General features: G+C 39.8%; 1 pseudogene; it reads left to right on the forward strand.

Annotated features, from left to right (window-relative positions):
• The first annotated feature begins 31,682 nt into the window (after window positions 1-31,682).
• LOC142172814 (WAT1-related protein At3g30340-like) lies at window positions 31,683-88,094 on the forward strand (annotated as a pseudogene).
• The last annotated feature ends 56,085 nt before the right edge of the window (window positions 88,095-144,179 follow it).

The following is a 144,179-nucleotide window of genomic DNA, read 5'->3' on the forward strand; positions in this document are numbered from 1 at the left end:
ATTATGCTATTATCCGGGTAGTATAGGACCAATATCATGCTATACCTGCAATGTTTGCCCCTACTTGATAACTTAATTACTTAAGTCATATTGAAAGTTGATAAAAAAATTGTAAAAGGATAAATTATACATACTTGAAGTTGTAAATGAGACATTTGACTTTTATTGAAAATTTGTGTTTCTTTGAAGTATTTTCTATTTGTGGAGCGGGCTTAACGCCTCGGTAGCAGATAGATGCATCTATTGTTCGTGTCGTTCGACTCTCGACATTGCACAGTTTAAATATTATGTTGGATTGGGTCATACGACCTCGACATAATTTGCGCATGATAAACCTTTGGAACTATTCATAATTGATATTGCTTAAATCCCTTGAGATACAAACTGTTAAATTGTGGAAATAAACCTGGGACTTAATATTTGTGAAAGGAGTATTTATTATTTCCTGTTATTGAGTTTTTAGTATTATTCATGTAATCCATGCTTAGTATATAAAATTTTGATATATTATTGTTAGCCCATTGTAAGTGTGAAAGTCGACCCCTCGTCACTACTTCTTCGAGGTTACACTGGATACTTACTGGGTACATGTTGTTTATGTACTCACGCTATACTTATGCACTTAAATGTGCAGGGTCTGAAACAGGTACATCTGGATATCAGTCCGGCGCGCATGCTTGACTCCTTGTACGAGACTACACAGTGAGCTGCCCGTCCGAGCCGTTCTGCAGCACCCGAAGTCTTTCCATTGTTATTATTCTGTCTATTTTATTTCAGACAGTAGAGTAGTGATCTTTTGTATATTCTACTAGTAGCCCATACTCTTGTGACACCAGGTCTTGGCACACACTAATAGACTCGTGGTTTTGGTTTTTATTTCATGATTATGATTTTCAGTTAGTTGCTTTCGTGTTATTTATTTCAAATTTGTTATTTCTCAAATCTTTTAAATTTAAGAAAAGTTTAATCACTTGAAAGAATTTATTTAAAAAGAGGAAATCACATGGCTAGTTCACAGTTTGCTTGCCTAGCGGCAGCATTAGGCGCCATCACGGCGTCGTGACATGAGCTCTCGGGGCTACAAACCAAATATGCACACAAGTCCAAAAATATTATACGAACTCGCTCCCGCAATCAAAATCCCAAAATAACATCTAGAACTACAAACCAGACAACAAAACGAATGAAATTTTCAATAAAACTTAAGAACTTGTAATTTTTCAACCGGACGTCCGAATCACGTCAAATCACTTCCGTTTTGCACCAAATTTTGCAGGCAAGTCATAAATATAGTAATGGACCTATACCAAGTTCTGGAACCAAAATCTGGACCAAGTATTAACAAAGTCAAACAGCAGTCAAATTTATAAATTCTTTAAACTTCAAATTTATGACAAAATGCGATAACTCAAGCTAAGGATCTCCAAATTCGATTATGTGCATACACCCAAGTTCCAAATCATGATACGGATTCATCTGGGGTATCAAAATACGGATCCGGACCACTTTGCTTAAAACGTTGACCGAAGTGAACTCCAATGAATTTTTAAGGCACGAATTCACATTTTAATCAAAATTTTCACATAAAAGCTTTTTGAAAAAAGGCACGGACTGTGCACGCAAATCGAGGAAGGCTAAAAGGAGCTATTTAAGATTTCCAAACACAAAATTAAGATTTAAAACTCTAGATGACATATCGGGCCATTACACTTTTTTGATCCCGCTTGAGTAAAATTTTGGATCCGCCACGTTAACAGCCCACACCACCTAATGTTTTCCATATTTGATCGTCAAAAATCAAGACTTGCCGACAAAAATTGGCTTCGTCAATTCCTCTATTCACCAACTCTTTTTTTTACAAGTAAACTTGGGGTAAAGCATGTATAATAGTTAAACAAAAGCATCCAACAGTTCAAAAAAATATTAAAATATTAAATTACATTGAATATAATATGTATATAGATATATACCACAATTAACAAAGAAAAAGTGAACTAATTATGTATATCACGTATTTAATTATATATTCGGTATAATAATAGTATAATCATAAAAAAATAAGAAACTATGTTTCAATATATACATATATTAATGATCCGGATTGTATTAACAAAAGAGAGGCAAAAGGCTGCGAGAATCGAGTGACATTATCTTATCTATATATAACGGTATTTTATTATAAAAGCTAAATTTTTCTTAAAATTAATTTTTTATTTTATATTTTACCTTTCTATATCAGAGAACCAATTCAAGTTCATGTCTGGCCATTCAACTACGGAAGCTATCCATCTTATCGGGAGGTTAGTGGAACAGTACATGGATAGGAAAAAGGATTTACACATGATATTTATTGACCTAGAGAAAGGGTACGACAAGGTCCCGAGAGAGGTTCTTTGGAGGTGTTTGGAGGCTAAAGGTGTTTTGGTAACATACATTAGGGTGTTTAAAGACATGTATGATGGAGCTAAGACTCGGGTTAGGAAAGTGTGAGGTGACTCGGAGCATTTTCCGGTGGTTATGGGTTATACCAAGGATCTGCGCTTAGTCCTTTCCTATTTGCCTTGACGATGGATGCTCTGACGTACCATATTCAAGGAGAAGTGTCATGTCGTATGTTATTTGCTGATGATATAGTCCTGATTGATGAGATGCGAGGCGGTGTCGACGAGAGGCCGGAGGTTTGAAGACAAACCATGGAGTCTAAAGGTTTCAAGTTGAACAAGACTAAGACAGAATACTTGGAGTGCAAGTTCAGTAACATGACGGGGGAAGCGGATAATGACGTGAGGCTTGACAAAAGAACATTGTAGTACAACATTGCCCAAAACTAATTTAACCTTAATTAACTCAACTGGACTAATTCCTACAAATTAATGTCAAGCATATTAAATTTGGTAATCATCAAAATTGTACAAGACTCAACAGTTAGAAAATAATACTCATGGCAATCAGCAAAAATAAAATAGTAACAAGAACATTAAATTTTTAACATGGATCTTCATTTTTTATTCCTAGCAATGTTTCTTGTTTGCCTAACTAAAATAATGGTTTATGGTAGGTTGCAGAAGCTTTCTTTGAAAAGCTCTGTGTTTCAATGAATATTCTAACTATCAATGCGCAATCTCCAGGCCCAATATACATGCTCAAGTTGGAGCAACTCTCGTAGGATATCAAAAATAAAGGGAAAGGCAACATTATTAAAAGCAAAATTCATAACAGGAACAGAAATTAATGTAGTGGAATAGAGATAATAACGAATTGCTCCTAATTCCAATTTATTTTTCTATGAAATTAATATTTCACTAAACAAATACCCTAATATGAATGTCTTTTTTGAGGGCAGAAAATCAGCGAGGCGGAGTCACCTTATTGGAATCGGAAAGATTCATTAAATGTACATGTATAAGCATAGGCAAAACCAGATTATTTGTATAAAAAGAAAGAGGTGACACCACTTAAACAAAGAAGTGTCACTAGTCTGGTGGTTAAGTGCTACTAATGTGATCTTGACGTCAAGAGCTCTAATCTGTTTGATTGCATACTTAATGTTTTTATCATTTTCGAGACATTATTTATTAAAAATAGTTTGTATTACTGAGACTTGAACCATTGACCTATCATAAAATTAAGGAGCAACAAGAACAAGTTGAACTAGAATTCACTTGTTAATAAAATTGACAATAAGTATAATCAAATAACTCATAAAAAAAGACATATTTAGTGATGTTTCATAAGACTATTATTGATATATTTCAAAAAAAAAAAAAGTTGTCGTAGAGAGTTATAGACTTATAGTAATGTTTAGGATTTCGTGCCTTTTTAATATAAGGTTACTATAGTAACTATTTTTTTATTCACTTCTTTATCTACTTATAAAAAAATATGACACACCACTTACGAAAAATTCTGCGTATGTCATTGAGCAAGAAGTAGATCATCTTCACGAAGGAGATGAACTGATAAATTATACAACAATCTAGAATTGGTTAAGGAACATAACTCACATCCCTTTTCACGTTCATCTTAGAGGTTGTTTTAATAGGGCGTGGTAACTTGTTTTAACCACTTTTAGTTATTTCTCCTACATGAAGCGACATGCATTCCACAATTTAATAATTTTGATTTTATGGTATACATTGATATTGATGTTCTATTTCTCCTTTTTTTTCCTCCTTTGGACATTATATACGTGACTCAATGGCTGGCAAACTTGATTTTTTACGTGATGAATGGAATCTTTAGCTTTACTTCTTCTGCTAAAATGATACCTTTTTTTGGGATAAATTAAAAAAAAAAAAAAGATTATTACCAAACTGGATAATTGAAGCTCAAGGAAACAGAAAGAAACTCAAAACATGCATAAGGTTGGACATGAAGCCCCAACTTTAATACTCATTTCTGACTACAATCTCTATCATAATCACACTGCCATATCTCACACACCAGCTATTAAGATCACCAGTACATCCCAAAGCTCCAGTGCTACCTATTCCTATGATACTATTAAATACCATAAAAACAATAATTATTGTTTATTAGTTTTTAATTTGTGCACGTACATTCAGTGGCGTACGCAGAATTTTTTTGTAAGAGGTATCACATTTAAAGAAGAAAAAAAATTACACCTTTTCGACAGCACTTCAACCATGATGCATCCACTCGGGTGTATATCTTATACTTGAAAATACATTTTCTTCCCCTTAGTTAATGCATTCATTTTGAATCAAGTAACTATAGAAGCAAAAGATCACATAATTGGTTACACTGTACTCCAAAAAAATATATTTTCGAGTTGTCAATCTTTCATCGTCAACCTTTAAGGAATTTAAATTAACTCCTTTACTTTGTCGATGTTGCTTCGACCATTGGCCGTTTCATCCAAGTTAGATGACTTTTGAGATTCTGAACTTGATTTTGAAAGTTTGATAGATGCTTTAGGATAATCTATTAAAATTTAAGTTGAATTACAAATAAAAGTATCTATTTGAGAACCCCGAATAATTTTATAAAGTACACTTATAAAGTAAAACTATTTTAAGAAGTTCTAACAAAAAAGTAAAGAAATAAAGAATAAAAAAGTAACAAAATAACTTAATTGACCCAAAATTAAAAAGAAACAACAAAAGCCAAAAGTGTTTAACCAGTGAATGAAATATTATATAAGGAAGTTCGAACCGATGACCTTCCCTAAAGAAATCAAGCGCTATACCAACTGGCCAAGAAGCACTAATGGCAAATGGTGTCACACTTAATAATTTATGTAGCTTATATGGTATTTTGCAGATTATTTATATATACATTTAACAAAAATTTATGATGAAGCGGTAACACAATAATTATTATTAATTAGTCTTTAATTTGTGCATCGTGCATTGCACCTAAATAAAATAAAAATGCTCGTACATTAATATACATGAATAAAAAATGCACGTACATTCCACATGTATTTTATTTTAATTAGTATAAAATTAATGAAGATAAAATAATGAATTCATATGCCTCTTTCAAAAGATTTTCCGTATCCAAGAAGATTCTCCCCGTCAATAAAGAAATTTCAGGGCCAACAGTATATGCTCACGCAGGAAGAACTCTTGTAGTAGATACCGAGACAAAAACGAAGGCAATATCACTATTTCCTGATATAAATACTGAACTTCTCTAGCTATATACTTTCTTTTTTCTCCTCAATGCGTATATTATTAGCCTACTAATCGTTGTTTTGTTCAATGTACCAGACAATTAGATCCCCAAAGCAAATTAAATGGTTAATTCAACCAAACTTTCAATCAACAGAAATATCATATTATCTGAAGAGGATGATACATTATGGTGGCATGCACTATATATATGGCACAGTGCCACGATTCACCGTATGGTGCCTTTATCGTCCATCCCAATTAACAAAAAAAACTGTAAGATAGTTTGTTATTGGCAAGTTGGAAGTGAGACGTTTCTTTCTCGTACCGTGTCTGTTAGCCTCGGAACTGATCATTATGAAATAGCGCATAACAGCTACGAGATTGACTCAACAGGCACGAGATTGACTCAACAGGCACGAGACTGACTCAACAGGCACGAGATCCTAGAGTTAATTATTTTTAACAAAAAAATCAAATTTATTTGAATTTTAAATTCAAAATTCGAATAAATAGTCGTGTCTGCTTGTGAAACAAGACATCTTTTCTGAAAGGGTCTGTTGGTTGCCTATAAATACACAAGAATTCCAACGAAGTGAATATAGAAAATCACAAGTGTTATTGCAGGCTTTGTTGTATCCTGAAGAGAATCGTTTTGTATTTCCCCTAAATTAGTATACAGACGATAACTCTTTAAGGATAGTCGATTTTCACGCCTCAAAGCCAATTTTGATTATTATTTTCTAACAATCTTAAAGAGTTATACTGCTATGGAGAAATTGATATCTGTTGTTGAGAATCCGAAGGAGTTCATCAAACTTGATCGCTTTGATGGAACGAACTTTACCCGTTGGAGAGACAAGATGATATTCTTGTTGTCCGCTCTCAATATCTACTATGTTCTTGATTCTGCCTTGCCTCCGATGCCTGAGCTCACAGCAGAAGATTCTGACGTAGTCAAGTAAGAAAGGAAGAAACGAGAACATGATGAATTGTTGTGTCGCGGCCATATTCTGAATACTTTGACAGATCGACTCTGTGATCTTTATTGCAATCTGAAGTCGCCAAGAGAGATTTGGACTGCTCTACAAACTGCATACCAGAATGAAAAACGAGGTATTGATAAATTCCTGGCTCTGCAGTACTTTGAATTTAAAATATTTGATATTAGGCCTATAATGGATCAGATTCATGAACTGCAAATCTTAGTATCAAAACTAAGTGATCTTGAAGTTAAAATTCCTGATGCACTTCAAATAGGTGCTATTCTTTCGAAATTGCCTTCCTCTTGGAATGACTATAGAAAGAAAATCCTACATTCTATGGATAAAATGACTGTTGAAAAATTTCGTACTCACATTCAAATTGAAAGTGAGACTCGTGCTCGTGATGCTATTAGTTAGCCTTCAAGTTCCGCAGTCAATTTTGTCAGTCAGAATGATTCAGGAAGTGGGAACAAACATCTGAAAGTTTCCAAAAAGTCTTCTTTTAAAAGGAGAAAGAACTTTAGTTGTCATCATTGTGGAAAGAAAGGCCATATGATTCGGGACTACAGATATAGAAAGACAGGAATAAATTTCAATGCAGATATAGAAAGGCAGGAATAAATTTCAATGCAGGCAATACCGAAAAGTCTGGAAAGATTAAAAAATATGGAAATTCTGAAAAGGCAAATGTAGTGGAAAATTCTGCCCAAGGACTGGTTGCCATGGTTTCCGCAATGCAAATTGGTATGGTCACAGAGTTGAATGTGGCTATCGCTGCTACAAATACTCAAGACTGGTGGCTAGATTCGGGTGCTACTATTCATGTCGTTATGACAAGAAGATGTTCAAGACATATGCAGAAGTGCAGGATTCTGAACAAGTCTTGATGGGAAACCATGTTGCGGCAGATGTTGCTGGAAAAGGAAGTATTGAGATTAACTTCACATCTGGCCAGAAGTTGACGTTACTGAATGTGTATCATGTTCCTGATATGAAGAAAAACTTAATGTCCGCTGCTTTGCTGTCAAAGAAAGGCTTCAAGATAGTTATTGAGTCTGATCATGTAATAGTGTCTAAGAATGGAGTTTTTATTAGAAAAGGCTATAACTGTAACGGTATGTTCAAATTGAGTATTAATGAAATAAATTATGTTTCTACTTACATCGTTGAGTCTGATTCTTATTTATGGCATGCTAGACTAGGACATTTAAATTTTGGCTCCTTGAATTATATGTCCAAAAATGGTTATATCTCATGTAAAACTCAACATATAAAATGTGAAATTTGCATACAAGCAAAGATGACTAAGAAACCATTTCGTAAAGTTGAAAGATCCACAGAACTATTAGATTTAATACATTCAGACTTGTGTGAATTAAATGGAGAATTAACTAGAGGAGGCAAAAGATATTTTATTACTTTTATAGACGACTTCTCTAGATTTACATATGTTACCTACTTAGAACTAAGGACGAAGCTTTTCAAAAGTTTAAAGAAATCAAGTCTGTTGTGGAAAATCAAAGCAGTAGGAAAATTAAAATTATTCGAAGTGATAGAGGCGGAGAATATTTTCCTAACGAATTTAATAAGTTCTGTGAAGAGCATGGCCTAATACATCAAATGAGTTCCCCTTATACTCCTCAACAAAATGGGTTAGCGGAAAGAAAAAATAAAACTTTGGTGGATATAGTTAACGCTATGTTACTTAATGCACATCTGCCACATAATTTATGGGGTGAAGCACTACTAACTGCATGTTATATTTTAAATAGAGTACCTTCAAAAAGTATGCATATTTCGCCTTATGAGCTTTGGAATGGTAGTAAACCAAATTAAAATTATTTTAAAGTGTGGGGGTGTATATCCTATTATAGAGTACCTGACCATCAAAGAACAAAATTGGGTCCTAGAGGAATTAAAAGTGTTTTTGTAGGATATGCACAACACTCCAAAGCTTATAGACTGCTAGACCTAGAATCTAATGTCATTATAGAATCTATACATGTTGAATTTATTGAAAATAGATTTATAAATGACAATGTTGATGAAATGACTGAAATAAATGGAAAACGTATTGATACTAATAAATTGTCGCTTTCTGAAATTATTAAAACTAAGGAAAGAAGTGATGATATGCAGATAGAACCAAGGAAAAGCCAAAGAATAAGAAAAGAAAAGCATCTTGGTTCTGATTTTATTTCTTCACAATCTATAATATTTCTTGTTGAAGGAGATAGGACAAACGTTTGTAATCAAATTCCAATTGTATTAAATGTTGAAGAAGACCCAAAGACGTTTCAAGAAGCAATGTCTTCTAGAGACGTTGCTTTTTGGAAAGAGGCCATTAATGATGAAATGGACTCAATTATATCCAATAACACTTGGGTTTTGGTTGATCTTCCTCTTGGATCAAAACCTATAGGTTCTAAGTGGGTCTTTAGGAGAAAGTACAATACAGATGGTTTTGTCCAAACCTTCAAAGCAAGATTAGTTGCAAAAGGTTTCACTCAAAAGGAAGGCATAGACTATTTTGATACATATGCTCCTGTTGAAAGAATAACATCCATTAGAGTCCTTTTATCCTTGGCCTCTATCTATGATATTTACGTACATCAAATGGATGTTAAAACAGCCTTTTTAAATGGGAACCTTAGTGGAGAAATATATAAGCAACAACCTGAAGATTTTGTTCTTCCGGGAAACGAGAAGAAAGTTTGTAAATTGATAAAGTCTCTTTATGGTCTTAAACAAGCGCATAAACAGTGGCATGAAAGATCTGATAGTGTAATATTATCAACCGAATTCGTACATAATAATGCAGACAAATGCATTTACTCTAAATTTACAAAAGAATATGGAGTAATAATTTGTTTATATGTCGATGACATGCTGATTTTTGGTACGAATCTACAAGGAATTACCGAGACCAAGAAGTATCTAACCTCAGTTTTTAAAATGAAGGATTTAAATGAAGTTGATACTATTTTGGGAATCAAGGTCAAAAGAGATAACAAGAAAGTGACTTTGTCACAAGCACATTATATAGATAAAATCCTTACTAAATTCAGTCATTTAGGAATAAAGGGGTATAATACTCCTTATGATTCTAGTGTTAAGCTAATTGCAAATACTGGAAGAGCAGTAGCACAGTTGGAGTATGCAAGTGCAATAGGTAGTATGATGTATGCAATGCATTGCACTAAACCCGACATTGCATTTGCTGTTTGTAAACTTTCAAGGTTTACCAGTAATCCAGGTAATGATCATTGGAAAGCAATAAGTAGAGTACTTGGATATTTAAAATATACAAAGCACTTAGGCATTTGCTATAATGGTTTTCCTAATGTATTAGAGGGATATTCTGATGCAAGTTCGATTACAAGTGTTAATGATAATAAATCCACATCAGGATGGATATTTACTCTAGGCAGTGGAGCCATTAGTTGGGCATCCAAGAAACAAACATGTATTTCCCATTCTACTATGGAATCTGAATTTATTTCATTAGCGGCTGTTGGAAAAGAAGCAGAATGGCTGAGGAATATGTTACTTGATATAAAGTTGTGGCCACAACCTATGCCAGCCATTTCCATATTCTGTGATAGTGAGACTACAATGTGTGTTGCTCACAATAAAATATACAATGGGAAATCGAGACATATAAGCTTGAGACATGCTTATATAAGAGAATTAATTATAAATGGAGCTATAGCTATAATATATGTGAGATCAAATAAGAATTTGACTGATCCCTTACGAAGCCATTAGGTAGAGATGTAGTACAACAAACTTGTGGAGGGATGGGGCTGAGACCCTTAAATTAAATACAAGGAATAGGAACCCCACTTTGAGTTAGTATACACTCTAACAATATAAGTTCAATGGGTAATAACAAGTTACTTGTATTGTTTAAGCACTGATCTCCTCTTTAGGAGCCCTAATTCTATTGTACTACTTACTGTTATGTGAGGAGTTAAGGAGTTGTTAAATGCTTGTTATAACAGGGGCATAAAGACAAACTCCAAAGTGCATACTGTTACATGAAGAGGTTGATTAATCTTAATGGAATTATTAATGTCTGGAGTAACAGGGACATAGTAACTAATTCCACCTATATGAATATTGAAGTGGTGCCGCTTCTAGCAAGATTTAAAGGGTTGATCTTGTAAATATTCATGAATTCAGGATGAGCACATGGCCATAAACGTGCTAAAGCGAATACTGGATTTTCTAAGCTACTAGATAACGCTGTGTGTGTGGTACTTTCGGTTTTGGCACAAGGATTTGTGGTTCAAATCTTAAGATACCATTAACTTTGTCAAAACTTTAATATACTTACACTAAAGGAAAGTTCAAATCTGTAAAAGATACTTTCAATTATTCACAAGTGTTATGAAGTGAAATAACAAACTAGTGGGGATTGTAAGATAGTTTGTTATTGGCAAGTTGGAAGTGGGACGTTTCTTTCTCGTACCGTGCATGTTAGCCTCGGAACTGATCATTATGAAATAGCGCATAACAGCCACGAGATTGGCTCAACAGGCACGAGATTGACTCAACAGGCACGAGATCCTAGAGTTAATTATTTTTAACAGAAAAATCAAATTTATTTGAATTTTAAATTCAAAATTCGAATAAATAGTCGTGTCTGTTTGTGAAACAAGACATCTTTTCTGAAAGGGTCTGTTGGTTGCCTATAAATACACAAGAATTCCAACGAGGTAGATATAGAAAATCACAAGTGTTATTGCAGGCTTTGTTGTATCCTGAAGAGAATCGTTTTGTATTTTCCCTAAATTAGTATACAGACGATAACTCTTTAAGGACAGTCGATTTTCACGCCTCAAAGCCAATTTTGATTATTATTTTCTAACAATAACTAGTATTAGAACTCGCGCGTTGCTCTGTCAATATTAAAAATATTAATTATAATTTATCTTTTTAGTATATTATATCATGTTGCCTTAATAAAATTTCAATTGGCATCTTACTTCTCAATACAATATTTCATTAACTAAATTATATGAAATTAAAGAAAAATGAATTATATAGTCATCGTATAATATTTTTGTTTCTTATTTTTCTTTATTATAATTTTTATTATTTAATTTTATTACATTATTAATATGACAAATTATTAGCATGTCACTTGGCTTAATATCATTTTCACTATTACTTCTCAAAACAAATATTTTAAATTTTATTTTATTGTTCACAATTCTTCAATTTTCTAAATTTATCAATAATATGTGTATTATTTACTTAATTTATTTTATTTTTCTAAAGTAATTGAAATATCCTCACATTATCTCTATTTTCATCTTTGTACATTTTTCTACTATAATATTATAATTAGTTTTTTTTTTCATTTTAAATTTTACATATAATCGAAATACTATCATATATAAATAAAATTGTAATTTTGAATTTTTACAAAATATTAACAAAAAAGTAATTTTACTATTTTATCATATATTTATTGATATTTTAATAATTGTTATTTTGTATTATTTTCCATAATCAAATGAACTTTTGTTTTATCTCAACTCAAATATTTCTATCTATAAATTCTAAATCAAATTATTTTATTTATCAAGAAAATATTTGGCAGTTTTTTATAGATATAAACTACCATATTAGGAAGAAACTGCTTCTATATTTGAATTGATATTTATTTTTATTTTCTTCTTTTCGTTTTTTATTTTTAAATAATTCAAAACTCTAAATTTATAAACTCAGAGAAAGTAACTAATTATTAACAATACATAATGCATAATTTAAATTTTTAAAAAATTTAAATTAGAAAAGAAACTAATTATTATGTAACCTAACTAACTTTGTCCTAAATTACCATGTGGCCTATTGTGAAGCTATTTACAGATAATCGAGATACTATCATATATAAATCAAATCGTAATTTTGATTTTTTTTTAAAATATAATAAGATAAGTAATTTCACTATTTTGTCATAAATTTACTGTTATTTTTAATACTTGCTATTTTTGTATTACTTTTCATCAGCAAATGAACTTTTGTTTTATATCAACTCAAATATGTTTATCTATAAATTTGAAATCAAATTATTTTCTTTATTAAAAAAATATTTGGCAGTTTTGTATAGATATAAACTACCATATCTATAGAGAAAAAAAACTATCATATCTATAGATATAGATATAGATATAAATACATAGATTAGATTTATCTAAGATCATTCTCATTCAACTACTTTCATTAATTATTATAATTCCTAATTATTAATATTGTCCTAAAATTGCCAAGTGATTTTTAGCTTGCTTAACCACAATGCATACTACCCTACTTTTATATAACTAGTTTTAGAGTACGCGCTTTGCGCGTGTATCCTATATCAATGATTATGTATTTTTTTTTTTAAAAGTTATCTAAATGTTATTAAATGATGAGTTTGACTTATTGAACAAAATTAAAGAAAATGTGTAACTTCCAAAATAGAAAAGTTGATCCGTTTTGGCTAACTTAATAAATGAAAAAATCCTCTCTACAAAATTACTCATATGCGTTATTATGATTTCCGAGGACTTATGTAAGAATATTTCATGAAAACTATTACTATTGTTTTTGTGGCCTGATCTTAAAAATAAGTAATACATAAATATTTTAACTACGATTTTTCAAAAAAAAATCAAATAATATGAATTGAATAATTTGAATCTTTTGGAGTTCTATCGATTTATGAGTGATGAGGTTGGACTACAAATCCTAAAAAAATATAACAATATAAAATCTTTTGAATGATTAATGTTGAGTTAAAGTTTTACAAAAAATAACTTTATACTAATACAGGAAATTGTCATTCATTGGAAAGAATGAATTCGGAAGAAAAGAAAAATAACTTTTTGTCTTATGTTATTTCATCCTTAGTGCTTCAAGTTTGTACAAACATCTCACTTGTAATAGTACTAACATAGACTCTTAGAATTATACATGGCCTACAAGAAAAGTGAATGTCAAACATTTTTCATATGGAAATCAAATACAAGGAAAGGACAACGCAATACATCCATTCGTCCCAAATAATTATTTTACAGTGCTAAATATAAGAACTTCCTATATAATCTAAATAAGAAAATATAATTAAAATTTTAGTTGATTTTAAAATTCTAAGTATTAAAAAAATAACTAAGTTACAATTTTATCAAATGTAAAATTTATATTGGAAAGATAAAAATTAATCAACCATCCAAAAGTAATATCGAAAGAAATTATAAATATGCTCAAATAAGAAAATATAGTCTATAAGGTCCAATACTTTTTATTTAACAATTCTAAATATTAGGACTTACCTTAAAGTTTAAATAGATAGAATTTTATATGGAGTAATATTCTTATTGATCTCAAAATCTTAAATATAAGAAAAATTAATGTGGACGGAATTACAGTCATATAGTCATTGTCATTATCACTTGTTATTCCTCTGGTTTATACTTCATGGCCATATTACCCCATATGAAGTTTCCGAAACCTCTTTCCTATGCATTTTCTTCCTTCGTAATTCAGAGTCTATTACTCACATGGTCACTCAACTATCCCAAATTATCATCTAAAGTCACTTTTTTTTTGTTTGTAACAACAAAGTCACTAAACTATGTCTATTGCACTCAGAAGGTCACTCAACTAGATTTTTCAAATTTTGGATTGCCAAATACCTATTTTACCCTTTAAATTATAAACATTTATCTTATTTTTATTTTTTTAAAACTTGTTAATATTATGATTTTTCCCTTTTTAATTTACATTATGGACTTACCCATAGAATAAATAAATATTATTTACAAATTAAAAAAATAAAAAGTATTTAAGCATATATAATGCTGGAACAACAAAATAATGAGCATAGTAAGAAAGTTAATTAGAATAATTTGTTAGTAATAATAATTTTAGTATTAACAATAAAAATTCAAAAAATTATTTACATAATTTAGAATGAAAGAAAATGAGGGAGTAGTAAGGTTTGCGTTCACATTACTCTCCCCAGACCCCATTTATGCGGTCAAACTGGGTTTGTTATTGTTGTTGTAGTAGAATGAAAGAAAATAAAAGTTGTAAAATATATATTCCATGCAAGTAATATAAAAATAATTATTTAAATAAAGGTATTTTTATAATATACATTATATATTCTTGAAAATTATGCTCAATTATATTATATATATTCCATGCACAACTTAACATAACATATTTTACCCTATACAAATAGTCCATCTACTTTACGGTGACATAACTTTGTGTCGTCGGAAAGTTGGTAGAAGCATAATAATATAATTGAGCATAATTTTTAAGAATATATAATGTATATTATAAAAATACTTTTATTTAAATAATTATTTTTGTATTATGTGCATTACAACCTTTATTTTCTTTCATTCTGAATTGTATAAATAATTTTTTGAAATTTTGTTGTTAATAATAAAAAGTCAAAAATAAAATAAAAAGAAGATAAATGTTTATAATTTAGAGGGTAGAATAGGTATTTGACAATCCAAAATTTGAAAAATCTAGTTGAGTGACCTTCTGAGTGCAATATGCATAGTTCAGTGGCTTTGTTGTTACAAACGAAAGAAAAGTGACTTTAGGAGACAATTTGGGATAGTTGAGTGACCATTTGAGTAATTGACTCTAAATTCAACTCTTTGGAATCAATTATACGACCAAATCATCTTGATCTCATATTTATTTTTGTTTTTGTTTTTTCCTTAAACGATAAATATTTGAGTGAACTAACTCATATAATATGTTAATTAATTTTAAACTACAAAATATTAGGACTTCATATGCTTACTTCAAATAAGGAATGATTAATAATTAAAATTGCAGATGATTTTAAATTTCTAAATATTAGGAGAGTCATTAATTACAATTTATAAAATATAAAATTTATTTTTAAAGAATAAAAAAGGCTAACATATTTTGCAAAAGGACTTCGTACTTTTAATTTGGCATATCAAATGAGAATATATACTAAGATTGACTATACGATTCGACCATAATTATCTTACAGTTTTTGTTTTATACGCTACTTGGTATTAGATATTCCCTAAGTCTATAATGAGGTATATGATAGAGATGTTAATGTTTATAATATAGTTGTAGGCATATAAATTTTACTTAAATTAAACCCATAAAATAATTTGGACTATATTTTAAATTCAAGATATATTGGTCCAAATAAATATTATGTGTTAATATAATTGAATTAATTATATAAGTCCAATACATATGGGTTAAATAAATAAGTCTTAATCCATTGGGCTAGCCCAATTAATTGGGCTAAAGGGATGAGCCCACTTCATTAAGCCCAAGACGACATCTTCCTAGAGGCCCAGTTTGGTGCCACGTGTCAAATGACGTGGCGTGCCAAGTCAAGCGGAAGAGCCAATAGGATCATGCCACGTGTCAAAATGACAAGGCATGCCAAGTCACACTAAAAGGCCAATGAAATCGCGCCACGTGTGCACGTGACATGTTCTGGCCAATCAAATGCGGCCATGTCGCACTTCAATTTGATTGGTCGGAAAGAGTTTGTTCTTATCATAACTCTTCCCTTCCACAACTATAAATAGGGGTCTTTATAACTCAGAAAGGACACCAGAAGTTATAACAAGAAGCAAGAAAGAGCTCGTGGATCAGACGCTGCAAATTCCTCCACAAGTTTCAAGCTTCAAGTTCAATTTCAAGAAATCAAGTTCAAGCTCAAGAACAAAGACCAAATCAAGTTCAAGTCCAATCAATCAAGCTCAAGCTCAAGAACAGGATCATCGTTCGTGGCAACAAATATAGATTTAATATCAAGCTTAAAGGCCCTTGAATTTATTTACTATTGAAAAGTAGAATCAGAGGATCCATAGAGATTGTAACACTCAAATATTCAAAATAAAATACTACGATTGTTGCGATATTTTTCGGTCTTGATTTTATTTTCTCAATGCAATTTATTGTCTACAAATTCTGGCACGCCCAGTGGAACCGTCTCTACCTCTCATCTCAACTTTTCATTCACCAAATACCAAGAACATTGAAATGGCTTCAAAAAAAATCAACTTCGGTTCAACTTCCACCAAGGCTGCTAACTCCAGGTCCTATGCTGATGTGGAAAGCATCCTCGATGTTACCTTTGGAAGCTTCGGACCAGTAATGAGGAGCAAAGCAACCTCTTTAGGACAACAAGCACCCCAAGTGCCATCCGCGTCAACCCCTATTTTTGGATCTTCATCCTCAAAAGGAGCAAGATCTTTCATAAACGCATCTGAAGGAGGAAGCGATATTGCTGAAAAGATCAAGAAAACTCTTGCTCTACTTGGCCTCTCCGGATCCAAGCACTTTGCTATGAAGGAAGATGATGATGATTCAAGTGATGGATCCTCCCCACTTACACCACATAGTGTAAGCCGATCAAGGATCAATCTGTGTGAAAATCCATGCTACTCTCCGTCGTCCACGACAATCATGCAAGCTATGGTGACAAATACTTCATCCGTAGATGAGCAGTTGGCAAACTTGACGGAAGCAACCGCTGGCTTGACCAAATGCATGCAAAATCAAGAGGGCTAGAATTGATAAGCTAACAGACAGGGTGGGAATCTTGATGGAAGAAGAATTTACCCATGCACCCGGTAAGCTCCCAGAAGTTCTAGAGAGTGACTCTCCCCCAAGACAAGCAGCATCCACTAAGGCTATCCCTGTCTCATATGAAGGGATGATTCCAATCGATCAATTGAAGGAGTTCATCGAAGGAACCATTAAGAACAAATATGAAGTTGCTGCCAAATCCTCCCTTACATATGCAAAGCCGTACACTGCAAGGGTCGATATGTTGAAGATGCCTGCTGGCTATCAACCTCCGAAGTTTCAACAGTTTGATGGTAAAGGTAACCCAAAGCAACATATTGCGCACTTCGTTGAGACGTGCAACAATGTTGGGACTTATGGAGATTACCTCATCAAGCAGTTTGTCCGCTCACTAAAAGGAAATGCTTTTGACCGGTACACAGACCTCGAGGCTAGATCTATCGATAGCTGGGATCAACTAGAGCAAGATTTCCTCAATCGCTTTATAACACAAGACGCACGGTGAGTATGATAGAGCTTACAAATACTCGTCAACGAAAGGGGGAACCAGTTATCGACTTTATCAATCGTTGGAGGAATGCTAGCCTCAACTGCAAAGACAGACTTAATGAAGCTTCAGGCATAGAGATGTGCATCCAAGGCATGCATTGGGGATTGCGCTACATCTTGCAAGGTATCAAGCCTAGCACATTTGAAGAACTTGCAACTCGTGCCCATGGCATGGAATTGAGCATGGCCTCCACTGGAAATGAAAGGCTACCCATCTATGAACCTCGCAAAGTGAATGACAAGCAAGAAGTTAGGAAGTGGGGCAAGTTTGTACCCAAATCTGAAAGCAAAGAAGCTATGAATGTCAATATGTCACCTATGAAGTTCATAACGAAGGTGAACAAGAAGTAGAGTATGAAATCCACTTCTTTTCAAGACAAGCCAAGTGGAAAGTTGACTCTAAAAGAAATGCAGGAAAAAGAGTACCCATTCCTGGATTTTGATGTGCCAGCTATTTTCAAAGAACTCCTCGAGTTAAATCTCATTAAGCGTCCGGAGATGAAGCGACCAAATGAAGCTGGGAAAACAAATGACCCGAACTACTGCAAATATCACCGACTTGTAAGCCACCCTCTAGAGAAGTGCTTTGTTTTCAAGGATAAAGTCATGGATTTGGCTCACGAAAAGAAGATCATGCTTGAAGATGAGAAAGCAAGTGCAAACCAAGTCTCTATCACCTTTGGCCCATTCAGTCCGGATGACTTATGTGGTTTTAAAGAAAGTAAAGATGAAGAATTACTAGAGAGCGACAAAGCTGAAGTGAATCAACCTAATGACGATGAAGGTTGGACATTGGTGAATCATCGTAGGCACCACAAAAGGAGCCCACGAAAAGAATCAATAGAACAACCAACAAGGAAGATGATGGTAAAAAGACCAACGAAAAAGAATCCAGTTAGGCATTTGAAGAAAGCGAAAGTGGAGATGCACCATTCTCAAAAGCCACGAAATCCAGTCACCTTGGAGGAGTTTCTACCAAGTTGGTTACGCACGAAGATTTCCCATGAGGGCATTGATGCCTCTTGTTGCCATGCTGACAAAGGGGAAGAAAAGAGTGATGACCTACTGTTGGCACCATCTTCGGAAAAACCCATCGAGTCCACTCCTCAAGAAGTTAATGCTTGTGAGGAAAAGGTCATGTTCACAAATGAAGATCTTTTGCTAGGTGACACTCCTCATAACCGCCCATTGTACATGGTTGGCTATGCACGATGAAAGGATAAATTGGATTTTGGTTGATGGAGGATCCTTAGTGAACATTTTGCCAATCCACACTGTGAAAGAACTTGGTATTCCTATGAACGAACTCTTAGAAAGTCGTGTGATGATCTAAGGATTCAACCAAGGGGGGCAAAGAGCCATAGGCACGATCAGGCTGGAAATCACTATTAAAGATATGCAATCAAGTGCATGGCTGCATGTGATAGACGTGAAGACTTCATATTTTGCTTGGGAGGCCTTGGATACATGAGAATAAAGTAGTTCCATCTACCTACCATCAATGTTTAAAATACTATGAGGGTAAAGTCGAGAAGACGGTAGTTGCTGATAATGAGCCATTCACCGAGGTTGAGTTACACTTTGCCGATGCAAAGTTCTACTTGAAGAACCACATTGTGAAGGAGCTGAAAGTTGATGATGGTACGAAAAGGAAGAATGACGAACCCATAACTAAAGAAGCTGATGTGACTATTGGTAAAGCCAAAACTGCTACTGAGGAGGTACCCGCCAACGTGAATAAATCTCATAAAGGGGGTATTGCCTCTTATGGAAAGAAAGTAAGTCCTGCATTCCAATATGTCCCTAAAAGGAAGAAAGACGAGGGCGGATCACATAATCTCCAAACCAAGACGCTAAGGGAGTTAACTCTTCTGGTAAAATGAATTGAGGCAGTAAAGTTGTCCTCAAAGCCACTTGCAGGGTTTGTAGCCCAAAATCGTTTGCAGAATGTGGCACTCCCTACAAAGCGAACATATAAAGGTTTCGATCCTAACGCTTACAAGTTATTTGCAAAAGCTGGATACAATCCCAATGAGCAATCAAAGTTAGGGAAGCTCCCATCAGAAGCTGCAACGAGGCAACCATGTGAAGGTCTGGGATACAAGCAACCGTCACCAGTGTGCATCTCAATAAGAAGGGCGAGTAGTAATTATATCAGTGTATAAGACGAATCTGCCGCTTCTAACAGGCCTTATGTCATTGATCGGCTTGGAAAATCAACTGTGAGAACTTCTGTATTTGAGAGATTGGGTCCATTAATGAAGGGGAATAAGTTCCAGAGAAATCATCAAAATACAAGAACACCCGCTTCACCCAAAATTCAGGAGATCTCTAAAGATTTCCAAAGTTTGGTTCCTTCCAGAATGAGGCGACAAACAAAACTGGTGGTTTCATGTGAAGAAGTACTGAAAGTAAAGCTATATACTGTGGTCTACACTAAGGAACATGACGAAGATGAAGAAAGTGTAGGTTCTTCGTATCATGTCACTGTACAAAGAGAGAATGGTGTTTCGTCTTCGATGGAAGATAATGCGGAATTGGAGGATGTTTCACCGTGTTATCACATATCCTTCAATGATGGGGACCCTCAAGAAGATGAAGATGCGAAAGATACTCCACCTGAACTTGAAGAAGGAGTGAAGACGATAGTTGATGCCTTAAAAGAAGTTAACCTTGGCACCGATGAGGAACCAAGACCCACCTACTTCAGTGCTTTACTAGAAGCTGATGAAGAGAGAACTTATATTGAGTTACTCAAAGAATTTAGGGATGTCTTTGCTTGGAGTTACAAAGAGATGCCTGGCTTGGACCCGAAAGTAGCAGTCCATCACCTTGTAGTCAAAAATGGTGCTCGCCCTGTTAAACAAGCTCAAAGGCGTTTTAGGCGGGAGTTGATTCCCCTGATCGAAACTGAAGTTAACAAACTCATTAAAGCTGGATTTATTCGGGAAGTTAAATATCCAACATGGGTTTCAAGTATTGTCCCTGTAATGAAGAAGAATGGCTAGATTCGAGTATGTGTTGACTTCAGAGACCTCAATAATGCATGTCCCAAAGATGAAATCCCGCTTCCTATTCCAGATCTAATAATCGATGCTACTACTGGTTACGAGGCAATGTCTTTCATGGACAGTTCGTCGGGCTATAACCAAATTCGCATGACACTAAAAGAAGAAGAGCTTACTGCATTTTGCACCCCCAAGGGTATTTATTGCTACAAGGTAATTCCTTTTGGCTTGAAGAATGCTGGTGCTACTTACCAAAGGGCTATGCAAAATATTTTCGACGATTTTCTCCACAAGAATGTCGAATGATATGTTGACGACTTGGTGGTGAAATAAAGAGAGAAAGGCGACCACATGAAAGACTTGAGGATGATATTTGAATTACTCCGGAGGTACCAACTTAGGATGAATCCGTTGAAATGTGCCTTTGGAGTTACTTCTGGAAAGTTCCTTGGTTTCATTGTCCTACATCGAGAGATCGAAATTGATCAAGCCAAAGTGGATGCCATTTTGAAAATGCCTGAGCCTCGAGATATCCATGAATTGATAAGTCTGCAAGGAAAGCTATCATACCTTAGAAGATTCATATCAAACCTGTCTAGGAGGTGGTAACCATTTAGTCACCTCATGAAGAAAGACGTTCCTTTCAAGTGGGATCAAGCTTGTAGCAACGCCTTCAAAAGTATCAAAACCTACTTGATGAAGCCTCCAGTTTTAACAGCTCATATACCAGGAAAGCCATTGATACTATACATTGCGGCGCATGAAAGGTCTATTGGAGCTCTGTTGGCCCAAGAAAATAGTGAGGGGAAAGAAAACTCTCTTTACTACTTGAGCAGGATGATGACACCTAACGAGTTGAACTATTCTCCAATTGCAAAGTTGTGTTTGGCGCTAGTCTTCTCAATTCAAAAGTTGAAGCACTACTTTCAAGCTCATATTATCCGTCTTGTTTCTAAAGCAAATCCCATCAAGTTCGTGATGTCAAAACCTATTATTAGTGATCGACTAGCGAGATGGTTCCTCCAATTTCAACAATTCGAGAATTTGTACATCCCTCAAAAGGCTATAAAAGGACAAGCATTGGCAGACTTCTTGGCAGATCATCTGATACCTGATGATTAGGAGCTAACTGATGACTACCTGATGGGGACGCAATGGTCGTTGAAGTTGAACCTCCATGGAAGATGTACTTCGATGGTGCTGTGCATCATGGGGGAGCCGAGGCTGGCGTAGTATTTGTCACTCCTCAAGGTGAAGTCTTGCCCTACTTCTTCACCTTGACACAACTCTGTTCCAACAATATTGCTGAATATCAAGAATTAATACTTGGGCTTGAAATGGCCGTTGATATGAAGCAATTGCAATTGCAAGTCTTCGGTGACTCCTAGTTAGTGGTCAATCAGCTTTTGGGTAGTTACGAGGTCAAGAAGCCTGAACTACTCCCATATCATGATTACGCAAAAAAGTTGATGGGTTGGCTCAGCGATGTGACTATTCAGTATGTACCAAGGAAAGAAAATAAGAAGGCTGATGTTTTAGCTACTCTAGCTTCATCATTAGCCCTGCCTGACCAAGTGCAAGTTACCGTCTTCCAAAAATGGGTAGTAACACTGCCAAATGAGGTCGAAGGTGAAGATAACGAACTCAAGCATCTTGTTGCTATTTCTAAAGTTGAGAAAGAAGAATGGCGACAACCCATTATCGACTACTTATGTTATGGGATACTTCCAGAAAATCCGAGGAGAAGGACTGAAATCCGTCGTCGTGCACCTCGCTTCCTTTACTATAAGGATACTCTATACAGAAGGTCGTTCAAGGGAGTACTCTTGCGATGCCTAGAAGAAGAAGAAGCTCTACAAGCTTTGTAGGAGGCATATTCTGGGGTATGTGGGTCACACCAGTCCGGACCAAAGCTCCACTTCCATTTAAAAAGGATGGATATTATTGGCCAATGATGGTAAAAGATTGCTTGGACTACGCTGAAGATGCAAGGCTTGTCAATTCTATGCGAATTTTATTCATCAACCTCCTGAAGTGTTGCACCCGACTGTTGCATCCTGTCCATTTGACGCTTGGGGATTGGATGTTGTTGGACCACTGCCAAAGTCCTCTAGTGGGCACCTATACATCTTGGCTGCAACTGACTACTTCTCAAAATGGGCTGAAGCTGTTGCTCTTAAGGAAGTAAAAAAGGAAAATGTTGCAAGTTTCATCCGAGTAAACATTATTTATCACTTTGGCATTCCTCGTTACATAATAACGGATAATGGAAAGCCATTCGATAATAGGTTGATGAACATGATTTGTGATCTCTTTGGCTTCAAGCAACATAACTCTTCGATGTACAATGCTGCCGCCAATGGTCTAGCTGAGGCATTCAACAAGACTCTATGCAACTTGTTAAAGAAAGTTGTCTCCAAATCCAAACGAGATTGGAATGACTGTATGGAAGAAGCTCTATGGGCATATAGAACGACTCATCGCACACCAACACAAGCGACTCCTTATTCACTCATTTATGGAGTCGAAGCCGTCTTGCCACTTGAGCGTCAAATACCTTCGTTACCACTGGCTATTGAAGAAGGGATCATTGATGAAGAAAATGCTCGACTTTGATTAGCAGAGTTGGAAACTCTTGATGAAAAGAGATTGGAAGCTCAATAGAGTCTTGAATGTTATCAAGCTCGATTGTCTCGTGCCTTCAATAAAAGAGTTCGTCCGAAATCTTTTCAAGTAGGAGATCAAGTCCTTTCCGTACGAAGACCCATAATTACTTCCCATACACCTGTAGGGAAGTTCACTTCGAAATGAGATGGGCTATATGTCATACAAGAAGCTTATTCAAGTGGGGCTTACAAGCTGGTTGATGCAGATGGTATGAGAATCGGCCCTATCAACGGCAAGTTTTTGAAGAAGTATTATCCATGAAGTTGCAAGTCATAATGCTCCTCGACATACGAGCCTAAACTACAAGTCATGATGTTTCTCTACATACGTGCCTAAACTGCAAGTCATGACGCTCCTTGACGCACAAGCCTAAACTGCATGTTGCCACACTCCTGGCCCGCAAGAGTATAAACTGTGTACGGCCCAAAAAAAAAAGTCCGCTAGGTTGAAAATCTCAGAAGAGGCGGCCTAGGCAAAAGTTAGGAAGTAAAAAAAAAACTACCCAGTCTAAACTACAGTATGACTTGATCCTCTTCACCGAGGTACGTAGGCAGCTTAGAGTTTCATTCTAAGTTCAGTCGCATAAGTTCAAAAGATACATATTGCCCCAATTGTTGTCCAAGTGAAGTATGGAGAAATGTAAAATCAAGCTGAAACGCCATCCTCCTGTTAAACATTGATCTCATTTGACTTAAAGGGGGCGACCCTCCATGGTAAATTGATATCTCCGATGGGCCGATTTTAGGAGGATGTCAAGTATTTGCATTGAAGTCCAGGGATTCTCTATGTCTTCAGGTTCGCCAAACCTTCAAGTTTGTTGGTCTCTAAGTCCGCTCTCTACCTTAAAAAAGGGAAGAGAAGAGAGACATCAAAAGGAAACACAAGTTTAAGGAAAGGATTGCTTGGCACAACGTTTCAAATTCAGTGAGACTTAAGTCTAGTTTTCTTGAAATCAACAAAGTTGAAGTCTTCAAGTTGAAGTCTTCAAATCCGTTGATCTTCAAGTTGAAATATTTAGGCCCTCCAAGTCTCAAAGTTGAAGTCTTCAAGTCTGTCGGTCTTCAAGTTGAAGTCTTCAAATTCGCTGATCTTCAAGTTGAAATATTTAGGTCTTCCAAGTCTCAAAGTTGAAGTCTTCAAGTTTGTCGGTCTTCAAGTTTCAGTCTTCAAATTCGTCGGTCTTAAAGTTGAATTGTTCAAGCCCTCCGAATCTTCGAGTTGAAGTCTGCAACGTCCGCCAAATCTTCAAAATTTTCCAAGTGTTCAAGTCGATGTCGTCTTCGAGTTGAAGCTTTATAACTTTCCGATCTTAAGGTGGACATATAAGTCCCTTTGCTCCTTAAGTTGGCCTCGCCGATGGTCGAGCCACATTGAGAGTAATCTCTCCGGTAGTCGGGCCACTTTGAGAGTAATCTCTCCAAGAATTGGGTCACATTGAGAGTAATCTCTCCAAGAATTGGGTCATTTTGAGAGTAATCTCTCCAAAAATTGGGACACATTGAGAGTAATCTCTCCGGTAGTCGGGCCACTTTGAGAGTAATCTCTCCAAGAATTGGGCCACATTGAGAGTAACCTTTCCAAGAGTCGGGCCATTTTGAGAGTAATCTCTCCAAGAATTTGGCCATATTGAGAGTAATCTCTCCAAGAATCGGGCCATTTTGAGAGTAATCTCTCCGGTAGTCGGGCCATAAAAGTAATCCCTCCGATATTTGGGCAGGGATGAGTACCCATCCCCTCACACCCCAAGATTATCTTCTTCATGCGTGGATCATCTTGTTGAACAAGAATATATCTTTCTCACTTGACCTACAAGAAAAGAAAAAAAGACAACAAAACAAGGAAAGCACAAGAAAAGAAGATGAAATTACCTTCGCGTCAATGCTTCCAAGTCGTCAAAAGTAGACTCAAAGTGGTTTGCAAAGGCTGAAAGTAATGCTAATACAATAAAGGATGTATGGTATTTATAGATGTCAAAAGGTGGCCGTGAAAGGAATAAATACCAATGTGGGAGGTAGATTATACGACTGGTCTCCTAGAAGGATTCGGCTACATGCAAAAGTCTTAATTAATTTGAACACTGTCGGATTATGACAAAATAATGTCATTGAAAAGTTAATACCTAACTTAGTTTAGAAAATAATGTCTTAGAAGTCTACTTGAATTAGAAAAGTTGGAAAGTGAGTCATTGGTGAAATCCCACGTTAATACCTAACTTAGTTTAGAGTTTAACATTAAAGTGTGAAGGAGTTTTGCTTTTTATGGAATGTACTTGCAAGCCAAGTTGCATATTTGTTCTAGTGTACTAACGTGATTCGAGGGCTTTCAATATCTTGCGACTGGTAAAAGAAAGAGCCATAAATGATGTAAACATTTATATTTTTTTGAGCTGAAATGTAACTGGAAGTGTAAATGATGTAAACATCTATACTTCAAGACTGGTCTTTCGAGATAAGTAAATATACACATCGACAAGTCTTGAAGTAGGGAGCATTTGTAGGCATATAACTTTTACTTAAATTAAACCCATAAAATAATTTGGACTATATTTTAAATTCAAGATATATTGGTCCAAATAAATAATATGGGCTAATATAATTGAATTAATTATATAAGTCCAATACATATGGGTTAAATAAATAAGTCTTAATCTATTGGGCTAGCCCAATTAATTGGGCTAAAGGGATGAGTCCACTTCATTAAACCCAAGACGACATCTTCCTAGAGGCCCAATTTGGTGCCACGTGTCAAATGACGTGGCGTGCCAAGTCAAGCGGAAGAGCCAATAGGATCATGCCACGTGTCAAAATGACAAGGCATGCCAAGTCACACTAAAAGGCCAATGAAATCGCGCCACGTGTGCAAGTGACATGTTCTGGCCAATTAAATGCGGCCATGTCGCACTTCAATTTGATTGGTCGGAAAGAGATTGTTCTTATCATAACTCTTCCCTTCCACAACTATAAATAGGGGTCTTCATAACTCAGAAATGACACCTGAAGTTATAATAAGAAGCAAGAAAGAGCTCGTGGATCAGACGCTGCAAATTCCTCCACAAGTTTCAAGCTTCAAGTTCAATTTCAAGAAATCAAGTTCAAGCTCAAGAACAAAGACCAAATCAAGTTCAAGTCCAAGCAATCAAGCTCAAGCTCAAGAACAAGATCATCGTTCGTGGCAACAAATATAGATTCAAGATCAAGCTTAAAGACCCTTGAATTTATTTACCATTGAAAAGTAGAATCAGAGGATCCATATAGATTGTAACACTCAAATCTTCGAAATAAAATACTACGATTGTTGCGATATTTTTCGGTCTTGATTTTATTTTCTCGACGCAATTTATTGTCTACAATACTACACAGCTGTCTAAAAGGGAAATTTCTCCTTAAAGGAAGAAGACCATAATTGTTTGATTTCCGGTGGATTACGTTTCCATTCAATTGCATATTTTGTTCGATAACTTAATTAGTTTACTTACTCCTTTTATGTTTTGGACTTTCAATGCACTAAATATTAGTCAAGAGATTACTAAATTCGTAAGTGGTATTAAATCTATATTATATTAAAAGGAGAGTAGTATGCATTGTGGTTAAGCCAAGTGGCAAGCTAAATGGAAGCCACTTGGCAATTTTAAGATAATATTAATAATTAGAAATTATATATAGAAACATAATTAATGGAAGTAGTTTAATGAATCTTATACATAATCTAAATAGATCTTAGACAAATCTAATCTATATATCTATAATTAAATTTATATGTATATTTGTGTCTATATCTATATTTATATTTATATATTGATCTACTCATAGATTTTTTTCTATATTAGCTAGAAATATTTATATTATATTAAAAGGAGAGTAGTATGTATTGTGGTTAAGCCAATTGGCAAGCTAAATGGAAGCCACTTGGCAATTTTAAGATAATATTAATAATTAGAAATGATATATAGAAACATAATTAATGGAAGTAGTTTAATGAATCTTATACATAATCTAAATAGATCTTAGACAAATCTAATCTCTATATCTATAATTAAATTTATATGTATATTTGTATCTATATCTATATCTATATCTATATTTATATATTGATCTACTCATAGATTTTTTTCTATATTAGCTAGAAATATGGAGGTAAATAATTAAACTATAATAAAAAAATAAAAATATATAAAGACGTAAATTGAGATAACCTATAACTATTTATACTTTGGAGTAAGTTAAAATATAGAATAAAACTAAAATTTACTTAAGATATTAAGGATTTATTGAGTTTAAAAATTAAATAATTTCAAGCAGCAAAATAAGATTTTACATAAAGTATACAAAAATTATTTATAAGGTAAGAGAAAATTAAATAATCAATAAAAGATAATTTAATAACAAGAATAATAAATTCATATTAATACTGATAAATCGTGCAAACGAATATTTTATACGTAAATATTACTACAACATTTAAATATAATGTGTTCGAATAATTAAGAAAAATATTTTTCTATGATTATATTTGAATTAAATTCAGTTAGTTTAAATTTGAAAGCATAACATAATTTTTTAAAAATATGGTCCAATTAAAAAATAGAATGATAAAAATTATTTGAATTTGAGATGAGAAAGTTTTTAAATTTTTATCTATATTATATTAGAATGAGTGTGGTAAAAATAAATACTAAATTTAAACATTCTAATAAAAATTCATATGACAATGTAATAATATTAGGTATTGAATAATATAAAATCAAAAATAATGAATAAATAGAGAAAAAAATAAAAATTTAGATTTTTTTATCATAGGAAAAAGGGTCAAACTTATTTAAATTTCATATGAGAAAGTTTTTTAAATTATACTAAGAAAAGTCCTAATATAAGTCCACATAACTCAAGTCTAATAGTTAAAATCAAAAACTAAAAAAATTGAACAATAAAAATATATTAGAGATAATGTAAGGGCATTTACAAATCATAAGTTTAGAAAATAAAATAAAATAAATATACAATACTTAAAAGTATTATTAAATTTTAAATAATTTAAAATTTTCGAGCAATGTTTTTAAAACAAAATAAATATTTATTTCATAATTAAAAGAATTATATATTTATCTTATATTATTAAAGAAAAGTAGTTGATAATGATATTAAATAAATTTACAAGTTAATGAAAAGCCACATAAAATGTAATAAGACTATATATTAGATTAAAAAAAATAGCAAAATTATGTTAAATTATTAAAAATTTACTATTAGAAATTAAAAGAAAAGGCTATTTGAATTTGAGATTAGAAAGTTCTTAAAACTATGATGCGAATGCTCAAATTATGGATAATACCAGGAAATTGAAGTCTTGCTTATGAAAAATAAAACAATAATAAAAAATAAAATTTTTAAATGAAAAAATAAATTTCTAATATAGGTAATTTTACAAAAATTAAATTTGTATCTTAAAACTAGAAAAGAAAGAAAATTTATGTAAAGAAATAAAATGACAGTGAAAATATTATTACAACATTTAGATATGTTCAGACAATTACGAAAATATTTTTCTATGATTAATATCTGAATCGAGTGCAGTTAGTTTGAGTTTGAATACATAGCATAATTTTTTTTAAAATGCGGACCATTTTAGAAAATAGAATGATAAGAATTATTTGAATTTGAGATGAGATTATTTTTTTGTTTTTTAAAATATTATGTAAAGAACTAAAATGACAGTAAAAATATTACTACAATATTTAGAAATAATGTGTTCAACAATTAAGAATTTTTTTTCTATGATTAAATAAAATTTTAAAAATACAAAATAAATTTCTAATATTTGTAATCTTACTAATGAAAATTAAAAATTAAATTGTATCTTATAGCTAAAAAAGGAAGAAAATTTAACTGCATCTAATACAAATTAATTATAAGAGGACTCAATACATTTGGAACATGATAATCAAATAACTTATGTATTAATATTTTAGACTAATTAAAAGTTACAATTTAAAACAAAATATGACATTATTTTGGCTCTAGGTAAAATGTTAATATAAAAACTAATTAACATTTGTAGTAGGAAGAGAATGTACATAAAAAATAGAGGTAATGTGAGGATACTTATACTTTAAATTAATTTAAAAATAGATAAAATAAAATAATTAAATTATATTTAAAAATATTATTGATAAATTTAAATGATTAAAATATTATGAATAAGAGGATAAAAGCATAAAAATATACCAAATTTCAAGAATAAATTTTTTATTTTTATTAAATACTATTAAAAGGATAAAAAGTAAGACATTAATTTAATTATAAGCTAATAAACAAATTATATGATAGTATAATAATATTAAATATTAAATAATACACTAACTATAAGAAAAGAACAAAAAAAAAAAGAATTTATGTAAAAGTGATGTGATGAATAAGATATATTTAACTTCCATATAAAAATAAAGTGATAATAAGAATTTTGTTAAGATAATATGATCTAATGTACTCGAACAAAATAGATCACAATATGATATGTTTAGTATTCTTTAATATCGACAGCAGAACGAAATACAAGTACCAAAATCAAGGGGTTAGGTTGCTACAAATATATATATAAAAGATTGGTTGTTCACTACGAGATTTGAACAATAATTTCATATCATGTTTCATAATTAAATTCTCATGTTATATAATTTTTATCTGAGAGGTTTATATTTTAAGGTTTTTTGTACATTATTCAAACAACCTACATCGCAATTTGAAATAATTTGTCTGCGCATCGCACGAGTACTGATACTAGTTACTAAATAATAGGAGGACTTACATAGGGAAAGAGCAAATGGCTAAAACGTTAGTTAAATTTGAATTCCTAAATTTTAGGAAAAACAATTTTAGGACTTATAATTAATTTATTCCAACTTTAATACATTACTCTTTCGACATGGGACGTAATATACATGTGAAGAATTATTAAATTTTTAAATTAAATTATAATTTCTTATCTCCAAATGTGCAATGAACTTAATGATAATAATTTAAAGGTTAAATTTATCAACTTTAAATTATGAATTTGTCTTTGCTTAGACTACTTCTACAGTCCACCATGTGGAAAAGGAGGTGCAAAAACAAAAAAAAACGTAGACAGATACTACACGGAGGCAGCTCAATGATAATATTAAAGACTATAAGCACAATAATTATAGTTCACCAGTTTTTGTGCACGTACATTGCACCTGAATAGAATAAAATTGCACGTACATTATACATGAATAAAAAATACATGTACATTGCACATGTATTTTATTTTAATTAGTATAAATATTGAACGTCTCTAGATATCTACTTTCTTTTTGCTCCTCATTGTGTATATTATTAGCCTACTAATTGTTATTTTGTTCAATTGTACCGGCCATGGAGGCAGGCACTTGAAATTAGACCCAGAAAGCAAATTGAAATGGTTAATTCAACCAAACACTTTAATCAGCAAAAATATCACATTATCTGAAGAGGATGGTACATTATGGTGGCATGCAACATACTTATATATATAGAAGATAAACTATTCTTTATTTCCAATGGTAGCGGGGGATTAGATGCCAAAAAGTGATGCTTAATTTTCTGTGTATCTACTTTTCAAAACGCTCAACTTTTCCGTTTCTAGACGTTGATAATTGTGGTAAGAACACAACGTGTGATATGCATGTGAGTTAGGTATATGTCACCGGTTCGAGCTCTCTCATAGACAAAAACATGGTATTTGAAGCAGAAAAGGGTGGAGGGAAAGTCCATATCCACTGAGTCTCGAACCATACGCTACTAGTCTTTGAAAATTTCTCGATTATAAAAAAAGCTCACATTAAAACACAAGTGGTTATGTTCTTCAAAGAGTCAAACTTATTTACTAAATGGAGAATTAAAATATGAAACTTGTGAGCAATTTGTTTGGTTATTATAAGCTAATGAGGCATTGAATAATAGCTAATTAAGTTATATATTCGAACAATCTGCACTACATGGGAATGTTTCAATTAAAAAGTAGTAGAAAACAGCTAAAGATATTAATAAAATTAGACATGCTTGCATAAAAATAATGATGTGATATAAAAGAATTGATTTCGTATTCCTTTTGCTTCCTGGATGTTTACTATATATGTTATAGCTCATTTATGCATTTAAATGTGTCTAACCAAACAAGAAAAACTTAAGGAAATTTGTATTATATCCTTTTAATATTTCAACGGATTGCTGAAAATGAGTTGCCTTCAGAAATGGAAGACAGTTTTTGTTGAATTTGGTCTTGCTGCTGTAACTGCACTTTTCAAGAAAGTCCTCAATGGAGGAATGGGCCAATTGGTGGCATCAACATACAGACTTGCAATTTCTGCTATTTTTTTAGCCCCTTAGCATGGTTCTTCGAACGGTATGAGTTTAATTTTTATATGTTGATAATATAATTTTTACATTATGGGATCGCTTTAAGAATAATGACAAGTAACTGCCTAAAATATGCGGAACTAGTTACCTTGAAATATAAGGGAAGCAACCTGTTATAGCAAGTTAAATTACATTGAATGTGTGAATAATTTTAACACTTTTAGCATATATCATTGTTCAATCAACCAGAGGCGGATCCAGAATTCAATATTTATGGTTCCTGCAACGACTTCGAGTAAATTTCCAAGAGTAACTAGGTTCACATTTAAATATTTGTAGATATTTAATGAATGTTTAGAACACATTTACACTGTTTGGACAAAAGCTACTGGGTTCACGGGAACTCGTATATGACATGCTATATCCGCCCCTGCAATCAACGCAAAGTAAGTGGAGCTATTTACGTGAAAAATAAGATAAACAACTTGCTATTACATACAACAACAAACAACAACGACCCAGTATAATCCCACAAGTGGGGTTTGGGGAGGGTAATATGTACGTAGACCTTACCCCTACCCCGAAGGGTAGAGAGGCTGTTTCCAGGAGACCCTCGGCTCAAAAAAGCAACAGGAGACGATATATTAGTACCATAAAAATGCATAATAAAATAACAACAATATAAGAGATATGAAGTACAGAATACGAAATACGAAATAGATGGCTGGTATAGTAAAAACTAGCAGATAAAGCCCTGCATCAATATACGACCAATGACATTCTTAGTCTAACTCCTAACTGGCTAGTCTCACTCTATTGTGCTGTAGAAATATTCACAACTTTCCCCTAACCTACAACCTTAATGCTCGACCTCCATAATTCCCTGTCAAGGGCCATGTCCTTAGTAATCCTAAGTCACGCCATGTCCTGTCTGATCACCTCTCCCCAATACTTCTTAGGTCACCCTCTACCTCTCCGCGTGTCCACTACAGCCAGTCGCTCACACCTCCTCACCGGTGCATCAGTGCTCCTCCTCTGAATGTGCCTGAACCATCTGAGTCTTACTTCCCGCATCTTGTCCTCCATGGGGGCCACACCCACCTTCTCTCGAATATCTTCATTCCTAATCTTATCCATCCTTGTATGCCCGCACATCCACCTCAACATCCTCATCTCTGCTACTTTCATCTTCTGGATGTGTGAGTTCTTTACCGGCCAACATTCAGTTCCATATAACATGGCAGGCCTAACCACTGCTCTATAAAACTTACCTTTTAGTAACGGTGGCAATTTCTTGTCACACAAGACTCCCGACGCTAACTTCCACTTCATCCACCCCACCCCTATACGGTGTGTGACATCCTCGTCAATCTCCCCGATCCCCTGAATAACCAATCCAAGGTACTTGAAACTACCCCTCTTGGGAATAACTTGAGAGTCAAGCCTCACTTCAACTCCCGCTTCCGTCGGCTCAACCCCAAATTTGCACTCGAGGTATTCCGTCTTCGTCCTGCTCAACTTGAAACCTTTAGACTCAAGAGCATGTCTCCAAATCTCTAGCGTCTCGTTGATGCCGCCTCGTGTCTCGTCAATTAGAATAATGTCATCAGCAAATAACATGCAGCATGGCACCTCCCCTTGAATATGATGAGTCAGTGCATCCATCACCAGGGCAAATAGGAATGGGCTGAGCGCAGACCCTTGGTGCAACCCCGTAATAACTGGAAAGTGTTTAGAGTCGCCTCCTACTGTCCTAACCCGACTCTTAGCTCCAGCATACATGTCTTTAATTACCCTAATATAGTCAACCAGGATCCCTTTATCCTCTAAGCAGCTCCATAAGACCTCCCTAGGAACCCTATCGTACGCTTTCTCCAGATCAATGAACACCATGTGGAGATCCTTCTTCCTATCCCTGTACTATTCCACCATCCTCCTAATAAGGTGGATAGCTTCTGTGGTAGATCGCCCCGGCATGAACCCGAACTGGTTGTCTGAAATAGACACCGTCCTTCGCACTCTCATTTCTACCACTCTCTTCCAAACTTTCATGGTATGCCTTAGTAATTTGATGCCCCTATAGTTGTTACAACTCTGGACATCACCTTTGTTCTTATACAACGGAACCATTGTACTCCACCTCCACTCTTCAGGCATCCTATTAGTCTTGAATATAACACTAAACAATCCAGTAAGCCATTCCAAGCCTGCTCTACCCACACACCTCCAAAGTTCAACCGGAATTTCGTCTGGCCCGGTAGCTCTGCCCCTTCTCATCTTACGCATTGCCTCCATGACTTTATCGATCTCAATGTCCCTACAATTACTTAATTCATGGGGACTGTCGGCATTCCTCAATTCCCCAAGTATAATATCCCGATCCCCTTCTTCACTTAGAAGTTTATGAAAGTAGGTCTGCCACCTCCTCTTAATCTGGTCATCTCCCATCAAAACTTTGCCGTCATCATCTTTTATGCACCTCACTTGGTCCAGATCCCGAGTTGTCCTCTCTCTCGCCTTAGCGAGTCGGAATAACTTCTTCTCCCCACCTTTGTTCCTTAGTTCCTCATACAGACGAGCAAAATCTGTCGTCTTAGCCTCCGTCACTGCCATTTTTGCCTCCTTACTAGCTACCTTATACCTTTCACTGTTCGCTCTCTTCTCCTCCTCGTCAGTGCTCCCTACTAACCGCAGGTAAGCCGCCTTCTTTGCTTCCACTTTACCTTGGACAACTAGATTCCGCCACCAATCTACTTTGTGGCCACGATTTTGGCCCGTAGATATCCCTAACACCTCTCTCACCACCTTTCTTATACAGTCCGCCGTCGTCGACCACATTGCGTTTGCGTTCCCACTACTTCTCCAAGCTCCCATAGCCGATAACCTTCCTTCCAACTCCTTAGCTTTATCCTTAGTTAAGGCGCCCCACCTAATCCTGGGGCGTCCTTGTACTGACCTCTTCTTCCTCCTTATCCTAATACAAATGTCCATCACCAAAAGCCTATGCTGCGTTGAGAGGGTCTCACCTGGGATAACCTTGCAGTCCTCGCACAACCTTCTGTCGCATCTCCTGAGGAGGAGATAGTCAATCTGAGTCTTCGCCACCAAACTTTGGTAAGTAACCAAATGCTCATCCCGCTTCGTAAAACTTGAGTTCGCAATGACTAGATCGAAAGCCTTGGCAAAGTCCAACAGCGAAATGCCCCCTCCGTTACACTCTCCGAAACCAAAGCCACCATACACCTCAGTGTACCCACCTGCAGATGACCCAATATGACCATTGAAATCTCCTCCTATGAATAACCTCTCAGAAGGTGGTATACTACGAATAATCTCATCCAACCCCTCCCAAAAGTGCTTCTTAATATCCTCATCCAAGCCTGTTTGTGGTGCGTACGCGCTAACGACATTTAAAGTACCCTCACCCACCACCAACTTAATAGTCATTAGTCTATCATTCACCCGTCTGACCTCTACCACAGACTCTCTAAGATAGCTATCTACCAGGATACCCACTCCATTCTTACCCCTCAGGACACCAGAGTACCACAACTTATACCCATCCACATTTTTCGCCCTCGATCCGACCCACCTAGTCTCCTGGACACACGCTATATTAATCTTCCTCTTTTGAAGGATTTTCGCCAACTCTATGGATTTACTCGTTAAGGAACCTATGTTCCATAACCCGATTCTCAACCTATAGGCTCCCTTGCCCCCTCTACCTCCCCTGCTACCCGTCCCACCCCCTGACCCCAGCCCCATACTCTGCCCCACCCGAGGACATGCCCTTATTCTATCATCCCAGACTGCAGCCACTACACCTACAACAATCTAGAGAAGACTCGCTAGTGCACAATGGACAACAAATCAAACTAGAAGGAAACAAGTGGTAACTAGTATCCTAGTTGAAAGGTTTAACTATTGCGAAGTAAAGTAACAATAATTTAGCTAACACCAAAAGGGAAACAGTAAAACAGGAGGTACCAACTCCCGATAACAAAACCTTTGGCTGATTTGCTGTACTCGATGTAGTTGTACGCTCACGCACCACTTCCTACCACCCTTTGCTGACACTTGCCCAGGTTGCTCTCCTTTTCCAGTGCTCGTGCGCCTAACTTGTCTCCAATACTTCGAGAATTCCTGAAAACACAGAAAATACCACGACCCAAAAACCAGAAGGAGATATCACCGCTACCACTGGTATAGCCCCAATAATATAAAATGAACAAAGAAAGGAGAAGAAGAAAACGAGAATATAAGGGGGTGGGGGCAGATTTGGGATGCAAAAGGGGTGGGGCAAGAAGACCCGATACTATTATATAGTTATAGTATTATATACTATTATATGGAAGGGAGATCTATCACCCAATACTATTATATAGTTACCGGCTGCTTAGGGGTGTTTAAGGGTTGAAGAAGAACAAGTCAGGTGGCTGATGTTCTGGTTTCCGGCGTGTGTGGCGGTGGAAGGGTAGTTTGTAACAGCTGAAGGATGTTCAAAGGTGGGCGTTGGGTGGCTGGAGTTCGCTGATGTTAGGGGTTATGGTTGGCCGTGTAGGGATTGGGTGGCGCCTGTTAGGGGGTCGTGTGTGTGTGGTCTGTCGGTGGCTGGGTGGTTGGAGTAAAGGGCAGAGACGGCAGTGAGGAGATGGGGGTAACGGCGGCTCTAAGGGTTCAGGGGTGTTCTCTAGGATTAGGCTGTGTGCTTGAGAATGTGAAGAATAATCTAATGATATTATATTTTATTTCAGTTTGATAACTAACCAGAATAAATCAGAAATTAGAATGGCGCCAGACAAATGATTGGGGCCTCATGTCGACTTGTGAGCTTAGCTTGGGTTCAGCTAGGCGAGCAAGGGTCCGTTGGCCTAGACGTGCAGTTGTGGGGCGACACTGCACTATGTGGGATGGAAGTATGTCGCGAGGGCTATATTTGGCCATGCCATAAGACAAGGATGGGCATGCTACGAAAGACGCACTTGACAAAGGCCAAGGACTAAAGGTTGCCCTACTCGGGCGAAGCACAAGCCGGGTGCGGATGCACGAGGCGAGTGTCAAGCTTGAGGATTAGGCTGTGCACGCGAGAGCGATGCTCAGTGCTAGGCGAAGGACGTACGTGTCCCTAGCTGACCTCGGGTGTGCGCATGGATGATGATCCAGCAGATAAGAAGCGCCACAGCTAGTCAAGGTAAGAGTCTTGACATCATATTTGGGCGGCACAGTTGGAGTGATCCTTTTGAGCAAGCTCCACCACAGGCACAGGATCGTGCTAGAAAACCTGGGATAAGGAAGGGCTAGCCTGTAGTGCGGGGTGACTACAGGCGCCGTACGGGCATTTTGGTGCCGCCTAGCATCGGTGAATAGCTAGGCCCATGACACGTGGTATCAGAGCAATGTTAGGCCATATTCTGCCATGACAAATGATATCTAAGCAGAAGTGAGATGGCGAGTGCATTTTGGATGTCAGTGTGGAGATCATATCAAAGTAGAGATTGATGTTCATATGCCACCAGAGATCGAGAACCCGATACTACTGGTCTAAAAAGGAAGGGATGGGTTGCGTGAGTTATGGCTATAATGTGCATTGACAGCCATGAACTTCAACCTATAGAATCAGACTATGTCGCAGTCATTGTTTCCGCTATCGTTTGTGTCTTGGGAGATGATTTTGGGGCATCCTAGTTTGATTGAGATATCGTAAGGGATGTCTTCCATGCAGTGGGTGCTGTTTTCAGAGGGATACTATATAGGCACAGTTGGTTTGCAAAGAGAGACATTGTGCGATATTGTTGGGATAGTTCCACAAGAAGGGACAGACGGTTAGCGGAAGCTCAATTGTCTTGATAGTGATGATCCGGCAGTGTGTCAGAAACTCTGTCAACAGTTGGTTAGCAGATTTGCTAAGCAAGGCATGGTAAGGAATGTCGAATGGACTAAGAGTGTTCCTTGCGTGGGTTGAATACCGTTTGAACCATGAGGGTTCAGTAGCATTTGGGAGCTCGTCAGGTTGAGGCATTTTGTTCATGTTAAGCAGCAAGTTGGAGCTGTTGGCCGTTTGACGAAGGAAATGGACAACCCCTCGTGAGTCTATGCTCCAGTCGAATGTGATGATATGCCGATGAGTCGGGTGGTCAAGAAAAAGCCATGTTCGTCAGGTCGTGCAGCCATATTGCAATGAGGGTGAGCCATGGACTATAAACAAAGGACATGATCGTGAAGAGATCCTGCCAAGGATGCGATAAGCGCATCAGTTGAGTGTCTTTCCTGCGGGTTAGACTTATGGACTACCTAAGGGTATTGAGATATACCTAGCCATCTCAAGGGTTGCGATGAATGGCAGGAGAGTCCCTTGACAACCGCAAAGAAGGACCTATGTCAGGCTTCTTAGCGGGAGTACATAAGTGTCACATTGGGGTAGAGTCAGCCACCAAGGTTATGAAAAAGAGCCGAACCATTTGATGGAGAGGCATTGTGCTGAATTTCTTAGGTGAGGAGACGAAATCGAAGGAAATAGCGAAGCTCCATAATTGAGCGGAATTCCAAGTTAGAAGGTGTTGTTCTAGAAAGGGGTATGGCAAGTGATCGGGGACCATTGAGATGGGGCCATGTGGGAGGCACACCGAACCGGGAAGCCGTGCTAGTAGAACCAAGATGGTTCTTGTCTATAGGGCGAGTACAGAGTTACTACCGGGAGCATTGGGTACTTGCTGAGGAAGTGACAGTTGGAAAACAAAGAGCTTTGTTCTTGAATATGGCGAAGCTATAACTTTGAGAATGCAATACTCACCGAGGGTACGTCCCAAAGAGCGAGATGGTTGCCAATAGGGGATAGGTACATTGAGAAGTATCCTCCACATTGAGTGTGGGAGGATCCGCCTATGCAAAGGCGCTGGTGCAGAATTGTGAGTCCTGAAGTGAGCTAAACTTTCCGAGGCAATGAGGGCGAATAAAGGGCTACGCGAGTTGCTGAACTACGTGAGCTACGCCTAAGCACACTGAGGTGCTTTTCCATTGAGGTAAGAACTTCGGATGGATGAAGGCAGTGAGGGTCATGGTGTGGTCGACTAGTGTGGGTCGCCACAAAGTTAGACACCAGAAGTGCGGAGGCACTTTCCAAGCGAACACCGATAGGAGGTGCAGTGCAAAAGGAATGATTGGAAGATACTTGGGAGGAGAAGTGCAAGGGGCACGACTCCATTTTGAGCTGGACTTTGAGGAAGTCCGACCCACAAGGATTAAGGGAGCCAGTGCACATCCCTAAGGAGGCAGACTCCGGGTTGTCGTGGGCATTGTTGTGTCATCGAGGACAATGACAAGTTGAGTATGGGAGGATGTCACACCCTACAATTTGAGGTTTATGTCATCCATGAGTTCTGTGTACTACAGTGCGCCAGGACGAATGTCAGTCGCGTAGGCGACGTGTGCTGACAAAGCATTGTGAAGGAACATCTGGTAGAGGGACTATGTATGAGGCAACAACCATCAAGATATGTTGTGTTGCATGTCCTAAGTGTGCCAAGAGAACTTAGTGGGAATCTAGAGATCTCGGCCGTAGGCCTTGTTCCTAGTATGCCCTTATATATGCGCGAAGGAAGGCCATTCTGATTCTCTGACCAGAACTAGACGATTACTGAATCTTGGGCTTTTTAATTTTAAGCATATATTAGTGGGGTATAGGTGTTGAAGCTCAGCCTGCCTCCCCCATGTGCGCTTCCATCAAGCCGCACCAAGTGAGCTACCTTAGGGGAGAACCTCAAGGGCCTGCCTGGATATCTCAAAGGAGTGTCTAAGGTATCCATACGAGTTTGTGAACTCTATGGACGGCGCGACACCTTAGGGCCAGCGTTGGGCACCAAACGGGCACTGGAGGCTTGACATGAGGGATGGTTATGCCCCGCGGGCTATCGAAATGATGGATGAAGTCCTCCGTGCCGATTGGATACTTGAAGAACCTTTCTTAGGGGCCTCATGTGTTGACTTGTGAGCTTAGCTTGGGTTCATCTAGGCGAGCAAGGGTCCGTTGGCCTAGACGTGTAGTTGTGGGGCGACACTGCACTATGTGGGATGGAAGTATGTCGCGAGGGCTATATTTGTCCATGCCATAAGACAAGGATGGGCATTCTATGAAAGACGCACTTGACAAAGGCCAAGGACTAAAGGTTGCCCTACTCGGGCGAAGCACAAGCCGGGTGCGGATGCACGAGGCGAGTGTCAAGCTTGAGGATTAGGCTGTGCATGCGAGAGTGATGCTCAGTGATAGGCGAAGGACGTATGTGTCCCTAGCCGACCACGGGTGTGCACATGGATGATGATCTAGCAGATGAGAAGCGCCACAACTAGTCAAGGTAAGAGCCTTGACATCATATTTGGGTGGCACAGTTGGAGTGAGCCTTTTGAGTAAGCTCCACCACAGGCACATGATCGTGCTAGAAAACCTAGGATAAGGAAGGGTTGACCTGTAGTGCGAGGTGACTACAGGCGCTATACAGGCATTTTGGTGCCGCCTAGCATCAGTGAATAGCTAGGCCTGTGACACGTGGTATCAGAGAGAGGTTTACAGAATGGCAACAGATAAAGATAATGTTAATCTAGGCAACATTCGTGGGAGAGACGAGTCACCAACCTGGAAAATAAATCTGGGCGGAAAACCAAAAAGGAGAGGGACAAGCAAGACACGAGATCCCGCCATAGCATCAACAAGTGAGGTACCACCCCCACAACAAGTTAGCCATGGTGTAGATGGAGGTTTGGCTGCACTTCCTCTGGAAGTACGAACAAGCCTGTTCGAGGCTGGTTTAAGTGCCTTAAATCAACGCCTTGAAGTTGCTGAGGGCAACTTCTGCTCGCTTGAGTGTACTGCTCTAGAAGAACTGGGAGACGTCAAGGAGACCTTAGATCATTTCACCGATGAGCACAAGGATGGACTAACCAACCTTGAGCTTAAGCTTACCGAGGCTGTATCAGCATTGCATGGGGAAGTTAAAGCCCTAAAGCAACAACTGAAGGCAGTAAGGCTTGATGGAGGCACAGAACATGTTACTGTGCATGAAACCAAAATCAGGGGCCCAAAACCGAAGGAGTTTAGGGGTAAATGAAATGCTCAAGATGTAGAAAACTTCTTGTGGAAGATGGAAGACTACTTTGAGCACCTTGACATCGTTGATGAGGCTGCCAAGGTCCGTGCAACAACGATGTATCTTGCCGACACCGCCATGTTATGGTGGAGATGGAAGAAGGCAGATATGGGGAAGGGTATTTGCTCCATCAAAAACTGGGAACAGTTCAAGTTCGAGCTGAAGCGCCAGTTTTATCCACAAAACGTTGTCAATGAGGCTCGTCGCAAGTTGAGAGAGCTCAAGCAGACAACATCTATTCGGGAGTACGTGAAAGAGTTCACCAAACCTATTCTTTAGATTCCCAACATGGCAAGCGATGACTTGCTATTCTATTTCATAGATGGCCTCCAAATTTGGGCCAAACAAGAATTGCAGCGGCGTCAAGTTCAAGACGTCGATGAAGCGATTGCGGTGGCAGAATCCTTGAATGATTTCAGGTCGGAATCCCTAAAACCAAGGGACAACCACTTCAAACCTGATCGAGACCACGATTATCGGGACAAAGGCAAACACATTGCTATACCAGACCGCAAGTCCAAAGAAGGCAACAACGAGTGTAATTGGCGCGACAGGTACACTCAAAAGAAGAAGGCGGTTAATCCGCGCAATGCTTGCTACCTTTGCAAAGACCCTAGTCATAGATTCAAGGATTGCCCTAATTTTAAGAGACTGGGAGCCTTGATTGCGGCCGAGCAGAGGCAAACAGATGATAGAGTCGAAGCCGAAAGCCTAGATGAGGAGGAAGCTGAACAACCGCCAGATCTAGCTCATCTTGCCAACTTGATATTGGGTGCCACTGTGGTAAAGGAACCTGCTTTAAAGCAGGTTGCCCAAAGAAAACCTGACCTTGCCAAAATGGGTCGTGCGTTAGACAACGTGGCGATAGGCAAGGGCCCTCAGATGAGGAAGAAAGGATCCCTATTCGTGGATGCCAAGCTGAATGGACAGCATGTTCGCATCATGGTGGACACCGGTGCAACACACAATTTTGTGACTAAAGCAAAGGCTAAGTCACTCGGCCTTGCATTCAATCCCGACAGTGCCGTGTTAAAGACGGTAAACTCCAAACCCACCAACATATTTGGAGTTGCTCGCAACGTACAGCTCAACTTGGGAGCTTGGTTAGGGAGCGTGAACTTCGTTGTCGCTCCCATGGATGTGTTCGATCTGGTACTGGGGCTAGATTATTGGGACAAAGTTAAAGCGTTTGTTTGACCTTACCTTGACCAAATCTACATTTACGACCCGAGGGGTCCATGTGTGGTACCAACAATTTGGGTGACGCAAGTCGTTAGTCAACTGTCTGCAATGCAAATTGTGAAGGGATTCGAGAAGGAAGACACCAAAATTTTGGCGGCCACGACAGAGACCAAGGAGAACAAGGTTGACGAGGCCTTGTGTAGAGGCAAACAACGAGTCCTTAATGGGAAAAGGACTCTACATCGGGAGCGTTATCTCCAGCCATGAATCTAAAATACATGGCACCTCCGAAGTCGGAGGATTCAAGTAAGCAATCCAAAATTTGCTTGGGGAGGGGCACGTCAGTCGGTCAAAGGAACCCTTGCGGCGACGAGGTCGTCGCCATTTCAAGTGGGGGAGCGTGTGCCGCCCCGCCAAACTCCTTACTGATTTTGGCACCTAAGGGGCCACAAACCGAGTCAAACCTGGCTGCCAAAAGCCAGGGAATCTTTGTACATGGAGGGCACGACCCCACGACCCGCTGGGATAATCATGGCAGCCACCCTCTGCCAACAAAGACAAGTGCTACACAGCTGGGTATGACCACAACCTGTCAGCACAATCATGGAAGACAATCTGGGCCAGCAGGAATTATTGGACAGTTGCTGGACGGGACCACTGGCAGAAAGTCTGCCAGCACAATAATGGAAATCACATATGCCAGCACAAAGTTGTGCCACACAGCTGGACGGGTCCACTGCCAACCACACCCATTAGTGGATGTTTTTGTATATAAATAGGCATGCTTAGGCCTTGTTAGTAGGCAGATCTCAGATACTTAGCTGTACTTCCTTTTGTATATCAATTAAACCAGAAAATTGGCTTTGGCCTCCTATTCTTTGTGTGCCTTTCATTTCATTATCTTTCCAGCCTTGTGTATTGCACAACTTCCATTCCTTGAGCACGAATTTGTGCTTAATTTGGGTTAGGACTGAAACTAGACGCGGCATAATAGCTGTCTAGTTGTCCGCACGTCGCTTACTGGAGTTAAGCCCGTGACATGTTAAATTATAATGTAAATATTATTTGCAGTTAGGGAAGGAGCTAGAGGTCGACATACGGGGTCGGTCGAACCCTGTAACTTTTGTCCAAACTTTATATTTTTATTAAGAAATTCACCAAATAGATATAAAACTTAAATTCAGAACCTAATTACTAACATGTGATATTGCCATCTAGAAGTTCAAAACCAGGCTCTGTCCCTATTTGCGGTTTTAGTATATATAAGTTAAATGCTTAGAATATTTATTCCCCAAAGCAGCGAGAAGAATAACATCTTTACTTGCCTTGCAGAAATGTGGCATCAAAATTGACGGGTCGCATTATATGTGTTCTATTTATCAGTGCACTGCTGGGGTGAGTTTTCCTGATTATTTTATGATAAATTTTCATATTGTTATTTATTCCAATAGATATTATGTTCTGCTCTAGTCAATAACAACAAATTGTGATAAAGAGCTATTTTAATTTCAGGGGTACACTCACTCAATATTTTTTCCTACTTGGGCTGGAATACACATCAGCAACATTTAGTTGTGCTTTCCTTAATATGGTGCCTGTCATCACATTCATTATGGCATTACTACTTAGGTAAGCATTTTCATAAGCAATATCAAAATTTTAGAACTGATTTTATAAAGGAATGATAACTGAACTATGCCTATGCATCACAAATACTGTAAATTGTCAAGTGGTATAGTCACGTTAACAACTTACCTTACATATCATTACAAATATATAAAAATCCATTGTCCTACACTTAAAATGAGTTTTTAATTTTTTAATTTTTTTTTGTGTTTTTGTGTGTGTGGGGCGTGAATGTTATATAGGAGGCAGGGGCAGATTTAGGGGGTGGAAGGGGGTTCACCCGAACCCCCTTCGTCGAAAAATTACACTGTATATATAAGGCAAAATCTATTTTTTACCTCTATGTATTAAGTTTTAAACCCCCTTAACACAATCTAAAAGTGTAGTTTAGTGGTCAAGAGGTTCAAAACTTTCATAAGGTCATAGGTTCTCAATTCCCACCAGCTAAAAAAAATATTTTTTGAACCCCCTTCGTAGAGATTTTGCCTCCGCCACTGATTGGAGGCTTGATTAATCTTATTATTGCAAGAAAAGGTGTGTCACAAAATTACATACTTATGCCTCGATGATAAAATTTTCCCAGGCAAGAAACTATTAAACTAAAAAGCAGGTGTGGAAGAGCAAAGATATTAGGCATCCTATTCTGTCTTGGTGGAGCATTAATACTCACTTTGTACAAAGGAATGACATTGATAAACCCCTCAGCATAAGGAGATGAAACAAATAATACCAAAAAGAGTTGGTTTCTTGGTTCAATATTTCTATTTGCAGGTAGCTTTGTGTGGTCTGCTTGGTTTCTAGTACAAGCTAGAATTAGCAAAGATTATTGATCACGCCCAACTATGCCTTATAAAAAGAACAATGCGGACGTTGCAAATATAATCTGAGTATTCTGCCCAGAGTCGAATCCACAGAGAAATAACCTATCAATCACTATCTTTAGACCTACTAAACTCTTGAGAACCAATTTCCCCAAACGTTTGAATCATAGTTGATGGTGTCTTCAATGACTAAAATTGCAAGTAAATAAGCAGCTGTAAACTAAGGATGCTAAGGTTGTAAACAATAATGAGAAAACGCTAAGGTAATGACTTCCCCTATTAACGAAATCCCTTATGTTTATGCTTCTTACAAATTGACCAACACCTCTCTATCAACCATGAACGCTCATCTTACCGTAAATCTCTCCCGAGTAATCACAGTAATATATTCAATGCACTCTCCCGAGGTACACTAGCTAGCTCTAATTAACACGGTTCACTTTAGATTGCACTCAAGGCTTCGTTATCCCTAATCCCGCCTTTAAACCCGCAGTTATAGATCCCTTTTATACTTTGGGAGTGGTGTTGTTCAACAATAACCTAAATATGCACTCTCTCCCGAGTTATGCACACTAAATAGGCACAGCTAATTGAGGATCCTGTCAATTAACTACAACATACACAAAGTTGAACAAATAAAGATTGAGACTAGCAATTTGTATTCACATAAACAAGAAGTTCATCCCCCAATAGGTTCCATCAAAACCTTAGACAAAGGATTTAGCTACTCATAACTATGGGTAAACAAACTAAAACAATATTCATCATAAAACTTGCAAGAAAAATAAAGAAAAGAAGAAAGATGTTTTGGGTGATCTCTCACAATTGTTCTTCTTGCCAAAATACTCTCTAAAACAATACATGCCTCTCTTGGGTGGAGTCTAGTGTTTAAAATAGGGGTTTTGGCTAAAAATCTCGTGTTTTGCACTTTAGTCCCTGAAGTTCTCTGCCTCCGCCGCGGTTCTGCCGCGGTCGCGGTCAAACCGCGGCCAAACTTGCTCTCTGATTCTCACTTTGTCTGCAGCCCTCTTCTACCGCGGTTCTGCCGCGGTCGCGGTGGAACCGCGACAGTACTCTTTCCGTTCTGACTTGAGCTGTTTTGCGTGGTTTACTTGACGGAATTTTACGATCGGCCTCTTTTTCTCTATATTTGATCCCAAAAGTACTCCATAGCCTTCTCTGGTCATATATAACCTGCAAAGCATGAAAAACACTAATAAGAGCATTTTGTTATCACTTTTATCATCCAAACTATACAAGAAGGTGGTTATTTAGGGCCTGATTATAGTTAAATTCACTTATTATCAACACCCCACACTTAAATCTTTGCTCGTCCTCGAGCAAGTTGCACCACACTTCTAGGCCTAATCGTTCGATGCATTACCCAATTTTTATGCCACACCCGCCATTATGAAGGAACAACCTAAGCAGTGCAACAGTCACGCCTCAGATGAAGACTCTAACACCATGACACACTCATGCTCACTCTAGTTACTCTAATAGAGGTGAAAACTCACTTTTTCTTCCTGAGTCACATTCCCTCACATCATAATTCTGAGAGAAGTTCCACACACATAACATTCAAGCAACAAAGAACCAAAGATAGGCAGAATTCACTCACTCTCAGCAAAGAACATTCACATGCCACACAGACACACCATAAGCTTGCCCCTAGTGTAGTACTCTACTAATTGAACTATTCAGTCAAAGATCAAGAGGTCTTTATTTGGTTGTAATGTAGGCTAAGGGAAAGGTATGACATATTTGGATATAGTGACTAGCCTCCTTAAGCACTTTTAATACACACTTCCTTTTATTTCAATTTCCATGCTCAGCCCACTCGTTCTTCCACATTTCAGTTCATAGGTGACCCCCACTTTTCTTTAGGTGCAACTGTTTTTTTTTTACAAATCCATTGCACCATTAAAGTATTTCTTTCCTGATTCCCCTTTTTCTTACTTCCTTACCATCCCACACTTTGACTTTTGTATGTTCTTTAGTAATTCAAGTGCTTCTAGGAGGTACGGGGTCAAACAGTCAAACTATTCAAACACAGGGATATAGGTAATTATAGGGTTATCAAAGAACAGGCTTCAGGCTCAAAGGGGTTAACTATGACAATTTATACAAGTGGATTCACAAATATACAGGCTACACAAAGAAATGCCTCAATCATCTCTAAAACCAAACAACTTCTATTTCGCTTTGCAAACACACAGGGAAAGTTCTAGGTATCACATGCAAGCACAAAATATAAGTAATAGCTCATACACACTTGGCATGTAACTCATTCCGAATCAGTTTATCAACACACTCATACGAGCATTCAAGCAAGACAGGATGTTCAAAATTAAGGCATAGATTTATGAGTCTACAAACGAGCCTAGACGTCGCACCCTCATGTTCGTTTTTGTTATTCTCAGGTGTGTACATCAAGGGTTGCATTCTAGCCTTCACCCATTTTGGTCCTAAAACTACAAACGAAAAATCTACCTAACACGGTTCAATAAAAGCCCTTGGAAAAGAACCGTGGTCAAAAGAAAAACCAAGGGAAAATTACTACACTACCTAAAAAAAAAGAAAAAATAAAATAAAATAAAGAAACTATATGGACTACTTCCCTCAAGAGTACTGTCCAAGTGGTCCGTCCTCAGGAAGAGTCCTCTACAATTTTTTTTTATATATATAAATATATTTTTTTTTAAATCCGACTTTGACCCTCAAGAGACCCGTCGACAAGTGTGCGTCGTTGGGCCAAGTCGGTTACTTCTATTGTGAGTACAGTCAATTATACACAACAACACCAATCAAATACTACAACATACACCATGTCTATATACACTACAACACATTACCCAAACAAGTCTCCCACCTCACACTTAAAAATTATGGCATGTCTCCATGTCATATAAAAAATAACGAGCAGAAGGGTAAGAAGACTTCCCTGAGCCTCAATCAGAGTCGGAGACGGTGCTGGGGTCCACATGGCAAGCCCTTTCCAAAGCACGGAACTAGGACATGAACCGGCTCTCAGACCTGGCTTGCCGCTGAGACATGGCATCCATACGTGTGTGTCGGCCCTCCACCGAGGTGCGAAGATCCGCAACCTCGTCCTCCATAGTACGCAACATAGGCTAGATGGACTGTGATCTGGATAAGCCTGCCCCAGCATGGGGGTGCCAAGAGGGTCCGACACTATTATAGGATCTCCTGGTTGGTGCCATGGGAACCGGGTCATCCTTCTCATCATCGAACTGAATGGTGGTGCGGGTACTCCTGCCCACTGTGATGCCCGAAGCTCTGAAAGCTGCTTTAGGGGGCAACTCTCCATCAGTAGGATGGGTGGGGATATTCTTCAGCGGGCACAATGTAGTCACCAGGGAGAAGAAGTAGAATCCCTTTGACCTCAGCGGGGACCGTATGATCATTTCATCACCAATAAGTTTTGCCGCATCAAAATCTTTCTAAGTGACGAAGCACCACGTCAAGAGGGCTCTTTGGAATTTCACGTCAGTCGTGTTGCCAAGGGCAAGAACCGGCTGCAAATGACAGTGAGCCAACACTTAGCCAAATGGGTAAATGAATTGGAGTTCAGGGTGATATGGTCACGTATCCAGATGGGTTGCCCCCCTGTGCAGAGTGCATCAGTCATAATATCCCAAGTGACTCCTGGTGCGTCCTGGTAATAGTCGACGTCACCAGTAAACCGAGGCAGCCGCAACACCTGTTGAATAGTTTCAACTGAGGCATCTACCAATTTGCCCCGCACAGTCACCTCCCGCAACGCATGTGATGGGCAGTTCGCGTAGAAATCCCTTACAAGCATCCTGTTCACCGTTTCAGGTTCATCAAATAAGAACTCCATTTCCCTCCGCCGGATTTCCTCATACATCTCCTCCTTTTCTGCACGGAGGGTCGCCCTATCAATCGAAATCTCAGGGATGAAGCTCTTTGAGGCCTTGGCATGAAAGTCGTCCTCTGCCAATTCTGATTCGAACCTTGAGGTATCATATGTAGGCTGTTGGGACGTGCCTGCCGATCTCTTTTGCTTTTTACGAGCCATATGACCTGCAAAGAATACAAGAAAACCATCAAAGATATCCTGCATAGGCCAGCCGGATGGTTACTCAGACTTCACCACCCGATGACATCAAATAATAACCCCCATTTATTCCATTCATACACTATTCCAAACCCCCAACTAATGAGGTGTTCCAAGTTACAACCTCCAAAATGGCCCCACAACTTTCTTACAAATCCTGGCATACAACACCCCACACTTACTCCATCAAGTGATTCACGTTAAATATAACACCACCATTCACCAAATACAACACCACCACAACCTAGGATACGCACAAAATGCCTCAAAATAGCACCACAAGCCCCAAATTTTTGGCCAAAAAGGGCCCTCCACCAAACTACACCACAAAAATTATTTATAGGCCTCCAAATCATCTAAACAACCCCCACAATCGAAGTATAAGAAAAACCCAACCATTTTAGCACCAAACAAATCCACAAGAAGAAAATACAATAATAAAAACAGAGAAGAAGCAAAAATTGAAAGAAAATCTACATTATTCCTACCTAGGGTTTAACTAAACTAGTTTAGACTAGATTACAATAATTAGAAGAGGAAATAGAATTAAAAAGAAGAGAACACTTACTTGATGAAGGTTGGAAGGGGTGGGTTGTGGTGAGAGGGGGTGTGGAGAAGATAACAATGGTTGTTTTTAGGGGTGAGGGATGTATTTGAGAGAGAAAGAGAAGAGAGGATTTGGGTTTTGTTTTTTGGGGGGGGGGGTTTATTTTGATTCTGAAGAGGATTTGGGTGAAGGATTAGGTGAATTAGAAAAAGGGGGGGGGGGTGGTGAATTAAAAATAAATAAAAATTCTGCATATCGCGGTTGAATAGCGGTAGACGAAGTTCAGAGAGGGGTTCCCATCGCGGTTTGACCGCGGTCGCGGTTGAACCGCGGTAGACGAAGTTTAGAGAGGGTCAAACCACGGTCACGGTGGAACCGCGGTCTGGGCAATTGTCTGATTTTATTTATTTATTTATTTATTTAATTTATTTATTTATTTATATAATGTGTTACATGTTACAACCCATATCCGCATGTGTTAGTTCATGCTATATATTAGTTAACATAAATCCAAGAAGGAATTATCTTTGAGATGATAAGAAGTCAATCCTATTGGTCTTAAGTGATACAAGAGTGTATAAGGGTGATTAACCAGTATTAGAAGTTAAACGAATCAAGGATGTTGTAACTCGTATTTTCAGGTAATCTAGCGGTGCTTAATACACTCAAGAGGTCATTTATTAAGGTATTTTAATCATATAATATCCGTATCATAAGTCTTGAAGTCAAACGAGTTATGAAACAAAAGTCGACAAAAGTTGTCGCAACTTAGGTTCATAATTTTACTTAAACATTAGGTCAAATATTTCTAATCTTTTCTCATAATTTACAAGGAATTACGGGGTGATCTACCAACAAAATTAAAGATATATGAGTCTAGTTTCCAACGCATTAAACCGTTCATCGATACGATCTCGTAGCAGAGAGATATTCGCATTTTCGCGAGACTGCGCCAAGCACCTCTCTATGGGGCCCACTAAGTCGGTTTAAGATATTTGGACCTATATAGGATGACTCCAACCCGTTTTAAGTCATTTATTTTAACTATTTTCAGACCTTAGAACCCTAGGAACATCCTCTCAAGGTTCTCTCAAGATCCAAGACCCAAAAAAGGGGCAAACAACACAAATCAAGTGTCGGGAATTCCGTGGCGCTAGTAAGTCTCTTGTTCTTCTTGTTGTTGCTCATTTTTGTGTTGTTCCAGCTCGTGTGGGAGGTTGTTTTAAAGGGTTTATGTTCTGTAAATACTCCCTCATGTTCTTAATATCAATCCTAGGTGATTTCAAGCATTCTAAAGTGATTCTAGTGCCGAAAAATACTAATTGATCGCTAGTTTCATTTTTTTGTTGTTGTGGCAGCATTGGAGGGATATTTCATGGAAATTTAAGGTCAAATTGGAGTTGTTCTTTCTGTATAAAGGTAAGGAACCTCTTACTCTATATGTATTTAAGATTATCCAAGTTGCGGCTAAGCCATTGAAGCTAGAACTTGTGAGATATATATCGAAAGGCTTGGTAGTAATGTTATTGTTTTGTGGACTGTTTTGCGTTGTTGTTGGGCTGCATATTTTACTACTATCTTGTGGAGTTTTGGAGGAGGAAGGGTGTGGAGAAACACCATATATATGTAGGGTTATGGGCTGATAGTTATTCGTAACATTTCCAGGTTGTTTGACACGACTACGGTGGTCGTCGTATGTATGGAGTGATTAGGCTATGTGTGGACTATTTTTGGAGGCTCAATATGTTTATTATTGATGTTGTTTGGGCTGTTTGGTGACTGTTTTTAATGGTGTGAGGTCATATATATAGGGGAGGTGCTGTCCGTTTCATCGTAAAATAGGTTGTGGTCGATACATAATAGTTATGACGCTTAAATGATAACGATAGTATCGTTTCTCTTATTGTAGACTAAGAAGTTTTGACAATTGCATAGCTTGAGATTGGGGAAGTATATACAAGGTATGTGAGGCTATCCCTTTCCTTCTTTTGCACGACTCCGATTGTACATAATGTAATGAACGAGCTTCCAAGATACTCTACTCTTAGAAGCTAGCAGTACTTACATTGTTTTCCCTCTTATGGAACAATTGATGTTAATGTTGCTTCTCTTATTCTTATGTTATCAATGTTGTTGGTACTTCCTAATTCTTATAAGGTTCATAGTGAAGAGTTAGTCCTAATAACGTGTACAGAGGATACCGACCTTACGTCACTCCGAAAGGTTTAGAATGTGATTCCATGAGTCGAGCATGAATTATATATATGTATCTATTTTACTCTACCGAGCCACGCTATAGTTGGCCGGGTACGGCACCTATTGTGCAACCACTGATCAGTTGGGTTTTACCGAGCTCCACGTGGCCGGGTACGATTCTACCGAGCCTATTATGGCCGGGTACGATATGATGATGATGATGCCCACATAGGCGAATGCTTTAAAGGTTTATGTATTTATACATATGTATCATGCATTTCATGTAAGTAGCCCTCAGAGGTACTAAGATGTTACAGGTTGTATATTCTCTATCCTTGCTTACATTACTGAACGCATTTATGGTTCCTTGCCTTACATACTCAGTACTTTATTCGTACTGACGTCCTTTTATTTGTGGACGCTGCATGTCGTGCTGCAGGTCCTGATAGACAGGCAGGTGCAGCTCCCCCACCACAGTAGACTGTCCAGTTCAGCGGTGATTGGCGAGATCCCTTCTCCGGACTTGCCTTGGTCTTGGTATGCAATTTTTGTTATAGACATTATGTGTATGTCGGGGCCCTGTTCTGGCTATGTTGCAACACTTATGTTTTGTTAGAGGCTCATAGACAGGTGTCGTCTCATGTATAGTTTGGTATGCCTTGTCGGCTAGTTTTTGTTGTATAGTCTTTCATAGTAGCGAGGTAGCTCATATCTTATACGTAGTTTCTTGATTGTCTGGTCATCCCCTGCTATGTATGTTCATGCCGTCATATTTTATTGCTGGTTGTCCATGATCTAAGTCTACCATTTATATTGATCTCGTCAGCCTTAAAAGATAATAATGAAGGTTAGATGAAATGTACGTTGGTGCTCGGCAAGTGTGGTCGGGTGCTAGTCATGGCCCTTCAGTTTGGGTCGTGACAAACTTGGTATCAGAGCAAGTTTGTCCTAGGGGTTGTCTATGAGCCGTGTCTAGTAGAGTCTTGATTATGGATGTGTAGCGCGCCACATTTATAATCAGGAGGCTACATGACATCTAGGGTTGTTACCTTCTTCCTGAATCTAGATCGTGCGTAGAGTTGAGTCGTAAGTGTTCGTCTCTAATATTCACCTTGTTTTTTTCAGTGATGCCTTCGACTAGGAAGCAAACGATTAGTAGACGGCTTGATACAGCAGCAGGAGAGGGTACCAGTCAGGTGCCCCAAGTCAGAGCAGGACAAAGTGAGGCTCAAAGTGAGATGCCCTCTCATACCTCATCTACTCCATCTCCTCTAGAGGATATTAGAAGGCACCCAGCGCCTCCAGTTCCTCCGTCTGGCACTCCAGACCAGGATATGCAGAGTGCTTTGCAGTTATTGACTAGCTTGGTAGCTGCTCAGGCTCAGAGGCAGAATACAGGTGCTGCTGAGAAACCAGTTAGTACAAGAGTTCATGATTTTATTAATTTAGACCCTCCAGTGTTTACCGGATCAGACCCCAAGGAGGACCCACAGACTTTTGTTGACCAGGTTCATCGTACACTTCGGGTTATGCATGTTAGTGATACAGAGGCAGTAGAGTTGGCTTCTTATCGGCTACGGGATTTAGCAGTTCTCTGGTATGATAGTTGGGAGAGATCCAGGGGTCCGAACCCTCCTCCAGCTGTGTGGAAGGAATTTTCTGTGGCTTTCTTCGTCACTACTTGCTAGTTGAGATACGACGAGCTAGAGCTAATAAGTTCTTGAACCTTAGACAAGGTAATATGAGTGTGCGAGAGTACAGTATGCAGTTTGATTCTTTGGCAAGGTATGCTCCCCATATGGTGGCCAAGATGAGTGATAGGGTGCATATGTTCGTGAATGGGTTGGGACCACATCTAATAAATGAGTGTACGACAGCCTCCTTGGTGGAGGGCATGGATATTTCCCGTATTCAAGCTTATGCCCAGACCCTAGAGGATCATAAGCGCCAACAGAGGGCAGTTAGGGAGCAGGATAGAGGCCATCATAAGAGGGCGAGATTTGCAGGGTATTCTGATGACTTCAGAGGCCGCATCAGGCCACAGTTTTCGAGGAGTTCGGCGCCACCTGTAGCTAGTGCTCCTCCACAGTTTCAGAGGCCTCGATATGATCGATCCTATTCTGGTCCAGGTCAGAGTTTGCGGGCATCTGGCTCGCAACATCACAGGGATACTAGTCAGATGAGACCCCCAACACCACATTGTGATCAGTGCGGCAAGGCCCACTTTGGACTGTGTCGTCGAGGTTCTGATGCATGCTATTCGTGCGGGCATCCTGGCCATATGATGCGGGATTTTCCTAATAGAGGAGGTGATGGTATGGCTCAGCCGACTGGATCTGTGTTTGGTTCTTCCTCATCAGTTCGACCTCCAGCACGGGGTTTTCAGTAGTCGACAGGTCGTGGTAGGGGTAGAGGTGCAGTGCCGAGTTCGAGTGGTGCTCAAAATCGAACCTATGCTCTAGTAGGTCGACAGGATCTCGAGTCGTCTCTAGATGTTGTTACAGGTATTATATCTGTATTTTCTTATGATGTATATGTGCTGATTGATCCGGGATCTACATTATCATATGTTACACCCTTTGTGGCTAATAAGTTTGGCATTGAACCTGAATTGATAAGTAAACCCCTCGCGGTATCTACTCCGATAGGAGATTCTGTGATTGCTAGAAGGGTATATAGAGGTTGCACTGTGATGATTTGTAGTCGTCAAACCTCGGCAAATTTATTTGAGTTAGAAATGGTTGATTTTGATGTGATAATGGGAATGGACTGGTTGGCCTCATGCTATGCAAATGTTGACTGTCGTACGAAGATGGTTAGGTTCCAATTTCCGGGTGAACCCGTCATTGAATGGAAAGGGAACATTGCTACACCGAAAGGTAGGTTTATTTCCTATCTTAAGGCAAGGAAAATGATCTCAAAAGGTTACATTTATCATCTCGTTCGCGTTAGGGATACGGAGGCGAAACCGCCTACTTTACAATCAATCCCTGTGGTCAACGAATTCCCAGATGTTTTCCCAGATGAACTCCCAGGCCTCCCTCCTGAAATGGAGATTGAGTTTAGCATTGATGTGTTGCCTGACACTCAACCGATCTCTATTCCTCCATACAGAATGGCCCCGGCAGAGTTGCGAGAGTTGAAGGTGCAGTTGAAGGACTTGCTGGATAAGGGCTTTATTAGGCCTAGCACTTCACCTTGGGGTGCACCGGTCCTATTCGTGCGGAAGAAAGATGGGTCGTTACGGATGTGTATCGACTATCGACAGTTGAATAAGTCTACTATAAAGAACAAGTATCCACTTCCAAGAATTGATGACCTGTTTGACCAACTCCAGGGTGCCAAGTATTTCTCTAAGATTGATTTATGTTCAGGGTATCATCAGGTGAGGGTTAGGGAGAAGGATATTCCAAAGACGGCCTTCCGGACAAGATATGGGCACTTTGAGTTCTTGGTGATGTCGTTCGGGCTAACAAATGCCCCAACAGCTTTTATGGATCTCATGAATACTATATTCAGGCCCTATCTTGATGTGTTCGTGATTGTATTCATTGATGACATTCTAGTGTATTCTCGTTCGGAGGCGGAACATGCGGGCCACTTGCGGATAGTATTACAGACGCTTCAGGATCGTAAGTTATATGCTAAGCTCTCCAAATGTGAATTCTGGCTGAACTCAGTAGCATTCCTTGGCTATGTGATATCTGATGAGGGTATTAGTGTCGACACTCAGAAGATCGATGTAGTAAAGAATTGGCCGAGACCTACAACACCATCAGAAGTCCGTAGCTTCCTAGGGCTAGTAGGATATTATAGGCGGTTTGTAGAAGGAATTTCCTCTATATCATCACCATTGACTAAGTTAACACAAAAAGCTACCAAATTCCAGTGGTCTGACACTTGTGAACGTAGTTTTCAGGAGTTGAAGAATCGATTGACATCTACACCAGTGCTCACTCTTCCTGAAGGAACAGAAGGTTATGTGGTATATTGTGATGCCTCAGGTATAGGTTTGGGGTGCGTATTGATGCAACGTGGGAATGTGATTGCTTATGCATCAAGACAATTGAAGAAGCATGAAAAGAATTATCCAACCCATGATTTGGAATTGGCTGCAGTAATATATGCTTTGAAGATATGGCGGCACTACTTATACGGCGTCCATGTTGACATTTACACAGATCACAAGAGTTTACAATACATCTTCAAGCAGAAAGAGTTGAATTTGAGGCAGCGTAGGTGGCTTGAATTATTGAAAGACTACGACGTCGAGATATTGTATCATCCCGGTAAAGCCAATGTTGTGGCAGACGCTCTCAGCCATAAATCAATGGGAAGCTTAGTACATATTGAGGCAGGTAGATGGGGGTTGATTAAAGAGCTTCATCAGCTAGCCAATATGAGAATCAGATTGTTAGACTCTGATGACGGAGGTGTTACTGTACAGAATACATCAGAATCATCTTTGGTAGCCGAGGTAAAAGCACGACAATATGAAGATCCTATCTTAGTACGATTAAGAGAAAGCATTCAACAGTGTAAAAGTATGGCTTTTGGGATCGGAAAAGATGGGGCACTGAGATACCAGAGCCGATTGTGTGTGCCTAATGTGGCAGGGTTGCGAGAGAAGATTATGAATGAGATTCATCAATCCCAATATTCCATCCATCCCGGCTCGACAAAGATGTATCATGATGTCAAGGAGCAGTATTGGTGGGATAATATGAAGAAGTCTATTGCTGAATTTGTAGCCCAGTGTCCCAATTGTCAACAAGTAAAGATAGAACATCAGAAACCCAGTGGATTGCTTCAAAATATAGAGATTCCGACCTGGAAGTGGGAGGTGATTAATATGGACTTCATTATTGGATTACCTCGCTCTTATCATAAGTTTGACTCCATCTGGGTGATAATTGATCGACTTACAAAATGTGCCCATTTTCTGCCAGTGAAGACAACTTACGCGGCTGAAGATTATGCAAAGTTGTATATCAAGGAGATTGTTAGGCTTCATGGTGTGCCCATATCTATTATATCAGACCGAGGAGCTCAATTTACGGCTAACTTTTGGAGGTCTTTCCAGAAGGGTTTAGGCACACAAGTAAATCTCAGCACTGCATTTCATCCGCAGACTGACGGACAGGCTGAACGTACCATTCAGACACTGGAAGATATGCTACGAGCATGTGTTCTAGATTTTAAGGGGAATTGGGATGATCATCTTCCACTCATAGAATTCGCCTATAACAATAGCTACCATTCCAGTATTAAAATGGCCCCATACGAGGCACTATACGGGAGGAGATGTAGATCACCACTTAGATGGTTCGAAGTCGGTGAAACAGAATTATATTGGCCAGATTTGATTCACCAAGCTATTGAGAAGGTGAAAGTGATACAGGAGCGATTGAGGACGGCAAAAAGCAGGCAAAAATCTTATTCTGATGTCCGACGTCGTGATCTAGAGTTTGAGGTTGGTGATTGGGTTTTCCTGAGGATCTCACCAATGAAGGGTATTATGCGTTTTGGGAAGAAAGGTAAGCTGAGTCCAAGGTATATCGGGCCGTATAAAATTCTTCGACGGATTGGACAGGTTGCTTATGAGTTAGAATTGCCATCAGAATTGGAATTTGTCCACCCGGTATTCCATGTATCTATGTTGAGAAAATGTATTGGAGACCCTTCTCGAGTCATCCCTATCAAAGATGTACAAGTTACAGAGGACCTATCATATGAAGAAGTGCCAGTGGCGATATTAGATCGGCAAGTCCGCAAGCTGAGAACAAAAGATGTAGCTTCCGTCAAAGTATTGTGGAGGAACAAAAATATGGAAGAAATGACATGGGAAGCAGAAGAGGAGATGAAGTCTAAATACCCTTACTTATTCCAGAATGAAGATAACAAGGATGCTGGTGGAAGACAGGATACATTGGAAGAAGAAACGGCTCTATGAGGTAAGCAATAATTTGAGAATACTCCTCCTTAATACAAAATGGTGATATGTAGATAATGTAAATACGCATAATGCTTTGTGTAGCCTTGTGAAGCCATATGTTGGGCTTAATTACTTGCAAGTTTTGCTAGTGACCATTTCATAGGGGAAAATTGATCGGAAATTTCCATTGGAATCCACGATGATTTAAACTCCCCATAAACCCTTACATTCGAGGACGAATGTTCCTAAGGGGGAGGGTGTTACAACCCATATCCGCATGTGTTAGTTCATGCCATATATTAGTTAACATAAATCCAAGAAGGAATTATCTTTGAGATGATAAGAAGTCAATCCTATTGGTCTTAAGTGATACAAGAGTGTATAAGGGTGATTAACCAGTATTAGAAGTTAAACGAATCAAGGATGTTGTAACTCGTATTTTCAGGTAATCTAGCGGTGCTTAATACACTCAAGAGGTCATTTATTAAGGTATTTTAATCATATAATATCCGTATCATAAGTCTTGAAGTCAAACGAGTTATGAAACAAAAGTCGACAAAAGTTGTCGCAACTTAGGTTCAAAATTTTACTTAAACATTAGGTCAAATATTTCTAATCTTTTCTCATAATTTAAAAGGAATTACGGGGTGATCTACCAACAAAATTAAAGATCTATGAGTCTAGTTTCCAACGCATTAAACCGTTCATCGATACGATCTCGGAGCAGAGAGATATTCGCATTTTCGCGAGACTGCGCCAAGCACCTCTCTATGGGGCCCACTAAGTCGGTTTAAGATATTTGGACCTATATAGGATGACTCCAACCCGTTTTAAGTCATTTCGTTTCACTATTTTCAGACCTTAGAACCCTAGGAACATCCTCTCAAGGTTATCTCAAGATTTAAGACCCAAAAAAGGGGCAAACAACACAAATCAAGTGTCGGGAATTCCGTGGCGCTAGTAAGTCTCTTGTTCTTCTTGTTGTTGCTCATTTTTGTGTTGTTCCAGCTCGTGTGGGAGGTTGTTTTAAAGGGTTTATATTCTGTAAATACTCCCTCATGTTCTTAATATCAATCCTAGGTGATTTCAAGCCTTCTAAAGTGATTCTAGTGCCGAAAAACACTAATTGATCGCTAGTTTCGTTTTTTTGTTGTTGTGGCAGCATTGGAGGGATATTTCATGTAAATTTAAGGTCAAATTGGAGTTGTTCTTTCTGTATAAAGGTAAGGAACCTCTTACTCTATATGTACTTAAGATTATCCAAGTTGCGGCTAAGCCATTGAAGCTAGAACTTGTGAGATATATATCGAAAGGCTTGGTAGTAATGTTATTGTTTTGTGGACTGTTTTGCGTTGTTGTTGGGCTGCGTATTTTACTACTATCTTGTGGAGTTTTGGAGGAGGAAGGGTGTGGAGAAACACCATATATATGTAGGGTTATGGGCTGATAGTTATTCGTAACATTTCCAGGTTGTTTGACACGACTACGGTGGTCGTCGTATGTATGGAGTGATTAGGCTATGTGTGGACTATTTTGGGAGGCTCAATATGTTTATTATTGATGTTGTTTGGGCTGTTTGGTGACTGTTTTGAATGGTGTGAGGTCATATATATAGGGGAGGTGCTGTCCGTTTCATCGTAAAATAGGTTGTGGTCGATACATAATAGTTATGACGCTTAAATGATAACGATAGTATCGTTTCTCTTATTGTAGACTAAGGAGTTTTGACAATTGCATAGCTTGAGATTGGGGAAGTATATACAAGGTATGTGAGGCTATCCCTTTCCTTCTTTTGCACAACTCCGATTGTACATAATGTAATGAACGAGCTTCCAAGATACTCTGCTCTTAGAAGCTAGCAGTACTTACATTGTTTTCCCTCTTATGGAACAATTGATGTTAATGTTGCTTCTCTTATTCTTATGTTATCAATGTTGTTGGTACTTCCTGATTCTTATAAGGTTCATAGTGAAGAGTTAGTCCTAATAACGTGTACAGAGGATACCGACCTTACGTCACTCCGAAAGGTTTAGAATGTGATTCCATGAGTCGAGCATGCATTATATATATGTATCTATTTTACTCTACCGAGACACGCTATAGTTGGCCGGGTACGGCACCTATTGTGCAACCACTGATCAGTTGGGTTTTACCGAGCTCCACGTGGCCGGGTACGATTCTACCGAGCCTATTATGGCCGGGTACGATATGATGATGATGATGCCCACAGAGGCGAATGCTTTAAAGGTTTATGTATTTATACATATGTATCATGCATTTCATGTAAGTAGCCCTCAGAGGTACTAAGATGTTACAGGTTGTATATTCTCTATCCTTGCTTACATTACTGAACGCATTTATGGTTCCTTGCCTTACATACTCAGTACTTTATTCGTACTGACGTCCTTTTATTTGTGGACGCTGCATGTCGTGCTGCAGGTCCTGATAGACAGGCAGGTGCAGCTCCCCCACCACAGTAGACTGTCCAGTTCAGCGGTGATTGGCGAGATCCCTTCTCCGGACTTGCCTTGGTCTTGGTATGAAATTTTTGTTATAGATATTATGAGTATGTCGGGGCCCTGTTCTGGCTATGTTGCAACACTTATGTTCTGTTAGAGGCTCATAGACAGGTGTCGTCTCATGTATAGTTTGGTATGCCTTGTCGGCTAGTTTTTGTTGTATAGTCTTTCATAGTAGCGAGGTAGCTCATATCTTATACGTAGTTTCTTGATTGTCTGGTCATCCCCTGCTATGTATGTTCATGCCATCATATTTTATTGCTGGTTGTCCATGATCTAGGTCTACCATTTATATTGATCTCGTCAGCCTTAAAAGATAATAATGAAGGTTAGATGAAATGTACGTTGGTGCTCGGCAAGTGTAGTCGGGTGCTAGTCATGGCCCTTCAGTTTGGGTCGTGACATTACACTTACAACAATTTCGTGGGTTGCCTCCCACGCAGCGCCTGATTTAACGTCGCGGCACGACGCAGGATGAGCGCATTTAAGGCTCGCTCGACCTCTGTGGGTCAGTCAGGCGCAACTCAGACACTTCCTTTTTCTCGCTCATGCCCACATAGGACTTCAATCTCTGACCATTGACTCTGAATGTACGAAAGTCATTCTCTGTGGCAATCTCAACAACTCCTGAAGGGAAAACTTCAACTACTCGAAATGGTCCAGACCATCGAGACTTAAGTTTACCTGGGAACTGACGTAGTCTTGAGTTGTATAGCAGTACCATGTCCCCGGGTTTGAAATTTCTCTCAACAATGTTCTGTTCGTGCAACCTCTTCATTCTCTCCTTGTACAATTTTGTCCTCTCAAAAGCAAGATATCTGAACTCCTTGAGCTCATGCAATTCAGTGACTCTTGACGTGCCCGCAACTTCCATGTCTAAGTTCAGCTGTTTCAATGCCCACCATGCTTTATGTTCAAGTTCCACTGACAGGTGCAAGGCCTTCCCAAACACCAACTTGTATGGTGACATACCAATTGGAGTTTTGAAGGCAGTTCTGTAAGCCCAGAGTGCATCATCTAGCTTCCTCGTCCAATCAGTTCTTGTGGCATTTACAGTTTTGGTTAACACACTCTTGATTTCTCTGTTGGACACATTAACCTGTCCACTAGTCTGCGGGTGATAAGGAGTATCTACCTTGTGGCGCACATCGTACTTAGCAAGCAACTTTTCAAAGGCCCTGTTGCATAAATGAGTGCCTCCATCACTGATAATTGCTCGTGGTGTCCCAAAGCGGGTGAATATGTTCTTCTTTAGAAATCCCACCACCACTTTTGCATCATTGGTGGGTAACGCCGCAGCTTCCACCCATTTGGACACATAGTCTACAGCAACAATAATGTACTTATTGCCATAGGAGCTGACGAAGGGACCCATGAAGTCAATCCCCCATACGTCAAACACTTCTACCTCTTGAATTGGGTTTATGGGCATCTCATGGAGTCGGGAAATGTTCCCGGTCCGCTGACATTCATTTCATCCCTTCACCCATAGGTGGGCATCTTTAAATACTGTCGGCCAGAAGAATCCAGCCTCTAGCACCTTTGCCGCTGTCCTAACCCCTCCAAAGTGTCCACCATACGCCGATGCGTGACAAGCCTGCAAAATAGAAAATTGCTCTATCTCGGGGATGCATCTCCGGATCATATTATCAAGGCATATTCTAAACAGATAAGGTTCATCCCAGTAATACTGGCGGCTTTCACGAAAAAATCTTTTCCTTTGGATCGATAAAAGGTCGTGAGGAACTATACCACTGGCCAGGTGATTAGCAAAGTCTGCATACCATGGCGCTTCCTGGTGAGTGGTGGCGAGGATCTGCTCGTCTGGAAAAGTTTCCAGTATTTCCTCAACCTCAACTACATTTTCAGCTCCCTCAAGTCGTGATAGATGATTAGCAACTTGATTCTCAGTGCCCTTACGGTCACGAATCTCAAGATCGAACTCTTGCAATAGCAACACCCAACGAATCAGGCATGGCTTAGATTCTTTCTTTTCTATTAAGTACCTGAGAGCTGCATGGTCAGTATATACAATTACCTTGGACCCTATCAGGTAGGATCAGAACTTGTCAAACGCGAACACTACAGCCAACATCTCCTTTTCAGTCACCGTGTAGTTCAACTAGGCTCTACTTAGCGTTCTACTAGCATAGTATATTGGGTCCATCAGTTTGTCTTTCCGCTGGCCCAGCACTGCTCCCACAGCATAGTCACTGGCATCACACATTAGTTCGAACGATTGCTCCCAGTTGGGGGCAACAATGATGGGTGTTGTGACCAGTCTCTTATTCAACTCCTCAAATGCTACCCTGCAATCATCAGAAAACAAAAACGGGTGATCTTTTTCTAACAACTTACAGAGGGGGTTGGCGATTTTGGAGAAGTCTTTTATGAACCACCGGTAAAAATCGGCATGTCCAAGGAAGCTTCTGATGGTTTTGACTGAAGTTGGTGGGGGCAGCTTTGCTATTATATCAACTTTCACGCGATCCACCTCTATTCCCTTGCTTGACACCCGGTGCCCCAAGACTATGCCTTCTTGTACCATGAAATGGCACTTCTCCTAGTTCAGAACCAAGTTAGTCTCGATGCACTGTTTCAGCACACGCCTCAGATTTATCAGGCACTCATCAAATGAATTCCCCACTACTGAGAAGTCATCAATGAACACCTCCATTATGTCCTCAACCATGTTAGTAAATATGGCCATCATGCCCCGTTGGAATGTGGCAAGTGCATTGCATAGGCCAAAGGGCATCCGTCTAAAGGCATAAATGCCATACGGGCATGTGAAGGAGGTTTTCTCTTTGTCCTCCTGTTCAATGGAGATCTGATTGTACCCTGAGTACCCATCCAGAAAATAGAAGTGTGACCTCCCTGCCAATCTGTCCAACATCTGATCAATGAAGGGAAGTGGGAAGTGGTCTTTCCGGGTGGCTAGATTCAACTTTCGATAGTCTATACAAATTCTCCAGCCTGTGACGGTTCTTGTTGAGATCAGTTCATTGTTGTCATTTGTCACAACCATCATGCCACCCTTTTTAGGAACACATTGCACTGGGCTCACCCAGCTGCTGTCAGAGATTGGGAAAATAATTCTCACATCCAACTACTTTATCACCTCCTTCTTCACCACTTCCTTCATGTTGGGGTTCAGCCTCCTCTGATGTTCCCTAGAAGGTTTGTGCCCATCTTCCAGTAGAATCTTGTGTATGCAGTAGGTGGGGCTGATCCCCCTGATGTCTTCCATGGTCCACCCTATGGCAGTTTTGATCTCCTTTAGTACCTGTAAAATTTTTTGAACATGCACATCTAACAAACTAGATGAGATAATAACAGGTAATGTGGAGTCAGGTCCCAGAAATTCATACCTGAGGTGGGCTGGCAATGGCTTTAACTCCAGCTTTGGTGGTTTTTCAATGGATGGCTTAGCTGGAGGAGTTTCTCTCTTTTCTAAGTGCAAGGGCTCAAACTCTAGATTTCTCTCCTAGAACCCTCTACCTTCCAATGCCAACACCCATTACGCCAAATCCTCACCATTCACTTCATCTAAGTTCATCAAACATGCAACAAGAGGGTCCTCAATTGTCAACACCTCATCATCAGAATCTACAATTACATCCACGACATCTATAAGAGAGCAATTGGCGAACTCGCTTGGTCGCCTCATAGACTTCTGCACATTGAACGTTATTTCCTCATCATTGAGTCTCATTTTGAGCTCCCCAGTCTCACAGTCAATTAGAGCTCTCACCGTGGCCAAGAATGGTCTTCCTAAGATTATAGGAATCTCTTCATCAACTTTGCAATCCAAGATCACAAAATCTGCAGGGAACACAAATTTCCCCACCTGAATAAGCACATCATCAAGGATACCGAATGGACGCTTCACAGTCCTATCGGCCAGCTGTAGCAACATGGAGGTGGGTCTAGCTCTCCCAATGCCCAACCTCTTATAGATAGCCAGGGGCATAAAATTAATGTTGGCCTCTAAATCACAGAGCGCCTTAGCAAAAGCGAAATTCCCAATAGTGTATGGAATTGTAAAGCTACCTGGATCAGACAGCTTTTCAGCAATAGGTATCGTCACCACTGCACTACAGGTCCGAGTAAGTGTAACCGTAGCCAAGTCTTGAAAATCAAATTTCCGGGACATCAAGTCCTTCATCATTTTTGCGTACCCATGCATCTCCTTTAAAGCTTCAATCAGTGGAATATTTACCTGGATTTGTTTGAGCATTTCAAAGAACTTTTTATACTGCTCCTCCTTTTGATGCTTGGCCAACCTCTGTGGAAAGGGTGCAGGAGGTCTCTTCTTCCCAATCACTTGAGACTTCTCTTTATCAGATTCTATTTCAACTACTGGCTCTTCAACTGGCTCATCTACTTTCTCGATCTCCTGCTGAATGTTCTTTTCTTCCTGAGCAGGTTGGACTATCACTTCTGTCAGTATCGTAGACTCATCCAGCTCAATGGGCAGTGGAATGAATGTCTCAGCCTGTATATTTTCTTGAGCTCTCTCTTGTTCTACATCTAGATCCCTACCATTACGGAGACTCACCGCCATCAACTGCTTTGGGCCCTGATCTTTTGGATTAATCTGGGTGTCTGCAGGTAATGTCCCCTGAGGACGATTGTTCAGAGACATTGAAATTTGGCCCAATTGCACTTCAATATTTTTGATTGCTGCGTCATGTGCATCTACTCTTTCATTTATTTTTGCATTGGACCCAATAACCTGCTGCATCATTGCTTCAAGTCTAGTGAACCCATCTTCTTGCCTTCCACCATGCTGTTGCTGAGGTGGGGGATACCCTTGCTGCTGATTGTTATACCCCTGTGGCCTTGGATAAGGTGCCATATTGTTGGGAGGTCTCATACCTCCCATGTTTCCAGCATTGTACTGTAGCTGAGGTGGTCTGTATGGCTGCTGAGTTTGCTGACCCCAGTTCTGTTTGCCCTGTCTCTAGCCACCATAGTTTGACACATAGTTCATGTCTTCAGGGTGCTGATGATGATGATCATGTTCTGCATTCCAAGGATTACCAACTGGCTGACTAATGCAAGATGTGCACAAGCCCCCATTGGTAGTATCTACAATGTGCACTTGTTGTTTCTGCCCTGATTCCTCCACCTTTTTTGGTGAGTATGCTCATCTATGTCAAAAGGGTCGCCACATTTTCAGCCATGGTATTTGATGGGTCAAAAGGCACTAAGTGTACCACTGGAGTGATAGGTGCATTCCTCGTCATCCACCCTGAATTCTGAGCCATTTTGTCAAGCAGACTCTGACCTTCTCTCCAAGTTTTGCTCAAAAATGCCCTACCAGCTGAGGCATCTACAATGTTCTTCATGCTATCTGACAATCCCATGTAAAACCGTTGTCCCAACATCTGATCTGGAATACCATGGTGTGGGCATATAACCAACATTCCTTTAAACCGGCTCCATGTCTCATGCAGTGTCTCCATAGGTTTCTGTTTAAAGCTCACGATCTCATCAATTTGTTGAGCTGTTTTGTTGGGAGGGTGGAACTTGATGTGAAATTGCTTGACTAACTCATCCCAAGTTTCTATAGAGTTTATGGGGAGTGAGTTTAGCCAGACCTGAGCAGCTCCTATCACCGAGAATGGAAATAATAACAGTCTGATTGCTTCCGGAGTTACATTGGGTTGCCTTTGAGTTTTGCAAATCGACAGGAAGTTCTTCAAGTGCTGTTGAGGATCTTCGGCTGGTGTCCCAGAAAATAGTCCCTTATTTTGCAGCAATTGCAACATGTTGTTCGAGATCTGGAACTATTCAGCTTGTGTCTCGGGCACAACAATTGCAGTGGCCAGATTGTCAGCTGTGGGTTGTGCCCAGTCATATAGTGCAGCCTCAGACACAGGAGGTGCCATATCTCTGACGTTTCTGTTGATGTTGTCTATGTCACCCATGTCAATTTCGAGTTTGTGTGTTTGATGAGGTTGTTGAAGTCTTTTGTTGGCACGGTTCAATATCCGGAATGTTTTCTCGGGGTCTGAGAGTCCTTCAAGTAATTATCTAGTCCTCGTAGAGTTTCTAGGCATACACCTGTGCAACCACGTCAACAACCGTCAAAATTTTCAATCAAAACTTGGTGTAGATAAAACTGACTATACTAAGAATTTTTGTATTTCTATCAATGGTAATTGATAATTCCGTTAACTCCCCGGCAACGGCGCCAAAATTTGATATCACTTTTGTATTTCTATCAATGGTAACTGACTATTTTGTTATCACTTTTATCATCCAAACTATACAAGAAGGTGGTTATTTAGGGCCTGATTATAGTTAAAATTATCTATTATCAACACCCCACACTTAAACCTTTGCTCGTCCTCGAGCAAGTTACACCGCACTTCTAGGCCTAATCATTCGATGCATTAATCAATTTTTATGCCACACCCGCCATTATGAAGGAACAACCTAAGCAGTGCAACAGTCACGCCTCAGATGAAGACTCTAACACCATGACACACTCATGCTCACTCTAGTTACTCTAATAGAGGTGAAAACTCACTTTTTCTTCATGAGTCACATGCCCTCACATCATAATTCTGAGAGAAGTTCCACACACATAAAATTCAAGCAACAAAGAACCAAAGATAGGCAGAATTCACTCACTCTCAGCAAAGAACATTCACATGCCACACAGACACACCATAAGCTTGCCCCTAGTGTAGTACTCTACTAATCGAACTATTCAGTCAAAGATCAAGAGGTCTTTATTTGATTGTAATGTAGGCTAAGGGAAAGGTATGATATATTTGGATATAGTGACTAGCCTCCCTAAGCACTTTTAATACACTTCCTTTTATTTCAATTTCCATGCTCAGCCCACCCGTTCTTCCACATTTCAGTTCATAGGTGACCCCCACTTTTCTTTAGGTGCAACTATTTTTTTTTTACAAATCCATTGCAACATTAAAGTATTTCTTTCCTGATTCCCCTTTTTTCCTACTTCCTTACCACCCCACACTTTGACTTTTGTATGTTCTTTAGTAATTCAAGTGCTTCTAGGAGGTACAGGGTCAAACAGTCAAACTATTCAAACACAGGGATATAGGTAATTATAGGGTTATCAAAGAACAGGCTTCAGGCTCAAAAGGGTTAACTATGACAATATATACAAGTGGATTCACAAATATACAGGCTACACAAAGAAATGCCTCAATCATCTCTAAAACCAAACAACTTCTATTTCGCTTTGCAAACACAGATGGCAAGTTCTAGGTATCACATGCAAGCACAAAATATAAGTAATAGCTCATACACACTTGGCATGTAACTCATTCCGAATCAGTTTATCAACACACTCATACGAGCATTCAATCAAGACAGGATGTGCAAAATTAAGGCATAGATTTACGAGTCTACAAACGAGCCTAGACGTCGCACCCTCATGTTCGTTTTTATTATTCTCAGGTGTGTACATCAAGGGTTGCATTCTAGCCTTCACCCATTTTGGTCCTAAAACTACAAACGAAAAATCTACCTAACGCGTTTCAATAAAAGCCCTTGGAAAAGAACCGTGGTCAAAAGAAAGACCAAGGGAAAATTACTACACTACCTAAAAAAAAGAAAAAATAAAATAAAATAAAGAAACTATATGGACTACTTCCCTCAAGAGTACTGTCCAAGTGGTCCGTCCTCAGGAAGAGTCCTCTACAATTTTTTTTATATATATATATATATATATTTTAAATCCGACTTTGACCCTCAAGAGACCCATCGACAAGTGTCCGTCGTTGGGCCAATTCAGTTACTTCAATTGTGAGTACAGTTAATTATACACAACAACACCAATCAAATACTACAACATACACCATGTCTATATACACTACAACACATTACCCAAGCAAGTCTCCCACCTCACACTTAAAAATTATGGCATGTCCCCATGTCATATCAAAAATAACGAGCAGAAGGGTAAGAAGACTTCCCTGAGCCTCAATCAGAGTCGGAGACGGTGCTGGGGTCTACATGAAAAGCCCTCTCCAAAGCACGGAACTAGGACATGAACCGGCTCTCAGACCTGGCTTGCCGCTGAGACATGGCATCCATACGTGTGTGTCGGCCCTCCACCGAGGTGCGAAGATCCGCAACCTCGTCCTCCATAGTACGCAACATAGGCTAGGTAGACTGTGATCTGGATAAGCCTGCACCAGCATGGGGTGCCGAGAGGGTCCGGCACTATCATAGGATCTCCTGGTTGGTGCCATGGGAACCGGATCATCCTTCTCATCATCGATCTGAATGGTGGTGCGGGTACTCCTGCCCACTCTGATGCCCGAAGCTATGAAAGCTGCTTTAGGGGGCAACTCTTCATCAGTAGGATGGGTGGGGACATTCTTCAGCAGGCACAATGTAGTCACCAGGGAGGAGAAGTAGAATCCCTTTGACCTCAGCGGGGACCGTATGATCATTTCATCACCAATAAGTCTTGCCGCATCAAAATCTTTCTAAGTGAAGAAGCACCACGTCAAGAGGGCTCTTTGGAAGTTCACGTCAGTCATGTTGCCAGAGGGCAAGAACCGGCTGCAAATGACAGTGTGCCAACACTTAGCCAAATGGGTGAATGAATTGGAGTTCAGGGTGATATGGTCACGTATCCAGATTGGTTGCCCCCCTGTACAGAGTGCATCAGTCATAATATCCCAAGTGACTCCTTGTGCGTCCTGGTAATAGTCGACGTCACCAGTAAACCGGGGCAGCCGCAACACCTGTTGAATAGTTTCAACTGAGGCATCTACCAATTTGCCCCGCACAGTCACCTCCCGCAACGTATGTGATGGGCAGTTCGCGTAGAACTCCCTTACAAGCATCCTGTTCACCGTTTCAGGTTCATCAAATAAGAACTCCATTTCCCTCCGCCGGATTTCCTCATACATCTCCTCCTTTTCTGCACGGAGGGTCGCCCTATCAATCGGAATCTCAGGGATGAAGCTCTTTGAGGCCTTGGCATGAAAGTCGTCCTCTGCCAATTCTGATTCGAACCTTGAGGCATCATATGTAGGCTGTTGGGACGTGCCTGCCGATCTCTTTTGCTTCTTACGAGCCATATGACCTGCAAAGAATACAAGAAAACCATCAAAGATATCCTGCATGGGCCAGTCGGATGGTTACTCAGACTTCACCACCCGATGACATCAAATAATAACCCCCATTTATTCCATTCATACACTATGCCAAACCCCCAACTAATGAGGTGTTCCAGGTTACAACCTCCAAAATGGCCCCACAACTTTCTTACAAATCCTGGCATACAACACCCCACACTTACTCCCTCAAGTGATTCACGTTAAATATAACACCACCATTCACCAAATACAATACCACCACAACCTAGGATACGCACAAAATGCCTCAAAATAGCACCACAAGCCCCAAATTTACGGCCAAAAAGGGCCCTCCACCAAACTACACCACAAAAATTATTTCTAGGCCTCCAAATCATCTAAACAACTCCCACAATCGAAGTATAAGAAAAGCCCAACCATTTTAGCACCAAACAAATCCACAAGAAGAAAATACAATAATACAAACAGAGAAGAAGCAAAAATTGAAAGAAAATCTATATTATTCCTACCTAGGGTTTAACTAAAATAGTTTAGACTAGATTACAATAATTAGAAGAGGAAATAGAATTAAAAAGAAGAGAACACTTACTTGATGAAGGTTGGAAGGGGTGGGTGGTGGTGAGAGGGGGTGTGGAGAAGATAACAATGGTTGTTTTTAGGGGTGAGGGATGTATTTGAGAAAGAAAGAGAAGAGAGGATTTGGGTTTTGTTTTGGGGGGGGGGGGTTGTTTTGATTCTGAAGAGGATTTGGGTGAAGGATTAGGTGAATTAGAAAAAGGGAGGGGGGGGGGTGGTGAATTAAAAAATAAATAAAAATTCTGCATATCGCGGTTGAACAGCGGTAGACGAAGTTCAGTGAGGGGTTCCCATCGCGGTTTGACCGCGGTCGCGGTTGAACCGCGGTAGACGAAGTTCAGAGAGGGTCAAACCGCAGTCACGGTGGAACCGCGGTCTGGGCAGTTGTCTGATTTTATTTATTTATTTATTTATTTAATTTTATTTATTTATTTATATAATGTGTTACACTTACAACAATTTCGTGGGTTGCCTCCCACGCAGCGCCTGATTTAACGTCGCGGCACGACGCAGGATGAGCGCATTTAAGGCTCGCTCGACCTCTGTGGGTCAGTCAGGTGCAACTCAGACACTTCCTTTTTCTCGCTCATGCCCACATATGACTTCAATCTCTGACCATTGACTCTGAATGTACGAAAGTCATTCTCTGTGGCAATCTCAACAGCTCCTGAAGGGAAAACTTCAACTACTCGAAATGGTCCAGACCATCGAGACTTAAGTTTACCTGGGAACTGACGTAGTCTTGAGTTGTATAGCAGTACCATGTCCCCGGGTTTGAAATTTCTCTCAACAATGTTCTGGTTGTGCAGCCTCTTCATTCTCTCCTTGTACAATTTTGTGCTCTCAAAAGCAAGATATCTGAACTCCTCGAGCTCATGCAATTCAGTGACTCTTGACGTGCCCGCAACTTCCATGTCTAAGTTCAGCTGTTTCAATGCCCACCATGCTTTATGTTCAAGTTCCACTGGCAGGTGGAAGGCCTTCCCAAACACCAACTTGTATGGTGACATACCAATTGGAGTTTTGAAGGCAGTTCTGTAAGCCCAGAGTGCATCATCTAGCTTCCTCGCCCAATCAGTTCTTGTGGCATTTACAGTTTTGGTTAACACACTCTTGATTTCTCTGTTGGACACTTCAACCTGTCCACTAGTCTGCGGGTGATAAGGAGTAGCTACCTTGTGGCGCACATCGTACTTAGCAAGCAACTTTTCAAAGGCCCTGTTGCATAAATGAGTGCCTCCATCACTGATAATTGCTCGTGGTGTCCCAAAGCGGGTGAATATGTTCTTCTTTAGAAATCCCACCACCACTTTTGCATCATTGGTGGGTAACGCCGCAGCTTCTACCCATTTGGACACATAGTCTACCGCAACAATAATGTACTTATTGCCATAGGAGCTGACGAAGGGACCCATGAAGTCAATCCCCCAGACGTCAAACACTTCCACCTCTTGAATTGGGTTCATGGGCATCTAATGGAGTCGGGAAATGTTCCCGGTCCGCTGACATTCATTACAGCCCTTCACCCATAGGTGTGCATCTTTAAAAACTGTCGGCCAGAAGAATCCAGCCTCTAGCACCTTTGCCGTTGTCCTAACCCCTCCAAAGTGTCCACCATACGCCGATGCGTGACAAGCCTGCAAAATAGAAAATTGCTCTATCTCGGGGATGCATCTCCGGATCATATTATCAAGGCATATTCTAAACAGATAAGGTTCATCCCAGTAATACTGGCGGCTTTAACGAAAAAATCTTTTTCTTTGGATCGATGAAAGGTCGTGAGGAACTATACCACTGGCCAGGTAATTAGCAAAGTCTGCATACCATGGCGCTTCCTGATGAGTGGTGGCGAGTAGCTGCTCGTCTGGAAAAGTTTCCAGTATTTCCTCAACCTCAACTACATTTCAGCTCCCTCAAGTCGTGATAGATGATCAGCGACTTGATTCTCAGTGCCCTTACGGTCACGAATCTCAAGATCGAACTCTTGCAATAGCAACACCCAACGAATCAGGCGTGGCTTAGATTTTTTCTTTTCTATTAAGTACCTGAGAGCTGCATGGTCAGTATATACAATTACCTTGGAACCTATAAGGTAGGATCAGAACTTGTCAAACGCGAACACTACAGCCAACATCTCCTTTTCAGTCACAGTGTAGTTCAACTAGGCTCCACTTAGCGTTCTACTAGCATAGTAGATTGGGTGCATCAGTTTGTCTTTCCGCTGGCCCAGCACTGCTCCCACTGCATAGTCACTGGCATCACACATTAGTTCGAACGGTTGCTCCCAGTTTGGGGCAACAATGATGGGTGATGTGACCAGTCTCTTATTCAACTCCTCAAATGCTATCCTGCAATCATTTGAAAACAAAAACGGGTGATATTTTTCTAACAACTTACAGAGGGGGTTGGCGATTTTGGAGAAGTCTTTTATGAACCTCCGGTAAAAATCGGCATGTCCAAGGAAGCTTCTGATGGTTTTGACTGAAGTTGGTGGGGGAAGCTTTGCTATTATATCAACTTTCGCGCGATCCACCTCTATTCCCTTGCTTGACACCCGGTGCCCCAAGACTATGGCTTCTTGTACCATGAAATGACACTTCTCCTAGTTCAGAACCAAGTTAGTCTCGATGCACCGTTTCAGCACACGCGTCAGATTTATCAGGCACTCATCAAATGAATTCCCCACTACTGAGAAGTCATCCATGAACACCTCAATTATGTCCTCAACCATGTTAGCAAATATGGCCATCATGCACCGTTGGAATGTGGCAAGTGCATTGCATAGGCCAAAGGGCATCCGTCTAAAGGCATAAATGCCATACGGGCATGTGAAGGAGGTTTTCTCTCTGTCCTCCGGTTCAATAGAGATCTGATTGTACCCTGAGTACCCATCCAGAAAATAGAAGTGTGACCTCCCTGCCAATCTGTCCAACATCTGATCAATGAAGGGAAGTGGGAAGTGGTCTTTCCGGGTGGCTAGATTCAACTTTCGATAGTCCATACAAATTCTCCAGCCTGTGACAGTTCTTGTTGAGATCAGTTCATTGTTGTCATTTGTCACAACCATCATGCCACCATTTTTAGGAACACATTGCACTGGGCTCACCCAGCTGCTGTCAGAGATTGGGAAAATAATTCTCGCATCCAACCACTTTATCACCTCCTTCTTCACCACTTCCTTCATGTTGGGGTTCAGCCTCCTCTGATGTTCCCTAGAAGGTTTGTGCCCCTCTTCCAGCAGAATCTTGTGTATGCAGTAGGTGGGGCTGATCCCCCTGATGTCTTCCATGGTCCACCCTATGGCAGTTTTGATCTCCTTTAGTACCTGTAAAATTTTTTGAACATGCACATCTAACAAACTAGATGAGATAATAACAGGTAATATGGAGTCAGGTCCCAGAAATTCATACCTGAGGTGGGCTGGCAATTGCTTTAACTCTAGCATTGGTGGTTCTTCAATGGATGGCTTAGTTGGAGGAGTTTCTCTCTTTTCTAAGTGCAAGGGCTCAAACTCTAGATTTCTCTCCTAGAACCCTCTACCTTCCAATGCCAACACCCATTCCGCCAAATCCTCCCCATTCACTTCATCTAAGTTCATCAAACATGCAGCAAGAGGGTCCTCAATTGTCAACACCTCATCATCAGAATCTACAATTACATCCTTGGCATCAATAAGAGAGCAATTGGCGAACTCGCTTGGTTGCTTCATAGACTTCTGCACATTGAACGTTATTTCCTCATCATTGAGTCTCATTTTGAGTTCCCCAGTATCACAGTCAATTAGAGCTCTCCCCGTGGCCAAGAATGGTCTTCCTAAGATTATAGGAATCTCTTCATCCACTTTGCAATCCAAGATCACAAAATCTGCAGGGAACACAAATTTCCCCACCTGAATAAGCACATCATCAAGGATACCGAATGGACGCTTCACAGTCCTATCGGCCAGCTGCAGCAACATGGAGGTGGGTCTAGCTCTCCCAATGCCCAACCTCTTATAGATAGCTAGGGGCATAAAATTAATGTTGGCCCCTAAATCACAGAGTGCCTTATCAAAGGCGAAATTCCCAATAGTGCATGGAATTGTAAAGCTACCTGGATCAGACAGTTTTTCAGCAATAGGTATCGTCACCACTGCACTACAGGTCCGAGTAAGTGTAACCGTAGCCAAGTCTTGAAAATCAAATTTCCGGGACATCAAGTCCTTCATCATTTTTGCGTACCCAGGCATCTCCTTTAAAGCTTCAATCAGTGGAATATTTACCTGGATTTGTTTGAGCATTTCAAAGAACTTTTTATACTGCTCCTCCTTTTGATGCTTGGCCAACGTCTGTGGAAAGGGTGCAGGAGGTCTCTTCTTCCCAATCACTTGGGACTTCTCTTTATCAGATTCTATTTTAACTACTGGCTCTTCAACTGGCTCATCTACTTTCTCGATCTCCTGCTGAATGTTCTTTTCTTCCTGAGCAGGTTGGACTGTCACTTCTATCAGTATCGTAGACTCATCCAGCTCAATGGGCAGTGGAATGAATGTCTCAGCCTGTATATTTTCTTGAGCTCTCTCTTGTTCTACATCTAGATCCCTGCCATTACGGAGACTCACCACCATCAGCTGCTTTGGGCCCTGATCTTTTGGATTAATCTGGGTATCTGCAGGTAATGTTCCCTGAGGACGGTTGTTCAGAGACATTGAAATTTGGCCCAATTGCACTTCAATATTTTTGATTGCTGCGTCATGTGCATCTACTCTTTCATTTATTTTTGCATTGGACCCAATAACCTACTGCACCATTGCTTCAAGTCTCGTGAACCCATCTTCTTGCCTTCCACCATGTTGTTGCTGAGGTGGGGGATACCCTTGCTGCTGATTGTTGTACCCCTGTGGCCTTGGATAAGGTGCCATATTGTTGGGAGGTCTCATACCTCCCATGTTTCCAGCATTGTACTGTGGCTGAGGTGGTCTGTATGGCTGCTGATTTTGCTGACCCCAATTCTGATTGCCCTGTCTCTGGCCTCCATAGTTTGACACATAGTTCATGTCTTCAGGGTGCTGATGATGATCATCATGTTCTGCATTCCAAGGATTACCAACTGGCTGACTAATGCAAGATGTGCACAAGCCCCCATTGGTAGTATCTACAATGTGCACTTGTTGTTTCTGCCCTGATTCCTCCACCTTTTTGGTGAGTATGCTCATCTGTGTCAAAAGGGTCGCCACATTTTCAGCCATGGTATTTGATGGGTCAAAAGGCACTAAGTGTACCACTGGAGTGATAGGTGCATTCCTCGTCGTCCACCCCGAATTCTGAGCCATTTTGTCAAGCAGACTCTGACCTTCTCTCCAAGTTTTGCTCAAAAATGCCCTACCAGCTGAGGCATCTACAATGTTCTTCATGCTATCTGACAATCCCATGTAAAACCGTTGTCCCAACATCTGATCTGGAATACCATGGTGTGGACATATAACCAACATTCCTTTAAACCGGCTCCATGTCTCATGCAGTGTCTCCATAGGTTTCTGTTTAAAGCTCACGATCTCATCAATTTGTTGAGCTGTTTTGTTGGGAGGGTGGAACTTGATGTGAAATTGCTTGACTAACTCATCCCAAGTTTCTATAGAGTTTATGGGGAGTGAGTTTAGCCAGACCTGAGCAGCTCTTATCACCGAGAATGGAAATAATAACAGTCTGATTGCTTCCGGAGTTACATTGGGTTGCCTTTGAGTTTTGCAAATCGACAGGAAGTTCTTCAAGTGCTGCTGAGGATCTTCGGTTGGTGTCCCAGAAAATAGTCTCTTGTTTTGCAGCAAGTGCAGCATGTTGTTCGTGATCTGGAACTATTCAGCTTGTGTCTCGGGCACAAGAATGGCAGTGGCCAGATTGTCAGCTGTGGGTTGTGCCCAGTCATATAGTGCAGCCTCAGACACAGGAGGTGCCATATCTCTGACGTTTCTGTTGACGTTGTCTACGTCACCCATGTCAATTTCGAGTTTGTGTGTTTGATGAGGTTGTTGAAGTCTTTTGTTAGCACGGTTCAATATCCGGAATGTTTTCTCGGGGTCTGAGAGTCCTTCAAGTAATTATCCAGTCCTCGTAGAGTTTCTAGGCATACACTTGTGCAACCACGTCAACAACCGTCAAAATTTTCAATCAAAACTTGGTGTAGAGAAAACTGACTATACTAAGAATTTTTGTATTTCTATCAATGGTAATTGATAATTCCGTTAACTCCCCGGCAACGGCGCCAAAATTTGATATCACTTTTGTAATTCTATCAATGGTAACTGACTATTTTGTTATCACTTTTATCATCCAAACTATACAAGAAGGTGGTTATTTAGGGCCTGATTATAGTTAAATTCACCTATTATCAACACCCCACACTTACCTTTGCTCGTCCTCGAGCATGTTACACCACACTTCTAGGCCTAATCGTTCGATGCATTACCCAATTTTTATGCCACACCCGCCATTATGAAGGAACAACCTAAGCAGTGCAACAGTCACGCCTCAGATGAAGACTCTAACACCATGACACACTCATGCTCACTCTAGTTACTCTAATAGAGGTGAAAACTCACTTTTTCTTACTGAGTCACATGCCCTCACATCATAATTCTGAGAGAAGTTCCACACACATAAAATTCAAGCAACAAAGAACCAAAGATAGGCAGAATTCACTCACTCTCAGCAAAGAACATTCACATGCCACACAGACACACCATAAGCTTGCCCCTAGTGTAGTACTCTACTAATCGAACTATTCAGTCAAAGATCAAGAGGTCTTTATTTGATTGTAATGTAGGCTAAGGGAAAGGTATGATATATTTGGATATAGTGACTAGCCTCCCTAAGCACTTTTAATACACTTCCTTTTATTTCAATTTCCATGCTCAGCCCACCCGTTCTTCCACATTTCAGTTCATAGGTGACCCCCATTTTTCTTTAGGTGCAACTATTTTTTTTTACAAATCCATTGCACCATTAAAGTATTTCTTTCCTGATTCCCCTTTTTTCCTACTTCCTTACCACCCCACACTTTGACTTTTGTATGTTCTTTAGTAATTCAAGTGCTTCTAGGAGGTACAGGGTCAAACAGTCAAACTATTCAAACACAGGGATATAGGTAATTATAGGGTTATCAAAGAACAGGCTTCAGGCTCAAAGGGGTTAACTATGACAATATATACAAGTGGATTCACAAATATACAGGCTACACAAAGAAATGCCTCAATCATCTCTAAAACCAAACAACTTCTATTTCGCTTTGCAAACACAGATGGCAAGTTCTAGGTATCACATGCAAGCACAAAATATAAGTAATAGCTCATACACACTTGGCATGTAACTCATTCCGAATCAGTTTATCAACACACTCATACGAGCATTCAAGCAAGACAGGATGTGCAAAATTAAGGCATAGATTTACGAGTCTACAAACGAGCCTAGACGTCGCACCCTCATGTTCATTTTTGTTATTCTCAGGTGTGTACATCAAGGGTTGCATTCTAGCCTTCACCCATTTTGGTCCTAAAACTACAAACAAAAAATCTACCTAACGCGGTTTAATAAAAGCCCTTGGAAAAGAACCGTGGTCAAAAGAAAAACTAAGGGAAAATTACTACACTACCTAAAAAAAGAAAAAATAAAATAAAATAAAGAAACTATATGGACTACTTCCCTCAAGAGTACTGTCCAAGTGGTCCGTCCTCAGGGAGAGTCCTTTACAATTTATATATATATTAAATTCGACTTTGACCCTCAAGAGACCCGTCGACAAGTGTGCGTCGTTGGGCCAAGTCGGTTACTTCTATTGTGAGTACAGTCAATTATACACAACAACACCAATCAAATACTACAACATACACCATGTCTATATACACTACAACACATTACCCAAGCAAGTCTCCCACCTCACACTTAAAAATTATGACATGTCCCCATGTCATATAATAAATAACGAGCAGAAGGGTAAGAAGACTTCCCTGAGCCTCAATCAGAGTCGGAGACGGTGCTGGGGTCCACATGGCAAGCCCTCTCCAAAGCACGGAACTAGGACATGAACCGACTCTCAGACCTGGCTTGCCGCTTAGACATGGCATCCATACGTGTGTGTCGGCCCTCCACCGAGGTGCGAATATCCGCAACCTCGTCCTCCATAGTACGCAACATAGGCTAGGTGGACTATGATCTGGATAAGCCTGCCCCAGCATGAGGGTGTCGAGAGGGTCCGGCACTGTCATAGGATCTCCTGGTTGGTGCCATGGGAACCGGGTCATCCTTCTCATCACCGATCTGAATGGTGGTGCGGGTACTCCTGCCCACTCTGATGACCGAAGCTATGAAAGCTGCTTTAGGGGGAAACTCTTCATCAGTAGGATGGGTGGGGACATTCTTCAGCAGGCACAATGTAGTCACCAGGGAGGAGAAGTAGAATCCCTTTGACCTCAGCGGGGACCGTATGATCATTTCATCACCAATAAGTCTTGCCGCATCAAAATCTTTCTAAGTGACGAAGCACCACGTCAAGAGGGCTCTTTGGAAGTTCACGTCAGTCGTGTTGCCAGAGGGCAAGAACCGGCTGCAAATGACAGTGAGCCAACACTTAGCCAAATGGGTGAATGAATTGGAGTTCAGGGTGATATGGTCACGTATCCAGATTGGTTGCCCCCCTGTGCAGAGTGCATCATTCATAATATCCCAAGTAAGTCCTGGTGCGTCCTGGTAATAGTCGACGTCACCAGTAAACCAAGGCAGCCGCAACACCTGTTGAATAGTTTCAACTGAGGCATCTACCAATTTGCCCCGCACAGTCACCTCCCGCAACGTATGTGATGGGCAGTTCGCGTAGAACTCCCTTACAAGCATCCTGTTCACCGTTTCGGGTTCATCAAATAAGAAATCCATTTCCCTCCGCCGAATTTCCTCATACATCTCCTCCTTTTCTGCACGGAGGGTCGCCCTGTCAATCGGAATCTCAGGGATGAAGCTCTTTGAGGCCTTGGCATGAAAGTCGTCCTCTGCCAATTCTGATTCGAACCTTGAGGCATCATATGTAGGCTGTTGGGACGTGCCTGCCGATCTCTTTTGCTTCTTACGTGCCATATGACCTGCAAAGAATACAAGAAAACCATCAAAGATATCCTGCATGGGCCAGTCGGATGGTTACTCAGACTTCACCACCCGATGACATCAAATAATAACCCCCATTTATTCCATTCATACACTATGCCAAACCCCCAACTAATGAGGTGTTCCAGGTTACAACCTCCAAAATGGCCCCACAACTTTCTTACAAATCCTGGCATACAACACCCCACACTTACTCCCTCAAGTGATTCACGTTAAATATAACACCACCATTCACCAAATACAATACCACCACAACCTAGGATACACACAAAATGCCTCAAAATAGCACCACAAGCCCCAAATTTTCGGCCAAAAAGGGCCCTCCACCAAACTACACCACAAAAATTATTTCTAGGCCTCCAAATCATCTAAACAACTCCCACAATCGAAGTATAAGAAAAACCCAACCATTTTAGCACCAAACAAATCCACAAGAAGAAAATACAATAATAAAAACAGAGAAGAAGCAAAAATTGAAAGAAAATCTACATTATTCCTACCTAGGGTTTAACTAAACTAGTTTAGACTAGATTACAATAATTAGAAGAGGAAATAGAATTAAAAAGAAGAGAACACTTACTTGATGAAGGTTGGAAGGGGTGGGTGGTGGTGAGAGGGGGTGTGGAGAAGATAACAATGGTTGTGGTGGAACCGCGGTAGACGAAGTTCAGAGAGGGTCAAACCGCGGTCATGATGGAACCGCGGTCTGGGCAGTTGTCTAATTTTATTTATTTATTTAATTTTTTTATTTATTTATATAATGTGTTACACTTACAACAATTTCCTGAGTTGCCTCCCATGCAGCGCCTGATTTAACGTCGCGGCACGACGCAGGATGAGCGCATTTATGGCTCGCTCGACCTCTGTGGGTCAGTCAGGTGCAACTCAGACACTTCCTTTTTCTCGCTCATGCCCACATATGACTTCAATCTCTGACCATTGACTCTGAATGTATGAGAGTCATTCTCTGTGGCAATCTCAACAGCTCCTGAAGGGAAAACTTCAACTACTCAAAATGGTCCAGACCATCGAGACTTAAGTTTACCTGGGAACTGACGTAGTCTTGAGTTGTATAGCAGTACCATGTCCCCAGGTTTGAAATTTCTCTCAACAATGTTCTGGTCGTGCAGCCTCTTCATTCTCTCCTTGTACAATTTTGTGCTCTCAAAAGCAAGATATCTGAACTCCTCGAGCTCATGCAATTCAGTGACTCTTGACGTGCCCGCAACTTCCATATTTAAGTTCAGCTGTTTCAATGCCCACCATGCTTTATGTTCAAGTTCCACTGGCAGGTGGAAGGCCTTCCCAAACACCAACTTGTATGGTGACATACCAATTGGAGTTTTGAAGGCAGTTTTGTACGCCCAGAGTGCATCATCTAGCTTCCTCGCCCAATCAGTTCTTGTGGCATTTACAGTTTTGGTTAACACACTCTTGATTTCTCTGTTGGACACTTCAACCTGTCCACTAGTCTGCGGGTGATAAGGAGTAGCTACCTTGTGGCGCACATCGTACTTAGCAAGCAACTTTTCAAAGGCCCTGTTGCATAAATGAGTGCCTCCATCACTGATAATTGCTCGTGGTGTCCCAAAGCGGGTGAATATGTTCTTCTTTTGAAATCCCACCACCACTTTTGCATCATTGGTGGGTAACGCCGCAGCTTCTACCCATTTGGACACATAGTCTACAGCAACAATAATGTACTTATTGCCATAGGAGCTGACGAAGGGACCCATGAAGTCAATCCCCCAGACGTCAAACACTTGCACCTCTTGAATTGGGTTCATGGGCATCTCATGGAGTCGGGAAATGTTCCCGGTCCGCTGACATTCATTCTAGCCCTTCACCCATAGGTGCGCATTTTTAAAAACTGTCGGCCAGAAGAATCCAGCCTCTAGCACCTTTGCCGCTGTCCTAACCCCTCCAAAGTGTCCACCATACGCCGATGCGTGACAAGCCTGCAAAATAGAAAATTGCTCTATCTCGGGGATGCATCTCCGGATCATATTATCAAGGCATATTCTAAACAGATAAGGTTCATCCCAGTAATACTGGTGGCTTTCACGAAAAAATCTTTTCCTTTGGATCGATGAAAGGTCGTGAGGAACTATACCATTGGCCAGGTAATTAGCAAAGTCTGCATACCATGGCGCTTCCTGATGAGTGGTGGCGAGTAGCTGCTCGTCTGGAAAAGTTTCCAGTATTTCCTCAACCTCAACTACATTTTCAGCTCCCTCAAGTCGAGATAGATGATCAGTGACTTGATTCTCAGTGCCCTTACAGTCACGAATCTCAAGATCGAACTCTTGCAATAGCAACACCCAACGAATCAGGCATGGCTTAGATTCTTTCTTTTCTATTAAGTACCTGAGAGCTGCATGGTCAGTATATACAATTACCTTGGACCCTATCAGGTAGGATCGGAACTTGTCAAACGCGAACACTACAGCCAACATCTCCTTTTCACTCACCGTGTAGTTCAACTAGGCTCCACTTAGTGTTCTACTAGCATAGTAGATTGGGTGCATCAGTTTGTCTTTCCGTTGGCCCAGCACTGCTCCCACTGCATAGTCACTGGCATCACACATTAGTTCGAACGGTTGCTCCCAGTTGGGGGCAACAATGATGGGTGTTGTGACTAGTCTCTTATTCAACTCCTCAAATGCTACCCTGCAATCATCAGAAAACAAAAACGGGTGATCTTTTTCTAACAACTTACAGAGGGGGTTGGCGATTTTGGAGAAGTCTTTTATGAACCTCCGGTAAAAATAGGCATGTCCAAGGAAGCTTCTGATGGTTTTGACTGAAGTTGGTGGGGGAAGCTTTGCTATTATATCAACTTTCATGCGATCCACCTCTATTCCCTTGCTTGACACCCGGTGCCCCAAGACTATGCCTTCTTGTACCATGAAATGGCACTTCTCCTAGTTAAGAACCAAGTTAGTCTAGATGCACCGTTTCAGCACACGCATCAGATTTATCAGGCACTCATCAAATGACTTCCCCACTACAGAGAAGTCATCCATGAACACCTCCATTATGTCCTCAACCATGTTAGTAAATATGGCCATCATGCACCGTTGGAATGTGGCAAGTGCATTGCATAGGCCAAAGGGCATCCGTCTAAAGGCATAAATGCCATACGGGCATGTGAAGGAGGTTTTCTCTCTGTCCTCTGGTTCAATGGAGATCTGATTGTACCCTGAGTACCCGTCCAGAAAACAGAAGTGTGACCTCCCTGCCAATCTGTCCAACATCTGATCAATGAAGGGAAGTGGGAAGTGGTCTTTCCGGGTGGCTAGATTCAACTTTCGATAGTCCATACAAATTCTCCAGCCTGTGACGGTTCTTGTTGAGATCAGTTCATTGTTGTCATTTGTCACAACCATCATGCCACCCTTTTTAGGAACACATTGCACTGGGCTCACCCAGCTGCTGTCAGAGATTGGGAAAATAATTCTCGCATCCAACCACTTTATCACCTCCTTCTTCACCACTTCCTTCATGTTGGGGTTCAACCTCCTCTGATGTTCCCTAGAAGGTTTGTGCCCCTCTTCCAGCAGAATCTTGTGTATGCAGTAGGTGGGGCTGATCCCCCTGATGTCTTCCATGGTCCACCCTATGGCAGTTTTGATCTCCTTTAGTACCTGTAAAATTTTTTGAACATGCACATCTAACAAACTAGATGAGATAATAAAAGGTAATGTGGAGTCAGGTCCCAGAAATTCATACCTGAGGTGGGCTGGCAATGGCTTTAACTCTAGCTTTGGTGGTTCTTCAATGGATGGCTTAGCTGGAGGAGTTTCTCTCTTTTCTAAGTGCAAGGGCTCAAACTCTAGATTTCTCTCCTAGAACCCTCTACCTTCCAATGCCAACACCCATTCCACCAAATCCTCACCATTCACTTCATCTAAGTTCATCAAACATGCAGCAAGAGGGTCCTTAATTGTCAACACCTCATCATCAGACTCTACAATTACATCCACGACATCAATAAGAGAGCAATTGGCGAACTCGCTTGGTCGCCTCATAGACTTCTGCACATTGAACGTTATTTCCTCATCATTGAGTCTCATTTTGAGCTCCCCAGTCTCACAGTCAATCAGAGCTCTCCCCGTGGCCAAGAATGGTCTTCCTAAGATTATAGGAATCTCTTCATCCACTTTGCAATCCAAGATCACAAAATCTGCAGGGAATACAAATTTCCCCACCTGAATAAGCACATCATCAAGGATACCGAATGGACACTTCACAGTCCTATCGGCCAGCTGCAGCAACATGGAGGTGGGTCTAGCTCTCCCAATGCCCAACCTATTATAGATATCCAGGGGCATAAAATTAATGTTGGCCCCTAAATCACAGAGCGCCTTAGCAAAGGCAAAATTCCCAATAGTGCATGGAATTTTAAAGCTACCTGGATCAGACAACTTTTCAGCAATAGGTATCGTCACCACTGCACTACAGGTCCGAGTAAGTGTAACCGTAGCCAAGTCTTGAAAATCAAATTTCCGGGACATCAAGTCCTTCATCATTTTTGCGTACCCAGGCATCTCCTTTAAAGCTTCAATCAGTGGAATATTTACCTGGATTTGTTTGAGTATTTCAAAGAACTTTTTATACTGCTCCTCCTTTTGATGCTTGGCCAACCTCTGTGGAAAAGGTGCAGGAGGTCTCTTCTTCCCATTCACTTGGGACTTCTCTTTATCAGATTCTATTTCAACTACTGGCTCTTCAACTGGCTCATCTACTTTCTCGATCTCCTGCTGAATGTTCTTTTCTTCCTGAGCAGGTTGGACTGTCACTTCTGTCAGTATCGTAGACTCATCCAGCTCAATGCGCAGTGGAATGAATGTCTCATCCTGTATATTTTCTCGAGCTCTCTCTTGTTCTACATCTAGATCCCTGCCATTACGGAGACTCATTGCCATCAGCTGCTCTGGACCCTAATCTTTTGGATTAATCTGGGTGTCTATAGGTAATGTCCCCTGAGGACGGTTGTTCAGAGACATTGAAATTTTGCCCAATTGCACTTCAATATTTTTGATTGCTGCGTCATGTGCATCTACTCTTTCATTTATTTTTGCATTGGACCCAATAACCTGCTGCACCATTGCTTCAAGTCTCGTGAACCCATCTTCTTGCCTTCCACCATGCTGTTGCTGAGGTGGGGGATACCCTTGCTGCTAATTGTTGTACCCCTGTGGCCTTGGATAAGGTGCCATATTGTTGGGAGGTCTCATACCTCCCATGTTTCCAGCATTGTACTGTGGCTGAGGTGGTCTGTATGGCTGCTGAGTTTGCTGACCCCAATTCTGATTGCCCTGTCTCTGGCCTCCATAGTTTGACACATAGTTCATGTCTTCAGGGTGCTGATGATGATGATCATGTTCTGCATTCCAAGGATTACCAACTGGCTGACTAATGCAAGATGTGCACAAGGACCCATTGGTAGTATCTACAATGTGCACTTGTTGTTTCTGCCATGATTCCTCCACCTTTTTGGTGAGTATGCTCATTTGTGTCAAAAGGGTTGCCACATTTTTAGCCTTGGTATTTGATGGGTCAAAAGGCATTGAGTGTACCACTGGAGTGATAGGTGCATTCCTCGTCGTCCACCCCGAATTCTGAGCCATTTTGTCAAGCAGACTCTGACCTTCTCTCCAAGTTTTGCTCAAAAATGCCCTACCAGCTGAGGCATCTACAATGTTCTTCATGCTATCTGACAATCCCATGTAAAACCGTTATCCCAACATCTTATTTGGAATACCATGGTATGGACATATAACCAACATTCCTTTAAACCGGCTCCATGTCTCATGCAGTGTCTCCATAGGTTTCTGTTTAAAGCTCACGATCTCATCAATTTGTTGAGCTGTTTTGTTGGGAGGGTGGAACTTGATGTGAAATTGCTTGACTAACTCATCCCAAGTTTCTATAGAGTTTATGGGGAGTGAGTTTAGCCAGACCTGAGCAGCTCCTATCACCGAGAATAGAAATAATAACAGTCTGATTGCTTCCGAAGTTACATTGGGTTGCCTTTGAGTTTTGCAAATCGACAAGAAGTTCTTAAAGTGTTGCTGAGGATCTTCGGCTGGTGTCCCAGAAAATAGTCCCTTGTTTTGCAGCAAGTGCAATATGTTGTTCGTGATCTGGAACTATTCAGCTTTTATCTCGAGCACAACAATGGCAGTGGCCAGATTGTCAGCTGTGGGTTGTGTCCAGTCATATAGTGCAGCCTCAGGCACAGGAGGTGCCATATCTCTGACGTTTCTGTTGACGTTGTCTACGTCACCCATGTCAATTTCGAGTTTGTGTGTTTGATGAGGTTGTTGAAGTCTTTTGTTGGCACGGTTCAATATCCGGAATGTTTTCTCGGGGTCTGAGAGTCCTTCAAGTAATTATCTAGTCCTCGTAGTGTTTCTAGGCATAAACCTGTGCAACCACGTCAACAACCGTCAAAATTTTCAATCAAAACTTGGTGTAGAGAAAACTGACTATACTAAGAATTTTTGTATTTCTATCAATGGTAATTGATAATTCCGTTAACTCCCCGACAACGGCGCCAAAATTTGATCACGCCCAACTATGCCTTATAAAAGGGAGAATGCGGACGTTGCAAATATAACCTGAGTATTCTGCCCAGAGTCGAATCCATAGAGAATTAACCTATCAATCACTATCTTTAGACCTACTAAACTCTTGAGAACCAATTTCCCCAAACGTTTGAATCACAGTTGATGGTGTCTTCAATGACTAAAATTGTAAGTAAATAAGCAGCTGTAAACTAAGGATGCTAAGGTTGTAAACAATAATGAGAAAACGCTAAGGTAATGACTTCCCCTATTGACGGAATCCCATCTGTTTATGTTTCATACAAATTGACCAACACCTCTCTATCAACCATGAATGCTCATCTTACCGTAAATCTCTCCCGAGTAATCACAGTAATATACTCAATGCACTCTCCCGAGGTACACTAGCTAGCTCTAATTAATACGGTTCACTTTAGATTGCACTCAAGTCTTCGTTATCCCTAATCTCGCCTTTAAACCCGCAGTTATAGACCCCTCTTATACTTTGGGAGTGGTGTTGTTCAACAATAACCTAAATATGTACTCTCTCCCGAGTTATGCACACTAAATAGGCACATCTAATTGAGGATCCTGTCAATTAACTACAACACACACAAAGTTGAACAAATAAAGATTGAGACTAGCAATTTGTATTCACATAAACAAGAAGTTCATCCCCCAATAGGTTCCATCAAAACCTTATACAAAGGAGTTAGCTACTCATAACTATGGGTAAACAAACTAAAACAACATTCATCATAAAACTTGCAAGAAAAAATAAAGAAAAGAAGAAAGATGTTTTTGGGTGATCTCTCACAATTTTTCTTCTTGCCAAAATACTCTCTAAAACAATACATGCCTCTCTTGGGTGGAGTCTAGTAGTTAAAATAGGGTTTTGGGCTAAAAATCCCGTGTTTTGCACTTTAGTCCCTGAAGTTCTCCGCCTCCGCCGCGGTTCTGCCGCGGTCGTGGCCAAACTTGCTCTCTGATTCTCACTTTGTCTGCAGCCCTCTTCTACCGCGGTTCTGCCGCGATCACGGTGGAACCGCGACAGTACTCTTTCCGTTCTGACTTGAGCTGTTTCGCGTGGTTTACTTGACGGAATTTTATGATCTGCCTCTTTTTCTCCATATTTGATCCCAAAAGTACTCCATAGCCTTCTCTGGTCATATATAACCTGCAAAGCATGAAAAACACTAATAAGAGCATTTTGTTATCACTTTTATCATTCAAACTATACAAAAAGGTGGTTATTTAGGGCCTGATTATAGTTAAATTCACCTATTATCAATTATCCTTATCAGTACTCAAGCACTGCAATTATGTCATTATTTGGAGCATTTCAGTCTGCAATTTTGAGCTTTATCATTAGCAGAAATATATCAAAATGGATACTCAAAGGAGGTTTAGAGATCCTAAGTGTCATATTTTGTGTAAGTAACCTCCCTTTCATACATGTGAATACAATACCTTCTCTTGAAAGGTGTTTCGGTTAGCTTATAAGTACTTTTTTATTTATATGCATATTTGGTAAATACCAAAAATGATTTAATTATAAGTCGAAATCAATCAAAACAATGGTGTTTTAGTCACCCCAACTTATAATTGTTTAGCTTATAAACATTTTTTGATTTGATCAATATTTTTACTTTTTTTATCCTAATTTTGTTCTATTTTCTTGTTCAGTCATTTTTCACGTAAAAATACTCTTAAATTTATATTTAATGTATACAACTTCAAGGGCGTTGTTTCAGTCATTTTATCTAAAAAAGTGGTTATTAGTACTTTTCACCAATTACATCAATATATTGCTTATAATTACTTCCAACACTTTTATTCAAATATGTAACTGTTTATTTATAAAATTAGTTTCAGCACTTGATACTTATCAACTACTTCGGATTTGCTAAGTTATTTTCCCCACCTAATAATTTAGATTTCTTATAGTAAAAGCTATTTGATTGCAGTGATAATTCAAGGAAATGGAAGTTACAATTTGAATACAAAATAATGGAAGAGTCTCTGAATGTATGCAGGGAATAGTAGGATCAGGTTTATGCTATGTTGTAATGTCATGGTGCGTAAAACAAAAAGGTGCTGTTTTCACCTCAGCATTCAGTCCCCTCATTCAGATTTTTGCTGTTATCTTTGACATCTCCATACTTCATGCTCAAATTCACTTGGGAAGGTTACATCTTATTCTCTCTTATAGTACCATATTTTATTAAAATAAAAAATTAAAGATGGACATCAAGAGAATAATTTGGTAAAAAAGTACATGTTTATAGGGGCGGTTGCATAGCACATGTTATGGTTCATTTGAACATGATAGTTTTGGCTCAAGTCTTGTATATATATTAAAAGACAAATCAAACAGAATGCGATAGAATATCAAACTCTAACCTATAAAATTCAAATTCCCGGCAAGTTATATAGTATACATTTTTAATATTCAATTGATGATTAGAATCTTAAGATGTTACCATAATTCAAAAGTAGGAAGATTATTCTTCTGAACTTTAAGTGAAAAGCAATGGATATTTTCTCAAAAGTCGGCCCATATCTTTAGGGGAAAAATCTAAGCTCTCAAGTTTACTCAACTGCCTTGTTACTGTTACGTAACAATAATTACGCCTCAGTCCTAAATAATTTGGGATCGATGAGTTATTGTTAATTCAAATTTTTTTTTCTCTTTGACAGCATATTGGGATCCATTGTGGTTATTATTGGTTTGTATTATCTTCTATGGGATAAAAGAAAAGAAGCAGAGATTTACAAGAATCCTCCAGCAACAGGAAATAAGGACAGTCTACTCTACCAATTACTACAAGTCCAACTCATACTTAAAAAGTTCACATGCAACTGAAGTTCAATCTGAAGCACCAGATAATGTTATAATTCCACAATGTATGATCTTGTTTTGATGTTCCTGAAATATTTGGAATGGAAGATCATTGGATTATTTTTTACTAGCAAAGAAAATAATCCTTTGCTGGTTTCAATAAATTTAATATTTTTTGTGTTCAAACTTTTTATGACAAATGTTGTTGTGCCCTCTCCCCCTGCATTAGGCTAATTTGCCATCCGATAAGCGCATGACTCGTATAAAATTGATAATGATCTACTGTTACGATCCGGAATTCCCACCGTCAGGATCGTGATGGCGCCTAACATTTCACTTGCTAGGCAAGCCAACGTTAGAGGATTTTTAATATCAACTTTAGCCTATTTCAATAACCAGAACAATTACATTAAATAGAAACTAAAACTAGTTTGCGGAATAGCATAAAACCAATAACATCTGAAACATTTAGGATCTGGAGTCACAACTCACGAGCTACTATGATTTACTACAAGCAGAGTTTGAAAGAAAATACTCTATTTTGAAGAAAAAGAAACACTAAAATAACAAGACTGGGAAGAGACTCCAGGGTCTATGGACGCCAGCAGATCTATCTTGGGTCTCATGTGAAGCAATCCAGCTGCTAACCTTACAATTATCTAGGGCCGGTACCAAAATTTGCACAATAAGTGTAGAGTGTAGTATTAATACATCCGACCCCATGTACTGGTAAATGTCGAGCCTAACCTCGACGAAGTAGTGACGAGGCTATGACAAGACACCCACATAATAAACATGTGCAGATAACCGTATATGTACAAATAAGAGCGATATAAGCTAGTCAAGTAATATCGGGAGGGGGACATGCTGAGGGGAATACAATATAAGAGAATCACAATGGCATTGATAACTAGAACAACCAATATTCCTTGAACCAATGAAAACAGTTAAACATAGTAAAGAAAAGTGCACGGCATCACCCTTCGTGCTTTTACTCTCAACCTCACCATATAAATCGATAGAAACGGCACGACATCACCCTTCGTGCATTAACTCCCATAACATGGCACGACATCACCCTTCGTGCATTAACACTCATAGTATGGCACGACATCAACCTTCGTGCATTAACACTCACAATATATCACGGCATCACCTTTCGTGCATTAACACTGACAATATGGCACAACATCACCCTTCGTGTATTAACACACTCCCTTACCATCAAGTAATGAACAAGTCAAAACAGGGAGATGGAAATAACAAGAACGAGCCTTACTTCAACATTTAGTTCCACAATACCAACATCAACTTTGAAATCAATACTCAATTATCATCAAAATCCGTAAACACATGATAGGAACGATCAATTTAACAATACTAGTCTAAACATGGAAGCAATAATTACAAGAAACCAAGTCTCACCCGCATGCTTTAACCCGACAATAACGCATAAGTACTCGCCACCTCATATATACGTTGTACCCAACAACTAAACATATAGCAAATAGACAAACAAGTCATATTCCCTCAAGTTAAGGTTAACCACGATACTTACCTCACTCTAAGGACCAAACTCAAAACTCAACCACTACTTTGCCTTTTAAACAAGCCTCTGAACCAATAGAATCTAGCAATTTACCAACCAAACGATTCAAATTAAGCCTTAAGAACTACTCACGATTGCAAAAAATGCAATTTAGGTCATTATTGAAAAAATCAACAAAAGTTAACTCCCAGGCCCGCTTGCTCCAAACCGAAATTCGGACCAAAACTCAATTTGAGGTCTAGTCCCAATTTTTCAAAAATCCCTAATTCTACCAAAATTCCCCAATTTCCACCATGAAAACCCTAGATTTTAGGTTAAAATCTTAGGAAAGTAGTGAAGGATTGAAAGAAAGTAGTTTAGAATCACTTATCAATGATTTGGGGAAGAAATTTTTTTTAAAAAAATCGCCTCTAGGGTTCTTGAGTTTGAAAATTTGAAGAATGAACCAAAAATCCCGTTTAAGTTATATTTAATCAGTTGCAGATGTCGCATTTGCAACTTGGGATTTGCAAATGTGAACCCTGCAAATGCGAAGCATCCATCGCAAATGTAAAGATCCTCACACCCATGCTTACTTTGCAAATGCAATGAATAGTCTGCAAATGTGAACTCTGATACATTCGCAAATGCGACCTATTGATCGCATTTACGAACACTGCCTATGCAACCTCCAATTTGCAAATGCGAACTCTGGCCTTCCCAGCTACTCTTCGCAAATGCGAACCCATTAGTGGCCGCAAATGCGATGGTTGACCTCACAATTGCGAGGTCTGAGGCTTGCAATAAAATCTGGAAAACACCAGCAATGTTCTAAGTCCAATTTTTACTCCGTAGCCTATCCGAAACTCATCCGAGTCCTAGAGGCTCTAAACGAAAGTGAACACTAGTCTAAAAACATCATACGAACTTGCACGCGCGATCAAATCGCCAAAATGATACCTAGAACTATCAATTGAGCAAAAAATCAAATGAAATTTTCAAGAAAGCTTCGAAACTTCTATTTTCACAACCGGATGTTCGAATCACGTTGTAAAATAAAGAGTGTTATTTCTTTTAAAGTTGTAGTAGTCTCTTGATACTACTAAGTTGTAATATTATAGTGAAAATATTGCTCCGCTCGGGTATTGTATTTTACCTCGTTAAAAGATATGGTGTCTTTGATACTCTCTTGTGTTATTATTATATTTACCGTGGATATTATTCCTGGGCGGGATATTTATTATTTCCCAACAACGTGGTATCAAAGCCTTGACAAATAATGGTCCGCTGTCTTTTCAGTATCCCCGTCTCACAAAAGATAATTATGAAAAATGGTGTCTATATATGAAAGCCATTCTTGGCTCTCAGGATGTGTGGGAAATCATAGACAGAAGATATGCAAAATCCAATAATAAGAAAGCTCTTCATCAAAATGAAAAAGATGTCTTGGCAAAGACAAGGAAGAAGGATCAACAAGCCCTCACGCTCATCCACCAATATTTGGATGATGCAATGTTTGAGAAGGTGACAGATGCTACCACCTCAAAGGAAGCTTGGGATATTTTACAAAATTTTCTCCAATGAGTTAACAAGGTGAGGAAGGTAAAACTTCAAACTCTAAGGGCTGATTTTGAAGTTTTAAAAATGAAAGAATCCGAATGCATTTCAAATTATTGTTCAAAAGTGAAGGTTGGTGTAAATCAACTGAGAAGATACGGGGAGGACATAAAAGATATCCGCGTGGTAGAAAAGATCGTTTGCACTTTAACACCTAAATTTGATTTGGTGTTGTGTGCTATTGAGGAGTATAAAGATTTAGACTCTATGACGGTGGAACAATTGGAGGGATGTTTACAGGCCCATGAAGAAAAGATCAAAAGGAGACAAAAAGTTCCATTAGAGCAATTTCTTAAAACTCAGGCATCCTTCAAGGATTATAGAGGTGAAAAGAGCTATCGAGGAAACACACGAGGCCGAGGCCGTGGTGGTCATGGAAGAGGAAGAAGTAATGGTAATAACTTCAACAATAAAGTTAAAATGCACCAAACATTCAGAGGTCGTAGTTGTGGACAAAGAGGAGGAAGAGGACGTGGCTACTACCAAGAAAATAATGGACAAAGGTATGACAAATAAAAAATTGAGTGTTATAATTGTCGTAAATTTGGCCATTACTCTTGGGAATGTAGTAGCAATGTTGAAGAAAAATCTAACCCTATTGATGACAAGAAAGAAGAAGATGAGTCAATATTATTGCTGGCACTCAAGGAAGAAGACAAGGATGATTTTAATTCATGGTATTTGGACAATGGAGAAAGCAATCATATGTGTGGACGCAAAGAGAAGTTTGTGGAGATCAATAAAAAGGTGAGAGGTAATGTATCCTTTGGAGATACCTCAAAGATTCAAATCGAAGGGATAAGTACAATTTTGATCTCCTGTAAAGATGGTAGTCACAATTTAATTCAAGATGTTTATTATGTATCAAAATTAAAAAGTAATATTTGAGTTGGGCCATCTTCTTGAAAATGAATATGACATCCACATGAAAAATATGCATCTTTGGCTTAGAGACTCAAGTGGAATTCTAATTGCTAAAGTGCATATGGCAAAGAATAGATTATTTTCTCTGAATCTTAAAACAATTGATGCAAAGTATTTGAAGTCTAATGTGCAAGATGAATCATGGTGTTGGCACATGCGATTTGGGCACTTGAATTTTGAAGCGCTCAAAACAATGTGATGCCATCAATCAGCCATCCACATCAATTGAAAAGAACATGGTGCATGGGATACCATCAATCATCCATCCACATCAATTGTGTGAAGCTTGTCTTCTTGGAAAACATGCGAGGAGGAGTTTTCCAAAGGAGTCCATGTCAAGATCAACCAAGCTGCTCCAGCTTGTTCACACTGATGTGTGTGGACCAATCAATCCACATTCCTTTGGTAAAAATAAATACTTTCTACTTTTCATTGATGACTTTAGCAAAAAGACTTGGGTTTATTTCTTGAACCAAAATTCTGAAGCTTTTGCTGCTTTTAAAAATTTTAAAGTACTTGTGGAGAAAGAAAGTGACTATGAAATTAAAACTTTAAGTTCCGATAGAGGAGGCGAATTCACTTTAAAAGAATTTAATGACATAGGTCAATCTCATGGAATTCGTCGCGCTCTAACGGTACCTTATTCACCCCAACAAAATGGAGTTGCAGAGAGAAAGAATCAAACAATTGTTAATATGACTAGATGTATGTTGAAAGCTAAAAGTATGCCCAAGGAATTTTGGGCCGAAGCTATTTCTTGTGCAGTTTATTTGAACAACAAGTCCCCAACAAAGAATGTTAGAGATCAAACCTCTCAAGAAGCATGGAGTGGAAGAAAGCCAAGTGTCAAGCACTTGAGAATCTTTGGGAGCATAGACTATTCATGTGCCACATCAAGGGAGAGCGAAACTTGACGATCGAAGTGTCAAGCATGTGTTTGTTGGTTATGATATGAGTCCAAAACGCTATAAGTTATATAACCCAAGCAGTGGCAAGGTGGTGGTAAGTCGCGATGTTGAATTTGATGAAGAATTGACATGGAATTGGGAAGCTCAGGAAGAAACTTCATATGATTTTATTCCATACTTTGGTGATGAAGAAGAACCAGAGATCGTAGAACCTGTGCAGGATACAACTCCACCTCCTTCTCCAACTAATGTTGTATCTCCCTCTTCTCAAGTGAGTTCAAATACACAGCCGCAAAGGACAAGTAGTATTCAAGAGCTCTATGAGGACACACAAGAAGTTACTAATTTTGATTTTTTATGTTGTCTCTTTGCTGACAGTGACCAATGAACTTTGATGAAGCTGTTACAGACAAAAAAGGTGGAGACAAGCCATGGAGGAGGAGATTGAGTCAATAGAGAAGAACAACACTCGGGAGTTAACAACTCTTCCCCAGGGTCATCGAGCAATTGGAGTGAAATAGGTATACAAGATAAAGAAGAATGCTAATGGAGATGTGGCGAGATACAAGGCATGACTTGTGGCTAAAGGCTACAAGCAAAGGCAAGAAATTGACTATGAAGAAGTCTATGCACTTGTTGCCCGCATGGAGATGATTCGTTTGCTGATCTCTTTGGCGGCACAAATGAAGTGGAAGATCCATCAACTAGATGTCAAGTCAGCTTTCTTGAATGGCTATTTTGAAGAAGAAGTCTATGTTGAACAACCATTGGGTTTCGTGGTCAAAAACTATGAAGATGAAGTGTTGCGGTTGAAGAAAGCTTTATATGGATTAAAGTAAGCCCCATGAGCATGGAATAGTTGCATTGACAAATATTTTCAAGACAATGGGTTTACTCATTGTCTCCATGAATATGCTCTTTACCTTAAAGTTCATACTAATGGAGATATCTTTCTTGTTTGTCTTTATGTTGATAATCTTATTTTTACGGGCAATAACCCAAGTTTGTTTAAAGCTTTTAAGAAAGATATGTCTCGTGAGTTCGAGATGACGGATGTAGAGCTCATGTCATACTACCTGGGCCTAGAAGTGAAGCAGATGAAGGATGGAATTTTTATCTCTCAAGAAAGCTATACAAACGAGATATTGAAAAAGTTCAACATACTCGATTGCAACCCCGTGAACATACCGATGGAGAGTGGGACAAAATTGTCCAAGTTTAATGAAGGAGAAAAAGTGGATCCCACATTTTTCAAAAGCCTTGTGGGAAGTTTGAGGTACTTGACTTGTACCAGGCCAACTATACTCTTTGCAGTTGGAGTAGTAAGCCGCTTCATGGAAGCTCCTACCTCCACTCATTTGAAAGTCACTAGAAAAATTCTTCGTTACCTAAAAGGTACGATTGACTTTGGGTTATTTTATTCTTCTTTTAATGATTTCAATCTTAAGGGATTTTGCGATAGTGATGATGCTGGAGATATTGATGATAGAAAAAGTACAACTTGTTTTCTATTTTTCTTGGGTGATTATGTTATTTCTTGGAGTTCAAAGAAACAGTCCATTGTTACTCTCTCGACTTGTGAAGCTGAATATATAGCAGCAACATCATGTACATGTCATGCTATTTGACCGAGAAGATTATTGAAGAAGCTCAATTTGCCACAAATTGATCCTACAGAGATTTATATTGATAACAAATCCGCACAGGCACTCACGAAGAATCCAGTGTATCATGATCGAAGCAAGCATATAGATACAAGGTACTACTTTATCAGAGAATGCATTGCAAAGAAGGAAGTCGAGCTCAAATATGTGAAATCTCATGATCAAGTTGCAGATATCTTCACAAAGCCTCTCAAGTTTGAAGATTTTCAGAGTTTAAGATCAAGACTTGAAATGAAGAAGAAAAATTCAAAATTAAGGGAGGGATTTGTGGGATCCTTATTAAAATAAAATAAAAATAACTAAATAAGATTATTGGAGAATGGAAAATGGTGGGCTCCTACAATGCTAATTTGCAGATGCAAAATCCATACCAATTTGCAAATACAAAATCGATGGCATAACCAAAATAGACTTGCAAACAGATTTGCAAGTTGCAAAACCAATCATTGTGATTGGTTTGATTTGCGACAAGAGTTCCTATAAATAGCACCCTTCGGTTTCTCATTTAGCACACCAAAAGTCAGAGAGCCTAGAGAGAGTAATCCACAGATTGTAGCATGTATGATAAATAGTGAATGTGAGTAATATTATAGTGAGGTATTTAAAATAAAGAGTATTGTTATTTTTTTTGAAGTTGTAATAGTCTTTTGACACTACTAAGTTGTAATATTATAGTTAAAATATTGCTCCGCTCGAGTATTATATTTTACCTCGTTAAAAGATTTGGTATTTTTGTTACTCTCTTGTGTTATTGTTATATTTACCGTGGATATTATTCCTGGGCGGGATATCATTTTTCCCAACAGTAGAGGAAGGTGACGAGTTCAAAGACGTGCCAACTGCAGTAGGGTGCGGATGTGAGCTTGGAGAGATACGCCGGACATATGGCGGGCCATGTACATCTGCATGCAAGAGGTCACTAACAAAAGTTGACGCTTCATAGTGAACTGTAGTGTTGATAGCTGGGTGTGATTCAAAAACTTGCTTCGCTAGGCGACCTGTTACCATGTTCTGCTCCTGATATGTATGCTTGATGAGTGGATTACCTAGCTGGTGGATCACGGACCTGCTATCATCAATCAAGTACGAGTAAGCAAGATTATGATTGGTTAGTAGGTCTATTACCTCAGTTGCGTCAGTTTCAACTTCCAAAGGTAGTAGGTTGTGTCGAAGATCCATTTGAAGGCCTTTCAGTAGAGCAATCAATTCCATGTGTAAATTGTTGGCCTAGTATGTGCATCCCGAGAAGCCTATTTTCCAGCGACCAAGCCAATCACGGATGACTCCACCATAGCTTGAAAACCTACTAGAAGTGCTAGTAGCTCCATCACTGTTTAATTTGAAGAAACCCACATTTGGAGGTTGCAACTTGATATATAGCGGTATTTTTGGGTTGTGGTGCCATGGGTCCTTCCAAGATAAAAAAACTCTTGAACTGCATTTAATAAGGAATTGAGGCTAACATAATCGTGTTTGTGCTCGAAGAGGTTTTTGTTTCTATTTTTCCAGATATGCCAGAGAGAGACAAAGGAATAAGGACGAATGAAGGCAAGGATTGGGAATATTCGAATAATATTTCAATATGCATGGATTTTTCTCCGTATTTAATTTCTTGCAAAAACCAAGACTCTAAACTATTCTTATTTTGTTTGATCCACAGGCGAGTGGTGGAAGAAAGATATTAGGGAAACTGTATCTGAGTAATATTGCCTCAGGAGGCAAGATTAGTAATCTCAGGTTTTCACTATAAATGGTCAGCCTAATGGTCATTATCCTTTGCTCAAAAAATGGTAAGAATCCATTGACTTATAATTAATTTATTCCAACTTTAATACATTACTCTGGTTAGCTTCTCCACATGAGGCTTAATATACATGTGAAGAATCAAGAATTTTTACATTTTTAATAAATATGAAACTATAAATTCATATTTTCAAACGCGCAATAAAGTTAATGATTATAATTTAAAGGTTAAATCTATCAAATTTAAATTATGAATTTGTCTTTGCTCATACGCCAGCTATTAAGACCACCCGTACATCCCAAAGCTCCGGTATCACCGAATTCCTACGATACTATTAAACACTATAAGCACAATAATTATAGTTTATTAGTCTTTAATTTTGTGCACGTATATTGCACCTGAATAAAATAAAAATATACGTACAACATACATGAATAAAAAATGAATGTACATTACACATGTATATTATTTTAATTAATATAAAATTACTGAAGATAAAATAATGAATTCATATGCCTCTTTCAAAAGATTTTTCGTACTTGTCACGCCCCGGATTTCCCACCCTCGGGAGTCTTGATGGCGCCTACTAATGGGAGCTAGGCAAGCAAAACCTTAACTACTTGCTACACTTTTATTTTTGTCTCTTTTAACAAACACAAGCCGATAATATAATAAAAGCGGAATTTTAAATAAATAAGCGGACGTCAACAATTATAAATCTTAAGGCTATGTCTATTACAACTTTTAAAAACCTCAAATACCCTAAAACCTGGTGTCACGGTGTCACAGACTGTCTAAGAGTTACTACATACAAGGTCTGAAGAAATACAATACACTGTTTCTGAACAAAGGAAATGAAACAGGAAATAAAGATAGAGGGAGACGCCAGGGCCTGCGGACGCCTACAGGTCTACCTTGGGTCTCCGAGTGGACTGAAGGAAGCCCTCCAACTACTGTCCGAAAGCTGCTCCTGGATCTATATACAGTGCAGAGTATAGTATCAGCACAACCGACCCCATGTGCTGGTAAGTGTCTACCCTAACCTCGGCGAAGTAGTGACGAGGCTAGGACCAGACTACCACATAAACCTGTGCAATTTAACTAAATACAACAGAAAAGAAGTACAGAAAGAAACAGTCATATATAGTCAAGTATGAGAAGGGGAAAACATGTTTCGGGGAAACATCGAGTAGTAACAGAAGAGCAACAAATAAATATAAGGATCTCCACAGTTCAATTGGAAATAGGAAGGGGAAATCATGCTGCGGGGTACAACAAGTATCAACAGGAAATCAACAATTTAGTGTAGAGAAACCATAACACAGTTATCAATAAAAATTAGGAAATCAAAAACAAGTGCACGACATCACCCTTCGTACTTTACGCTCTTCCTTACCCAAACAACCATCAACAGGCAAATAGGGTAAGGGAATCTATAACCTCGAAGTAAATAAAATAACAACAAGTAATGAAAGAAACAACATAACTCGGATATCAACAAAGAATCAGAAATCAACACATGCACGACATCACCCTTCATGCTTTTACTCTCGTCCTCACCAAAGCAATCATATAATAAAAATGTGCACGACATCACCCTTCGTGCTTTTACTCTCTTTCCTCACCATATAATCAATAAAATCGACACTGAATGGTACATCGTGCGACACAACATCACCCTTCGTGCGTTACACTCTTTCCTCACAATAACAAATAATGCACGACATCACCCTTCGTGCTTTAACTCTTTTCCTCACCCAAAAAATAATCACAAACAATAGGGTAAGGAAATAAAGGGAACAACAAGTCACCAATTAAATCCCGGCAAGGGAACAACAATTAAACAATTAAATCCGGCAAGGGAACAACAAACAAATCAACAATAGCCCGACAAGGGTGACAATATAATGATCTCTTCTCTTTCTCAATTTTACTTTACAATTCACTTCACAACTCGAGCCAATGCTCTAGAGATTCGATTATCACTTATACTTTCACAACTCATTTCACAACTCGAGCCAATGCTCTAAAAGTTCAATTGTCACTTATACTTTCGCAATTTCGCTATACAACTTGAGCCAACGCTCCTCAATGTTCATAGGTCACAATTACTTCCACAAGCTTTATACAATAATTAGGAATCTTCACCAAGGCATGAATAATACAACGAAATCATGAAAACCGCAATATAAGACCAACGGTCATGCTTGACACCAACGTATAGATACTCGTCACCATGCCTATACATCGTACTCAACAAGAAGCAAATAGCAAATTGGACACAACTTCTAATCCCTCAAGCTAAGGTTAGACCAAACACTTACCTCGATGCAACAAACACAATTCAATCCTCAATTACCGCTTTACCTCTTGTTTCCACTACCAACTCGCTTGTATCTAGCCATAATTTGCTTAACAATATCATTAAATGCTAAATGAATCAATTCTAATGCATGAAAATAGGTTTTATAAGGATTTTCCCAAAAAGTCAAAAATCGTCCCCGGACCCGCTTGGTCCAAACCCGAAATTCGGACCTAAACCCGATTACCCATTCCCTCACGAGCTCAAATATATAATTTGTTTTGAATCGGACCTCAAATCGAGATCCAAATTCCCATTTTTTGAAAAACCTAGGTTCTACCCAAAACACCCAATTTCCCCATGAAAATAATTGATTTGAAATTGAAATCATGTTAAAAGATGTTAATGATTGAAGAAAACTAGTTAAAAATGACTTACAATTGATTTGGAGAAGAAAGGTTATTTGAAAAATCACCTCTTATGTTTTTGGGATTTTGAAAAGTGAAAAATAACTGAAAAGTCCGTTTAAATATACTCCTCTCAGACCCTCTCCGCGGACCGCATAAAAAGGACTGCGACCGCGGAGCTCCACCGCGGACTGCATAAAACGGACTGCGGCGGCGGAGCTCCACCGCGAACCGCAAGAAACCGAGCGCTGCTGCGGAGGCTTGGCCTTGCTCACCGCGGACCGCACAAATCCCACCGCGGTCGCGGAGTCCCCACCGCGACCGTGGAGTTTCCACCGCGGACCGCGAGACCTGGTTTCAGAGACCTGTAACTTCTCTGAATCTGCAACTTTTTCCTAAGTTCAAACCTTGTCGAAACACATCTGAAACACACTCGAGCCCTCGGGGCTCCTAACCAAACACACGTACTAACTCAACAATATCATACAAACTTATCCGTGCGATCAAATCGCCAAAATAACCTCAATAACAATGAATCAAAACTCAAAATCAAGAACTTTTTCTCAAACTTCATCAAGTATCAAATTTAGCAATTTAGGTCCAAATCACGTCAAACGACGTCTGCTTTCAACCAAACTTTATAGAAATGACTTAAACCATATATAAGACCTGTACCGGGAGCCGAAACCAAAATACGGGCCCGATACCATCTCTTTCTAATCAAACTTCATTTCAAATTTTTTCTTAAAAGTTTTTAGAAAACAATTTCCTTTAAAAATTCATTTCTCGGGCTCGGGACCTCGGAATTCGATTCTGGACATATGCACAAGTCCCATATTTTCCTACGGACCCTCCGGGACCGTCAAATCACGGATCCGAGTCCGTTTACCCAAAATATTGACCGAAATCAAACTTATTCGTTTTACAGTCAAAACTTATCATTTTTCACAAAATTTCATATTTAAGCTTTTCGGCTACGCACCCGGACTGCGCACGCAAATTGAGGTGCCTCTAAATGAGGTTTTCAAGGCCTTAGAACACAGAAGTTTCGTTTTAAAACAAGTGATGACCTTTTGGGTCATCACATTCTCCACCTCTAAAACAATAGTTCGTCCTCGAACGGACAGAAGAAGGAAGTACCTGAGTCGGGGAAAAGATGGGGATAACGGCTCCGCATATCGGACTCTGATTCCCAGATCGATGCCTCAGCGGGCTGACCTCTCCACTAAACACGAACAGAAGGAAAACTCTTCAACCTCAACTGACGAACATGCCGGTTTAGAATAGCTACCAGCTCCTCCTCATAAGACAAGTCCTTGTCCAACTGGACAGTGCTGAAATCTAACACGTGGGATGGATCGTCGTGATATTTCCGGAGCATGGACACATGAAACACTAGGTGCACAGCTGATAAGCTTAGCGGCAATGTAAGTCTATAAGCCACCTCTCCTACTCGATCAAGAATCTCAGACCGGCCAATGAACCTAGAGGTAAGCTTGCCCTTCTTCCCAAATCTCATCATGCCCTTCATAGGCGACACTCGGAGCAATACCCGCTCTCCCACCATAAAAGCCACATCTTGAACCTTGCGGTCTGTATAACTCTGTTGCCTGGACTGAGCTGCACGAAGCCTATCCTGAATAATCCTGACCTTGTCCAAAGCCTCCTGAACCAGATCTGTACCCAACAATTGAGCCTCTCCCAACTCAAACCATCCAACCGGATATCAACACCGCCTACCATATAAAGCCTCATAAGGAGCCATCTGGATACTCGACTGGTAACTGTTGTTGTAGGCAAACTCTGCTAAAGGCAAAAACTGATCCCACGAGCCTCCAAAGTCAATGACACAAGCTCGGAGCATATCCTCTAAAATCTGAATAGTCCACTCGGACTGCCCGCCCGTTTGAGGATGAAATGTTGTACTCAACTCAACCCAGGTGCCCAACTCTCTTTGAAATGCTCTCTAGAAATGCGAGGTAAACTGCGTACCTCGGTCCGAAATGATAGATACAGGCACACCATGAAGACGAACAATCTTCCGGATATAGATCTCAGCAAACCTCTTAGATGAATAGGAGACTACCACAGGAATGAAATGCGCTGACTTGGTCAACCTATCAACAATGATCCATATTGCATCGAACTTCCTCCGAGTCTGCGGGAGTCCAACAACGAAATCCATAGTGATCGGATCCCACTTCCACTCGGGAAGCTCCATCCTCTGAAATAAACCTCCAGGCCTCTAATGCTCGTACTTAACCTGCTGACAATTCAAACACCGAGCTACATATGCAACAATATCCTTCTTCATTCTCCGCCACCAATAATGCTGCCACAAATCCTGATACATCTTCGCGGCTCCCGGATGAATAGAGTACCGGGAGCTATGGGCCTCCTCTAAAATCAACTCCTAAATCCCATCCACATTAGGCACACATACTCGACTCTGCAATCTCAAAAATCTATCATCATCAAAGGTAACCTGCTTGGCACCTCCGCGCCGCACCGTGTCTTTAAGGACACACAAATGGGGATCATCATATTGCCGATCACGGATACGCTCCAATAAAGAAGAACGAGCGACCGTACAAGCCAATACACGACTAGGCTCAGAAATATCCAACCTCACAAACTGATTGGCCAAAACCCGCACGTCCAAAGCAAGCGGTCTCTCACCGACCAGAATATAAGCAAGACTGCCCATACTGGCTGACTTCCTACTCAACGCATCGGCCACCACATTGGCCTTTCCCGGATGATACAAGATAGTGATATCATAATCTTTCAACAACTTCAACCACCTCCTCTGTCTCAAATTCAACTCCTTTTGCTGGAACAAATACTGAAGACTTTTGTTATCCGTGAACACCTCACATGCCACGCGATACAGATAATGCCTCCAAATCATCAATGCGTGAACAATGGCTGCCAACTCCAAGTCATGAATCGGATAGTTCTTCTCATGAATCTTCAACTATCGCGAATCATAGGCAATGACCTTTCCATCCTGCATCAACACCACACCAAGCCCAATACGAGATGCATCACAATAGACTATATAAGGCCCTGAACCTGTAGGCAAAACCAACACCGGTGCCGTAGTCAGAGCTGTCTTGAGCTTCTGAAAGCTCGCCTCACACTCATCCGACGATATGAACTGGGCAACCTTCTGGGTCAACCTGGTCATCGGGGTTGCGATAGATGAGAACCCCTCCATGAACCGACGGTAGTCACCTGCCAATCCTAAGAAACTCCGAATCTCTGTAGCTGATGCTGGTCTAGGCCAGTTCTTGACTGCCTCAACCTTCTTCGGATCAACCCGAATACCCTCTACTAATACAACATGACCCAAAAATGCAACTGAACTCAACCAGAACTCACACTTCGAGAACTTAGCATATAACTGACTATCCCTCAAGGTCTAAAGAACCACTCTAAGATGCTTCTCGTGCTCCTCCCGGCTGCGGAAATATATCAAAATATCATCAATGAAGACTATCACGAACTAGTCCAAATAAGGCCTGAACACTCGGTTCATCAAATCCATAAAAGCTGCTGGGGCATTGGTCAACCCAAATGACATGACTAGGAACTCATAATGCCCGTACCGAGTGTGGAAAGCTGTCGTAGGGACATCGGATGCCCTAATCCTCAACTGATGATAGCCAGATCTCAAATCAACCTTTGAGAACACATTGGCACCTTGAAGATGATCAAACAAATCATCGATCCTTGGCAATGGATACTTATTCTTGATTGTAACCTTGTTCAACTGCCGGTAATCAATACACATTCTCATCGATCCGTCCTTCTTCTTAACAAACAACACCGGCGCACCCCAAGGCTCAAGCAAGTCTTGCAACTGCTCCTTCAACTCTTTTAACTCAGGCGGGGCCATACGATACGGCGGGATAGAAATGGGCTGAGTGCCCGGAGCCAAATCAATGCAAAAGTCAATATCCCTGTCAGGTAGCATACCCGGCAGGTCTGAAGGGAAAACATCAGGAAACTGTCGAACAACGGGCATAGAATCAATAGAAGGGACCTCAGCACTAGAATCACGAACATATGCCAAATAGGCCAAACACCCCTTCCCGACTATACGCTGAGCCTTCACATACGAGATAATATTGTGGGTAGAATGACCAGGAGTTCCTATCCACTCTAAACGGGGCAAATCCGGTAAGGCTAAGGTCACAGTCTTGGCATGATAGTCCAAGATAGCGTGGTAAGGTGATAACCAGTCCATCCCCAATATAACATCGAAATCGACCATGTCTAGAAGCAACAAATCCACACAAGTCTCAAGACCCCCAATCACCACAATACAAGAATGATGGACTCGATCTACCACAATAGAATCACCCACCGGTGTAGACACATAAAATGGAATACTCAATGAGTCACTAGGCATGACCAGATATGGTGCAAAATAAGATGACACATACGAGTAGGTAGACCCTGGATCAAATAACACTGAAGCATCTTTATCACAAACCAGAATAGTACATGTAATGACTACATATGAAGCCTTAGCCTCGGGCATAGCTGGAAGGGCGTAACATCGGGCCTGGGCCCTACCACCCTGAACTACATCTCTAGGATGGCCTGCAGTTGGCTGGCCTCCACCTCTGGCAGCCTGAGCTCCACCTCTAGTACCTTTACCTCCACCTCTAGCACTCTACCCCCACCTCTAGCTGGCTGGGCGGGCTGTGGAACACCTGGTGCATGTACCATAGCACGAGAACCCTGATGTTGAGAGCTACTCGGTGCTCGAGAGAAAAACCTGGCAATGTGAGCCGTATCACCACAAGTGTAACAAGCCCTCGGCTGTTGAGACTGCTGGCCCTGACGGCCTGAATGACCACCCCGAAAACTGTGAAGCGGCGGTGCACTGATAGGAGTAGGTGGTGCACTGTAGGACTACTGATTGGGATACTACATCTAGGGACCACGACCACCTGAAGTACCGTGAGAAACCTGGAGCGCTGACTGAAAGGGCCTAGGAGGATGGCCTCTACCATACGAATCTCGACCTCTGGATGAGGTACTACTGAATCGGCCTGAATGATGGGGCCTCTTGTCTGACCCATGACTGCCTCCCTATGACAGAACCATCTCAACTCTACGGGCCACATTGGCCACTTCCTGAAAAGTAATCTCACTCCCAGCCTCTCTAGCCATCTGAAGACGAATCGGTTGGATAAGACCGTCAATAAACCTCCTCACCCTCTCTCTCTCGGTGAGGAGTATAATGAGAGCATGGCGAGCTAAATCAATGAACCTGGTCTCATACTGGGTAACAGTCATGGAACCTTGCTGGAGACGCTCGAACTGCCTCCGATAAGCCTCTCGCTGAGTAACGGGGAAAAACTTCTCTAGGAATAGCTGTGTGAACTGCTCCCAAGTCAAGGTTGGTCATCCGACTGGTCTCACTAAGCAATAATCCCTCCACCAAGTCTTGGTTGATCCAGACAAGCGAAATGTAGCAAAATTGACCCCATTGGTCTCAACAATGCCCATGCTCCTGACAACCTCGTGGCAGCTGTCCAGATAATCTTGGGGATCCTCAGTAGATACACCGCTGAAAGTAGAAGTGAAGAGATTGGTGAAACCTATCCAACCTCCACAAAGCCTCCGGAACGTAGCTGATCTATCACCGGTCCGTGCTGCTGTTCGGCTGAAGAAGCAGTACGCGACCTCGCCATTCGGGAAAGGACAAGAGTAGAGGTTTTAGTTTAGCATTGAGAGATCAAAATCGCACGACAGGAAAGAATAGATATGAATTTTTTCCTAACTCTGTAGCCTCTGGGGATAAATACAGACGTCTCCGTGCCGATCCCTCAGACTCTACTAAGCTTGTTTGTGAACTGTGAGACACATGCAACCTAGAGCTCTGATACCAACTTATCAAGACCCGGATTTTCCACCCTCGGGAGTCGTGATGGCGCCTACTAATGGGAGCTAGGCAATCAAAACCTTAGCTACTTGCTACACTTTCATTTTTGCCTCTTTTAACAAACACAAGCCTATAATATAATAAAAGCAGAATTTTAAATAAATAAGTGGACGTCAGCAATGATAAATCTTAAGGCTATGTCTATTACAACTTTTAAAAACCTCAAATACCCCAAAACCTGGTGTCAGAGTGTCACATAATGTCTAAGAGTTACTACACACAAGGTCTGAAGAAATACAATACACTATTTCTGAACAAATAAAATGAAACAGGAAATAGAGATAGAGGGAGACGCCAGGGCCTGCGAACGCCTACAGGTCTATTGGGTGTCCGAGTGGACTGAAGGAAGACCTCCAACTATTGTCCGAAAGCTGCTTCTAGATCTGCACACAGTACAGAGTGTAGTATCAGCACAACTGACCACATGTGCTGGTAAGTGTCTATCCTAAACTCGGCAAAGTAGTGATGAGGCTAGGACCAGACTACCACATAAACCTATGCAATTTAACTAAATACAGTAGAAAAGAAGTACAGAAAGAAATAGTCATATACAGTTAAGTATGGGAGGGGGAAAACATGCTGTGGGGAAACATCGAGTAGTAACAGAAGAGCAACAAATAAATATGAGGATCTTCACAGTTCAATTGGAAATAGGAAGGGGAAATCATGCTGCGGGGTATAACAAGTATCAACAGGAAATCAACAATTTAGTGTAGAGAAACCATACCACAGTTATCGATACAAAATTAGGAAATCAAAAACAAGTGCACGACATCACCCTTCGTGCTTTTACTCTCTCTCACCAAAATAATACACGGCATCACCCTTCGGGCTTTATGCTCTTCCTCATCCAAACAACAATCATAAGGAAAATAGGGTAAGAGAATCTATAACCTCGAAGTAAATCAAATAACAACAAGTAATGAAAGAAACAACATAACTCGGATATCAACAAAGAATCAGAAATCAACACATGCACGACATAACCCTTTGTGCTTTTACTGTCATCCTCACCAAAGCAATCATATAATAAAAATGTGCACGACATCACCCTTCATGTTTTTACTCTTTTTCCTCACCATATAATCAATAAAATCGGCACGGAATGGTACATCGAGCGGCACGGCATCATCCTTCGTGCTTTACACTCTTTCCTCACAATAACAAATAATGCACGACATCACCCTTCGTGCTTTAACTCTCTTCCTCACCCAAACAATAATCACAAACAATAGGGTAAGGAAATAAAGGAAATTTGCAATAAGAATCCCGGCAAGGGAACAACAAGTCACCAACTAAATCCCGGCAAGGGAACAACAATTAAACAATTAAATCTCGGCAAGGGAACAACAAATAAATCAACAATAGCCCGACAAAGGTGACAACATAATGATCTCTTCTCTTTCTCAATTTTACTTCACAATTCACTTCACAACTCGAGCCAATGCTCTAGAGATTCGATTATCACTTATACTTTCACAACTCATTTCACAACTCGAGCCAATGCTCTAAAAGTTCAATTGTCACATATACTTTCACAATTTCGCTATACAACTTGAGCCAATGCTCCTCAATGTTCATAGGTCACAATTCCTTCCACAAGCTTTATACAACAATTAGGAATCTTCACCAAGGCATGAATAATACAACGAAATCATGAAAACCATAATATAAGACCCACAGTCATGCTTGACACCAACGTATAGATACTCGTCACCATGCCTATACGTCGTACTCGACAAGAAGCAAATAGCAAATAAGACACAACTCCTAATCCCTAAAGCTAAGGTTAGACCACACACTTACCTCGATGCAACAAACACAATTCAATCCTCAATTACCACTTTACCTCTTGTTTCCACCACCAACTCGCTTGTATCTAGCCACAATTGCTTAACGATATCAATAAATGCTAAATGAATCAATTCTAATGCATGAAAATAGGTTTTATAAGGATTTCCCCAAAAAGTCAAAAATCGACCCCGAGCCCGCTTGGTCCAAACTCAAAATTCGGACCTAAACCCGATTACCCATTCCCCCACGAGCTCAAATATGTAATTTGTTTTGAAATCGGACCTCAAATCGAGGTCCAAATCCCTTTTTTTTTTTAAAAACCTAGGTTCTACCCAAAACACCCAACTTCCCCCCATGAAAATAATTGATTTGAAATTGAAATCGTGTTAAAAGATGTTAATGATTGAGGAAAACTAGTTAAAAATGACTTACAATTGATTTGGAGAAGAAAGGTTATTTGAAAAATTGCCTCTTATGTTTTTGGGGTTTTGAAAAGTGAAAAATAACTGAAAAGTCCGTTTAAATATACTCCTCTCAGACCCTCTCCGCGGACCGCTTAAAAAGGACTGCGGCCGCGGAGCTCCACCGTGGACCGCAAGAAATCGAGCACGACCGCGGAGGCTTGGCCTTGCTCACCGCGGACCGCACAAATCCCACCGTGGTCACGGAGTCCCCACCGTGGCCGCGAAGTTTCCATCGCGGATCGCGAGACCTGGTTTCAGAGACCTACAACTTCTCTGAATCTGCAACTTTTTCCTAAGTTCAAAACTTGCCGAAACACATCCGAAACACACTCGAGCCCTCGGGGCTCCTAACCAAACACACGTACTAACTCAACAACATCATACGAATTTATCCGTGCGATCAAATCTCCAAAATAACCTCAATAACAATGAATCAAACCTCAAAATCAAGAACTTTTTCTCAAACTTCATCAAGTATCAAATTTAGCAATTTAGGTCCGAATCACGTCAAACGACGTCCGTTTTCAACCAAACTTTACAGAAATGACTTAAACCATATATAAGACCTGTACCGGAAGCCGGAACCAAAATACGGGCCAGATACCATGTCTTCTAATCAAACTTCATTTCAAATTTCCTTAAAAATTTTCAGAAAATAATTTCCTTTAAAAATTAATTTCTCGGGCTCGGAACCTCGGAATTTGATTCCGGGCATAGCCAAGTCCCACATTTTCCTACGGACCCTCCGGGACCGTCAAATCACAGATCCGGGTCCATTTACCCAAAATATTGACCGAAGTCAAACTTATTCATTTTACAGTCAAAACTTATCATTTTTTAGAAAATTTCATATTTTAGCTTTCCGGCTACACGCCTGGACTGCGTACGCAAATCGAAGTGACTCTAAATGAGGTTTTCAAGGCCTCAAAACACGGAGGTTTGGTTTTAATACAAGTGATGACCTTTTAGGTCATCACAGTACTCAAGAAGATTCTCACAGTCAATAAGAAATTTTCATGGCCAACAATATATGCTCACGCAGGAAGAAGTCTTATAGTAGATACCGAGACAATAATAATGGAAATATGTCATGACATGGAAATCCCACCCTCGGGATCGTGATTGCGCCTAATATTTCACTTGCTAGGCAAGTCAACGTTAGAATAATTTATCCATTTTAACAGTTCAAATAAAACAATGATAAAGAAACCGAAATAACTGAAATAAATTCTGAAGTAAAGAGCGAAAAACATAACAACTGAAATCTCTAATACTACCCGAACCTGGTGTCACAAGTTTACAAGCTACTAGAATACTACAGATAAAAGTTTGAGTAAAAGTAAAGTTGTCCGAAAGAAAAATACACAGCTAAGATAAAGTGGAAGGGGACTTCAGGGCTGCAAACGCCAAGCAGTTGTACCTCAAGTCTCCACACTGATAGTCAACCTGATCATGCTACTGGCCGCCGTTGGGACCAACTCCAAAATTTGCACAAGAAGTGAAGTGTGTAGTATGAGTACAATCGACCCTATGTACGCAGTATAAAATAATGACAGGAAAGAAAAATATAGAAACAAATTAAGGCAGTTAACTTAAGAAAATAACTCAATCCTCAAAGAAAATCAGTGAATGCCAGAAATACCAATCATTAGAGTCTCGTATGAAAGTATCGAAGCCAACACAACAATGTAAGGAATAGAAACACATAAATTGTTGCAGCGCACAACTCGATCTGTTGTACAACACTATCCTCCCTTATCCTACCATATAAATATCAATTATAATAAGTAATATATGTTGTGACGCGCAACCCGATCCCACCATATAATCAGAATCAATATCGTAATTCACCCTTATTTTACCATATCAATCCACCCTTATTTTACCTGTTGCGGCACACAACCCGATCCCACCATATTAATATAAATTCAACCTTATTTCACCTGTTGTGGCACGCAACCTGATCCACCATATTAGTATAATTAATCAATGAGTGCAATCAAATTACCAACTCGAATCATAAGAATCTCTACGACTAACGAATACGAAGTAGAACCAAAAAGGAAATCTTGTGCCAAATTGAGAATTCACTATTAATTAATATTAAGTAGTAAGACAAGCCAAATAAATGACAATTAAAGGGTACAAGTAAGTCAATTAAGACAATTAGTAGTCAATCATGGAAGCATGGGAGAATCTAACATTTTTAACACTAGAATAATAAATGAAAAGAAGCAAGTAAAGGCATGGGAAGCATTTAAAGCATGTAACAGTTAAGACATGGAATGAAATACGGAAAAGCGGAGAAACAAGTACTTTGGCGGTATATATATAGTCGTCACCTCGCATATACTCCTCTACACATGAATTTCACATAGCACATAGCTCAAGAGTTCCTAATTCTCTCAAATCAAAGTTAAACCCAACACTTACCTCACTCCGCAATCAACTCAAAATTCAATCAAGGCCTTGCCTTTCGAACAAGCTTCCAAACCAACCAAATCTAGCAAATTATTAACCAAATGATTCAAATTAAGCTTTAAAAACTACTCACGATTGAAAGAGGTTCAATTTATCATTATTGAAAAAGTCAAAAAAAAAAAAATCAACCCCGGGCCCTGCTTGGTCAAAACCCAAGGTTCGGGCCAAAACCCGATCACTCATTCACTTCCGAGTCTGGTTATGCAATTCAATTCGAAATCTGACCTAAATTTGAGGTCTAAATCCCAATTTTACAAAATTTCTAATTCTATCCAAATCCCTAATTTCTACCATGGAAAATCCAGATTTAAGGTTAAAATCTTATGGAAGGTAATTGATAATTGAAAGAAAGTAGATTAGAGTCACTTACCAATAAATTCAGGAAGAAGAGCTCTTGGAAAAATTGCCTCTAAGGTGTTTAGGGTTGAGAATTTTGAAGAATGAACTAAAATCCTATTTTTTCCCTCATTTACCAACTGCAGATGTCGTAATTGCGATATTTTGTTCGCAGTTGTAAACATCGCGAATGCGAGAAAGAGGTCGCAAATGCAAACCCTTCTCAGAAATAACAACCATTGCAAATGCGATATTTTGGTCGCAAATGCAAACCCATGCCTTCGCAAATGCGGACCTCCCTTCGCATATACGAATATTACCCAGAAACACGCTGAGTCGCAAATGCAACTCCATCTTCTCAAATGCAACTCTATCTTTGCAAAAGCGGAATAAGCAAGTTAGCAAATGCAAAATTTCACCTTGCAAATGTGAAAGTCCTCTAATCAGCCCATGCTCGCAAATGCGAAGCCTTATTTGCTGAAGTGAGCTCGCAAATGCAAGACCTGCAGCAGAGCACCAGTAACAGAAGAGGCATCAACTATTCCACTAAGTCTGAAATCATTCTGTATCCTATGCGAAACTCACACAAGCCCTCGGGGCTCCAAACCAAACATGTACACAAGTCCAAAAATATCATACGAACCCGTTGCGTGATCAAAACACCGAATAACACCTAGAACTACGAATCGAAAGCCAAACTAATGAAATTTTTAATGAAAATTAAGAACTTTTAGTTTTCCAACCGGACGTCCGAATCATGCCAAATCAACTCCGTTTTACACCAAAATTTTGTAGACAATTCATAAATAGAATAATGAACCTATACCAATTTTTGGAACTAAAATTCGTACGCGGTCGCAATAAAGTCAAACTTCGGTCAAACTTATTAATTCTTTAAACCTTTAAGCTTCTATTTTTATTAAATTGCGATAATTCGAGCTAGAGACTTCTGAATTCGATTTCGGGTATACGCCCAAGTCTAAAATCTCGATACGGACCCATCAAGACCGTCCAAATACCTATCCAAGTCCATTTTCTCAAAATATTAACCGAAATTAACTTAAATGAGTCTTAAGGCACAATTTCACATTTTCGTCAATTTTTCACATAAAACCCTTCCTGAACAAGATACAAACTATGCACGCAAATTGTGGAAGGTTTAATGGAGTTATTTGGGGTTTCGAAACATACGTTCATCTTTGAACATTCGTTCGTCCTCGAACGGACATATAAAATTACCTGGACTGGTGAAAATGTGTCGATATCTATTCCGTAAGTCTGACTCGGACTCACAGGTGATTGCCTCGATCGGCTGACCTCTCACCTGCACTTGAATTGAAGGATAACTCTTAGACCTCAACTATCGGACCTACCAAGCTAGAATAGCCACTGTCTCGTCCTCATAATTCAAGTCCTTGTCCAATTGGACTGAGCTAAAATCTAACACATGGGATGGATCACCGTTATACTTCCGAAGCATGGACGCATAGAACACCGAATGGACTGCTGATAAACTGGGTGGCAATGCAAGCTTGTAGTCCACCTCACCCACTATTTGAAGAATCTCAAAGGGTCCGATACACCTAGGGATCAACTTGACCTTCTTTCTGCTCATCACACCCTTCATGGGTGAAACTCGGAGCAACACCCTCTCTCTGATCATGAATGCAATATCACGAACTATACGATCAGCATAACTCTTCTTCCTTGACTGAGCGATGCGAAGTAGATCCTGAATAATCTTGACCTTATCCAAGGCATCCTGTACCAAATCTGTACCCAACAACTGAGCCTCCCCCGGCTCGAACCATCCAACTGGCGATCGGCACCGCCTCCCGTATAATGCCTCATAGGGAGCCATCTGAATGCTCGACTGATAGATGTTGTTCTAGGAAAGCGGCACAAGTGACAAGAACTGGTCCCAAAAACCCCCCAAAATCCATAACACAAGCGCGAAGCATGTCCTCTAATATTTGAATAGTGTGCTCGAATTGTCCGTCCGTCTAGGGATGAAATGTTATGCTCAACATAACCTGCATGCCCAACTCATATTTTACGCGCTCCAGAAGTGCCAGCTAAACTGCGTACCTCGATCGGAAAAGATAGACACGGGCACACCGTGAAGATGGACGATCTCGCGGATGTAGATCTCAGCTAACCACTCAGAAGAATAGGTAACTGCCACGGGAATGAAATATGCCGACTTGGTCAGCCTTTCCATAATGACCCATACCGCGCTGAACTTCCTCTAAGTCCAGGGGAGTCAAAAAACAAAATTCATAGTGATACGCTCCTACTTCCACTCAAGAATCTCTAACTTCTGAAGCAAACCACCAAGTCTTTGATGCTCGTACTTAACTTGCTAACAATTTAGACACCGAGCTACATATGCAACTATATCCTTCTTCATCCTCCTTTACAAATTAAGCTACCACAAGTCTTGATACATTTTGGTGGCACCCGGATGAATAGAATATCGAGAAATGTGGGCCTCCTCAAGGATAAACTCATGAAGCCCATCCACATTGGGCACACAAATATAACCTTGCATCCTTAAAACCCCATAATCTCTAACTGTAACCTGCTTAGCACCACTATTCCATACCGTATCCTTAAGGACAAGCAAATGAGGATCATCATATTGATGCTCTCTGATGCGATCATACAAGGAAGACTAAGAGACTATGCAAGCTAAAACATGATTGGGCTCTGAAATATTTAACCTCACAAACTGATTGGCAAAATCCTGAACATCTGCAGCAAGCGTCCTCTCAACAACTGGAATGGCTGCCCATACTTACAACCTTTCTACTCAAGGCATCGGCCACTATATTGGCCTTCTTAGGATGATACAAAATGGTGATATCATTGTTTTAAATAGCTCCAAACATCTCCTCTACCTCAAGTTGAGATCCTTTTGTTTGAACAAATACTATAGACTCCGATGATATGTAAATACCTCACACGACATGCCATAAAGATAGTGCCTCCAAATCTTCAACACATGAACAATGGTTGCCAACTCTAAGTCATGAACAAGGTAATTCTTCTCATGAACCTTCAACTGCCGCGACGCGTATGCAATCACCTTGCCATCCTGTATCAATACTGCACCAATCCTAATACGAGATTCATCGCAATACACCGTGTAAGATCATGAACCAGTGGGCAACAACAACACTGGCGTTGAGCTATGTCTCTACCTATGCCTCGACCCCTAGTCGTAGCTGCCACAAGGAGCTCCGTCTCCTATTCGGCGGTAGATGCAGTGAGTGTTCTCGCCATCTGCGAGAGAGCAAGAATATAAGGTTTCAATCATCAATGATAGACATAAATTGCACGACAGAGCAAGAAAAAAGTGACATTTTTCCTAAACTCCATAGCCTCTAGAAGATAAGTACAGATGTCTCCGTACTTGATCCTTTAGACTCTACTAAGCTTGTTCGTGACTCGTGAGACCTAGGCAACCTAGTACTCTGATACAAACTTGTCACAACGCGAAAATCCCACCCTACTAAAAAGTATGAAGAGAGGGTCGCAATAGCTTTTACTTGATATGAGGGTCAGGATCGATTTCCACAGGGAGCTAGGAATGGAGTTGAGTATCTATCTAGACTAGAAGTGTGTATTTGTTCCAAATGTCACTTCCATACATTTTTGGGTTTTTAGATTATAAACTTCTATTAACAAGCTATTAATTGAAACTAGATTATGCTACGAGATAATTATTAAGTTGTATCTAATGGGAAGAAGGGCACTAGGGTCGTGACATTACCTAGGTGGCTAATTGACGAGTAGAAGTTATTAAAGTTCGATTGACATAATTGGGGCTTATGCTATAACCGTTGCACAATTTTACCCACTCTCGAACCTCTCGGTAGAGAGAGTGATTTTGCCCAATTGACTCTCTCGAGACCAAATGGGTAGGCAAATTAGATCAAGCAACTAGGGTTCAAGTAGGGTGATTACTCTCTCGAGGTTTAACCCGTTAACTGGGACTATCAATTCTCTTGAGTCCATCCCAATTCCTTGTTGGGTCAATTTTGGAGACTTAGGCTCTCTTTCTCAAGAACAGCCAAGTCAACTTAGCACAAACTAGTGTTTGCAACCATTAATACATAGATTAAACCATAAAATTGACCCAAATAACAAACACCCATAGTCAATCTAACAATAGATAGCAACACCCATCAATTACCCACACTAGGGTTGAGCCACAACTCTAGCTAATGGGTTTAGCTACTCATGCTTGAAGAAGAAAATAAAGAAATAGATGAAGAACAAGGCATATTAATTAAATGCTAATGTAAATACAGATCTATCGTTAATTTGAAGCAAAGATGCCAAAAATGGCTACAAATGAGGTTCCCACGAGCGCAACTCAACTCTAATATATCTGATGACCTAAAAAATGGTAAAATCTTCTATTTATACTAGGCTGGAAAAACTGGACAAAAATACCCCTGCGGGGTCAGTACGGGCTGCATAAAATGGACCGCGGCCGCACTAGGCTCTTAGACTTCAATTCTGGGCTCTCTAAACTTGGGCTCCGCGGACCGCGTAGAATGGACCGCGGCCGCGGAGGCAGCTGTTGCGGTCCGCACATCCATGATCGCGGACCGCATTGGTATTTCCTATCTCTCTGAATATCTCTTCCGCGGACCGCAAAAAAGGTTGCACGACCGCGGAGCCTTCACCGCGGACCGTGAAATGTGTACCACGGCCGCGTTACCTGAAGCCCATTTTTGCCAACTCTCTGAACCTCCTTCCGTGAACCGCACAAAAAGGTAGCGCGGCCGCGGAGCCTTCACCGCGGACCGCGAAATGTGTACCGCGGCCGCGTTGCTTGAAACCTTTTTTTTTCTTCTCTTTGAATCACCTAGTGCGGCCGCATTCGACTTTGTGCGGTCCGCACTAGGCTTCTTTGCCCTCAGTTTACTGTGTCTTTGATACTTGAGCATGTTTTACTCCTTTTGAGCCCATCTTTGATATTTCGTCACTTTATCGATCAAACCTGCAATCAAGCACAACTTATGAGCCTTTTGGGACTATTTTGTAACAATTTATAATCAAAACATAGGCAAGAAGGAGCATGAAACTCGTTAAAATCCCTACTTATCAATGACGCGTAACATTTCACTTGCTAGGTAAGCGAACATTAGAATAATTTGTCCATTTTTAACAATTCAAATTAAATACTGATAAATAAACCGAAATAACATAAATAAATTCTGAAGTAAAGAGCAGAAAACATAACAATTGAAATCTCTAATATAGCCTGAATCTAGTGTCACAAGTGCACGAGCTACTAGAATACTATATATAAAGGTCTGAGTAAAAGTAAAGTTGTCCGAAAGAAAAATACACAGCTAAGATAAAGTGGAAGGGACTTCAGGACTACGAACGCCTAGAAATTGTATCTCAAATCTCCATACTGATAGTCGACTCGAGCACACTACATATGCCACTAGGATCGACTCCAAAATCTGCACAAGAAGTGCAGAGTGTAGTATGAGTACAACCAACTCCATGTACCCAGTAAGTTCCGAGCCTAACCTCGACAAAATAGTGACGAGGCTAAGGCAGATCACTTACAATATAACATGTATGCAGTATAAAATAATCACAAGAAAGGAAAATACGAAAACAAAATAAGGCAGTTACCTTAAGAAAATAACTTAATCCTCAAAGAGAACCAGTGTATGCCAGAAATACCAATCCTTAGAGTCTCGTATGAAAGTATCGAAGCCAACACAACAAAGTAAGGAATAGAAACACATAAACGGTTGCGGTGTGCAACCTGATCCCACCGTACAATAATATCCTCCCTTATCCCACCACATAAATATCAATAATAATAAGTAAATATATGTTGTAGCGCAACTCGATCCCACCATATAATCAGAATCAATATCGTAATTCACCATATCAATCCACCCTTATTACACCTATTGCGGCGTGCAATCCAATCCCACCATATCAATATAAATTCACTCTTATTTCATTTGTTGCGGTACGTAACTCGATCCACCATATTAGTATAATTAATCAATGAGTGCAATCAACTTAAAAACTTGAATCACAAGAATATCCACGATTAACGAATATGAAGCATAACAAGAAAGGAAATCCCGTTCCAAATTGAGAATTCACTATAATTAGTATTAAGACAAGTCAAGTAAATGGCAATTAAAGGGTACAAGTAAGTAAATTAAGGCAAGTAGCAGTAAATCATGGAAACATGGGAGAATCTAACATTGTTAACACTAGATTAATAAATGGCAAGTAGCAAGATGGGAAACATTTAAAGCATGTAACAATTAAGACATGGAATGAAATAATTAATGAAATATGGAAAAGCGGGGAAACAAGTACTTTGGCGGTGTATATACACTCGTCACCTTGCATATACACCGCTAAACATGAATTTCACATAGCACATAGCTCAAGGGTTCCTAATTCCCTAAAATAATGGTTAAACCCAAGACTTACCTTACTCTGTAATCAACTCAAAATTCAATCATGGCCTTGCCTTTTGAACAAGCTTCCAAACCAACCAAATCTAGCAAATTATTAACCAAACAATTCAAATTAAGCTTTTGAAACTACACACGATTGAAAGAGGTTCAATTTATCATTATTGAAAATGTCAACAAAAAGTCAACCCCAGACCCGCTTGGTCAAAACCCTAGGTTTGGATCAATATCCGATCACTCATTCACCCACGAGTCCGGTTATGCAATTCAATTCAAAATCTGACCTCAATTCGAGGTCTAAATCCCAATTTTACAAAAATTCCTAATTCTACCCAAATCCCTAATTTCAACCATGGAAAATTTTGATTTAAGGTTGAAATCTTATGGAAGATAATGGATAATTGAAAGAAAGTAGATTAGAATCACTTACCAATGAATTTAGGAAGAAGATCTTGGGAAAATCTCCTCTAAGGTGTTTAGGGTTGAGAATTTTGAAGAATGAGCTAAAATCCCGTTTTTCGTCTTTTACCAGCTGCATATGTCGCAACTGTGATATTTTGTTCGCAACTGAAAACATCGCAAATGCAAGAAAGAGGTTGCAAATGCGAACCCTACTCAGAAATACAATCATTGCAAATGCGATGTTCTAGTCGCAAATGCGAACCCATGCCCTCGCAAATGCGGACCACTTTTCGCATATGCGAAGATTACCCAGAAACACGTTGAGTCGCTAATGCGACTTTGCCTATGCAAAAGCGGAATAAGCAAGTTAGCAAATGCGAACTTTCACCAGAGCACTTTCAAGCAGCACATGCTCGCAAATGCGAGCCAGATTTTGCAAATGCGAGACCTGCACCAGAGCACCAGTAATAGAAGAGGCATCAAATATTCCTCTAAGTTTGAAATCACTCCGTAGCTTATCTGAAACTCACCCGAGCCCTAGGGGCTCCAAATCAAACATGCACACAAGTCCAAAAATATCATATGAACTTGGTCGCACGATCAAAATACAAAATAACACCTAGAAATAAGAATCAGATGCCAAATTGAATGAAATTTTTAATGAAACTTAAGAACTTTAAATTTTTCAACCGGGTGTCCAAATCACGTCAAATCAACTCCGTTTTGCACCAAATTTTGCAGGCAAGTCATAAATAAAGTAATGAACCTATACCAAGTCCCGGAACTAAAATCCGGATCCAGTCGCAACAAAGTCAAACTTTGGTCAAACTTATTAATTCTTTAAACCTTTAAGCTTCTAGTTTTTCTTAAATTTCGATAATTCGAGCTAGAGGCTTTTGAATTCGATTTTGGGCATATGCCCAAGTCTAAAATCACGATACAGACCTATCAAGACAGTTAAAGTTCCGATCCGGGTTTGTTCGCTCAAAATATTTATCGAAGTCAACTTAAATGAGTTTTAGGACACGATTTCACACTTTCATCAATTTTTCATATAAAAACCTTTCGGAACAAGATACAGACTACGCACGCAAAACATGGAAGGATTAATGGAACTATTGGTGTTTTGAAACACATAAATTTAGTTTAAAACTATAAATGACCTATCGGGTCATCACATTCTCCACCTCTAAAACAAACGTTTGTCCTCCAACGGACATAGAAAAGTACCTGGACCAGTGAAAATGTGTGGATTTATACTCTGCATGTCCAACTCAGACTCCTAGGTGGCTGCCTCGATCAACTGACCTGTCCACTACACTTAAACTGAAGGATAACTCTTAGACCTCAACTATCGGACCTACCGGGCTAGAATAGCCATTGGCTCGTCCTCATAAGTCAAATCCTTGTCCAATTGGATTGAGCTAAAATATAATACATGGGACAGATCACCGTTACACTTCCGAAGCCTGGACACATGGAACACCGGATGGACTACTGATAAAATGGGTGGTAATGCGAGTTTGTAGGCCACCTCACCCATTCTCCGAAAAATCTCAAAGCGTCTGAGATACCTAGGGCTCAACTTGACCTTTTTTCTGAACCTCACACACCCTTCATGGGTGAAACTCGGAGTAACACCCTCTCTCCGACCATGAATGAAATATCACAACTATACGATCGGCATAACTCTTTTGCCTAGACTGAGGGGTGCAAAGTCGATCCTGAATAATCTTGACCTTATCCAAGGCATCCTGTACCAAATATGTACCCAACAACTGAGCCTCTACCGGCTCGATCCATCCAACTGGCAAACGGCACCGCCTCCCTTATAATGCCTTATTGGGAGACATATGAATGCTTGACTGGTAGTTATTATTGTAAGAAAACTCCACAAGTGACAAGAACTGGTCCCAAAAACCCCCAAAATCCATAACACAAGCGCAAAACATGTCCTCCAATATTTGAATAGTGTTCTCGAATTGTCCGTCCATCTAGGGATGAAATATTGTGCTCGACATAACTTGCATGCCCAACTCATGTTGTACGCGCTCCAGAAGTGCCAGCTGAACTGCGTACCTCGATCGGAAATGATAGACATGGGCACACCGTGAAGATGGACGATCTCACGGATGTAGATCTCAGCTAACCACTCAGAAGAATAGATATCTGCCACTGGAATGAAATGTGCCGACTTGGTCAGTCTGTCCACAATGACCCATACCGCATCGAACTTTCTCTAAGTCCGTGGGAGTCCTAAAAAAAATCCATAATGATACGCTCCCATTTCCACTCAAGAATCTCTAACTTCTGAAGCAAACCGCCAAGCCTTTGATGTTCATACTTAACTTGCTGAGAATTTAGAAACTAAGCTACATATGCAACTATATCTTTCTTCATCCTCCTCCATTAATAATATTGCTGCAGGTCTTGATACATTTTGGCGGCACCCGGATGAATAGAATATCGGGAACTGTGTGCCTCCTCAAGGATCAACTCACGAAGCCCATCCACATTGGGCACACAAATACAGCCCTGCATCCTTAAAATCCCATCATCTCTAACTGTAAACTTCTCGGCACAACCGTGTCGTACTATATCCTTAAGGACAAGCAAATAAGGATCATCATATTGATGCTCTCTAATGCGCTAATGCAAGGAAGACCGAGCGATTGTGCAAGCTAAAACACAACTGGACTCTAAAATATCTAAATTCACAAAATGATTGGCCAAATCCTGAACATCTGCAGCAAGAGCCCTCTCACCAACTGGAATGTACGCAAGGCTGTCCATACTCACAACATTTCTACTCAAGGCATCGGCCACCACATTAGACTTCCTGAGATGATACAAAATGATGATATCATAGTCTTTCAACAGTTCCAACCATCTCCTCTGCCTCAAGTTGAGATCCTTTTGTTTGAACAAATACTGTAGACTCCGATGATCCGTGAATACATCACACGGCATGCCATAAAGATAGTGCCTCTAAATCTTCAACACCTGAACGATGGTTGCCAAATCTAAGTTATGAACAAGGTAATTCTTCTCATGAACCTTCAACTGCCGCGATGCATATGCAATCACCCTACCATCCTGCATCAATACTGCACCGAGCCCAATACGAGATGCATCGTAATACACCATGTAAGATCATGAACCAGTGGGTAACACCAACACTGGTACTATAGTCAAAGTAGTCTTGAGCTTCTGAAAGCTCAACTCACACTCATCCGACCATCTGAACGGGGCACCCTTCTAGGTTAATTTGGTCAATAGGGATGCGATAAATGAAAACGCCTCCACAAACCGGCGATAATAACCCGCCAAACCAAGAAGATTCCGGATCTCTATGGCTGAAGTAGGTCTGGGCCAATTCTGAACTGCCTCAATCTTCTTAGGATCCACTATTATGCCCTATGCCGATACAACATGTCCCAAATAGGCGACTGCGTCTAACCAAAACTCAAACTTTTAAAACTTATATAACTGGCTATCTCTCAGAGTCTAAAGTACAATCCGAAGATGCTGCTCATGCTCCTCTTGATTGTAGGAGTAGATTAAGATATCATCAATGAATACAATCACAAAGAATCCAAGTAGGGATTGAACAACCAGTTCATCAAGTCCATGAATGTTAGTGGGGCATTTGTTAACCCAATTGACATCACTAGGAACTCATAATGCCCATACCGAGTCTAAAAAGTCGTCTTAGGGACATCAGATGCCCTAATCCTCAACTGATGGTAGCCAGACCTCAAATCAATCTTCAAAAATACTTTGGCACCCTAAAGCTAATCAAATAAGTCATCAATCCAAGGTAACAAATACTTGTTCTTGATTGTGACTTTGTTCAACTACCGATAATCTATACATATCCTCATCGACCATCCTTCTTCTTCAAGAACAACACAGGATAACTCCAGGGCGAGACACTAGGTCTAGTGAAGCCCTTATCAAGCAAAACTTGTAACTGCTCCTTCAATTCCTTCAACTCCGGTGTGACCAAATAGTATGGCGGAATAAAGACGGGCTGAGTGCTCAAAGCCAAATCAATATCCCTATCAGGTGGAATCCCCGACAGGTCTGTGGGAAACACCTCTAGAAACTCACGAACAACTGGTACTAAATCCATGGATGGAACCTCTACACTAGAATAACGGACATAGTCCAAATAGGCTAAACACCCATTTTCAACCATACGTAGAGCCTTCACATAAGAAATAACTTTGTTAGTAGAGCGGCTAGAGTCTCCTCCCCTCTAATCGAGGCAACCCCAGCATGGCTAAGGTCACCATCTTGGAGTTAGTCTAATATAGCATGATAAGGTGACAGCGAATCCATACCCAAGATAACATCAAAATCTACCATATCAAGAAGTAAAAGATCTACACTAGTCTCAAGACTCCCAATAGTAACTACACACGAGAGATAGACATAACCTACAATAGTAGAATCTCCCACAGGCGGGGACACATACATAGTAGCACTCAAAGAATCACGGGGCACAACTAGATATGCAACAAAATAGGATGACACATAAGAGTAAGTAGATCCCGAATCAAATAGAATTGAAGCATCTATATAGAAAACGGGAATAATACCTATGATAACAATGTTAGATAACTCGGCATCAGGCCTAGATAGGAAAGCATAACATCGGGTCTAGGCCCCACCACTCTGAACTACATCTCTAGGACGACCTGTAACTAGATTGCCTCCACCTCTAACGGCCTGAACTCCACTCTAAAAGCCTGACCCCCACCTCTGGCTGCCTGACCCCTGCCCCTGGCGGGCTGGGCGGGTGGTGGAGCAACCGGTGCCAGAACCATGGCACGGGAACTCTATTATGGCATGCCGCCTAATAACCTCGGACATGACCTTCTGATGTGCCCAAAAACACTATACTCAAAACACTCATCCTGCTGCATTGGCTGATGGAACTGAAGCTGACCCAAATATGATAGATAACCACGGTGATAGCTCTGAATCGGGGGCGCATTGATAGGAGCTGATGGTACATTGTATACTGGTTGCCCTGAATAAGGTACATAAGGACCACCACCCTCAAAAACATTGTGAGATGCTTGAAGCACTTAATGAAATGTCCTGGGAGGATAGCCTCTACCAAAAGCTCAACTGCCTCCAAATAAGTCACTGCTAAAACTACCAGAATGATGGGGCCTCTTATCTGACACCAGCCCCTCTCCTGAGCACGAACCAACTCGATTTGTCTAGCAATATCAACGGCCTTCTAGAAGGAAATATCACTCCTTGTCTCCTTGGCTATCTAAAGCCTGAGAGTGTAAGTGAGCCCATCAATAAATCTCCTCACTCACTCCTTCTCAATAGGAAGCAAGATAATGTCATGGTGAACTAAGTCTACAAATCGAGTCGTACTAGATGACACCCATACCACCCTGCTAAAGTCGCTCAAACTGCCTGCGATACTCCTCTCTCAGGGTGACAGGGATGAACTTTTCTAGAAATAGCTGCGATAATTGATCCCAGGTAACTGCAGGCGACCCAGTAGGTCTAGTCAACATATTATCCCTCCACCATCTCCAGACGGAGCCAGTTATCTGAAATGCGGCAAAATCGACCCCATTTTTCTAAACTATACCCATGTTCCGCAGCACCTCGTGGAAACGGTCTAAAATATCATGTGGGTCCTCAGAAGGTGCGCCACTGAAAATAATAGGAAACATCTTGGTGAACTTATCAAACCTCAACATAGCTTGAGAAGACAAAGCGGGTCTATCACCGGCATGTGCCACAATAACCTGCTGAATTACCCAGACTGGTGGGCCTGCTGGAGTCTGAAGCTGGGGAGCCACCTGCTTCCAGGGTTTGAGTAGCGGGAGTCTGTGCTCCTCCCTTAGCCAGAGAGATGGCTGGTGCCACCGAGAATGTACTGGTCTGGGCCACACTCTATATAAGGCCCACCAAACGCACTAGAGTGTCCTGAAGCACAGGAGTGGCTATGAACCCCTCCGGGACCTGAGCTAGTCCAACAGGTACAGTTTGAGCTGGGACCTCCTCCTCAAAATCTACTTGTGGCTCCACAACTAGTTTTGAGTGTATTGAGTGTTCTCGCCATCTTCCAGAGAGCAAGAATAGAAGTATTAAATCATCAATGATAGAAATAAATTGCACGATAGAGTAAGAAAGAAGTGACATTTTTCCTAAACTCCATAGCCTCTGGAAGATAAGTACATATGTCTCGTACCGATCCTCTAGACTCTACTAAGCTTGCTCGTGACTCGTGAGACCTAGACAACCTAGTGCTCTGATACCAACTTGTCACGACCCAAAAATCCCACTCTCGGGACTGCGATGGCGCCTAACATTTCACTTGCTAGGTAAGAAAATGTTAGAATAATTTATCCATTTTTAACAGTTTAAATTAAATATTGATAAATAAATCGAAATAATAGAAATAAATTATGAAGAAAGAGCGGAAAACATAACAATTGAAATCTCTAATACAGCCTAAATCTTGTGTCACAAGTGCACGAGCTACTAGAATACTACAAATAAAGGTTTGAGTAAAAGTAAAGCTACCCAAAAGAAAAATTCATAGCTAAGATTAAGTGGGAGGGGGCTTCAGGGCTGCGAACGCCGAGCAATTGTATCTTAAGTCTCCATACTGGTAGCTGAATCCGAGCACAATCAACAGTACGTCGCTGGGACCAACTCCGAAATTTGCACAAGAAGTGCAGAGAGTAGTATGAGTACAACCGACCCCATGTACTCTGTAAGTGTTGAGCCTAACCTCGACTAAACAGTGATAAGGCTGAGGCGGATCACTTACAATATAACATGTATGCAGTATAAAATAATGACAAAAAAGGAAAATACAGAAACAAAATTAAGTAGTTAACTTAAGAAAATAACTCAATCCTCAAAGAAAACCAGTGAATGCTAGAAATATGAATCCTTAAAGTCTCGTATGAAAGAATCGAAGCCAACACTACAAAGTAAGAATAGAAACATATAAACGGTTGCAATGCACAACCTGATCCCATCGTACAACAATATTCTCCCTTATTCCACCATATAAATATCAATAATAATAAGTAATTATATGTTGCAGTGCGTAACCCGATCCCACTATATAATCAGAATCAATATCGTAATTCACCCATATTTCACCATAATCCACCCATATTTCACTTGTTGCAGTGCGCAACTCGACCCCACCATATCAATATAAATTCACCCTTATTTCACCTTTTTCGGCGTGCAACCCGATCCCACCATATCAATATAAGTTCACCCTTATTTCACATGTTGTGGCGTGTAATCCGATCTACCATATTAGTATAATTAATCAATGAGTGCAATCAAATTAACATCTCGAATCACAAGAATCTCTACAATTAACGAATATGAAGCAGAACTAGAAAGGAAATCTCGTGCCAAATTGAGAATTCACTATAATTAATATTAAGCAGTAAGACAAGTCAAGTAAATGATAATTAAAAGGTACAAGTAAGTCAATTAAGGAAAGTAGCAGTCAATCATAGAAGCATAAGAGAATCTAACATTGTTAACACTAGATTTATTAATGGCAAGTAGAAAGTAAAGGCATAGGAAGCATTTAAAGCATGTAACAACTAAGACATGAAAAGAAATAATTAATAAAATACGAAAAAACAGGAAAACAAATACTTTGGCTGTGTACATACACTCGTCACCTCACTTATACGTCTCTACACATAAATTTGACATAGCACATAGCTCAAGGGTTCCTAATTTTCTCAAATCAAGGTTAAACCCAATACTTACCTCACTCCACAATCAACTCAAAATTCAATCACAACCTTGCCTTTCAAACAAGCTTCTAAACTAACCAAATCTAGCAAATTATTAACGAAATGATTCAAATTTAACTTTAAAAACTACTCAAGATTGAAAGAGGCTCAATTTATCATTATTGAAAAAGTCAACTCCGGACCCGCTTGGTCAAAACTCGAGGTTCGGACCAAAACCTGATCACCCATTCACCCTCGAGTCTAGTTATACAATTCAATACGAAATCCAACCTCAATTCGAGGTCTAAATCCTAATTTTACAAAAATCCCTAATTCTCTCCAAATCCCTAATCTTTACCATGGAAAACCTAGATTTAAGGTTGAAACCTTCTGGAAGGTAATGGATAATTGAAAGAAAGTTGATTAGAGTCACTTACCAATGAATTTAGGAATAAGAGCTCTTGGAAAAATCACCTCTAAGGTGTTTAGGGTTGAGAATTTGGAAGAATGAGCTAAAATCCATTTCCCCCCTCCTTTATCAGCTGCAGATGTCGCAATTATGATAATTCGTTCGTAATTTTGAATATCGCAAATGTGAACCCTTCTCGGAAATAATAATCATCGCAAATGCGAACCCATGCCCTTGCAAATGCGGACCACCCTTCGCATATGCGAAGATTTCCCAAAAACATGATGAGTTGCAAATGCGACTCTGCCTTCGCAAAAGCGGAATATGCAAGTTCACAAATGCGAACTTTCACCTTGGAAATGCGAAAGTCCCCCAATCAGCCCATGCTCGCAAATGCGAAGCCTTGTTCACAGTAGTGAGGCTCGCAAATGCGAGACCTGCAGCAGAGCACCAATAACAGAAAAAGCATCAGCTATTCCGCTAAGTTCGAAATCACTCTGTAGCCTATCTGAAACTTACCCGAGCCCACGAGGCTCCAAATTAAGCATGTAAATAAGTCCAAAAATATCATACGAACTTGCTTGCGCGATCAAAATATCAAAATAACACCTAGAACTATGAATCAGACACCAAAACGAATGAAATTTTCCATATAACTTAAGAACTTTTAATTTTTCAGCTGGATGTCTGAATCACGTCCAATCATTGCACCAAAATTTTCAGACAAGTCATAAATACAGTAATGAACCTATACCAAGTTCGGAAACCAAAATCTGGACTCGGTCGCAACAAAGTCAAACTTCGATCAAACTTATTAATTCTTTAAACCTTTAAGCTTCTAGTTTAAATAAATTGCAATAATTCGAGTTAGGGACTTCTGAATTCGATTCTGGGTATACGCCCAACCCCTAATCACGATACAGACCCACCGGGACCGTCTAAATACTGATCCGGATCCGTTTGCTTAAAGCATTGACTGAAGTCAACTCAAATGAGTTTTAAGGCACGATTTCACATTTTGTCAATTTTTCACACAAAACTCTTCCGAAACAAGATACAGACTACACATGCAAATTGAGGAAGATTAAACCGAGCTATACAGGATTTTGAAATACAGAATTTTAGTTTAAAACTATAAATAACATATCAGCTCATCACACAATATCACTATCTCATGGTATAAATATTGAACTTCTCTAGCTAAACTTTATTTTTTCCCTCAATGTGTATATTATTAGCTTAGAAATCGTTGTTTTGTTCAACTGTACCAGGCATGGAGGCAAACACTTGAAATTAGAACTCGAAAGCAAATTGAAATGGTTAATTCAACCAAACCTTCAATCTACAGATATATCACAACCAAACCTTTAATCTCCAGAAATATCACATTATCCGAAGAGGATGGGCCAGAGCTGTCACACCTCCTTTTTACTACACCCCGCAGAGGGTATAAATACAATGGAGTTTTTCCAATCAAAGGACAATCGAAACGGGATCATTTATTTATTAGAAATCAGAGTCGCCACTTGGGATAATTTATGGTGTCCCAAGTCACCAGTTGAATCCCGAATCGAGGAAAACTTGACTCTGTTTAACAGTCCGCGAACCAAAAATTCGGGTAAGGAATTCTGTTAACTCGGGAGAAGGTATTAGGCATTCTCGAGTTTCGTGGTTCTAGCACGGTCTCTCAACTATTATAATTAGCCTAATTATCTGATTTTAAAATACTTTTAAACCGATGTGCATTTTTAACTTTTGAAAACCGCTTTTAATTATTTAAAGAATTAATTCAAAGTCATTTAAAACATATCGCAAGCCACACCACATGAAATGTGCCCATGGTTCACGACACGCTCTATTTAACCTTATTGGAAATTAGAACCGGGTCACATGAAATGCACCCCCGGATTTTAACATGCTTATTTCATTATTATTATCCAAAATTATGGCAGGGTCACATGAAATGCACACCCGAGCCCATTTAACTAATTGACATAGTTCAGCAATCCAGTTTCTATACTGTGATAAAATCACGTTCAGTTATAACCAATTTAAGTAAACACGAGCAGATAACCGAGCGAGCAAATTCAAAACCACGGAGATCAATTACAGAATCAACGGGATCATGTCATTAAACAAATAATTAATACCAAACTTGCATAAAACGGATAGAGGGTGAAAGAGGTGAACCTCAATATAACCAGTTCATTATTTTGAACTCAAAAATGTGACGAGCCGTGGACGGGACTCAAATTAGCACCGGAAACTCGGACTCGAACGCCTTAATAAATCTCACCCCAGTCGAACTCGAATCCAATTCTAGCACCTATCTCTTTCCCTCGCTCACTGCTGACACACTCTTTAACAAGCTTTACCTTCAAATTCAATTCCCAGAACATGATTCTATTCAAACGATGCATTGGCTGATAAATGAACATCGGCATGGAAATGAATGGTGATGTCATTTCCCTTGGTACTGTTTTACATTTTTATTTGTCATTTTGTGTAATCTCGGGAAAAAGGAAGTCCTTACAAATTGTTTTGCATTGTCAAGCAATTCACAACAGTGTTCTTTACAGGAATTTCATCGAACAACACGGCGGCTCTAGGTAAACAATGTGACTTGGCATGCAAATCAACCAAAACAGAGAACATATACACGCTTAAAACAAACCAGAATATCCATGCAAAAAGGCGTGAATTACCTTCGAATTTGTAAGAACATGTTGCCCTTTTACAAAGAAACTCAGGCCTATGAAGCTAAACACGGACAGACCTGACCGGGAACCACAACGAAATAAACTCGACTCTTTGGCGATGATTGAAACCAGATCGGACTGAACTCAACAGCGAGTTCAACAATTAACAGCAGCTAATTTTTGACCTCAACAGCTTTTGGAAACAGATCGTGACCGAGATTTTCGAATGGCAGAATCTTCGATATCAGTCGCTTTTGTCCGTCTTTTCTTTGAGTGGATTCGTCGCTTCTAGTTATTGTGAGAGATAGGAGCTCCGTTTGGTTTCTGTTAAGAAGATGAAAGGCTGTATCGGATTGAAGAGAGGGGGTTAGGGGTGTGGTGGTGACGACCCTAGGCTGCTGGTTGGTAGCGTTAAGCTTCTCACATGGCTGTTTCGGGTGCTTGAAGAAGAAGCAACGCTGGGGTCGTCTCTTTGTTCAGCGGCTGATTTTCTTGGTTGGATTTTTGAGTTTTTCCAATGAAGAAGGTGATGGGTGTCTCGACGGAGACCAGTTCAGGGGGGGTGGGTTTGTTTGGGGAAGACGATGCGCGTTGGGGGGGGGGGTCTCGTTTGTGCGAGCAGGGGTCGTCGGAGATGATGGAGTCAGAGGGGTGGGGTCATTTTCTGTCAAGGCTGCGTAGCCTTTGTTTTTTCTTGTTTTCAGCCTTCCCCCTTCGTTATTTTTTGTACTTTTTTTGGTGTTCGTTTTTTAGATATCCGATGGAAGGTAGGGTCGTTTTTAGAGGTAGGGTCGTTTGGAGAAGATGACGCGCAGGGGGGGTCTGTTTTTTAGTAGCTTTTTGTGTATTTGTCCGTTCCCTAGTCTTAGGCTTTTATCTCTTTTTATATTGTAGGTTTTTTGGTAGGGTTTTAGGTTAAGGGGTATGGGCCTAGGAATTATGGGTTTGGCAATTGTGGGCTAGGTCCAAAATTAGGCTTAAAAAATGGGTTGCTCGAGCCCAAGTTCTATTCTTTCGCTGGGAACGAGATTAAAAATACGGGACCATTTATTAATTATTCCTACTATTCAAATAATTATTAAATAAAACTAACCATTAAAACAAATCTATTTTTGGTATTTTCAAATATCATATTAAAATAAAAATACGATACTATTGTTGTATATATTTGTTTTAAGATTTTTCTTTAGATTAAAAATGACTACAAAATATTAATGAACCTATTTTGTGATTTTGTTTTATTGTAATAAAATTAAAGTAAAAGTGTCAAAATTACTTAAAATATCTATATTATGCCTAAATTAAATATTTTACGCTAATATATAAAAAATCTTGGGGAGGGTCAAAAATCACATGTCTACAACTGCCCCTTTTTGACAGGAAACGCGCAGAATTTTCAGACAAAGACTGACTAGACAGGTTTTTTGACCCGACCCTTATTTGGAGAAACTAAAACTAAGAGAGAGGGGAATATGACCGAGCCCTGGTATCTGGGCTGCCTACATATCCTTGGCTATAAAGAAATCAGGCCACGTGTAGTTCAGAGATGAGTGAGATGACGGAGTATGCCGAGGTGGAGATTCGGTCGAGGTGCCGTTTCATCGAGGTTCCGGTCTGCGGTCCCTGTTATTACATCAAAAATCAAATGAAAAAGACTAACTAAACCTTTCAACTACGAGTTACAAGATTCCTATCTATAAGTCTTCTGAAGCTTGATCTTAAGTCTTGAATGGTTCTTCGTACAGACTTTAGATTTAAACCTTCATGCTTGCTAGTTGCAGGTGCCAGTTCATTCTTCTTCAGATTTTCGGATCAAGACCAAACATGTAGTGCTTGTGACCTCGGCCATGTCTTTGAGCAGCCCACATCTTTTCATCAACTTTTGCATTTGGATTATCTTGTTCCCTTTCTCTCTTTTTCCCTTATTGTGACTAACTTCTGTTGATCATCTAGGACTGCTGACTCACATTCTTGACGCGAGCTTCTTTTGTTACTGACATGAATTGCATTCTGAATTGAATTCCCCTTTTTTTCCAGGTGGGCACCTGATTGCTGAACTTGAACTGTCTTCTCTTGTTACTTGACACTGTTTTCCCTTGCACCTTGAACCATTTTCCCTAGAAACTTGAACTGTCTTCCTTCGAAACTGCTTTCCCATGAAACTCAAGTTGTCTTCCTTCGACACTGCTTTCCCTAGAAACTTGAGTTATCTCCCCTTGTTCTCCAGGTGGGCTCCTGATTACAACAAAATAGACAAAACAAAGAAATTTTTCTGCCCCAGTTTGCACTAGGAAGATTTGTGAGTTTTTAGCAAAATTGTAAACCACTTGTACTATTGATGCAATGATGAAATTAAACTAAAAAATAGACTAGGAAAATTATAAACTAAGCTTGACTAAAGTAAAAACTGACCTTATTCTCTAGGCGGGGCCCCTGACTGCTAACTTGAAATGTATTCCCTGCTGTCTAGGCGGGCTCCTGACTGCTGAACTTGAAATGTATTCCCTGCTCTACAGGCGGGCTCCTGACTGCTAAACTTGAATGTAATCCCTGCTCTCCAGGCGGGCTCCTGACTTCAACAAAATAGACAAAACAAAGAAAATTTTCTGCCCCATTTTGGTGGCTGGGCATAGATGTAAGTGCAAAATGGACACATTACCAAATATCAATAAGAACTTGAAAGATAAAACTTGAATTGTACTCCCTTGTTCTCCAGGTGGGCTCCTGATTGCTGACATGAAATGTATTCCCTGCTCTTCAGGCGGGCTCCTGACTGCTGACTTGAATGTATTCCCTGCTTTCCAGGCGGGCTCCTGACTTCTAACTTGAAATGTATTCCCTGCTCTCCAGCCAGGCTCCTGACTACTGACTTGAAATGTATTCCCTGCTCTCCAGGCGGGCTCCTGACTGTGGACCTGAAATGTATTCCCTGCTCGCTAGGCGGGCTCCTGACTGTGGACTTGAATGTATTCCCTTCTCTCCAGGCGGGCTCCTGACTTCAACTTGAAATGTATTCCCTGCTCTCCAGGCGGGCTCCTGATTTCAAAATAGACAACACAAAGACTTTGAAAGCTAAAATTTAAATTGTACTCCCTTGTTCTCCAGGCGGGCTCCTAATTGCTGTGCTTGAAAGTATTCCCTGCTCTCCAGGCGGGATCCTGACTGCTGACTTGAAATGTATTCCCTGCTCTCTAGGAGGGCTCCTGACTGCTAAACTTGAATGTCTTCTCCCTGTTCTCCAAGCGGGTACTTGATTTCAACAAAATAGACAAAAATAATGAAAATTTTTCTGAACCAGTTTGGTAACTGGGAACATATGTGAGTGTTAAACTGAATCATATTACCAAATATTACTAAGAATTTGGAAGCTAGGTCCCATTATGTAGGGGGTCCTGACAACTCTTAACTGAGCGACAATTTTAAATCTAAGTTATATCTTCTACAGGTGTGACTTCTGCTAAATCTTGCTATCTAAGAGAATCTTTAAACTATTCCCCATTATCCAGGAGGGTCCTGAAAATCAAAGGTCAAATTTTATCTTAAGGGTGACAACTTTCATGTCTGAATTATACTACCCTACAACAGAGTTTACGCTAAATGTTGTTGTCTAATCGAAATCTTCCCATTATTCAGGAGGGTCCTGGAAACTCCTAATTGAATCCTCTCTCGAACATGCAAACTTCTAAGCTAACTTATATTCTTTTGGGATACATTTATGCTATATTATGCTATTTTTAAACTTTAAACTAGGTCCCATTTTCCAGGAGGGTCCTGAAAATCAACAATCAAATCTGTTTGGTGACTGCCTTTCTCCACGGAGGGTTTCTCCGAAACAACCAAATTTTTCTGCCCATGTTTTAATCAAAGAAAAATTTTGTCAGTTTAAAATGTGGTGGTTGGTTTGTGGCCTTGACTTTGAGGGCGATTGCTCCTTCACTTCCCTTGATAACTGATTTCCACTTGAGGACCTTGCTTGCTTATGGACTAACCACTTTTTCTGTCATCCTTATCACAGAAAATACCCCTTCTCCGTTCAGACCCAATTCCCTTTATCTATTGCATTGCTCATGAACTTACATTTACCAACCTTTGTGTTTTACCGAAAATACCTTTGATCCGTCCACCTAACACCTTCCATCTGTTGCATCGTGCTCTTGTGTTGACATGAATTCCAAAGCACATTAATTGCCATCCACTTAGTGCGCATGTTGTTCCTTCCTGACATAAATCACTGGCCTTGGCCTTAAAGTCTATTGTTCCCTCACTTGTCACGATAACTTTGATTTCTGCTTGGAATACCTTGTTTGTCACTGGTTAAACACTTTATTTGCTGATCACAGGAAATACCTTTGACCCGTTCACCCAACATCCTATATCTGTTGTACTGTTCACGAATTGAAATATACCAAATCTTTGTGTTTCTGATGGACCCCAAAGCATGTTGATTGTTACCAACTCAGGGCGCTTGTTGTTCTTTCCTGACTTATGATACTGATGTGCTGGCTAGATCCCATTTTGTGCAATTGGGAAGCTGGTGGCGAATTTTGAAATCATTTCTCACTTATTTTGACCAAACAGACTCAGGAAGAGGAAGTAAACAAGAGTAAAGGAATAGAGTAAAGGACAAAGGAAAAAGATGATTCCTAACAAGAAAACTACAAAGTAGAAACCTATCAGATGTGGATACTAACTCTAATGACCATGACATGCACCTGTGGCCTATTCTGTTGAGCAAGTCTGATGTTCAACTCCTGTTATACCCCCTTAAACCGTGAAACTGTGCTTCAATGCTCCGATTATCCAATCTGATTCACAATCCTTATTCGACTTGTAGTGCCCGAAGGGTTTTCACCATCAAGCCTCTATCATTTTGTTCTTTCTCTCAACTTATTGTCGCCTTGCCGTGCCTGTGAGGGTTTTCTCCAATAGGACTCTCATTTTTAACTTCTCTCAGCTCCCGTCGCCTTACGGTGCCCGTGAGAGTTTTCACCAATAAGACTCTCATTTTTATTTTCCTTCTTGAACCAGAGTATTGCCCCTGACATGAATTACCTTTACTTGCTCGACTTGGCATTTCTCAAAGACTGATCAGGAAGTCTTTCTTTGGACCGTAATGTGGGTTTTTGGACAGTGTTAGAAAGAAAGGGTATAAAAGGCTCAAAACAATTCAAATGGGTTTAAGTTACAACTTTCGGAATCAGGTTTCTCACAACAAACACAACTTCTGTCCCAGTTTCTTGCATGGGGTACTTTTTGATTTTTGTTTTGATGAGACCGAACCGTGAGGCTGCCTACGTATCCTTAAAATGAATTAGGTCGAACGTAGTTCATGTCATAGAAATTACTTTGTTGTTGTGATTTTCTCTTTTCTCTTTCTTTTCTTTCTCTTTCTTTTTTTGCTTTCTTTTTCTCTTTTTGTTGTTTTTATTCTTTTTTTTTTTCTTTTTCTTTTCTCTTTCTTCTTCTTTTCCATCTCTCTCTTTTCATTCTTTTTCTTTTCTCTTTTTCCTTTACTCATCTTTCACGCTTGTATTTCTGATCTTTGCTATTGATTCCGAAAAAGGGGTATGGAAGAAAATAAACAAAGCTCAAAGGGGTAACGAAGGATAAGGTATTTAGATAGCAGAACAAAATGCCTTCGTCATTCCAATCTTCAAAACATGCCAATTACAAACAGCCCAATTAAACAAACCAAAGAAAACATTCGTAACATCTTTTGATTGCGCCAGACTTGATGACCATATCCACACATCCGCATTCTACATCTGTTACATACAAAGCACCATTGGACAACACTCTCACTCTCATTATCATGAACGGCTCCTGTCAATTTGGGAAAACTTGCCTTTAGCTTCAATTCGATGCGGCATAATACATTTCAATAAGGTTTTTTTATGCTCTATCTGCCCCAGCTTCACACAATTCGGGCTTGAAGTGATCTCAAAATGCCTTTACTTATTTCCCTCAAATGTCCCTACATCTTCAACATTGTTTCATTGCTTCGGGATTAAACTAACTTTTAAAACCAGGCCAAGAATTACGCGTGCATGTCATATCACTAGAGTCAATCAGGAAAAGAAATATAAAAAGAAAAGAGAACAAAATGAAAATGACTAGAAATTACAGAAAACAGAAAATTGCATTAGATAGATGGTGAAAGGGATTGAACAAAACAGACAAACTAAATTGGGGTCACAAACCTAGAACAAACCTAGACAACACTAGACGGGCTACTATGACTAAACAAACTAGGCAAAATAAAAGGATAGAAGAGTTTGAGCCACGAGACAATGTATGGATTACAACCCTGAAATAACCCAGACAACATAAATGACAACAAAATAAAACACCAAAACTCCTCCCTGGCTAACCAAGATAGGAGCGTCTTTCCAATTGTCAAGCTCGGCATCTTAGCCACTGAATTCCGCATCAACATTATTAAGATCTTCACAAACTTCCATCACATTGTTCTTAACAAATTGCTTTTGGGTTCCCTTTGCTGGATCGTTCTTAAGATCAACCTCTGATAGCACTGAAAACTTTGCAGCGCGTGGGCCTTCGAGGATCTCAGAAGAATTCTCATATTCCTTTTCAAAATAAATCATACTCACCATATGCGTATCATTACGACCAGGCGATGGAATTTGGCTAGTGTCTGCTGCATCTGGATTTTGCACAACAATGTCACCTACATCAATAAACTTCTGAATTGCTTTCTTCAGATTCCAACACTTCTCTATGTCATGCCCCGGGGCATTTGAGCAATATGCGCACCTTTGAGAAAAATCAAACTTCTTTGGAAGAGGATTTGGCATTTTTATCTGGATCGGCTTCAACATGTCCAATTGTTTCAACTTCTGGAATAAACTGGCGTATAACACTCCCAATAGGGTGAAAGCCTTTTCTTTTTTCAGCAACCTGTCATTCGTAAATGCTTGATTGGGCCGGAAACCTGATCTAGGGGGTTTTCGATAGGCTCGTGGGGGTGGATAGCATTTTGTGGAGCTAGGTACTGAGAGAGTGATGTACCATTTTGGGAGTTCCGTGGAAAGAAGTGGCATTGGGGAGGATCACCTGGTGCATCAGGATATCCATGGGGACGATGCCGAGGCTAGAAGTGTTGATCGAGAAAGCCCATCGGATCATCTTTTTTGTTTCTCTTTCTTCCACCCAAGCTTACTGGGGTGTTCTGAATGTCTTTCGAACAACTCATGATTTTGCCTGACTTGATTCCCTCTTCTACTAGCTCCCCCATTTTTAACACATCTTTGAAAGGCTTCCCAGGGCCGGGATCAAATGACTGAAGTAGGTGGGCCCTTGGACTCATAGGAAAAGCTCAACCATTTCTTCTTCACCAATCGGGGTATTGACTCGAGCAGCCTGTTCCCTCCATCTGAGCCCAAACTCTCTAAAGCTTTCCTCCGACTTCTTTTCCATTCTAGATAGGGAGGAATGGTCTGGGGTAACACCTGATCTGTACTGAAAGTATCGAACAAAATCTTGAGCCATGTCACCCAATGTAGGCCACTTACCAGCATCTTGACGAATATACCAGTCCAAAACTGCCCCAGTCAGGCTCTTACTGAAATATGCCATCAGCAGGTCATCTTTCTCTCCAATGTTTCTCATTTCACCGCAATAGACCCTTAGGTGGGCTACCGGATCTCCACACCCATCATACAAGTTAAATTTTGGCACTTTGAACCCCGCGGGCAGGCGAACGTCAGGGGACATAGATAGTTCTTTGTAAATCATGCTAACTTGGTCTTCCCTTCCTTGTTTGTTTTTCAAGGATTGTTCTATGCCTTTCAGCCTCCTGGGTATCCCATCTTTCCCTTCTCTTCCTGTGAACCTTTCATTTTCAACATGAAAATTATCCCGAGGGCCCTGCCTGTATGAGTTATAAACCTTGTGGGCAACCTCTGAGGGGTAATATTGGTCATCGTGAGCTTTGAGTGGGTGTTCATTGTTAGCGATGGTGGATAAGACAGGAAGGCAATTTTTGGGAAAGGTAATTGGAAGATGAGTGACGGAGCTACTGGGGTGGTTGGGAAAGCCATAGTAAGTGGGTGAATCTGGAGAGTATGGGGGATCATCTGGCACTGTGACCGGTGTTTGGGTAAGGGCAGCATTTAGGAAGCTAGGTGGTGCCTTCCCAGTCATCCAGGCCTGATACATGTCCGCCATGTGTTGTCTTAGCATCTTTATCTCTTCAACCAACCCATTGTCCTGTTCGACCAATTGCCTTTGGGCACCTGTATCAACCAACTTAGTTTTGTTGTTGTCTGCCATTGCCTTTTGACTTTATGTTGTGGAGAGGAGTTACTACTTCGAGAACCACAAACCAACCACCTTTCTGTTTGAAGATATCAAAAGAACGAAATGGGGTCATCCCGTTAGCGTTATGGCATTTAACAGCGAAAAATATCACATTGCGTGCAATGCGCCTAGCAATAATTAATGGTTCTAGAATGACTTCGAGAGTCATAAGGTCACTTGGCATCATCCCAATTTCTCCATTTGAATCTTCTATTTTCTTTTCTAACACTTCATGGCTTGCTCATTTTCCTTCCTCTTCTCCTCTTTTTTTTAACCATCACTCTTTTCCTTCTCTCATTTCTCACATCCCATAATTTCATCTTTTTTTCTCTTTTTTTCTTTTTTCTTTCTTTTTTTCTTCTTTTAATAAATAAAAAAATGATTCGATCGAACCCTATGTAGGTTGTCTACGTATCATAACGCTGCATGAATCAGATCTTTGCGTAGTTCTGGAAGATCAGGAATAAAGGAAACAAACTGACGTTCTCCGTTTCTACCTTAATAACTCTGACGAGAAAAGGGAAAGAAACAAATCTCTTTTTTGGTTTTAAATTTTCTAGCCTTAATGTTCTATAACCTATTCTAAACTCAAGCTTAACGAGCATATATATATATATATATATGAAAATTTTTTTTTTGAAACAAACATTCCATGGGAAATTATTAAGGGAAACCCTAGAAGAGAAAACAAATATTTTTTTTTGATTCGTTTTTTTTAAGGAGGAGATCTAAACAATAAACCACAGAAACATATTTTGAATTTTTCATTTGATATCCTGACGCGATATTTCGAAATGAGCAAGATAAAACAATATACTTTTGGGTTTTAATTTTGATTACCTAAAAAAATTCTAATGATAAACAAAAGATAAAGTATTTTTTCTATGTACAATGTCCTAAAGTTCTAATGAAAATAAAAGAATTTTTTTCATTTTTCACTAATTTCCCAAAGAGACACCTCAAAAGAAAATCTTTTGGATTTTGGAATTAACACCCTAAAGAAAGCTTTTAAAGAAGTATTAAAAGAAAATTCTCCTCTTCTTTTTTTTTCGAATTTTGGTCCTAATATACTAAAGGAAACTTATAAACACTTCATTTTAAGTCCTAGATATTAATTGCCTAAAGGAAAACAACCTCAATATTTTCTCATTTCTAGAATTAGCATTCTAAAGAAAATTTATAACGAAATATAAAATGCAACATCTCTTTTTTTGGATTTTGAGTTACAACACATTTTTCAAACAGAAAATAACAATAATAAAAAGACTTGACATTACTGTACAAAAGTAGAAAGTAAAAGACAACATAAAATGAGGAACAAACTCAAAACATAAAAATAAAACAAATCTCCTTAAGCAACTTCTGACTGAGCGATCCTGACCGGATGGTCACGGGGTATCTGCCATGCTCAACCTTCGGTAAATAAATCCACACCTGTATGAGAAAACTTTAACCAGCACTATGTGAGATAATAACAATCTCTATTAAACACATGCAAGACATAACTGGGACTATTTTTGCAAAATGACTTATTTGGCCAAAAGGTGGCTAGAAGTGCAAAATTTGGCTAAGACCCCCCAAAGCCAAGAACTTAAGATTTACTAGGAAGACCGGACCCTATGTGGGTTGCCTACGTATCCCGCCCCGAGAGACGAGAATTAGGTTCGCGTAGTTCGGGCAGATTGGATACGGGCGAGAATAATAAAAAAACTGACATATAGAAAACACAATTTTTTCGAAAAATGATGAAACATATAAAATCTTTTTGGATTTTATTTTCTTTTTTTCTGATTTTTGAAAAAAAAAATGGTAAAAAGTGCAAAATCTTTTTGAAGTTTCCATGCTTTTTTTCTTAATAAAATGTAACAAAAATATAATTGGGCCCTACTCGCTTCATCCTCACACTTCAACCTCTTTTTTTCTCCTTTTTTCTTTTTCTTTTTCATTCGCCCTCAATTATCATTGGTCCGCCAAATAACCCTTTTACCCTTGAATAAATGCAATACGTAGCACATAGGATGCCTCAAGATGGTCTGTTATTTCGGGAACACCTATCCTAGACGGACCCAACCCCTGTGTTGAGTCCCCTAAGTCAAATGCACATGATGCAAGAAAACGTTCCTACTAGGGATCCGGCATGAGGTCTTATTATACTAGGTTCAAAACCTGGGTTTATTGTTCTAGACCTAGCTTACCCGAGCGGACAGCTCGAGCCGGGGGGGGGGGGGGGACGTACCGGGAATACAGAAGCTTCACCGACTTTGCAACTTGTCCGAACCTCGTTCTAAATTTGGAATATGACTCTAACAGAAAAGAGTCACACGAAGTGCACACTTCTTCACGATTTAGAAGACTCAGAGAGAAGAGGGATTTCACAACAGTTTATATATAGTTCACAGAATATCAAAGCGGTAAAAGCAATCAATTAGCACATTAGGCCCAAATCATGTAACAAAATCAGATAATGGATAAAGCCAACTATAACAGTTATTCTAAGCTCGAATTTCTTGAACCCTAAACCAGATATTTTGGGTTCTAATCCCCAGCAGAGTCGCCAAAGCTGTCACACCTCCTTTTTACTACACCCTGCAGAGAGTATAAATACAAGAGAGTTTTTCCAATCAAAGGACAATCGAAATGGGATCGTTTATTTATTCGAAATCAGAGTCGTCACTTGGGATAATTTATGGTGTCCCAAGTCACCGGTTGAATCCCGAATCGAGGAAAACTTGACTCTATTTAACAGTCCGCGAACCAGAAATCTGGGTAAGGAATTCTGTTAACCCAGGAGAAGGTATTAGGCATTCCCAAGTTCCGTTGTTCTAGCACGGTCACTCAACTGTTATAATTGGCCTATTTATCTGATTTTAAAATACTTTTAAACCTATGTGAATTTTTAACTTTTGAAAACCGCTTTTACTTATTTAAAGAATTAATTCAAGGTCATTTAAAACATATCGCAAGCCACACCACATGAAATGCACCCGTGGTTCACGACACGCTCTATTTAACCTTGTTAGAAATTAGAACCGGGTCACATGAAATGCACCCCCAGATTTTAAGATGCTTATTTCATTATTATTATCCAAAATTATGGCAGGGTCACATGAAATGCACACCCGAGCCCATTTAATCTAATTGACATAGTTCAGCAATCCAGTTTCTATACTGTGACAAAATCACGCTCAGCTATAACCAATTTAAGTAAACACGAGCAGATAACCGAGCGAGCAAATTAAAAATCACGGAGATCAATTACAGAATCAACGGGATCATGTCATTAAACAAATAATTAATACCAAACTTGCATAAAACAAATAGAGGGTGAAAGAGGTGAACCTCAATATAGCCAGTTCATTATTTTGAACTCAAAAATGTGACGAGTCGGGGACGGGACTCGAATTAGCACCGGAAACTCAGACTCGAATGCCTCAATAAATCTCACCCCAGTCAAACTCGAATTCAATTCTACCACCTATCTCTTTCCCTCGCTCACTGCTGATACACTCTTTAACAAGCTTTACCTTCAAATTCAATTCCCAGAATATGATTCTATTCAAACGATGCATTGGCTGATAAATGAACATCGACATGGAAATGAATGGTAATGTCCTTTCCCTTGGTACTGTTTTACATTTTTATTTGTCATTTTAATTTCATCGAACAACATGGCGGCTCTAGGTAAACAATGTGACTTGGCACACAAATCAACCAAAACAGAGAACATATACACGATTAAAACAAACCAGAATATCCATACAAAAAGGCGTGAATTACCTTCGAATTTGTAAGAACATGTTGCCCGTTTACAAAGAAACTCAGGCCTATGAAGCTAAACACGGACAGACCTGACCAGGAACCTCAACGAAATAAACTCGACTCTTCTGCGATGATTGAAACCAGATCGGACTGAACTCAACAGCGAGTTCAACAATTAACAACAGCAAATTTTCGACTTCAACAGCTTTTGGAAACAGATCGCGACCGAGATTTTCGAATGGCAGAATCTTCGATATCAGTCGCTTCTGTCTGTCTTTTCTTTGAGTGGATTCGTCGCTGTCAGTTATTGTGAGAGATGGGAGCTCCGTTTGGTTTCTGTTAAGAAGATGAAGGGCTGTATCAGATTGAAGATAGGGGGTCAGGGGTGTGGTGGTGACGACGTTGGGCTGCTGGTTGGTAGCGTTAAGCTTCTTACATGGCTGTTTCGGGTGCCTAAAGAAGAAGAAACGCTGGGGTCGTCTCTGTGTTCAGCGACTGATTTTCTTGGTTGGATTTTTGAGTGTTTCCAGTGAAGAAGGTGATGGGTGTCTCGACGGAGACCAGTTCAGGGGGGTGGGTTCGTTTGGGGAAGACGATGCGTGTGGGGGGGTCTCGTTTGTGCGTGCAGGAATCGTCGGAGACGATGGAGTCGGAGGGGTGGGGTCGTTTTCTATCAAGGCTGTGCAGCCTTTGTTTTTTCTTGTTTTCAGCCTTCCCCTTCGTTATTTTTTGTTCTTTTTTTTTTGGTGTTATCTTTTTCGTTTTTCAGATATCCGATGGAGGGGAGGGTCATTTTTAGAGGTAGGGTCGGTTGGAGAAGATGACGCGCAGTGGGGGTCTATTTTTGCTCAGCTTGTTTTGTGTATTTTTTTGTCCGTTCCCTAGTCTTAAGCTTTTCTCTTTTTTTTATATTGTAGGATTTTTGATAGGGTTTTAGGTTAAGGGGTATGGGCCTAGGAATTATGGGTTTGGTCATTGTGGGCTAGGTCCAAATTAGGCTTAAAAAATGGGTTGCTCGAGCCCAAGTTCTATTCTTTCGCTGCGAACGAGATTAAAAATACGGGCCCATTTATTAATTATTCCTACTATTCAAATAATTATTAAAATAAAACTAACCATTAAAACAAATCTATTTTTGGTATTTTCAAATATCATATTAAAATAAAAATACGATACTATTGTTGTATATATTTTTTTTAAGATTTTTTTTAGATTAAAAATGACTACAAAACATTAATGAACTTATTTTTGTGATTTTGTTTTCTTGTAATAAAATTAAAGTAAAAGTGTCAAAAATACTTAAAATATCTATATTATGCCTAAATTAAATATTTTATCCTAATATATAAAAAAATTTGGGGAGGGTCAAAAATCACATGTCTACAATTATGGTGGCATGCAAGTATGCAACATATATATGGCAAAGTGCCACGGTTCACGTATGGTGCGTCCATACCAAGCCGCCCACGTATCCTTTCCCAAAGCCATATGCAGATTCTAGGTACAAGTATTTTGTTAGTAATTAACAACATTAATATTCGAATAATATTTCAATATCAATGGATTTGTCTTCGTATTTTATAATATCCTGCAAAAATCAAGTCTCTAAACTATTCTTATTTTGTTTGATCCACAAGCGAGTGGTGGAAGAAAAGTATTACTGTATCTGAGTAATATTGCCTCTGGACCTGAGGCAATATTAGTAATCTCATGCTTTCACTGTAAATGAGCCTAGTGATCTTAATCCTTGCTCAAAAAATGGTAGGAATCCACTCACTTACAATTAATTTATTCGAATTTAATACATTACTCTGGTTAGCTTCTTGACATGGGACGTAATATACATGTGAAGAATTATTAAATTTTTAATAAATATTAAATTATAAATTCATATTTCCAAACGTGCAATGAAGTTAATGATAATGATTAAATGGTTAAACCTATCAAATTTAAATTATAAATTTGTCTTTGCTAAGACTGCTTCTACGGTCCACCTGTGGGAAAGGAGGTGCAGAAACAAGGAAAATGTAGACAGATACTACATGGAGGCAGCTCAAACATGCCTCCCCATCGTGTTAAAGGGCGGGAATAAATACTTTTAACCGGTGAATATCAAAGTCGGATGATAGAAATATTTTAGAGCTGATTTGGGGAGGGTAGTGTGTATGCAGATTTTACTCCTACCCGAGGGGTAGAGAGGCCGTTTCCGAAAGACCTTCAGCTCAAGAAGACGAAAAGAAACACTATATCAGTACCATCAACAGAAAACCAAGAAATAATGACAGAATCATAAGAACCAGAAAATAGATGCAAAGCAATAACAATAACCAATAAATAAGATCCGGTACAATGAAAATGGGAGAATAACATGAACACAACATTAACTACTAGCAGTCGAAGACAAAACCCTATTAGACTAGCCTCACACCGTACGAAGTAGAAAAAAATTCCCAACTACCCCCTAACCTACAATCCTAATGCGCGACCTCCACACCTTCTGTTGGCCCAAGTAAATGTGCAGTTTTGAAGACAGACAAAAGAATTCAGACATTGACCAGGTCCAGCTTGTGAAGCATAGTCGTGATCAACCCAAACATGTGAGATGCACGTGAAGGAGATAAATCTAACTTATCAAAAGTAATATCTCCTGATCTGATCGAAAAGGTTGCATATTGGATAAGGAGAGAAAGACTCCTTACACGAAGAGAACACAGTTTATGAAGAGGATAAAGTTAGAGTATGAGATCAACTAGAACTCTTCTACCATTGAAGAGTAGCATATGTATCCCAGTCAATCTCTAATTACTAACCCCTTAAATATCAATGTTGTTCTCTTTTACAGGTAATGCACATAAGCAGAAGTTAAGCGTGAATTGAGAGCAAAATATCAAGGAAATTTTGCAAGCAATTTATGTGTGATTCAAGCGTGCAATCCTGAAGCTACTTGAACCAGATAGAAGAACCAGTTCCAAGTGTCTATCTTTTATTCTAGTTCAATTGTAATAGGTGATTTTACATTGTACCTTTCAACTTTTATAGAAGCAATTGTATTAGGTACTTAGAGTGTTCAAGTTAGAGTTAACTTGAAGTTGTCGCAACAATTGAGACTGTGTCCCACAACGGGATTAGAGTTTTTGTAGGTTTACAAAAGAGTTTTTGTAAATGCAGTTTTTGGCTCAGTGATTTTAGTGGAAGTTTGGGAAAATTCTACTAAGTAGTAGGTCGTGATTTTCTTACCTTTTGAGCCAGGTGTTTTCCACGTAAAAATCTCTGTTTTCTTTATTTTCTTTACTTATTATTCCGAAAACAGTAGTAGTTGGAACACATAGAAGAAGTAGGTCCTTCTACAATCAAGTTAAGCGAAAATTTGGTACTACACAAATCGCCCCCCTCTTGTGTGGTATTGAAGTATAAAATATCAGTTGGTATCAGAGCGGATTATCCTTGAAGAGGTTAACACCTTAGGAACAGATCAAGATGAGTGCACCACCTAGAAACTGGGAAGGGCAATCCACTGCTAGGCCCCCACTCTTTAATGGTCATGTTAGTTTATATGAATCCACCAAACTATAGAGTACCTGGTCCTATATGAGATGATGCTGAGAATGCTATAAAGACTGAAAGTAAAGAAGACACGGGATTTTTACGTGGAAAAATCCCACACAAGGGGATCAAAAAACCACGACCTCCTCTTGTAGGCTTTTAACTTCACTAACTTGATCTCTCTATTATAAGCCACTTTCCAATAACCCTATTGCAAAGACTTCAACTAACATGTGATGCACCCACCACAAGCCACTTTATAACTATCCTAGTTACAAAGACTTTAAACTTATGACTATTCCTAGTCACAACATAAACTCGAAAGTTTACGAATTTTTGGTTTGTTCCTAAGACAAAGCTTCTAAGAAAGCAAACTAGGAAATACAATGAAGAACAAATGACAAGATTACAACTCAACTACGGATGTACATAAACTCAATACGAATTTGATCTTTAGTGGAGTTGTCTTCTTGTTCTTGACACACCAGCGACTTCAATGCCGGATGAACACTGGTATGCTTGAGAGAATATCACTGAATGCCCAAAGATGTTGTTCCTTGCACCAGGTTGTTATATCACAAAAGACATCACAATG

This window comes from Nicotiana tabacum, chromosome 18, assembly GCF_000715075.1.
Source record: "Nicotiana tabacum cultivar K326 chromosome 18, ASM71507v2, whole genome shotgun sequence".
Taxonomy (NCBI): domain Eukaryota; kingdom Viridiplantae; phylum Streptophyta; class Magnoliopsida; order Solanales; family Solanaceae; genus Nicotiana; species Nicotiana tabacum.